Raw genomic sequence first — 144,179 nt, 5'->3', positions numbered from 1 at the left:
ATTTGAGACAATAAGTTGTACGTGGAAGTGAAGTGTGTAATTTTTTGCCTGCATAGTTAATCACCCTCCAGACCCCTCTCTTTCCCTCTTGTCCCTGCGATATGCCATGTCTGAGAAAGTGACTTCTCATTCAGCCTGGTCCTTCGATGGCTGTGAAGAGCAGAGAGCCCGCTGATCTTTGAGAGGCATGATCTGTGTGGGCAAAGGAACCTCTGCTGCTGTAAGTCACTGAGACTTTAGGTTTATTTGTTGCTGCAGCACACCTAGCCTGTCTGGACTAATACAAGGGACGTGGGAGCTAGCTGACATTTACTGAGTAATTACTACGTGGCATTATCTGTTCATTAGTTATCTTGTTCATTCCTCTAAAGGAATCTATTAAATGGACATCGTTATTGTCTCTGTATTTCGGTGAGGATCTGAGATGTATTGTTGTGAAGAGAGACTGGCTAAAGGTTTCTTGGTCAGAATACTCAAGCCAGGATTTCCCCCCAGTGACCACATCTGTGCATCATCTTAGCCTCTTGTCATGTGTCCTGGTCAGGGTGACTGGAATAACTATTATGGTGACATTAGTTGAAAGAGAGGTTCCTTGAATCTGTGTTGAGAAATGGTCGCATTTTAATATATTTTTAGATAGAGTTGAAAAAGTTTTGGAAGCAGAACACTGCACAATTTAACGTAAATATAAAACTTGGGCAAAAAATCAAAACTAGTGTGGTAGACAGAATAGTAGCCCCCACCCCAAGAGGTCCATGTCTTATTCCCCCAGAATCCTGGAAAATACTGTCTTACATAGAAAAGGCTTTTGCAGGGGTGAATAAGTTAAAATCTTGAGTTGGAGATTATCTTGGATTTTCCAAGCACGTCCAAAGTGATCACAAGACTCTCTGTAAGGGAAAGACAGGAGGAGATGGAGGAAGGGGCCGTGAGTCAAGGAAGGCAGGTAGCCTCTGGAAGCTGGCAAGGCAAGGAGACAAATTCTCCCCTAGGTCCTACAGGAGGAATGCAAGTCTGTCAACCCACTTTGGACTTCTGACTCCCGTGCTCTCAGGTAATAACCTTCTGTTGTTTTAAGCCACTGAGCTTCTGGTAACATATTGCCGTAATGATCGGAAACTAATACAATGATAATAGCAGATTTGGGGATCCGTCTAAAACAACGTGATAGTTGATGCTGCGGGGCTGGTGACCTTGACCGGAGAAGGAATGTACAGTGAAGTGAGAAGGACTAAATACCGAACCTAACTTCAAGAGGAAAGCAAAGGGAGGTGGGCGTAGTCAGTGGCAAGAGAGAAAGTGGGCGGCTCTATGGGAGGAGAGCCAGGACCGGGTGTGTTTGGTGCCCTCTCTGGAAGGAAAGGGGAAACTGATTCACAGGCCAGTCATAGCAATCAAAACCTAACAAACACAGGACATACTTGTATGGAGCTCTGGCCCAGCCAGCTCAGTAGTAGCAGTAATAATAATAATAATAGTAATAATAATAATAATAATAATAGTAATAATAATAATAATAATAAAACATTTGATTGACAATTTACATATGCTGGGTACTGTTTTTTGTGGGGGGAGGGGTACTGTTCTAAGTGCTTTACATTTGTTTATACTTTTAACATTGCAAGAACCCACTAAGATGTGCATTATTGTTAGCTTAGTTTTGTAAATGAGGCAATTATTTAAGGCAAAGCAGCATTTTAAGTGAAAACCTAAGATAAGAACCCAGGCAGTCTGGCATAGCATCTACATCCTTAACCCCCATGCAAATAGATCCTTAAGAGAACTACGAAGAAATGAGGCCATTGTGATTTCAATTCTCTGTTAATCCACTAAGTAGATCTATAACTTTGGAAATTTTTTGTACTTTCTGCACTTTTTTCTTGTTTTTAAAATAAGTGTAATGACAGTAGTACCTATTTCATATGGCAGCTGGGGGTGTCCTGTTCCAGACCCCACTGGTTGCAGATGACAGAAACCCAGCTCAGGCAAGCTGAACCGACACTCTCATCCCACTGAAATGGGAAACATGGACCTCTTGGAAGGGCTCTAAGGTGCTTCCCAAAGGGGAAGAGGATCACAAGCTCTTGGTAAAAGAGAAACTAAACTATCTCTGGGGATCCCAGCAATTCAAGTGTCATCAAATCCATTTTCTGCAGCTTTCTCAGCCCTACTTTTTATCAGTGTGTAAAATGTGTCCTCTCCTCCAGAAGAATGCCTCCCTCTACCCCTTCAGTGGGAACACGGTTGGACTTCTTGGGCTCTTCCTTGCCACCTTCATGAGTGCAGACCAGTGATTTGGTCCATAGGTATTTCTCTTCTCAAATCTTCTTCCCTTCCTCCAGACCCCTGGCTCCTCCAACCAGCCATGCTGAGTCTCCTGGCTGTTGGCTGTTCCTTGGATCTGCCAAGCATGTTACCATTGCAAGTCCTCCACTGGACTTCACCCCCAAATAGCAATAGTAATAGCCAGTTATAGAGTATTTATTATACTCAGGCATTATTGTATGGATTTTATGTATAAATGAATAATCAAACTGCTGAGAAAGATACTGCTTTTATCCCCATTTATACAGAAGAGGTAAACTAACTCATGGCAATGTATCCCACTCAGTGTCACACGGTGAATCAATAGCCCAGCCAGATTCAAGCCCTAGACACTTGGCTTCAGAGGCTTTACGTCTTCATTCTCTTTATTCCTTCAGGACTCTGCTTAAAGACCATCTCAAAGACCTGACTGCCCTTTCTAAAGTACCCTGCTCTTCTCCCTTTTCATGCTCTATTTTCTTCTAAGCATTTTATCGACACTTGGTGTTCTACATTTATTGGTTTTTATTTGTATTCCCCACTATTATGTGATTTCCGTGGGAATAGAGACTTGATCTGTTTGCTTAACTGGCACATGGAAACATTCAAATATTGGTTGGACAAATTAAATTATTGAATTATTGTGTGCCAAGCACTATTCCAGACACTTAAAATGCATCAAAGATCCTTGCTTTTGTGCAGTTCACATGAGATGAAGGTTTAGAGGAATAAAACAAATGATAATTATAGAAGTAAATTATAAAATATAAAAATAAACTATAATCTAAAAGTAAATTTTATAATCTAAAAGTAAATTATGACAACAAGCTTATACTGTGTAGCACAGGGAAATATATTCAATATCTTATAGTAAATGAAAAAGAATATGAAAAGGAATATATGTAAGTATATGTATGACTAAAACATTATGCTGTACACCAGAAACTGACACAACATTGTAAACTGATTATACTTCAATTTAAAAAATAAATTATAAAAGCAACATTTGTACTGTTTGAAGGTGATAAATTCTACAAAATGACAAGGAAGCAGAGCAGGGGAAAAGGAGATGGAATGCTCTCCAGGTAGGCAGCTGCTGGTTCCCCATGAAGACTTGAAGGTGAGGGGGTGAACCATGTGAATGTGGGGGCGGGAGTGGAGAGAGTATCGGGGCAGGGAATACAGCCAGTGCAAAGGCCCTGAGGCTGGAGCTTGACTGGAGAGTGATCACTACTGCGGCTGAGTGGAGCGAGGAGGGAAGTTAGAGAGGAGCTGAGGTGAATGAGCTCAGAGGCAGGAAGGAGAGGGGCCAGTTCACCAAGAGACTTGAGGCTCATTGTCCATATTTGGTATTTGGACAGAGAAGTGACATGATTTTACTGGATGAATAAATGAATGAGTGGTTATAAAAAAGGGAAAAATATGTTACACTAGCTACACTTGAAAAAAATAAGTCCTTGGCATTACTGAGCAGTTCTGCTTTGGGTTTGAATCTATTTCTGAACAAATCCTATGACATTGACCATGAACTTAGGTAGCAAAGTTAGCTCAAAATCAGTCAGTTGCTCACTTAAAAAAAAAATTACTGTGGATAGAAAGGTAAGTTTATCTCAGAAGGTGGTGATTCAGTTATGTAACAGATTGGAAGAGAAGAAACAGTCCCCCCCAAAGTCAGAGTGGCTTGGGACATAGCCGAGATATGGCTTGGACGGTACATTTTAATAGGGGAAAATCTTGGCAAACAGTGAATTCTAATTAAACTGTAATGTTCTTTTATCTCTTTCAGTCATTGAGAAGCATTCTGTTTGCACTTGTGGCATCAACTTTAGGTTATCTTTCATTAAACTCCCTGTTCCAGGCACTGGGGACATAAAATTAATTGACCAAGACAGGCCCTCAAGAAGCTCACACTCTAGTGAGACAAAATATAAACAAATCACCTTAATAGGACGTGCTCCTTGACATAATGGGAGAGGCACTGCCTGCTGCGAGGACGTGCTGGGCGGAGCACTGGGCTCATTATTTCCACAAATCAGTTCCACAAAGCGTTGTCCATGGACTGCCTGCGACAGAATCACCCATGGAGTGTTTAATAAAATGCAGACTTCTCGGCCCCACCCCAGACTTACTGAATCAGAATCTCTAAGGATAGGCTTAGAAATCTGCTTTTATTATTGTAACAAGCCTCCTAAGGATTCTCACCACACTAAAATTTCAGAACGACTGCCGTATATTTTTCCTTTCCTCCAGTGCTCCCTGGTAACCGTGCTAAGCACAAAACCAGCTGCGATGAGCTGGTTTACAGCCCAGCAGAGCCACAGGGGGCTTTGCCTGGTAGTCGCTCTGCCGCAAGGCGCACAGATCGGAAAATTCAGAACTGAGAACAGAACGGCACAGGCCCGCAAGCTACCCTTCAGATTTTAAGCCAAAGCTGTGTTTGCCTGTTTTTAGAAGCTAAATATTACTGTGGGTGATACAGTTCATCATTTTTCTTGTTGCTGTCCATTGTGACTTAATTATTTTAAAAAACACGAGGTTTTCGAGAAAGTCATTGTTTGACTGCTGATAAGCCAACTGCTGTTTTCCTGAGGTCAAATAGATGTAGTTATCCAAGTTAACCTGACTGCCTGACTGGGACCTGGTGTTTCAACCAATGCATTCTTTACATTACAGAAAGAGAAAAAAGGGGGGAAAAAAAGGAAGAAAGGAAAGGAGGAGGGGAGGAAGGAAACCAAAGGGAGAAAACCAAAGAAAACTTCTCTCTTGCTCGTTAAAATTTTAGACATAGACCTTATTTATTATTCCCCCTACAAAGAATTTATCTATTTATCTATGGACTTCAGTTAGAGAATTGACCAATGACGGTCGTCAGCTCAGTAACCCAGACTTTGTCGTTTCTCAGGGTTGCATATTTGCACCTCCTTTGTCCTATGCTCATTTCCATTGCCGAAGCCTCCAGCCCCAACGTCCCTGAGTCTAGCTTGCTTCAATGTATTAGCAGTTTCCTTTGCTTTTCTGTTCCTTATGTTGCCAGAGAATAGGTTCTAATCTCGAGTGAGGCATAGTAAAGTGAAAGTAAGTTTATTGAGGGAGTCACACAATCCATGGAGAGCGCGTGCCATCTCAGAAGGCGAGAGAGAGAGTAACTACAAGGTACAGGACTGTTAGTTTTTATGGGCTCGGTACCTTCATATGCTAATGAGTAGGAGGATTATTCCAACCGTTTTGGGGAAGGGGGGATTTCCATGAATTGGATCCCATCCACTTTTTGACCTTTTAAACTTATCCTAGGAACTGTCGTGGCGCCTATAGGAGTGCCTTGAGGCTCAAGGTCTACTGGAAATCGAATCTTCTACCATCTTGGTTCTAACCAGTTTGTCCTGTCATTAACTGCTGTGTCATTCCTTCAGTGGCTGTGCCCTGCCCCCTTCCCTCCTGTCTCACTTAGCCCCAAGATTCAGCAGTGCTGCCTGATAAATATTCCTAAAGTATCTCTTTCATGATGCCAATCTGTTAAGCAGGCTTCCTAAGCCAAATAGAGTTTTGCTCTGACCACCTAACATACAAGGAGATTATTGGAAGCAATTGTTTAGTCTCTTAATCTCCCTTCTTGACTATGTAATATCATGATATGCTCCTATGTACAAGTTTCCTCTTTTTAGCTCTTACCCTCTTTTGAACAGTCCTTGACGTAGTCAGTCTGATTGGCTTAACTAATAATGATTGTCATCTTTCGTACCGGGAGCTCTTCTATCACTGGGCTAGGTATCCGGTGCTAGGAACCGTCCTTTTTCCTGATCAGTTTTCTTGGTAACATGACCCTTTCCTAAACTTTCAGTTTCACTGCTGACTCCTCTCCAATGAGTGCTCGCTGCCATAATTAGACCAGTTTATTTCAATTGTTTTCACGAGCGGAGCCTGTTCTCACCCCTGCACCCTAGACCGCCATGCTTATTCCACGCATGTGATCCGCCTCATTCACTTCCCTTTTTTGACACCTTATGCATTTAGCCACATCTCATTCATTCCACGAGAATGATGTTCTAACACATTTATCCAGCCTCTCCAAGGATTTTGTCCCATGGTGATCCTCCCTTTTTGCCATTTTTTTTGAACGTTGTAAGTACCGTCCTGTTATCTATGACTTATTACTCAGATTCTTTATGTGGTGTGATTTTTACACAATGCTTTCTTCTCTAATTGGCTTCTGTGTGTGGGTATTGGCTTGACTCTGTCTTCCTGTGTGTTAGGACCATATATTACTGTGCTTGTGTGACATAGTGCCCAGCCCAGTTCTAGACACATAATCAGTGCTCAAATATCTGTTGTATAGACAATGTGAAACAGAATAAGCAATTGTTGAACAGGAAATTCCATAAATGAGTGCCACAAGGGTGATGATCGGTAATAAAAAATCCAGATAATATCATGCATTTGGTCCACAGAAAACTTATCTTCAATGAGTCCCCATTAAGGAGTGATTCTTTTTACTAAAGAAAGATATTTTTTGAATCTTTCTTTGCCAATGAACCTCAAAAAACAAAACAAAATAAAACAAATCTGGATCTGATTCAAGTCCAAAAGCTGGAAAGAAAGTTCTTTGAAAGAAGTAGAGGACTGAGCACATAAGACACAGGAAGGGAAAGTCATTTAAGGTGGAGAAAATGGCTTAAACAAAAGCATGGAAACAAGGACATTCAAGACATGGGCTGGAGCTCAGTTTCACCGAGGCAGAAATAACACCCTTGTCCATCACTCCCACCTCCAGACTGGGTGGTGTGCACCACAAGGACAGGAATTTACCCTGCAAAACTTTGTGTCTTCAGTGTTTAACATGGTAGCTGGCATATGGTATGTCCTCACTAAACATTTGTTGAAAGATCACTCAAGTTAGGATGAAGAAGAAAAGTGTTCAAAACTACAAAGTATTCTTCAGTGCACCCTGACAAAATGCAAAACACTCACAAAGGTGTGAAAGAAATGTATACCTATTGTTCAGTATTATAACCACCTTGCCTAGTAATGAAAGTCAACTGATCATTTGTGAACAAGCAATTAAAAAGACTTAGGAATGAGGGCACTAAAGCAAATCCTGGTTCTTCTAGCACCAAATGCTGTGGGGTGAGATTTCTACTGGGTATACAGAAAATGAACAGTGGTTCTGTGACATGAGTAAGTAAAAGGTAACTCAGACTTAATTGATTTAAAAAATTCAAATATTTTCTTTTGGCTTTCCTTGCCAAGTTTTCTTACCAGTTTCTAAGTGAGCAAATTGATGTCATTGCTCATGTTGTATAGTCAACGTTGCTTTATTATTTTGTGCCTTGGTTATCTGTATGAGAATTTCTTTTGTTCTATATGTCTCTTCTCACGTTAACTTTCTCTATGGAATGTTATTCCTTGTTAAAGATTTTCTTTCAAGTATTCTCATACATAGGTGACAGAATGGGTGGGCCTTACTCGGATCAGAAGGGCATTTTCCATACAGCTACTGGAAACTCAGTTTAAATCACCATGAGTGAAAAAGGGAACTTACTGGCCTGGGTCACCTGGAAGTCAAGGGTGGATCTAGTTTCATGACCATTACAATCTAGGGGTCTGATGACGTTACCAGGCCTTTCTCTTCATCCCTTGCCTCTGCTGCTTGTTGTGTGTCAGTTTGAATTTTTTCTACTCCAGATGAGCTTTTCACACGTGGATGCTGAGGCTGCTAGTGGGCACAGTTCTTCACGTTTCCAGCTCAGTAACACTAGAGGACATGGGTATCCTCGCTCTAATGTTTGTCTTCAGAAAAGATTGATTGGTCCTGCCAGACACGCAGTTCCTATGAATGACTTGCAGAGTTAGGTTTTATGATTAGTTTGGTTTGGGGCTTTGTTTGTGTCCTTTCCCTCTCTGACCCCTTCACCTCCAGTGGCCAAGGTGTGCTAAGCATCCTGCGTAACAGCACTGCAAGATTACATATATTGAAGGGAGAATTCTCAGAACAAAAAAGATGCCACTCATTCAGCACATGTCTACAACTGTAACCTAAAAGTGGAGATTGTATTTCCTAGATTAGAAACAACACAGTAAGCAGCACACCCCCTGACATAGAACACTCATCCTAACAAAATTAATTTTTGCCTTATGATAAATTTTAAGATTGTATTTTCAAAGATGGTGGCAACCAATCTGCCCCACATGTTTTCTTCAATATGATCTGACCACTGTCTAATCAAGGCGTGAAGTCTAACTGCTTCCCTCTGCTCCCCAAATCTGAACTGTTGCTAACAGAACATGGCAGAAGTGATGAAGTGATGCTGCGGGGTTTCTGAAGCCAGGTTAAAGGCAGTAGTGTGGTTTCTGCCGTGGTGTCTCGGAATGCTTGTGCTTGGGCTGTTCCTTCTTAGAGCCCAGAAGCCACACTGGCTTGGCTACGTGTAGGTATTTTGATCGGCAGTCCTAGCTAAGCTGAGCCTTTGAGTCATCCCAGCCCAGGCACCAGCCATACAACTGTATTAACTGTCTTGGAAGTGTACCCAACAGCCCTGATTCTTTCAGCTCCCAGCCATTTGTGCTGCTTCCGGAGGAAGCTCCAGATGTAAAGTCGAAAAGATAAGCCACACCTCTGTATTCTGGTAGAATTTCTCACCCCTGCCCCCAAAATTAGGTGGCATAAAAAAAAAAAAAAGCAATTGTTTTATACCACTGATTTGATTGGCTTGTTATGAAGCAATAAAGAACTAGAGCATTCTCTGTGCTCTAAGTACCCAGTGTGAGTTTGGGCAGAGGACAGAGAATATATTTCCCCTCTGACAACTGGAATGCAATTACTCCAGATGAAAAACATATTCTGAAAACAATATTATCAGAGATGGATTTAACTGATAGTATAAAGACAATCAGATGCATGCTTTAAAAAGGATGAATTTCTTGCAGAGTGAAAAAAGAAAAGGCTGAATTTTTAGATCTTAAAGTCAATGAAGGGTATTAATTAATGTAGAGAAATGTGAAATAGATTCTATGGGTAGAGAGTTTAGTGATCAGCACCTACTTGAGATAACAATACGACACTGACTTAATTACTTAGTTTTAACATCGGGAAACTGTTATTTGACTATTTCATTGAATTTGTGGAAGAATCAGATGACCGAATAGATGTGGAAGTGTTTTTGTACACTATCAAACTGTATACACATAAAAAGAATTCTTGAGATGAACGTGTATTTTCAGAGGACTCACAAGAGCAGAGTAGAGTGTTCCAGTTATCTCAGAGGCACGTGCCACAGGGACAAAGCCCTTGAGAGATGTGTCTCCTGGGCTGGTGTCTTGGATTCTGTGTAGGGCTAGGAAGAGGTTCAGCCCAGACTGAAGTTTGGGGAACACTACTGGATATTGGATCAGACTAGACTCATTTTGTAGGGCAAGGAGACAGAAATGGGTATGGGGGTAGCAAATCATGGATGTAGACCATCTAAGTCCAAGGGTGAAAAATGAGGAGTCAATGAGCTGAGTCAGAGAAACGGATTTAAATAGACTGAAGGAAGGAAGTGGGTATCCATAAGAGAGCCAGAAACAGTGGAATGGTCAGTTTGATCTCACCATGGTCCTCTTGGTGCAGGGCTCCCTCCCCAAGGATTTCATGGGGCCGTTCTCACTAATGGTTACTTAACTATTAAGGGCTTCATCCTCTTCATTCTTTCAGTTCTCAAAATTGCTATACCTGATACTTCAACTAAGAGAATTTCTATTCACGTCTCAAGCATAGACTCTGAAAGCTAGGGAAAAAAGAAAACTGGTGTCCTAGTTGGCTCACTGACACTGCCCTCCAAGTATGAGGGCAAATGACTCTAAAGGCGCCCTGTGTAAAGCCTCTACGTTGCATCATGAATCCCCAACGCAGCCACTATCACTTCCTTTTTCCCTTTCCCTTTGAAATCTCATTGCCTAAGAAGTTCTTCTAACCACCTTGCCTGTCTTCTTTGGATTGTTCATTCTATCAGCTTGGGTCTTCACCATTCTTCTGACCTTAGAAAATGCTCAGTGTCTTTTGATTCCATGCCCTAGAGCCACAGGACCCCCTTGCTCTGTGCGACCATTTTAATTTAGTGTCTGTTGTCAGGGTCAAGACCTTAAAGGGATCAGTCAGCTACGGCAGGCAATTACACATGCTGTTAGGTAAGTGTTAATTTCCTCGGTTATATGTCAGGCCAAACACTGAGGTTATCTCCTGTTTTCAAATGTTATTTGAGTGATGGAGCAGAACTTTATCATTACCAAGTAAAGCTGTGTATTTGAAAGTAAACAGAGATTGGGTGGTGGGTACAGCTTATGAATAAAAAAACATACTTCTTCCATGTGCAAAAATATTTTCACTTTCTGGCGTGAGAATTGAATTACATTTTAAGGTGAAAATTTTGAAAAGTATTAAAATTTTAAAAAGTCTTTTCTATTTTAGAATAAAAATTTTAGATTTACAGAAAAATTGTGAAGATACACAGTTCCTATATACCCCCAAACCCAATATATTTGTCACAATCGATGAATAAACACTGATACATTATTACCTAAAGTCTGTAACTAAGATTTTCTTAGTTTTTATCTAATGTCCTTTTTCTGCTCCAGAATTCCATTGAGGACACCACGCCATAGTTAGTTATGTCTCCTTATCTCCCGGGACTGATAATTTCTCAGATTTCCATGGTTTTGATGTCTTTGACAGTTTTGAGGAATACTGGTCAGGATTTTTGTAGAATGTCTTTCACTTGGGATGTGTCTATGCTTTGCTCATTATTTCTCAGCATCTCTGGGATGCTGGGCTTTGGGGAGAAAAATCACAGAGAAAACTTGCCATTTTTTATTCTATCAAGACTTACGAGATAAGTTTAACAGTATGACTTATCACTGCAGATGTTGACCTAGATCAACAGACTGAGGTAGTGTTTGGCAGGCTTCTCCACTCTTTCTCTTTTTTTCTTCTTTTCCATAGTGTAATCTTTGGAAGGACTCACAGTGCATAGTCCATAATTAATAAGTGAGGGACTTAAGGTCCACATTCTTGAGCAGTGATATTTACGTGAATTATTTGGAGTTCTATTGTATGCGAGATTTGCTTACTCTCTCCCATTTATTTTCTTAATTATTTATTAATATCAGTCTGGACACATGGATATTTATTTTGTACTTTCTGCTATAACTGAATGCTTTATCTAAGTACTTATTTAATGAACTTTACTTTTTAAGAAAGTTTCAGGTTCACGGCAAAACTGAACGGAAGATGCAGAGAGTTCCCACACACCGTCTGCCCCTACACGTGCCCAGCCTCTCCCACCATCAACATCACACACCAGAGAGGTGCATGTGTTACAAACAATAAACCTCCATCGACACATGAGTATCACTCCAAATCCATACTTTAAGTTAGAGTTCACTTTTGATGTTGCACATTCTATGAGTTTTGACAAATGTATTACAAAATATATCCACTGTCACGGAGTCATATAGGATAGTTTCACTGTCTTAAAAATTTTCTGTGCTTTCATTCCTTCTTCTGCATATTTGTCCCTTCTTCCTGCTAACTCCTGGCAGCCACCGATCTTTTTACTCCCTCTGTAGTTTTGACTTTTCCATAATGTCATGTCATTAGAATCAAACCATATGTAGCCTTATTAGACTGGCTTCTTTCATTTAGTAATAATCATTTAAATTTCCTTCATGTATTTTCATGGCTCGATAGCTCATTTCTCTTTAGTGCTAAATAATATTTCATTGTCTGAATGTGTCACAGTTTATCCATTCACCTACTGAAGAACATCTTGGTTGCTTCCAAGTTTTAGCAATTATGAATAAAACTGATATAAAAATTTTTGTGCAACTCTTTGTGCGGGTATACGTTTTCAGTTCTTTTCAGTAAATACCAAGCAGCGTGATTGCTCGAGTAAGAGTACGTTTTGTTTTGCAAGAAACTGACAAACTGTCATCAAAAGGGGCTGTGTTAATTTACATCCTGACCAGCGATCAATGAGAGTTCCTGTTACTCCATAACCTTGCCAGCATTTGGTGTTGTCAATGTTCTGGATTTTGGCTGTTCTAATAGTGGTGTCTTACTGTTTTAATTTGCATTTTCCTAATGACAAATGGTGTTGAGCTTCATATGCATATTTGCCACATCTGTGTCTTTTGGTAAAGTGTTTGTTCAGGTCTTTTACTTATTTTTTAATCAAGCTGTTCATTTTCTTATTGCTGAGTTTTAGGAGTTCTTTGTATACTTTGGAAAACAGTCCTTTATCAGACACATCTTTTGCAAATATTTTCCCCAAGTCTGTGTCGTGTATTTTTATTCCCTTGATATTGTCTTTTGCAGAGCAGAAATTTTAAATTTTAATGAAGTCTACTTATCAATTATTTCTTTCATGCATCATGCTTTTGATATTACCTAAAAAGCCATTGCTATACCCAGAGTCACCTAGGTTTTCTCCTGTGTTATCTTCTAGGGGGTTTATAGGTCAGCATTTTACATTTGCATAATTTTCATGAAAGGTAAATGTCTGTGTGTAGATTCTTTTTTTTTTTTTTTTTTTTGGTGGGTAAACAGTTGTTCCAGTACCATTTTTGAAAAGACTGACTTCTCTACAATATGTTGCCCTTACCCCTCTGTCAAAGATCAGCTGGGGTCCAGCTTTGGCCATTGGGGATTTCTTTCCACTGGCCACTTTAATATATTTCCATCATTTAAAAAGACCCCACAGTTTTGAGAACTTCCTTAATTTCTGTCACTGAAAAATAATCCAGGCTCATCTTGTATAGTTCCTGCTCGTTCCTAGAACAGCCATTTCTTCAAGAAGCCCAGTTCCTTTTACTGGAGAATGGTATTCAAAATCCAGACCTCTGTGTTAGATGTGCTCATGGTTATCAGGTTATCATTGTTTTAGACTCTCTTAGATGATAGAGCAATTAGATAGATGTTGTCTGCTGATTCATGGATACAAATATGTGGACTGCACATGAAGACACATACACACATTTGAATATGTAACCATCTGTATCTGTATTAAGCAGTTCACACTGACATCTCCATCTCTAATGCATTATCTTTTATATCATTCTAGCCTTCTCCTCCTGCTTAACCGTAACCTCTCACTCCCAAAGTGAGAAATTTGGCTATCAGCATCCACCTTATTTTTACTTAATTATTCAATCCCAGTATACATGTATAGTGATTTCAGAATTGTTAACCCATGGCCCCTCAAAATTGGGAAACAATTTCATCAGCTAGAATAGAGTGCTTATGTACATTTCTTTTTTCCTTTTGGTCCTTTAGTCTCATTTCCAAAGTTATTTCACTCAGCACTCCTTCCCCTGCCTCCTTTCAGTGAGGTTACATCATACATTTGTAACAGACCTACAGTCTCTTGTCACATTCTGCACTGTATCTTGGAATCCCTCACCTTTCTAAGTGATTTTTAAAAATTTGCATAATTAAGATTTACTTTTTGCGCTGTAACTGTCTGTGTATTTTGACAAATGCATAGTGTCACGTAATCTGCCACTACAGTAAAGAAGAGTTTTACTGCGCTAAAAAATGCACTATATTCCTCCTGTCTATAGAGCTAGTTCCTCGCTTCTCCCTGGCAACCCCTGATCTGTTTACTGTCTTTTAAGGTTCGACTTTTCCAGAATGTCATTTATATGGAATTATAAAATATATAGTCCTTTCAGATTGGCTTCTTTTATTTAGTAATATGCATTGAAATTCATCCCTGTCTTTGCACAGCTTCATGGTGCATGACTTTTAACCACCAAGTACCAGTTCACTGTGTGGATTTCCCGCCATTTGTTTATCAATTCACCTTGGTTGTTTACATTTTTCAGTGATTATGAATGAAGTTTCTATAATATTCACATGTACGTTTGTATAGGCATTAATTTTCAAATCCATTGGGTAAATATCTAGGAGTACAATGGCTATATCATATGGTAAGGCTATGTTTAGCTCGTAAGAAACTGCCAAACTGCCTTCTAGAGGGATGGCCTTGGGTTCTTACTAGCAATGAATGAGAGAACGTTCCTGTTGCTCTGCATTCTTGTCAGCAGTAACTATTGTCAGGTTTTTGGATTTTAGCCACTCTAATCAGCATGTGGTGCTATCTCATTGTTGTTTTAATTTGCATTTCTCTAATGACAAAGGATGTTGGTTGGCTATCTTTTCATATGCTTATTTGCCATATGTACATCTGCTTTAGTGTAGTGTCCAGATCTTCGGCCTATTTTTAAATTGCATTGTTTACTTTTTATTGTTGACTTTTAGAGTTCTTTGAATATTTTTGATACAAGCACTTCATCAGATATCTGATTTGCAAATATTTTCTCCCAGTGTGTGGCTTGTCTTTTTACTCTCTTGACAGTGTCCTTGCAGATCAGTTTTTAATTTTCAAAAAGTCCAACTTATCAATTTTTCTTTCATAAACTGTGTTTTTGGAATATGTAAAATCTTATCACCAAACTAATTTTCCTGTTCTTACACAAGTGTCACAGTTTAGCATTTTATATTTAAGTCTATGATCTATTTTCAAGTTTTTTCTTTTTTGGGGGTGTATGTGTATAAAATGTAAAGTCTGTTTATAAGTTTATTTTTTATATGAATGCTTAATTTTTCCATCACTACTTATTGCAACTACTATTCTTTCTTTCTCCATTGCATTGTCTTTGTACCTTTGTCAAAAATCAGTTGACTATTTTTGTGTGGGTCTATTTTTGGAGTTTAACCAATTATATACAGTCCCTATAAGACTACCCTCATTTCAGACACCAGTCTTAAGTTCAAGGGGATCCTAGGACTGCCTTCACTTTAGACCGTTTGGCTACTGTGATTGCCAGTTTTATATCTCAGCTTGGCTAGGCCATAGTAGATATTCACTCAAACACTAGTATGGATGTTGCTGGGAGAGTATTTTGTAGATGCAGTTAACATCTACAATAAATTTATTTTAAGAAAAGGACATAACTTTCAAAATGTGGATGAATCTAATCCATTCAGTTGAAGGCTTTAAGAGTAAACAGTGAAGTTTCCTAAAGAAAAAAAAAAACTTCAATAAAATCATATATATATATATATCTATATATGTTCTGTTTCTCTTGAGAACCCTGACTGATACAACTACAAATTCAGGAGCCCCATAATCACTCACAGGCTTGATAACTCACTAGAATAAATGACTCAGGAACATCTTATACTTATGATTAAAGTTTTGTTATAGAGAAGGATACTAACTAAAGTCAGCCAAGAGAAGGGTTGCACAGGGCAGAGTCCAGGAGGGATCCAAACACAGAACTTCTGATTTTCTTCTCCCCCTGGAGTTATGGGCAGCCTTTCCTCCTGCTGATCACCCTGTGAGACAGTCCACACAGAGCATTGCCAGCAAGGGAAGCTCACCAGAGACATGGGTGCCCAGAGTTTTTACTGACGCTTGAATATGTGTTTCCTGCACAGCTGACCGTTAGTCTCCAGCCCCTCCCGGAGACTCAGCTAACAAGTTTATCTTCCAGTTCCCCTGGAGGTCAGAACCAGTATGGTGTGGCCCAAGTCTCCCTCCCAAATCACACTGATAGACTGTCTGGTGGTCAAAACCCCTAGGCCAATGAAGACACTCCCATCAGGCAGGACATTCCAGGGACCTTGAGATCATCTTCCAGGAACTGAGGGCAAAACTCAGACCTCTCCTTGGATAATTTTTCACTACACATCACATTATAAAGACAAAGATTACATGAATTTTAAATAAGATGAAACATAATTTAAATATGATAGTGACAATATTTACTAGTGCTGGAAAAATACACACTTTGAGATTTTTAAAGAACTTGTAGTATTTCCTTCTCTTTCAGAAAGTAGAGTGCAAATTATAATGTATTTGAGTATTTTATAGGACAAATTTTTAATAAGAAAATGTTAAAATGGCCATTTTTTGTACTTAGGCATCTTAGTTGAAGTCTTTATTACTATATGTTAATCTTTATGGGATGTTGTTTCTCTTTAGCATTGTCGGAAAGAGAAGAATGTCCACATGGTCTTCCCTCATGGCTGTGTTCTTCCAGTAAGGAAGACAATTCTTCAGATTAGCTATTATCCCTTGCTTATAGAGGAATGGCACTGTTTTCTGTGTGTCTGTTTTTCAGTGATGGGGCCACTGGTGGGTCTCCTCATTGGTTTCCATTAGCTTACAATACTTTTGGAATGTCACGTCTTAAAAAGAAATTTGCCTAATACCAAAACAGCTGTCTTCATTTAAAGCACATTAGTTTATGAGTGCCTGTAACACTACCAAAGGCAATGATCATTTACTTTGAGCTTTAGCATGTTAGAGACAGAGGACTAAAGGAAGCAGGCTAACTTTTTGCTCGTGGTTGTTTTCCCTTTAACGATGAGAAGTGTTAAGCTGTGGCGATGGCCTCATAATGATGTGCACGGTGTTCACAGTCTGTGTTGTCTGGATGGTTTCAGAGAAAATCACTTTCTGAACATGGGATTTTTCACCCTTTCCCTATTATCTCACGCTTCCCCTGCTGAGTCTATTGGGTGATTATGTCTGATTCAGTCATCTCGCTTGGAAGTGTTGCATACAAATCATCCATTAAAAGGGTAGACAAGAAGATCTCATAGCGAATGTTTTCAGATTCGGTAGATGCATTTTCAATTTTGTGTAGCTTCAGGGAAGGAATCCCTGCAAACTGCTTTCCTTGAAAACTTCTTTAATTTCACTCCCTAATTCATAAATTTATTTTTCCTTCAGCACAGCTTCATTACTTCCCTTTCTGTTTTGTACACTGCCGCAGTGAAGCAGAGACTCTCGAAAGATCTTTAATGTTGTGGGTAGCACCCATATTATTTTTGAATCAGTCATCTTGTCTTGAGAAAGCTCTACAACCGGATTGGGGTGAGATGAAATCTAATCTTAGCATACAATCTGTTTTAGGTCATAGCCTTTTGACTTGGGTTTTCATGGGAAGAGAAAATAGGACATCGTTTAGTCCCACTCAGTGTATCAAACTTTGAAATAGATTCCTTACCTATGTAAACTTTCTTCCTAATTTCTCTGATATTAAGTATTTTGTCTTCTGTTATTTCTAGTCAGAGTACTATATAGAAATACTATTCTGTAAACAGTATCCACTTCCTGGAGAAATGCCAGAACAGATATGATTATATAATATACTTGATCTTGTATTCATTTACTTACTAAATATTAGTTAATCCACATTCATCTAGAAAATACTACACTATTATTAGTTATGCAATGATTAAACTTAGAATAATAGTTATGAGTAATACAAAATAAGTTATGGGCCATTTCATAAAAAGAAAATGTGTTCATCTAAATTTTAGAATTACAGTTTTTTTGAGAACTAAATATTTGCAAGTATGTTCTAAATTTGAAATTGTTTTGAAAGTTATTGAGTGAAAGGAAGACATTAGTAGATTTTTTCACACTGACTTTGGATTTTCTACTTATAACCTTGACTTTAGTATTAAGATCAATATATTTGTAAATTTCATGTAGCCTGACATTTGTCAATGTATTGACCAGGGGGAATTTTAAGTAAATTACTCCAACTGTGCTATGGATGTGGAGTCCTCTGGGCACTCAATCACCCAATCCTTTGTTATATTGTCTGAGGAAAGTATTCTGTTGATTTGCTTCTTAATAAAACTACTGGGTCCTCTTTTGTTGTTGTTTTTACAGAAGAATTATCAACTACATTCCTGGATTAATTGAATGCCAAGGAGTTTCATTTCACAACTAACAGGTACATAGCTTAGAGTTTATTCTCAAACAGAATGTCACTCCAGTCAATATTGCTGAACAACTCAACTGATAGAGGCAATAATTATGGATGAGTGACAGTGGCAGGATGTGAAAATTCTGTATTGTATCACATCAGTACCTCCCAATCTATGTTCCGTGAAGTTTCTTAGCTCTTCATTGGTACACCCAAAAGAGAAAAGAGAAGTATTCTGAATTTTAAAAAGGTATGGCAAAACTACGGTAAGTTAACATCAACATTTTCATTTGTGTGTTTTCTAAAACAGCAGTAATTTTCAAAACATTTGATGTATTAAGATGATTGAGAAGCTGACTCAGAGTCAGTGGTAGAGAGTTGGGCAGTGGTTATGGGTAAACTATGCAGGATTTTTCAAAAATATTTACTTATAAAATGCCCTTATTATTATATTTTTTCAAATAGGACCCTATAAACTTTAAGCAGAAAACTGATGTTTAGAATACTAGGATATGGTATGGAAAATACTGATGTAAACATGAATTTTTAAAGCTACCTCTGGATTAAGATATAGTAGCAAAAAATATTTACCTGGGTCATACAGTTTAGGACTTTTATGGCTTTTATTGCTTTTACTGGATTGCTCTTTGGTATCACATCATTGGATTATACTCAAGGACACTTCAGGAGACAGTCCTGTTGAATTCATTGCTTTGTCTGATGAAAGGATATTAGCATGATCCATAGATATTAACAAGAGCATAAAATTTACAGCAGATTGTATTTACCCGAAATGACCTCAGTAATATTTCCCGTTTCCATATGCTTTTATGCATGAGACTTTGTCACTCCATTATAAGGCAGGTCTATATTTCCAACCCCTTAAATCTGGGTGGGCTTTGTGACTACTTTTGGCAGAAGTAAGCTATATGCCGTCAGAGACCAGGTGGTAAGAAGCCTTTCTGCCTGAACCAGGGCCTCTTGGAATGTTTGCTTTGGGAATGCTCTCTCAAGGATCCCAGAAGCCATGATGTGTGAAACCCAGATGATACAGAGAGACCATGAATGGATGTGTGGCTGGCAGTCCCTGTTGAGATGGTGGTGGATGGCCATGTCAGACGGCTGTAGCCCCAGTGAGTATCCGACAGCACGAGAATCTCTGGGGAGAGCTTCCCTACTGAGCCCGATCAACCAACAGAAATGTGAGAAGCAGTAATAAACCATTTTTCCAAGGCACTAGGGTTTGGAGTGGTGTCGTTACACAGCAATAGATAACAGGACGGAACCTGGATGAATAAAGCATTCATATTTTACCTCCGTTTTATGGCTGTACCCTTATTTCTCTTTTGGCGCGACTCTTGTTTTTGCATTTATAGTATCTAGTTTCTATTTTACCCATGTTGGTAAAAGTGCCTTAAATTTATTTTGTAAGAAGGTTGAATATACATCATGATTTGTGTCTAAAATCACGTCATGTTCAAGTCCAAAAATATATATTAATCCACTTACCTTTTCTGAGATTTATAAAGGAAACAAGGAGATACTAAGAAATGACATTACATTCTTTGTCTCAAAGAAACAGAGATTTGGTGAGCAAGAGTGAGCTTCCTATGCTGCTTGTCCCAACAAGTAGGAAAAAAAAAATGTTTGGCTGTGTAGAGTTATTCAGCTTATTCAAGCTATGCATGCAAATCTACTTGGGAAAAAAATCACAGAATGCTAAACATGTCTTATACTTGGGCACACAGAAGAATAAAGAACCTTGTTTCTGATCTCTGAGGCATTCTTTGTCAGAATGATGAGATATTCAGGTGAGGGTGACAGATAAAACAAAATGTCTGAATTCTTAAATTAGTAACTAATAGAATTCCTGGCTCGTTTATCTCAAAAATTTGCAATATCTAGTTTACTAAATATGGAAACTATAAATTGCCTTTGTATCACAACAAAGACATCTTATTGTCCAGGAAACCATGCTGAATATTTAAATAGCATAAATAATAGGCAAAAACAAATACATTTTACATACGAGGGAGATGCATTTATTGAAGAATATTTCTTCCTTTCTACTGAAAATTCCTTCTTATTTTTTTCCCACAAGTATTAAAATAGCTCTTTGGCTTTTGCCTTTAAAGAAATCAAGACTGTGTTTTAAAGGAGCTTGGTTTCTGTAGTTTTACATTAGGCGAGAGCAAACGAAATGACTGCAAATTGTCCTGAGCAAAGAATATGAGGAACCTGCATGATGCTAGTATGAATTTCTCTGTCTTTTATAGGAGTATGTGGAAAGCTGAGAATATCAAATTATTTTTGCTCATATGTACTGTTTAAAGAAGAGATTATATTTTGCAGTTTCATGTACATGCTAATAATATTTATATTTAGATAAAAATATATTAATGCATCTTTGTACAGGAAAGCCATTTTAATTCAATTGTAGGACATTTAGCCCCTCAGAGGCAGAGATTTTACACGTACAGAGCAGTAAAGGGGCTTGGGCAGCACCCCCACTCTGAAGAGCACGTTGGCAATGTTAAAGCATTTAAAATTCTCTCTGACTTTCTACTGGCTTCACAATGGATGGCAGTGAAATTTGAGGTTTTGAATGGGACAAGGCGGAGATTGGCAAGATAGGTCGGGAGGTGGAGAAAACAGAGCAAGTAAACCTACAATTTGATTTTATCATTACTGTCTCCTTGCCTGTTTCAGAAATAACTTGCTGATAAATCAATGTTATGGAAACCCTCATCCTATGCAAGAAATTGATGTGCAGACATACACTATTACATATAGAACACATAAACAACAAAGACCTACTGTACAGCACAGGGAACTATATTCAGTTTCGTGTAATGAGCTACAATGGAAAAGAATCTGAAATATACATGTGTATGTATATGTATAACTGAATCACATTGCTGTACACCTGAAACTTACATTGTAAATCAATTATACTTCAATAAAAATAAAATTAAAAAAAGAAATTTAAGTCTATTTTTTTTTTTTATTAATTTGGTTTTTACTAGTGAATTCCACCACATGACTGTAACAGTCACTGGCACCTAGCAAGTGCACACAGTGAATGGCTGCTCACCCAGGCTGTGATAATAATAGTTCGTACTTCAATATCACTGGCTATTTGCTAAGCACTGTGGTAATTATCTTCCATATATTCTTTTGTTTAATTATGAAGTAGGTACTGTTGTTATCTCCATTTCCTAGTTGAGAAACTGTGGAACTGAGGCATGGGGCTGTAGCTGGCCTGAGATCACATATCTCACTAGGGGTAGAAATGGATTTCTAGCCCAGGCAATTGGACTGCAGAGTGATCCAACACCGCAGTGCCTCTGAAAGATGTGAGAGGTGGCTGTTTATTTACACATTCCTTTAGGAGACTCTGAGCCATAGATCTGAGGATCAGATTAGGGAGCGTTTAGGTGGTTCTGCAGAGGAGTGAGTGGCACTCGAGAAACAAGAAGCCATGTTGTTTTGAATAATTATTTTCCTCACTTGGGTCACAAAAGTTCTGCAGAAAAGCCTTCTGCATCCGATTGAGTGAAAGATGTAGTTGTCATGATTGCTGAGTAGGCTGAAGTGACAGCATAAATGACCTCACTGGAAAGGGGGCTGCTCTTCCAGGAGCCCGACGAGCAGAAAACCAGGGGAATTTTCAGGTGATCTGAACAATATTTGCAGTGGTGGCAGCTCAAGGCTCTTTCTTCACAGCAGGCAGCAGTCCCAGGGAGTCTTTTACAGGATTCTGTTCTTATCACCTAAAACTTGCAGAGCTTAACTGACTGCCAGGATAATTAACCCCCTCTGCATCCTGGAGGTTCTTTGAGATCCACTTCCGATACATTAAGGAAAAGAAAGAAAATAATCATTTTCAGGTTGAACAGCCTGGCCCTCGGATGCTGATAGATGGCAAATTGCAGCCCAATAGGAAACAAAACCACATTTCTTAAGGCCAATTTTGCAAGAAACCTATTATTTTTTCCCATATTTTTGAGTGCATAAAATTGTAATATACTTTATAGAGTTTATTAATTACTATGCCTCAAAGTGGGGGGCTGAGATTAGAATCATGGGTCCGTTGGACCGAAAGAGATCCATTGCAGCTAAACTAACCCTCTCATTTTGTATTAATCATAACTACCATACAAACCTATGATGTATAACATCTGAATGAAACACCAAGAAAACTGCTCTGTACTTTCAGATCACCTACTGATCTCAATGCTTGCTCAAGCCTTCAATCTGGGGTAAGTAATTCAAATCCTTTTCACTTAAATGAAAATGCTCAAGGAGCTTTGTGGATTTCAAATTCAGGGTATGGTTTTCACTGAACAGTTACAAGAAATAACAAGCTACTTCTGTATCAATGAAAAGGCGATAGTGCTTTGGCTTATCAACATAGATCCACATCCGTCATGGAAAAAAAAAAAAAAACTGTTGGCATTTGGTATTTTAAACAATAAAACTAAGCCACATGGCATGGAGAGCATTATTCCTGAAAGATATTGAAGTCTTCCAATATATTACTTCATTAATCCAGATTGCATACCAGCTGTGCAAATTATGGTCCAGGTTCAATATGAGATATTACTCAGTCTCTTAAAAAGAGTGAATGAAATAATCCATTAGCTTTCCATGTGAGAAAAGCAGGTAACAGAGATGTTTTTAAAATGTGATTCCACGTATAAATCATTTGAATCTGATGAAATGAACAGGAAGAAAATTATGGAAGGCTATATCCCAAGTAGTTAAGGTAACTTGCCTGGTTGAGGGTGTAAGTGGGGATGGGGGATGGAAATAGATGCGGGGGGAAAGGGCAGCCAAGCAAAGGGGAAAGGAGAAAAACACTTCACCTTAGAGCATATAAAATACACACTTCAAATTGCACATGCACGTAGAAGAGACATGTTAAAAAAGCACGTCACCCATCTTCCATCCCCCAAAGAGCATAACTGTAAACAGGAATTTAACTTCCTATCTGAGGGAGTCTGAGCACGTCCCTCAGTTCCAATGGAGGAGCAGAAGGAGCTACGGCTTTCAGTTTAAACACTAACTTTGCAATTTCCTAGCTGTGTGACATTGAGTACTTTTCACATTGAAACATGAGGATAAAACTGCATATGTTACTGTAAGAATTAAAAGAGATCCTGCAATTTAACAATGAAATCGGTATTAACTCTCAGGAAGAGATCCTTTTTTTTTTTCTTTTAAATGCCATCTCCAAGTTATTTCTCTCACCTCCGTAGTCTAAAATCTAAAAGTTTCAACACTGCATGATAAGTTAACAACCCCTGTTAAGTGTTATGTTATTTCATACACTTTATAACTGCTATAGTTTTAGTGACTGGGGTAATTAGTAAGAACCAAATTGATCTGAGAGGCTTCATACCAGGGATTTTGAATGATGGGTAGAACTTGCATGGAAGAAGACATTCTCAGTAAAAGAAAAATCTGAACAACAGATACTTTTTCTAGATCCACACTTAATCAGTAATTCATACTTTCCTCAAAGATTTCATGTTGGAAAAATTAGAGAATAATCTTGACACAGAAAAGAGTCATATTTTCTAACTCATTGAAGATGGGTACAATAACTTTAAAAATATGGAAAATTAAGAAATGCAGGGTCACTTTGGGGGACAGTGAATTTAATAAGACTGAAGAAATGACACCATCATCAACTAAGAATGTATAGTTTGTTAGTTTATCTAGCATGCAGATTGTGGAGTATTTGTTAATAGACTTTCTTATGTATTTTCTATATTGTGTTACATTGTGTATAAATATTTTTCCTAACCACAGTGCAATCAATCAACCAAAAGATATTTTTTAATAGAGGATCATAATATCTCTAGTTAATAGCAATGTTTTTACACAGTCAGGGTATTTATCTTGTATGTTGATGTCCTTTCATCTCATTGTTCAAGGCCATCCTTCAAGTAGTGAGTTCTTTGATTAAATCTCTTGAAATTCTGTAACCCTTCTCCCATCCTTATTTGTTTACAAAGAAGAGTTTGTAAAGTAATATTTATTAATGAATTTGTGATACATTTTAGGAATTGAGGAGATTGCATCTCAAATCCTGGTATCACTATCAAATGAGGAAGTGACATGTGAGGAATACCAGCCCGATGGAAAATGAAGCACTACTTTATCAGTAGTTTGGCAAGCTCCTTAGAAATCCCCAAAGAAGATTTTCATTGGAAAACTTGAGTTGAAGCTATATTATGAGCTCAAGGTGTACACTAGTAGCCTAATTCCTCTGCCTGCTCCATGCCACCAATTTGACATTTTTGGCTGTCTCTTCCGCCTAACTGTGTGGCAGTTTGAGAGAAGCATGGAGGGCTTTACCTGGGAAGCTGGCTCACCCAAGGGGCCTCCAGTATGGAATACCTAAAGCAAAAGAGCAAAAGCCAGACTGTTCAGAGGATCCAGACTCTCTTATCACATCAACTGTGTGGTCACAAAACAGAAGGCAGTAACATTGATTCAGGAAGCAAAAAAGAGAAGGTACTTGCCTTTAAGGAAGAACAAATCTTGGTACAATAAATATCTCAAGCTTGGGCTAAATAATTGCTATACAACGTGATAAATGTTAAAACAGATAAGCACTAGGCGGAGGGATGACACAGCAGCGGGAGGGACTAATTCCTTGTGTGAACCAAGAAAGGCTTCACAGAGAAAAATACCTTAGGGAAAAGTAGATGTTTGTCAGAGTAACGACGATCACAAGGAGAAAATTACAGAAATAGGGGATTTGGTAAACCATAGTGAGTTCTGGGAAAGAGAAATGGTTTAGTATAACTGAAGAGGCTCTTAGGGCAAAAGTGAAAATCGGGGAGGTAAGCAGATACGAGAAGGCCTGAAATCTCATCCAGTGATATCTAGGGGAGGGTTGGTGAAAACAAAGTGCATGAGCTAAGGTTTGCCCTAATGTTATGAGTACTTGTTTGTCTCTGAAGATGTTAACACTGCATATCTCCACAGTATCAGTTCCCTATAGTTGCTGTGACAAATCATCAAACAATTATCAATAAATTTGTGACAAATTATCAACAAACTTGGTGTCTTAGTACAATATACACTTCTTATTTTACAATTCCAGAGATTAGGAGTCGGAATTGGGTCTCCCTGGGCTAAAACAAAGGTACGGCAAGCAGGGCTGACTTCTTTCTAGAAGCTCTGGGGGAGAATCCAGTTCCTTGCTTTTTTCAGCTTCTAGAAGCTGCCTGCACACCTTGGTTTGCGAGCTGTTTCCAGCTTCAACGCCAGCAAGGCGTGGTTGAGGATGCCTCATGTTGCATCACTTTGACAGGCTCCCTCTTCTGCCGCCGCCATCTTTCATTTATAAGAAATCTTCTGATTGCATTGGGCCCCCCTGGATTATCCAGGATAATTTCCTCCTGTCAAGGTTAGCTGAGTAGCTGTTAGCTGGTTAATTCTCCTCTCCATGCAACCTAACATAGTCATATGTTCCGAGGATTAGGGTGTGGGCATTCTGGCGGGGGGGGGGGGGCACTGTTTTGCTCATCACACGTGATTTGTACACATTGACTTACCAGGTTACTTTTCCAATATCAGTTCTAGTAGACCTATAACACTGTCCTATGATGACAATGCTAATAATAGGTCATAGGTTTCTCTTATAAGAGATCAGAAGATCTAATCAAAAGTTATTATCACAAATCCTCTAAAAATGTTTAAGACATTGGCAGGTAGCTCATCTTGAGAAAATGACTCAGCCAAGCAACAGAAAGGTTCATTTAGATCATGTTTTATTTGTTAGAGCAAGATTTGACAGACTTCATTTTAACGGCTGGAGAAATTAAGTTAAAATCACAACATTTCGTATCTTGGCATACTTTTACAGGTAAGTGCAGAACAATTACATATTTTTGAAATAAAATTACTACTTCTGCATTTGAATGAGAAGATTTGAAGACAGAAGCCTTACATTTTAGCAGATATACATTAATAGTGGGAAAGTGTCAGGAAAGAGCCACCATGAAAGTTTCCACAGTTCTTAGTGATTTCTTTGCTATAAATAACATTTTAAAATGTGTTTTTTTTCTGAACAGAAAAAAAAATAGCAATTCACTTTATGAATACTTTCATATTTACAATGCCATTTTACAAATAGTAAGTTAAAAGGGAGTATTGCCATGTGATCTACAACATTTCTAAAATTAAAAAAAAAAAGAACTCAAATTTCCTAGTCTAATGAGATACAGTATTTTTCACTACACTGAAAGGTTATAGCACACAGTGCTTCAGGTTTATATACACCATTTTTACATTTACAGGCATGAACAATATTATATTTTGACACATTTCTGTACTACTGAATAAGCATTTGAAGTCACCATCTGTGAAATAAGTATAGAAACAGCATATACCTCACTCTAACGTGAACCTAAAAACAGAACAGAAATGTTTAGTTTTTCCTTTTGTAAAGTTTTGTGTCCTTTTTAGACTATTCGAATAGAAAATGGACATAAATACAGGTCAGAGTCATTTCAGTAGAAATTTAAGTTCAGAACAATTCACAAGATGGTAAGATGTGTTTGCTCAGTACTTGATTTTATCCCTTTAATTTCTCATCTAGTTTACAAAACAAGTGTGCTCGAAATACATCTCATTGTTATAACAGCTATTCCTTTTTTACTGTTTTATATTCCACTCCTTCGTTCTCTTACGCTCCACTTTCTGTAACAGAGCTCATTACCAAGATGATAGGGGACTGGTTTCAAAGGCAACATGAGTCACAAAAATATCAAGCCAGGGGTTTCCTTCAGGACATGTATATATTTTTTGTGTTAGAAAGAAAATCTTCCCTTGGGCGCAGTGATATCACTCTGAGAAACCAATTACTTTCCAAATATCTGCAATACTACTTTTGACATAACTAAGTCATGTAGGAAAGCTTACTATACCTATATGGTACATAATTTTATCTCTTATTATCTACAGTTTCTACACAGTAAACAGAAAAACTGATTTAAAAGATTTGATTATCTAGTAATTAATAATTGGGTCATTTTTACACATCGGCCGTCCATAGCTTGACTTTTTTATCCATAGTTCTCTCTGTTTACCTCAAACATCCGAAACAACAAGGGACATTTTTGAACAATCTATAATATTCTTCTTGGATCTAAAAAGAAAAAAGAAAGAAATATTAAACGTAATTGCAGCAATCACAACAAATTACTTTCGAATCACATTAAACTGTTATATTTGGTTTTCTAAATCATTATTGTCTTCTGACTACCTGTCAGAATACGCTCCAGTGAGTATAAGCTATATTTATATCCTTACTAACAGGTTTTTTAAAAGCATATTGTGCTATGAACAACTAGATGTTCCGCTTATTTTGATATTAAATGTACTGCATTTAGGCAATAAAGGTACATACAATAAATCTATGAGAATGGTTATCAATTTGGTAGCTGATGCTACAAAAATATTCTATGAGGTCGACAAAAATAACAAATTGCTTACCTTTCTAGATAAAACACACAGGAACAAGAAGATGAACATCCCCTGGAAGGCATTGCTGACGGTGAAGAGGTAAGCGGTCACCACGGACGCATGCACAACGTGGAGAACGCCAAAGATCCAGGTGGTGCCGAGGAGGAACAGAAGAGCAAGGGCTCCTCTGGCACAAGACCTGGAACCAATGTGAAATGTTCCAGCTGAAAGATCTACGTGGACATCCCCAAATTCCTCCAGTCATGTGGGGAGTCAGTTTTTGCATAATCGAGGAATCTTTGGTAAAGACCAGTCATGGTTTTGAAACTGACAAATTGTGCTCAAGTTACAGGGGACAGACTGGGGTATCCTGCTTGCTGCACTGTGGCTGGATGTGCTTCCAAATTCAAGGCATCATTACTAAAATACGGTCTTTTGCAAGGAATTTCCTTAATCTTAAAATATTTTCATCTGGTGTACTGCAGGGTGTATGCTTTGATTTCCAATCTAATGTTGTGGTAACTCCCGAAGGTTAAGACAGTTATCTGTTAGAAAGTATTCTCCCTAAGAAACCTTGAAAAGGCTACCTTGTGCCGGACATCAAAGGAAGCTTCTGTTTCCTTTCAGTCTTGGTGGAGAAGAATGTTGAAGATATGAAACAAGAATTTTTTGTTTTGTTTTGTTTTTGCAATACAGTTACCTCAAAATAAATTCATGATAGAAAACTGATTTCTTAAAAATTAAAAAAAAATACATGCACATAGTCTCTTATACATTTTCAACTTATAGCCTATGAGTTTCAGTAAAATAATCTTCAATCCTGCTTACTGAGGACACTGCCTTGAAAATAATGATTATTTTCTCATTCATTCTTAGTGCAATCATTCTTTACTGCCGAAGATGTTTTAGCAGTGTACCTTAGAAAAAGCGTCATTCTTAACCTTATTTAAACTGGCAAACTGTATGTAACTATGAATGGTGAAGAGTAAAAGAAAGTAATAGATCAAACATTTGCTAAATCCCAACTGTAAACCTTGTGCAAGGTATCCAAGCTCCAGGAGTGTTCCCAAGCCACCTGAAATCAGTTGTTTCTAACATTCCCTACAGCTCACTTCAATTTTTCCTGAACAAACAATTTTCAAGGTCTCAATAAATCAGTTTTAAAGGGAGGAGGTGACGGAAAAATCACGGCAGTATGCAAACTAGTAATCACAAGAAAGAAACACAGTTACCGAGCTCTGAGAAATGTTGTGCAAAATAAAATCACTAAGGCCTTCTTTTGTCTTCAAATGCAATCATCATTTGTTTTTTATTTTGAAGGGGAGTATATTTAAAAAGATTGCTTTACTTACCATTTAATCTTTGATGATTATAGGCTCATTGAACATATTAAATGCTATTTTGCAATAAGTATTTAAAATATGATGGGGGAAAAAACGTGAAAAAATCATGTAAAAATTGTCCTTCCAAAAATGATTTGTACTTTAAGTTACAGAAGCTTTTAATTACTAAAGAAAGTACAATTGAAAAAACACTTACCTTATGTTCTCATAGCAACTAACTTCTGGTTTCAACCCTGCAGTGTGACGGAAAACTTTGTATATGATAACACCAAATGCCAAGAGGTTAACCTGAGGAAATAAATTAATTTCAAAAAAGAGATAATTTTCATAGTACATTAGATATATATAAAGGAAATAAACAAGTAGCAAAGACATCAAATAAATAGAAACCAGCAAATCATGGCATTTTTATGTATATTAAGAAGCACAAACCCTCTGGTAGACTTATGCAAACAAATCTGTGGTTGATCTTTACAATATCATTGAAAATTGCTGGTACAAATGGTAATTAGTACAGTTTGCCAGATTGTATCAAGCACCTGTTCAAGAACTTCTTCAGATGTTACGATCACTTCTACAGATTGATGAATATCGTCTACTGCCAATAATACGGTTAATATACATAGTAAGATAAATTTTGGTTTGAAAAACTTTATGAACACTTGAGAAGTCAAATTTTTGTTCATTAAATTGTGTGCTGTTTCTTTGAAAAGGAGTTGCAGTGATAATTCTGTCAACCCTTTGAAAATTTAAACTAGAGAAGAGAAACTGAAAGGAAATAAGAAAACTCACCAGAACACACTCAATCTCTATTGCTAGAAAATGTCTGAATATACCTTCTTTGGTTCAACTGGCTATTCCTTCTAATATTCATGTTGTTGTTTTCTTTCCCTAGATTTAACCTCATGAACTTTCAAAATATTAGCCAATGAAATACATGTTTGTGTGAAGGCATATACATTTTTACTGGAAAACACATTCTATTATTTATATTTCCTCACATGAGCTACATAGGGTACGCAGGATTTTTACCCCTTCTAAAGTGACTGCATTATGTAAAATTTCCTCTTTTCTTTCCTTTCTTGTATTTTTGGAGACCTGTAAGTCACGTTTGCAGTGTCAGAGGATTAATTGAGGGATATATTTTAAATGTATATCTATTTTAATATAAGCATACTAGTAATTTAAAATATTAAATTATAGCAATAATTTGCAGGTTAATCTTTTACCGAATATATTTTATTAATCCAAATAGATTTTTCAAAAGCCATTTTGTAATAACAGCAGCAAAGTGCAGTATTTTAATTTTCAGCTAATTCTTACACTAGGATTTCAGAAACTTATAGAAAAGTTCTGTTTTTTTTCTTCTATACTCTAAGGAGTTTTATATAGTTCCTGAAAATGAAATTTATAAATTACTACTATAAAAAACAGTATAAAATAAAGGGTCAGGTAATTTCATGTTACTGGGTCTCCATGGAGAGGTCCTTGAGAGAAAATCTTAGAGGAATATGGATGTAGTTCCTTCTTCTTGCTTCCAAATGTCTATTACTTCTAATTATATGATTAATTAATTTTAATTACAGTAAGACCCCCCCACAAAGAAAAAATTTCAGCAAATGCAGAGAGGAGATAAAATATATTTAAATTGATTCAGTTGACAGTTTCACCCTGTTGTATTATGCTCAAATAACTAATTGAAATGACAATTCAATAATATTTAATTTTATAAGTAGCCTTTGCTACTTATAAAGGAGAGGTGCATAGTATTTATGAGATTTCTATATTTATAGCTTCTTTAAATAAATTTAGAAACAACAATGGTATTTAATTTTATAAATATATATATATATATATATATACACTTAGGCTTTTTGAAGTTGAAGTATAGTTGATTTACAATGTGTATTAGTTTATTCTAGTGTACAGCACAGTGATTCAGTTATGCACATATATTTAATAGTCTTTTTCATATTCTTTTTCATTACAGGTTACTACAGGCCATTGAATATAGTTCCCTGTGCTATATGGTAGGACCTTGTTGTTTATCTATTCTGTACATAGTAGTTTGTATCTGCCATATGTATATTTTAAAAAATAATCAAAGTATTAGCATTTGGTTAGTATAAATAGTATACTCAAACATTATTGGTTTGATAATCTTCAAAAAATTTTTAATAAGGTGTTTATACTGAACTTGTCATCTAAACAAAGGAAGTGTTATAAGATAAAATAACTTTAAATGATTACAAAATTGTTCTCTAATGAATAATTTTTCCACATTAGTGATTTGTAATATTAAAGTTTCTTAAACTTCTGTTTTTGATAAAACAAATTAGAAAAATAGTCACCCATGTTGCTAGGGTTTCTCAGAAGTGCACACACATTTTAGAAATGCTCTTTTACATTATATCCTAAAACAGTGAAAAGTGGAAATGGAACATTCTCCATGGGTGATCTAGTTCTGGAAAGTACACCTTCTCTGCATTAAAAAGGAAAATGTTTACCTATTATGAAAACCAGGTGCACTGGACGAACAGGAGACTAATTCTTTGTCCATAAATTTCTATTTTCCCAATTGTAAGATAAAACAGATTAAAGCATTTTTATCAAAAGGTGTTATGGTTTTGTATAATAAAAATACTCACAAATACATTGATTGTATTATCTGCATTCATTGACAATAATACAGATATATGGAATTTTTTACTTGCATGTGTTCCAAACATTTTATAAAGGGTCTATTAAGTGGCTGATAGAGTGGTGAGGGCTGGGTACCTATTAAGGAACAAAATACTGTCTTTTGTTCTCATAAACTTATTAAGAAAATAGTAAAAAAAAAAATCATACAAATACTTATAATTCTACAAACTGTGAAAAATGCTCTTAAGTCACAAGTTTAGACTGTTAGGAGAAATTATATGAAGGTGGATTAGGATGAAAGTTTTGGAAGTCTATCTCTTAAGATTTAGCATTTAAACCAGGACCTGATGAATGATAATGCCTGAGCGGAACGAGAATGAGGGAGAAATGCTTTCTGTGAAGGAAAATGACATAGAAAAAGCCTTGATGCTTGAGAGCGTCAGGAATGCGACGTGCCTTTAAGGCATTAACCACAGTGGTGGCTGAGATGTAGCAAACACAGGGAAGAGGATCAGGAGGTGAGGTAGACAGAGATGAATAGTACTTAGCTTTTCTCTGAACGGCAAAGGTTTTTTATTTATTCTTTCACTTAAGAATCACTTATGCGCTAGAGTCCTTTTCCTCAAGGAACTTACAGTATAAGGACGGAGGTGAGCAGGCAAGAGTCAAGAGCAGCACTATTCAGGACGTGCCATGCAGCTGTTTGCACAGCAGCAGTAGAACCCAGGCGATGATGCCCTAACGTATGATTTCTAAGCCCATCTTCAGTGACCAGCAGAGCCCAAGGAGGGCAGCACAGAGAAAAGAAGTGATTTGTCTGCATCTCAGTCCTTGGACCCATCTATGTACACTCACTTCCTGGGTGGTCAGACCCCGTGGCTCCAAATAGTATCCTTAGATCTTATCTGACTTCACCACTTGGAAGTCTAATTGGCCTCCTGAGTTAAAAATGTCAGAAATTAAACTGCGGTCTTCCCTGAAAGAACCTACTTTCGCTGTAAACTTTCCCACTTCACACATAAAAGTTATCTCATTTTCCAGCAAGCAGATCAAGCTTACTCAACAGCAAACCCTTCATCTCTACTTTCAAACCATATTTGGGATATGACCACCACTTGCCGCCTTCACAGAGCCTTTCCTGGAAGAGGCCACCACCACCACCACCTCCTGGGCAATCGCAAAAGCCCCCTAAGTGGTCTCCTGCTTGTATTCTCGCCTTCCTACAATCTACTCTCATTACAACAGTCAGACCAATCCCTTTAAAATGTAACTCAGACCGTTTCTCTAGTCAGCAACCGGTGGCTGCCCATCTCAGGTTGAACCTGAAGATCTCACAACAGTCTCTCAGGCCTGGAATGATACACCTCTTCCTGCAAGTCCTGCTTCTCTAAGCTTTGATCACTTCACTCCACTCACACTGGCTCTTCCGGTCTCCCCCCAGCACACAAAGCCTGCCTTCTGGCCACTGGATGTGCAGGGCCCATGGGTATCCCCATGGCTCTCTCCATCACCACCTCTGTTTAAACGCCCCTAACCTACACACTGCCTCCCAGTGGACTTCGATGAAAAACTGAAACCCGAGTGATAAAATCAGACCTGTGCGTTCAATCCCATGGCAATGTAGAGAGTGATGCTATTCTTTACTGCTTTGAATGATGCAAATTCTTACATCAACGTGCTCTCCCCTTGCCTTAGTTGCTAGGAAACTGACAAAAACGTTCCTCGACTAAACTGTGGTCGGGTTCCTGTGAGCCCTCTTCTCATCTAGGCCTCGACCTTGGGTGTCAGTGCCATCCTTGCGGTGTCCAGTTTTAGCAAGAATCCTGCTAAGTCAGCTGCGAGAGGATTTCCCACTCTTCATATCTGATCACTTTCAATATCTAATCAAACTCCGCATCTCACATCCTTGATTTCTGATCACCCCAGCCTGCCGTTCAGGAAGAAAGCTGTTAAAGAAAGTTTATCAAGAATTCTCCCTACCCTTGATGTCTCCTCTTAGTGATTTTCCATCCACCAGCCCCACCCTCTCTCCCACACATTGCCTGTTCCTTTGCCAGAAATCCCCAGCTGCCTTTATTATATTCAGAGTTGAGCTGCATCTCCCCTATTTCAATAGTTTTGATATCTATCAAAATAGTCCTAAATAAAAGCATTCTTTACCATTTTAAGAAGTGGCAGAATAATTTTTTTCCCTAACAAATCTCAGAGCCAAATCCAAAGCATATTATAATATTCAGCAAATTTCAGATAACTAGAAAAACCTACATTTACTCCTTTTAAACTGCCTGCATTTTCTCTATATCCAGAGATGTATGTGACTTAAATTCTTCTTCCAATAGAGTAAGAAAAACCCTAAACAAAGAATCAATATCACCTAAAAGCACATGACTTTATTTACTTAGAAGTAGAAATTAAGTTGAAATGCTATGCATTTTACATGGTATAGAAAAATATCTTTTGGGAAAGAATATTTTATGAAATAAGTATGAACAGCTTGAGATGCGATAAAAACAAAAGCTCAAAACAAGAGTTAAAAAGTATTTCTGATACTAAGAAATAATTTGCAATTATTCTAGAAGTAATGACTTTGAGAACTGATAGAGAAATATTTATATTTTAGGTTAAATAGTTGCAAAGGTACTATAAACACTGTGCTTACAAGCAATGGCTACATCAATGAGAACATATTTTAATTCTTCAGTAAATCTTTAAAATATAATGAAAATTTTTATATTAACCTTAATTAGGAAATTGATGCCTTTAAATTGATTCACACTTTCACTAATTTGTGTCTATCTATATGTGCTGATTCTCTTATTATTTATCTCTAATGTTAGTGTCGCAAAACACAGGGGCTAATTAATGACTCACAAATGAGTAAAGTCATTCATTATCATTTTTGTCTCAATTTTTAAAAAATAATTTTATTTATTTAGATAGAGGTACTGGGGATTGAACCCAGGACCTCCTACATGCTAAGCATGCCTTCTAACACTAAGCTATACCCACCTCCTCCAAAAAACCAATTTTAACTTATTAAACCTTTTCTAGGAATAAACAAGACAAGGACATTAGATGGCAAACATAAGAACTCTGAAATTCATCGCTGCACGTTAGAATACTGAAGAGAGTGAAAATAGCTGTGAAGAATCATTCAGTCGTGAAAATTTAACCCTTGAGAAACAGTAATATTTTAAATTTAAAATCAGTTCCCTCGCTTTATCTTGAGATACCAGAAATCGACACATTGTAACTGACTATACCTAAAAAAGAAAAAAAGAGAGAGAGAGAGATACTTATCTATACAGAAAACTGTTTCTTCACTTCATTGGTACATGCACTTACTTTGAAGTTTGGCAGACATGTTCTGATGTTTTACAGAGTGCATTAAAATTTTTAAGTGCCTATTTTTTTAAATGAGAAATTTAAATAGATGATCTGGTGAGAGGGTGGGAGCTAATTCTGAAAGATTTAGACCTACAGGTACATTCAACCCAAGGGCTTCAAATTCAGACTTCAAAATAAAGCATCCTGATCAGTCATTTTTCCTTTCTTAGTCTTTTTCTCAATAATTTTTGAAGCCATCTATATGCTGATGTCAAATCTCACCAGAAAGAATGAGAAAATTTCTCTTATAGCACTTTTAGACTCACACTTTAATTTTTCATATATATCAAGCAGGATCTGGTTCATATAAGAATGTGTCATAATCACAACTACTATATCCTTTCAAATAGTTTTATTACTTCTAAATTAACTGGCCCAGGACAAACCTGCTTCTGCCACGGACAAAAGCTGGGTTTCTACTGGCCTACCAAGAGACCATTTAAAAAAAAAAACAAAACTCATTTTCAATCCCTAGCCACTGCAGAGATGGCTAAGTGCTTTTCAATTTAAGCTTTAAAATGAAAAGAGATGACCTATTAATTAAAAAAAAAACTGTCTACTAGCTAGATTGGAATTAAGTACTTAGAGTTTTCTCTTCAGTCTGAGTTTTTCCTTTTTTTCTTTTTTAAAAAATTATTTTCTAACTGGAATCACCTCTTTGCATGCCTCTGTGACAGTGATATGGACATAGTACAGGGGTGTGTGGTAAGTGGAATAATGCCCCCTCCAAAAAAAATGTCTACACCCTGACGTCTGGAACTTGTGCATACAGCACAAGGGAGTTCACAGATAGAATTAAGGTTATGGACTTTAGGACAAGGAAGTTATCCTGGATAAGGACTCAATGCAAACATGTGAGCCCTTAAAAACCAGAGGGGAAGGCAGAAGGGATTCAGCAGAGAGAAGAGAGATGCAGCCAGAGGTAGGAGAGAGCAGGCAGAAGTGGAGGTCAGAGGGAACTGAAGACAGAGCCAAATGGCCATGAGTCGGGAAGTGTGGGCGGTCTCCGCAAACTGAGACTCACCTCTGTCCAACGGTCAGCAAGGAAACTGATCGCACGAAACCGAATTTGGCCAATGATCTGAATAAGCACGGAAACAAATTCTCTCCCACAGCCACCAGAATGGCTGATGCCTTCAGTGAGACCCTGAGCAGAGGGACCAGCTGAGGCACGCAGTACCCAGACCTCTGACCTACTGCACTAAACTAATAGATCTGTGGTGTTGAAAGTTGAAAGTTTGCAGTATTTTGTTCCAACTGCATCAGAGAGCTAATCCAGGGTGAAAGCCGCTCTGGATTAGCTTCCTCTTGCTGACTAGATAGATTTCACTGTGAAACACCCTGTCATTGTAGTGTTTCTTATTTTTTAAATAAAATTTTAAAATCCAGTTTAAAATAAATACTAATTTATCACTAATTTGTATTTATTATTGACATTCTAGGTATTTGGTGAGTAGCCAATTATATAAAAACATTCATTATCTGTGGATTCTGCTTCTGTTTCTAAAATAAAAAGATCAAGACAAAGACGAGTTATACCTTGTAAATGACTTCCTTTCCAGCAAGTCATACATGCAGTTTGTACTTTCAAGTACCTGTCACATTTTTTTTTGTTATAATACCTGCCTTTATAGGCCCTTCTAATAGCGTTGCTAGCTTGGTAAATAAAAATACAAGATGCCAGTTAAAGTTGAATTTCAAATAAACGACAAATTATTTTTTAGTGTAAGTCTGTCCCATACAATATTGGGGACATATTTATACTTAGAAATAATTTGTTGTTTATTTGAAATTCAAATTAACTACTTTCTTGTGGTTTGTATGACAACTGTGACTTCATAGCTGATTCTTTTTACAATCTAAGGACACTGACTTCTTAGTAGAGAACCCCAGGGACATTTCCCTCTCAACATAGGCTGATACATAACTGTTTCAAAAGACATCTCAAAGGAAGAGGGGGTACATTTTCAGATATTGCAATCATTGTGGAACCTAAACCTATGTGTATGTGCTGAGACCAAGAAAATATCCTGAAAGTATACAGTGGCTGAAAACATACATAAAAGTTGGAGCCTAATACAGATCATGCCCAGGCCTGCCAGACTCCCCCCCCCCCCACCCCGGAAAGCCCTCTATCTTCATGGTGAAGCTGGGTCAGGAAGCAACGGATCGGGCTGGCAACCTGTTAAAAATCTTTTACTAAAAAAGTAAGTTAAAAATAAAATTTCCAAAGTTTAGATGTGAAATTGCATTAGTATAAATTTAAGGAAAACTCACAAATTATGATACCACCATGCTTGTGGACCTTTTGTCAGAACTGTGGAGTGGAATAGCTTTCCCCTCTTCAGACACCTACGTGACCCCCTTAGGAAGCATTTTTCTCCTAACGTCACAAGCCTATCGTGTTTAACATTCCGTAGACTCAGGATTTAGCATCCTTGGGAATGTTGATAGAGCTGAGAGATAATCCTCTGCTGCAGGTACGAACACCCGGCTGAGGAGGCAGTAGAACACAGAGAAATGGGAGTGCAGTCTATCCTTACACGAAAAAAATACTGAGTAATCTGAAACATATCGAAATATTTGAAACAATCTGAAAACATAGTGAATATATTTAAGTAGGTTCTAAATACCGTAAGAGAAGAGTGTTATTCATAGATTTCTCTGGAATGTTAACAGCATTCCTGATACTCCACTAATGTTTTGAGGTTTACACTTTAGAAGACTACAGTGTTCTTCTACCAGGCACTGGATGAACGGTTGTTCTGGAATAAAAGCGTTTTTCACATACTCAACACCGTCTATAAAATCGAGCCTCATGTCAATAACAAAAATAAAACTAACTAATATTTACTGAGTGTTTTCTACATGCCAGACACGATTCCAGCTCTTCTTTATTTATTCATTTATTTAACCTTCACACGAACTTTATGGGAGAGGCATTCTTATTCCTCTTAATATTATCGTTTACAGATGATCCCTGACTTACGATACTTTTACGATATTTTTCAACATGATGATGATGTGAAAGTGATATGCATTCAGTAGGAATGGTACTTCCAATTCTGAGTTTTGATCTTTTCCCGAGCTAGCAGTGTGCGTGCGCATCACTCTTGTGATGCCGGGCAGGGTCGCAGCCGCAGCTCACAGGCAGCTACACAGTCATGAGGGTGAACATCCAACACAGTGACAACTGTCTGTACCCAAATGTCCACTGTTTTTCACTTTCAGCACAGTTTTCAATGAACTACATGAGCTCTTCCACACTTTATTATGAAACAGGCTTTGTGTGAGGTGATTTTACGCAACTGCAGGTAACATCAGTGTTCTGAGCCTGTTTAAGGCAGGCTAGGCTAAGATATGATGTTCGGTAGGTTAGGTGTGTTAAATGCATTTCAACTTAGGATGGGTTTATCGAGCTGTGACCCCATTGGAAGATCTGTATCATTACATTTATTTCACATTTATGGCAACAGAGGCATATGGAAGCTAAATAACTGGCCCAAAGTGATACATTTAGGATGGAGAGCCAGGAGGCATCCTTAGGAGACCCATTTTAACGTTTATGCTCCTAAAAGCGTTGCAAAGCTGGCAAACCACACAGACGAAGGATCAGTAAAAAGAAATTCAATTGACACCTGACAGTTCAGGGATTTAATTCTGTAGACTTTTAAAATTTTAACGGTTAATAGTAACTTTATGTTAGAAATGGTAGAAGCAGAAGAGTGAAACACTCATGAGCAATGATGTGGTGAGCTATCTGGCATTAGAGTTCACTGAACTTAGTCAAGATGCCTGTGGGCGAAGGCCTTGTTTACACTGAACAGGATTTAGTGTTCAATGCCAGTGATTCCCTAATGCAGACACATGTTTTCTGTTTGCTGTGGTCAGAGATTTAAGAAAATGATAGTTTTTCCTTGTTTTTCCTTTGCTGGTGAAGAGCAGAGCTTTCTATCCTATCCTTTAGAGTTCTAATATGGTTATTGGGTTCACGTTGGTGGCCATAAGTGGAACGCAAAAAAAATCTGTGGTTGCATAGGAAGAACATATTGGAATTCTCACTGATATTTTCCAAGGACACCGGTGCCCTCATTTTTGCCCACGTCACACAAACACACCTCTGATGGAAGCCATTCAGAGGGACAAGTGATTCCTACTGAAGGTAGAGAGGGTCACCCCTTTGTTATCTTTCGGCTACTGCAGTGTATCCTATGTGCGCCTGCTGGGTGGATTTCCAAGGCACATTAGGTACTTCTAATAAAGTGACCCCAATAAAATGAAGAGGTAAGATGTAATGTCTGTAAGTGTGCTGTGGGTTAAAGTCAATGCTGAAAAGGAACACACAAAGGAGAAAATGACAGAGATGACACTCTTCCTACTCTTAGGGTGAGTTACGTGCCAGACAAGTTGCAAGACGGTGTAAGTAAGTCAAGTTAAAATTCATGAAGATCTATTCAAATTTGATAACACGTTGTTCAAAAATTCAAAATATTAAGAGGACTATTTGAAGTATATACATTTAGAGCCACAGTTTTCAATTGTATGTAAAGTCATGTGTACTCAATTCAACACATAATTTCTCTAAAGTCAAGAATACACGTTTAGAAGTCTTCTTAAAGTTTTCTACTTATCAGTGAGAGTTTTAAAAAGTCATGTGCCATTGGAGAAAAACTTTGTTCTTTCATGATGAAGTATGTTAACTGAAATAATGCATGAAAAATAATATGGCACGAACTTAAATGTATTCCCTTTATACATTTAAATGTACATTCTTTTCAGTAATGCTAATGGAAAGTACAATTTGAAAACATTACTGAAGATCTGAAGAAGTGAGTTTTAGAACAGAGTACTTAGCGTGGTGTACCTCCAATGTAGTGGCCCTAACGTACAGCTTTAATGTATCTTTGTGACAGTTTAGCTATGATAACCATTAAAACCAAATATTGAACTGAAGTTAGATCTATAACTTTGGATTGCTGTATTAAAATAATAATCAATATTTCACTTTTTAAAAAGAAAATACTAATGATATTTTAGTGAGAATCACATTGAATGCATTTAAATATTGTTAGTTCATCTTTAATCTTTTAAATCTGTATTTTCAAGCATGCTTTTAATGTACACTATATATATGATGTATAACATAAAGTGCATAAGATATTAATAAACTAGTAAATGTATACAGATTTTCAAGATGAAAACATACATTTGTTGAAGTACATATTTTTTAACTGATGGGCTCTTTAGTCAAAAAAGTTTGGAGATCATTGCCTCGTATGATTTGACAGTTTCAAAAAGGCAATGGATAGATCTTTAAAATAAGTAGAATAAGTAGACTTTAGAGCCACACTTCAGGGATTCAAATTTCAGCTCTGACACTTATTTGATTCTTTGCATTTCATTTTCCTTGTCTGTAAATTATGGATATTTTCATGCTTATCTCATAGGGCTGTTGTGTGCATTAAATTATATGCATAATTAATGTAAAGTACTTAGAAGAGTGCTCAATATATAAGTTCATAACAAACCTCATTATCACTGAGTTATTAATTCATTTGGAAGTATGTTCTGTCTGGAAAATTTGAAGTGTCTAGAAATAAATCCAACATTTATTTTTTCAACAATTGGACAAGCATCATTTTGTGTTATACTCTCATGGGACCTGTAAATAGCACCTAAAAATATCAGAACTTATATCTGTCAGTCTTTATTTTAGGCAATATGTCTTCAACAGAAAACATAAGATTTTTTCCACTTTCAGGGCTTTAAAATAATGTCAGCAAAAATAAATACTTAAATAGATGTAATTCAATAATATGTCAATTATTTATTGCTCATGTAAACAATTTCCTATTATTGTTAAAAAAAAAACTCCTCAAGGGTAGAACTGAAATTTCCAGGTAAAAATTCTTGCTATCTTTAAGAATTTAATAGAAAAAGGAGGAGTAACTCGGTTTCAAAGGATAATCCATATATAAAATTACCAGATACCTTAAATATATAAGCATATCCTTAATGAATCCAGTCTGATAGTCTGGGACAGCATATGGGAGAGGATAGTTATATTTTCTTATGTCACTCTAATATAGAACAGGGGTCTGCAGACTTTTTCTGTGAAGGGCCAGATAAGTAGATAATTTGGATTTTGAGGGCCATATGGTCTCTATCACAATTACTCAATTCTGCCCACCATGGACACTTAAATGGCCTTAAGCAATATGCAAACAAATGAATGTGACTGTCATTGGAATCAATGAAACTTTATTTATAAAAAAAGACTATGGCCATTGCAGACTTCTGGTCTAGAATCCAAGATCCATGAAGGATAAGGACTTTTTCCTATTTTATTCACTGATGTATTCTCAAGGCATAGCACAAAGTCTGACTTATAAAAGATGATCCATAGACATTTGTTGAATGAATAAGAGAATGAAGGGTGGTACACCCCAAACCCAGGTATCCTCAATGGTTTATGCAAAGGAGCATTCAACCATGAATTTGATTAAACATTTTAAAAATTGTATTTTATTTCATCTTGTGTCTTGCAGATTTTGACAAAATGATATTTTGTTAGAAATCTATTATTTGTGTACAGATATACCAATTGAAACTGAGAGACATAATTACCAAAAAGTAATGACCATCTAGGAACAAGTTTAAAAAAAAAAGGAGAAGAACAAAGTTACACTCCTTTGTTTTAGGAGTGGATACCTTGAGATGCATGCAACATTTTGCATCTAACAGAAATCACAGACCCATGGATTTTATGACGTATACTTGTTAATCAGACTTGGGCACACAGGTAGGTCACAACCAAAGTCGTAATCAAAAATGGGCAAAATGCTGCTTCATTAGGAAAATATCTTCCCACAACCCCTGAGGTAATAGTTAAATTATTGCTCTATTTTATTATGGTAAAACCCCACAGCAATATATAACCATCTTAAAAATATTTAAAAAAAATCACACTTCATATTTTTAACATGTTTCTATTAGGAATATTTTAATAGCTGAATTTTTTCCAGTGTTTAAAAGAATAATTTACTAGTCTCCAAGCAGAATTAAAAAGTGAGGAGAACTAGAAATTTATAAACAAGAAGGAGGAAGTGACCTCGGTGGGTGTAAGCGAACTTCGTGAGCGTATTTTTATGGCTGGTTTTAACTGTAGATGGTTATAAGCCATAGAAAGACAGTAGAAAAGGAACAAAGGTGAAGGAGAAAAATTATATGTGAAGAGTATTTACAGCAATTGTTCGATTTAATGTGACAATGAAAACTGAGTGAGGAAATTTCTTTTGTTAAGCTATAAGCAAGGAAAAATGTTCCTTGTATATACTTGCTGTATAAAATGAAGGTAGAGGTTATTAACAATTAAAAAATGTATACAAACTTATAGAAATCATTTGACTGTTACTTAGCATCTCATACAAGGCTTACACAATTAAATTCAAAGATGTATCTAAAGCTATGGCCAATTTAAAAGGTAAAAATAGAAGAGGGACTTAAGATTGTCCCCCACTTTTAAAAGATGTTTTTATCCTTTTAATTTTTTTTCTTTCTTTCTTTCTTATTTTTTTTTCCTAACGGTAACTCTGTATATAGTTTGGCAACATTAGCCTCATGTACATATCAGAAACCCAGGGCACAGAAAGGACCCTGTGATACGTACTTTTCACCAATCATATATGGCTTTTGAAAAACTCTAATAATATTTGGCTGGGACCTCATTTTATTCAATGCCAATGTTGAAATTGCTAGTGAAAGCATGCTATAGAAGGTAGATCTAGGTAGATAGACATAGCAATCATTTCTAAGGTTTAAAGAAATAAAGTAAAAGTGATACGTTATAAGGAATGCTTTACTTGCTATGCCTTCTGAGAAGTCCTCTCAAAAGAATCCCATTTTCATGGTGATGATGATTTCTTTAAATTTCCTTTTTAACAGGGAAGAACAAATCTGACTCCACGGTAGATCTGTTCCTTTGGCTCTAACCCTGTGCTCTGTTCCCGGTGCTTAGTCATGCTGGTTCTGTACCCTTTGTAAAAGAATGTCATCTCCAGCTGAAAATATACAGGAGAGCCCATTCTCAAGGCTCTGACCTATAAGGGTGTAACACTTTTCCATTCATATAAAGACACAAAGTTGCAGAACAGAGAATAGCATTTGTCTTATTGGAGGTTTACAGGAACATCACAACCTGACCTACGTGGACGGCTGCAAGAGCTAAGGATTAAGGATTCTGACACCAAGAAGTTTGCAACAACCAACCACACTCCCTCCTCTTTTTAGTATAAAAGGAGACTAAATTCTGACTTGGGTAAGATGGTTCTCTAGGACTTTAGTCCCCCATCTTCTTGGTCTGTTGGCTTTTTGAATAAAGTCACTATTCCTTGTTCCAACAACTCATCTCTTGATTTTTGTCCTATCATTTGGTGAGCAGTATGAACTGGGACTTGGTAACATCTTTGGGGATAATAATTAACATTTTTAACTAACTGCTGTACTTGGTACATCATTTATTTATTCATCCAACAGTATTACTTGAATGATTACTACCTGGAAAACCTCAATGATAACAGACGGAGAGAAAATCCATAAGGTTTTACTCTCAAAGAGTTTACCGTCTCCTGGGTAAGATAAGACAGATATGGATCAGTTATTAATCAGTCATTTAAACTAATAGTCATGTAATTATAAATGGAGAAAGGTCTTCAAAAAGAGAAAAAAATGTAGAAAAAAATTACTTTTGAAAATAGATTTCTGAATAGAGCTGTTTTATAGATTCATCCGTACCATGAAACCAATTTGAAGTATTTTTATTACCTACTTTTCACTTGCAGAAATATTCTAATTTTGATGATAAACTGATGGGCCACCCTTATCATTGGCTTTGATACAGGTTTTAGACTTGACCCCAAGAGCAATGTAAAGCCAAGAAAGATGTAAAGAGGGGGTGAAGAGATGTTCAGATTTGCTTTTCCAAAATGTTACCTCAAGCTTACTGATGTGTTGTCTTAGAGTTGTTTGTTACACATGTTAGCTTGATACACTAATTGAGAACAAGGTCTCTACCACTGAGCTGTATACTCTTTCCCATCTCAGCTTTTTCTTGATGAGAGAAAATGAAAAAAGAATTTGAGTAATTAGATAGTATACAGAACATTGAAAATTACTTATTGATGCATAACAATTAAAGGAACAATCAGCATCCAGACTGTCTGTATTCCATAATCCAATGTAGTCAGAATTTTAGGAAGGATATTTTGGTTAGTGGTTAGATATGCTTGACAAATATCCAGATACAGCAATACAAAATGGAGGAAGAGACTTTTATAGTAGGCAAGATTTCCCTCATTTCTAACAAGATGGAAAGTAATTTATCTTGACATATACACTAAGTAAAGAATTGAAAGTTTATGAATAATTTTTAGGAGGTATACGGTTGCTGGGTCTCTCACAACTCCCCCCGAAACCATTTGTGGAATCTGGGAGATGGGAACAAGTTTTTCATGGACCCAACAAAGATCTACTCCCTTCAATCACGTGCAAGGAAAGATGAAAGGCTATGCCGTGCTGAAACAGCACAGGATTTGAATTCGGAAAGCATGAGCTTGCCTCTACCACTCAGTAGCTGGGTGATCCAGAGTAAACTGCTTAAGCTCTCCACGCCTTAAGATACATTTCCACTTATTTAAACTGCAGAAAAAATGGTGGCTCTGAATGAGTGTGAATTAATCTCTAATGAATAAAGGCTGTGCTCTAACACTGAACAACTTGGGCTCTCTTTTTGAACAGATACCATCAGGAGGCACGCTTTTTTCATCAGAAGGAATTTTAAATGTTCCTTTCTTGGGAAGTGTTGAAACTAGACACACCATTTTTTTATGAGAAACAGAAATCAATACAGTCCCACACAGATAGCCCATTCTCTCAGAACGAGCATTTTATGTTTTGTAGAGAACATTGAAGAGGACAGAGGGACATGATAAATACTTATGGGGAAGAGTAAATATTTTCAGATGTGTAAAACAAGAGCTCAGCAAATGCTTAGAAAGACTGATTCAGAGAAAGGCTCACTGTTGTTGCAGGTTAGCTTGGGTAAGGATGCTGTGTTACACACAGAGGATGATCAAAGCAGAAGAATGATCAGAATATGTAGTGTGCTGTTGGCCAGATGTAAGGATTTTTATGTATTCTTAGTGAGTAGAGGCTTGAAGATTTCGTCTGTTAGCTACATAAGAATGTACACAATTTGCTTTAGTGTAACCAGTTCTTCTCAAGGAATTAGTACACGTCTTTAGAAAGTTATAAATTACAGAACCCCCACAGGTATTTACAGATAAGTCAAGATTATAGTTACTAGATCTAGTGAAAATTTAGTAAAACATTATCTCTTACTAAATGCCATTACTATCTTTATTTTGATGTATTACTGAAGCTTTTGCGAGGATTAACTAAGATGCTAAAAGGGTTTTGTAAAGATTAAAAGACTAAACGGATGTAAAGTGAATAATAATTCTAATGACCATCTTGCTCTAATAACATCCCTAGTGCTTCCCTCTCACCATATCATTATGTAACATCCTTCACTGTAAAGCTGCATTTATAAGAAAATACCAGTGGTAAACTTCACCTTGGCTGGTTATTTCTAATTGGGCTTGAGAGACCCAAGGGTTTTTTTTTTTTTTTCCAGTAACTTTTTGATCTCTAATTTCTATGAAGTTATTCAATTTTTATGAAATTTTCTAGTACGAGTCCCAAGGAGATTATCTGTGAAGGTATTTCCGGTAAGAATATAGCTCCCACGTATGGGGATACCTTGAAAACTACAAACGTATTATTTATGATAAGTATTTTTTAACTCCATTTTTTCTTTTCTTTTCTTTTTTTTAATTTCAGCTACCTGTTTCAAGAAGGTCAAAATAATATGAAAAAAAAAGCAGCTAAATGTTATAGGCCCTGAAATTCTTTTTAATACATAATCTCAAGAAAAGGTTAAACTATTAAAGTGACCTGAACCACAGAGGTCACTAAAAGATGCATCTAACAAATTAAAGCACGTAGTTAAAATGTTGATGCTGTTATACACAACATTTAAAATTTACAATAAACAGTGTTTCTAATACAGCTTCAATGGGGTCATCTAAAGGACATGCCCAAACCATGATTTTAATTATTTTTAAAAAATATTTATGCTATTTAAAGAAAGCTGCAAAAGCACTCCTATAAAGGATGTTTAATTCCGAGTCTACAGTATACTGTTGCTCCCAAGCAAGAGAGCTGGGAGTATCACCCCCACGGCACATTTGGTTGCGTCTGGAGACATTTTTGGTTGTCACACCGAGGTGGTGAGGATGGTGGTGGTGCTGCTGGCATATGGTGAGTAGAAGCCAGAGATGCTGCTAAACTTCCACGCAGCACAGGCTGCACAACAAGGATTTGGTCCCAAGTGTCAGTGGTGCCACTGTGGCAGACCTTGGTCTGTCATAATTCTTCCTGTTGGTTCATAGATTTCAATTTAACCATTAGACACCATAGTAGATAAAAATGTCTACTGTTGGCAAAAATGTCAGGAAATGGACATTTTCATATGTTATTGATGGAAGTATCAAGTGAAGTAAATATTTTGAAGGCAATTTGTAAATTTGCAAATCTTCCTTTACTTGCATTTGTACTCTTAAAAATTGAAGTCTGGTTGGCCGACTTACAATATTACATCAGTTTCAGGTGTACAATGCAGTGATTTGATATTTTTATATATTAGGCACCATCCAAAGTTATTAGTTATTGACTGTATTCCCTGTGCTGTACATTATACTTCCAAGAAACACTTCCTAACAGTTTTATATAGTGGATATGCGTAACTGTACTGAAACAAAGATTCTCTGTGCAGTATTATTTGTAATAAGAAAATACTGCAAACAAATGTTCATCAGTAAGGAAGTGGTTAAATACATTACAGCATACTCATAATATGGCATGATGAAAAAGGGCAGAATTAACAAGGAAGGATCAATGTGATATATTGCAGGTTGTAAATAATCCAGGTTATTTGAATTTATAATCAAATTCCTTGCTTACATTTATAGATATATTTGCATGTGTATGTGTGTATGTGCGTGTGTGTTCAGGCAAACAGAGGTCTAGAATGATACAAAGTAAATATGAAGAAAAAGCGTAGTCAATCATGGAGACTATGAGTATGTTTTGAAACATTCACGTTTTACTTTACATAGCCTTGTAATATTTGTATTTCAAGCTTGGGAAATTTGTGAAATTAAAAATGTAATAACAATAACAGTAATAAATATACTTAGACAGATATTGTCTGTCTTGTAAGGGTTATGTGAGAAATTCATTTTTGAGAAGGTTTTGATAAGGATTTCCCAGTGAAAGGAAGTTAAGAGATTGTAGTCATAGAACCATTAGAGGAGACCACTGCAAAACACTGGGTGGAATTCTGGGCAACGGAAAAAGAAGGGAGCAACGTAGCATTATAGAAGCACTCAATTATAAGAATTGTGATTCAAATCCAAATGAAAATTCTCACTTTTTTTTTTTAAAGAAGATGCCTTGTTTGGACACAGCTTGATCAGTATTTGCCTCAATCAAGCAAATTTCATTCTTCAGCACATGTCTATGGGAAACTTCAATTTCTATTCAAAAGTTAAGTTATTTTCACAAACTCTTCTTTATATTTGTGTACTTGAATCTAATCATTTGCACAGTTTTAGTTGAAAGAATTCAGCACTAAAGATGAAAAATATTGGAGAAAGAAATAAATTATGAAAATTATCTGCAGTCAGCAGCTTGCTTTTACAAAGATTTAGAAATCTCTTTCTTGTCCAGCTCAATCTTTCAAAAGCATGGCTAGGCCCTTTCATGTACAGTTATAATCTCAACATTCTAAATGTAGTGCTTCATAGATGCCATCAGTGGGGTCACTGGTTCACACTTCAGAATTCTAAGAGAGCCTTCATGCTAATGAGTCAACACCTGAGGAAGTGTCTCATTTGATCAATGCAGAGTATGTTGCTGCTCAAATACCTAAGCAGTTAACACTTATCAGAGTAGGTTGAAAGCTGGAATCTTCCTTTGAAACAACATACCTAGGGGTAGAAAAAAGCCACCAGGGCTGAACTAATTCAGTTTGTACTCATTTACATATTGTCTTAAAGGCATTATTATAACCCCAAGCCAGACGTGCCCCCTAGGGCTCCATTCATAACAACAAGCAAATACCATTTACTGAGAACTAGTTCTCACTTTATAGAAGAAATATGAAGACTCAGAATTAAAGCCATTGCCAGTTGTTCTATAAAAAAAGTCTTTTCGGAGGACAAGTCTGTCCAGATTTGTTCAGAGAAAGCTGTGAAAGCAATCTTACTACTCGTATAAAGCCAGACATCACAAAGTCTCCACTAATTATCTATTTAAATTTGAAGGCTCACTTACAATTTTTCTTCATTCTGGAAAATAAATACTATTTATTCTATTAAATTTCGAGTGCTTTTCTTTAAGCTATTTCACACTTAGTTTCATTTCAGTTAACTTTTTCCACCAGAGTGTACTAGAGACTTTTAACAAATTCCACAAAGTAACAAGCACATATAATCACGTCTTGCTATAATTAACCAAATGCTGTCGTATCTTCACCAATATTTAAAAAACTAGGACCTGCGCTCATATGTATATATATGTTTATGTATATACACACACTGTATTAGCCAAACATATATTGTCTTGCATATAAATTTTTGGTGTGCCAATTACGGTTTTAAAATTAGTGTTTTAATTTAATTTTCAATACAACAGGTAAAACTGAGAAAGCCCAAGATTGCCCTCCAAATAATTTTGTATTTTCCTGTTTTAATTTTTAAAGAATAGATGCTCTTTCTAAAAAAAAAAATTCTTTTTGTTTTTACCATATTCTTTGTTGTGTTGCGCTGGCATCATTACCTTCATTTTCCATGTTGGGGATCCAGAACACAGGACAGTCATAGAGCTTAAGAAAGATCACAGGGTATTTCTTCCTGCCTCATTTATTACCACGGTTTCTATTAATGGATCAACTGAAAAACTATTAAAGGCTTACTGTCTTCTGTGTTCTGGAGTGACCAGAAAGAGGGCTGTGTAGTTTTGGAGTCTAGGGTTCACTCAAGCTCGGAGAATACAGTGTAAATGTCGCTCTGTGGAGAATCCTTTTGCAATTATTGGGCTGTGGCCCCTAAGTTCATGTAGCACACGGGCATTGATTATTAAACAAGCTATGGTCAGTGCATCAAGAAACTCATAGCTCTATGTTTGGGTGTTTGGATGTGGAGGATGCGTAGTGTAATACACACAGAAAATCGTCATGTGAAAAAAACTAAGCGTGAAAAGTATGATATAAAGGTTTGAATCAAAATTCTTTAGGAGCATGAAGACAGAGATTAGTTACAAATCAGGAAAGGTTTTCCTGAAGTTGTGCATCAATTAAGGAAAAGATTTCAGGTAGTAGAATTTCACACAAGATGGTAGGACTATTGAGTGCAAAGAACCAAGAAAATATCCAAGGGACAGCAAGTATCCTGCAGAGGATAAAGTTCTTAAAGGAGAACATGCAGTGTGATAAAAGGCTGAAAATAGATAGGGTTCAACTCGATACCGAGAACATTATAAACCAGCCGATGGCATTTGGACTATAGACAAAGGGAAACTGTCAGCACTGGGATTAAGAAGGTTGGCCGTGGATTCAACTTCATGGACATGGGTTCCAGCTCAGGTACTTACTAGCTGTTGGGCAAACTGTGTAATCACTCTATGCCCCGATTTTTCCAACTTCAAAATAAAATAAATCACACACACACACACACACACTCACAGCCATTTTTGAGTTATTAAAAGATTAGATTCAGTGTGTTAACACATGGAGAGTGTTTAGTGCCAGGAGTATACCAGAGCTTAATATTAATGTTCTTATTTTTCTTATTAATAGTTCCCATTATGTGAGCTGAGTTTGGGGCAGTTTATTATGGGTAGATTAAAATGAAATGGGGCAGAATGGCGGCAGAAAGATAGATTAGAAGGCAGTTGCAGAAGAGGCAAGGTAAAACGAAAAGGCGAGCTTTAGATTAAGACAGAGATAGTTTCAAGTTCTATCTTCATTACTTATTTGTAGATTCAGTGCCTTGGCTCGATCACTTAATATTTTGAATCAAATTCTATTTTTCATTAACTATAAAATGAGATCATAACACTATGGCTGCTTTAAGGAGATTGAGTATTAAAGTATTAGCTGTGTGTCTCAAAATTAGTAGCTGCTCAATAAAACTGTAAATTTAAATAACTCCTATTACTGTTAATAATACTAGAATCTTAGTAAGGGGTAACAATGACTAAAAAAGGTAGCAAAGGCTTGACTATGAAAGGAGAGGAGAAATGGAATTAAAAATTTGATAAATAGTTAATGGCATCTCGACCAGTGAGTGATGAATCTATGAAAGGATGATTCCTGAATTTTCTGAGTAACAGACAGATGATGATAATTTTGTGATTTCCGGTATTGCCTTATTTTCAATGGCGACTATTTTGTCTGTGCCCATTGTGTTTCTTCAAATGGCCCCCGGCAAGCTTACAGGGCAAACTCACACTAAGAATCCGATGCATGTAGAGCCGACTCTGCTTCTTCCCCTCTCCCCACCTCCAAATGAGACCTCATCACAGCGATGACTCTGAGCTCATGTTGGTCTCTCCTACAGCTCACTGGCATCACTTATATTATTATATGATGTTCTTTGCCATTTGTTTTGTCTTGCTTTCTCCTTATTGATACGACAGTGGGCAGGGGATGACTCTTACATACCCTTTGTTCTCCCATCATGCCCAGACCGCCCAGTTAACATGGTGAACTTAAGGATGTGGCTTGGCACCTTTACCTCCCAGAATATCCCCAAACATAGGATGATGATTTTCAATTCAGTGAATCTATGTAGTTGACTGTAAGGGTGGTTGTAGGATATGTTCCTCCATTGACAAAGCTCAGCTTCTCTGCTGCTGGGGGCTACAAGGGTCTGATCACCTCGTGGATGGAGAGAGCTCAGGACATCACTTTGGTTTAGTCTGGTTCTTATTACTGCTGGTAATCTTAGCTTATGTGACGGCCTCCACTTTGGTGGTATATGTGATTTTCTTAGTGTTTATAGTATTTCACTTCCATCGTGGCCCCTTCTATTTTCCAGAGAAGGCTAGCCATGCCACCGTTCAGCATCACCTCTGTTCGACCCATTCTCTTGTTATGTATAACTTCACTTGACCTGACAACTTTCCGGGCAGCCCCACAACTATTTTCCACTTCTCTCACTTTTCTGTTCTTATAGGATAGCTAAAGCCTTTGTGTATCCCCTTGCCCCCCATTATTTTATTCCTAGGCACATTCCATAGTAATCCTTTCACCTGCATGCTGTCAGGAAATGCAGCCTGCAGGAAACTCTAACCAAAAGCAAGTCTAGTCTCTATGTTCATATTTGACCCAAAGTCAGGGATCATGTCAAGCTGTCATAAAAACCTGCTCCCACTCTGCTCTTGTACATCAAGGAGACATGATAATCCCACAGCCACACTGGCATTCAGTCTGGGATCAGAATGAGAGTTTTTCACTCTTACTGTTTCTGGTTCCATTCTCTACAAACCCTTTGGAGTACTCCTCCACAGCTCGTCTTCAGGGAAATGGGGGCGCACTGACGTTTCTTTCTCACTGGCAGGATAAAGAAAAGCTTTTCATAGAGAACAATGCACTCCCTCAAAGGCCACGGACTCCTCACTCTGAGCCACTAACCTCTCAGCGCCCCCATCCCTAGTCCTCTTACTGAGTTACTGCTGGTCCTACTGTCTCTTTGTAAGACCCACGGGGAGTGTCAGGCACAAACTGTTGGTGGCTCTTTTTCAAATGTCTGGTGCTCAGTATTTCTTTTATTTTACCTTTGAACTCGATACTATTCTGGGACAACAGGAAAAGTTTTACTTAAAGTTGTGTCATACAGCTGAATAATAACAGTAGTAGTAATAATAATAATAACAGCCAGCATTGGCACAGAACACCAGAGATAACCACAGCAAAGGAATTCACTTCCATTCAATAGTTATTCAGAGAATTTCTGCAGTTTTTAAAAATACAGAAAAAGATAAACAGCATTCAGCTTTAGAGTCAAATCAAGGAGCCTTATCCATTTCTTAAGTAGCCTGACCCTCTAGTTAAGTGGAATGATTCTCATACTGAAACGGTATGAAAAATATATTGGTTCGTTAATTCCAGACTAGGACATTGTTTATTTCTAGGAAAGGTCATGGGACTCATTTTTTAGATAAGCCCATCTGAAATCTATTGACCTTACTATAAGATAATTCAAAATTATCTTTCCTCATATAGAAGCAACAGTAAAAAAAATGTTTTCAGGGAACAGTTTCCATTTGTTACTTTAGAGAAATGCTCCTGTTTTTCTTGTTTTCGGGATATTCCTAGCCTACAACTTTCATCTAAACTGTAAGAACCACTGATCCACTGATCTTTCACTTGTACAAAACAGTATCAGAGATGGCCCGCTCTGTAGAGAGGGAATCAGTAAAATCAGAATGTGAAGGCAGTGCCATCACACAGAATACTCATATCAGGGCAACACATGAAAATATATGAATGGGCCACCACTCAGTCTGGATTCTCATGGGAGCTGAAGTTTTAGGAATTATAAATAAACTAACATTGAAACTGTTTTAGCTAAAACCTTGCCAAGAGTTTCTTTTTTTATTACTAGATTCCTTGTGAGAGTTATAAACAATTTTCTGTGATGATTAGGGAATATAGCCTCTAAATGCACTTTATTTCACCCACACCATTAAAAATATAAACCTTGATAAAAATTCTCTCCTTTGCATTACAAGTCTTTCTCCATTTAGCATCTTCCTCACAGCCATAAAAAATGCATGGGGGAAACGTAAGAGAAAAAAAAAAAGCAAAAAGATAGCTAGCTTACGATCAAAACATATGGGGCAAAGTTGTCCAAAATATTGTCACAACTCCTCCACTGACAATTCATTCTATTGTAGAATCTTGTCAGACCTCCCAGATTCATTGACAGACTATTATATTCAGAATGGCTTTGAAAACTTACAGCACTTAGAAATGCTCTGGAGACATATAAAAATGTCTTTATTTAGAACAGAACACATAACACCTGCCAAATTTGTAGGTTTGAAACTACTTCCAATAAGAATTAAAAGGCCCTCTTCCCAGCTGAAATAGGGCTATCAATGTATAACTTGTCTGCTCATGGGAAATAGTGGGTTCTGGTCTCTGATGTCGCAATTTAGTTTAAAATCACTTTCATGATGACAGGGTACATAAGGATGATAAAACTAGAAAGATGACAGTCTAATCTTCAAAGATCCCTGATCATCGATAAAAGATTAAATAACGTAAACATCTGAAATGCCAGATTATTAGCTGGTTGGCACACTCTCAGGACTGGAGTATGAAGAGACACTACTGAGACGTGAGAGATGCTTTTCCTACATGTAATGCAAAAATATATCCTCCCAAGAGGGGCAAATGAATTGTAATAGTTTTGAATTCAAAATATGTATGTTTTTTCTCAAAAGTGATGCAATGTATATAAAATGTTAATACATGATATACTGTAAAATGTTCAAAATTATTTTTCCCCTCCAAGTAAATGACTGATGGCTGAGAGTTTTAAGCACCCTGAAATCATAACATTTTTGAATTCTCACCGCAATTTTAAATATACGTACAAGAATGATTAGACAGGCTGGTCCTATAAAACTCCAAATAAAGTTGTTTTCTGTGCTAAGCCAACATCTGAAAAGTAAATAAGAGGTAAAAATCTATAAATATGTACTATGTACTTCAACAAAGCAAAATTGTCGATGATGCACAAAGCATATTCAAAATTGCATTTCTAATTTTTATGAGATTGTCTTAACTTACACTTTGGTGGTGCCGTAATATCTGTATCCTAATGATGCTGAAAATCCAACTACCACAGCTGGGCTGAGATAGCCAAAGATATAGAAATTCTTGTGCAAAAACCCTTTGTTGTAGATGACTCCTACGACAATGAGATAGAGGTGGATGCCTTCGATGCACATCCACGCAAAGGCAGCTAAAAAGAAGTAGTGCAGCAGCCCGGCTATGACTGAACAGAAGAGCTGGAAATGAAAGAAAGAAAGAAGCCGTAAGCAATGTTTGCTTTAACATTATCGTAACATAAAATACTGACGTTCTCCACCAATTATACCATTTTATATAATGCTTGATCCCATTAAACTAGCCTTGGCAAGGGTCAGTCTTTTAAGATGTACCTCTTGAATCTGATTTAAAATAACTGTGCTTCATCGATGTGAAACGTTCATCTGTGTTCACATTAGTTCTGTGATAGAACTAGTTTCTGTTCTTGTCCAGAGGTTTATACTTTTTATACATTTATATTATGTAATAAAGTGTGGATTAGTCACATGTAAGCCACGATATTTTAGTGCCTGTTAGTAATTTGAATTGATTACTGTTTTGGACATTCTTTCACTCTTCTTTATTTTATTCACGCAAAAAGAATGAAACTTATTGTTAATATTATGCCTAAAAAAATAATAAATAGCTCGATTAAGTTAAAACACTGAATTTACAAAACAGACAAATGATGATGTATTTTACCAAAATATCCATTTTAGAGTCATTTTAAGTGATATGATTATCAGGTAAATTCGAGATGGACTGCAGTTAAATGTTATTTATTAGTATTGACTTCACACCTAGAACTGTAGTTAGCACCTGGAGATCATCAGACTAAGTGAAGTAAGCTAGAAAGAGAAAGAAAAATACCATAGGATGTCACTTATATGTGGATTCTAAAAAAAATGACTCAAATAAAGTTTTTTACAAAACAGAGACAGACTCACAGACATAGAAAACAAACTTCTGGTTACCAGAGGGGAAAGGGGGTAGGGAGAGATAAGTTGGGAGCTTGGGATCTGCAGATGCTAACTACTATACATAAAACAGATAAACAAGGTCCAACTGTATAGCACAGAGAACTATATTAAATACCTTGTAATAGCCTATAATGAAAAAGGAATTACATATATATATAAAATGAATATATATATAAAAAATGAATCACTACGCTGTATGCCAGAAATGAACACAACATTGTAAATCAACTACACTACAATTAAAAAAAAGAGAAACAACAGAAAACAAGTAGTTACATACTTCTGCATTCATAGAACTAACACAATCTATTACTGGTGAGGTAACATAATAACACTTACATACCTATTGCATTTAACAAAACATAGTATAATCCAACATAATGAGATTACATACTAAAATACATTGGAGAACATTATATGAGGTTGGGAATAATGATTAAAATTTGGGGACCACTTTAGTGAGGAAGTGAGATTTGAAATATGGCTTCAAAATGGGAAGAATTTGATAGGTAACAGAATTGAAAATAAACACTCTAAGGAATAGTTTTGTGGTGAGGATGATGGTGGAATAAGGCTGAAGGAATTAGGCGCTGATGGAGGGTAGTGGGAAGTACATAAAATTGAAAGATGGTATGAATACCACTGCAAAACAAATCAAAAAAAATAAAAATAAACCAGATATGAAGTTTACAGTCTAGTGTATACCATTTACAGTAAGTGCTTTATGGCATCTGCTTGAGAAGAAAACCTTGATAGCTGATGGTTAGTTTCAATACTTGAAGGATTTCTAGTAAGAGGCAATTTAATGGAGAGGACAGGATGTTTTGCCGCCACGAGGATGCGTTCTCCATCTCCGCCTGCAGGGGGAGCTGCAGCTGCTGCGCTAGGAAAGCCAGTGATGTGTTCCTGTTTCTCCAGCGCTGCTGCCAGCCATTGCCTGAGCGCTGCGAGATCACTAAGACACTCCTGGTTTCCTGTTTGTTTTGCTTTGTTTTTTAATTGAAGTGTAGTCAGTTTATAATGCTGTGTCAGTTTCTGGTGTGGAGTATAATGTTTCAGTCATACATACACATACTGTATTCCTTTTCATATTCTTTTTCATTATAAGTTATTGCAAGATATTGAATATAGTTCCCTGTGCTATACAGTGGGACCCTGCTGTTTACCTATTTTTTGTATAGTAGTTAGTCTCTATAAATCCTGAACTCCCCATTTGTCCCTTCCCACCTCCATTCCCCTCCCCTGGTAACCATAAGTTTGTTTGCTCTGTCTGTGAGCCTGTTTCTGTTGCCTGTGGCTCTGGGTCTTCTCAAAGGGCTCCTGGCCAACCACGCTGCGCTTTGCCTAGGACTGCACTGCTGCGCACAGTCTCCCGCACTCGTCCTTTCTCCTTCCTTCCCTTCACTCACGGTCAGCTCTGCGTCTTGCTCTGATGGCTCTCCAAAACTCTCCTTCCTATTTTCTCTCACAGACATTTTGCCTAATAAATCTATTGCATGTTTTATCCCGCTTTAGCGTCTGCTTCTAGGAAGACCCAGACCAGCACGATATGGGAACTATTTATTCAGTAAGGCTCTAGATCAATACTGGTGGAAAATGGTTAGAAAAGTGCAGTGACTAGTGGTTAGAAAAGTGCAAATTTCAATCAACGAACTCTGGCTGTTGTGTTAAGATAAATTTTACTTCCAATTCTCTCTCTTCCCTCTGTTTTTGTTTAATGCCCATGTTCAAACAAAACAAAACAAAACAGGTTATTTCTTTAGTTTTCTGCCAGGCTTTCATAGTTCATCATTATGAAGGACATCGTAGCTCAGGGAATCGATAAGCAAGTGGCTTAGATATGGTAGCATTATCAAACTGAGAAAAGGCTTAAGAACAAAGTATATTGTGTGTTTGCCCCATATAAGCCTTTAATAATTCAGGTTTCTATGACATATATATTTAGGACAGTAAAATTTAGAGAATAAAAATAGAGAGTAAGGGAGATCTACATACCTTATTAGTGTTTGTATTGATTCCGATGAGAAAAACAAGTTCAGCAAGGAACAGGCTACAGCAGAGATTTTTGTGGATTGTTGTCCTGGTGCTTTGAATTTCACTGAAGAACCAGAAGGTGAAAATGCACATGGCGAGGCAAATCAGTGAAATAATTATTCCTAGTTGAGTGATCCTTGTAAGAATATTATAATCTTTAATACCCTAAGGGAAAATAATAATACAGCTGTTAACAGAATAACTTAGTAGCTTGTCAAAGGAACTATAACATATAATGAACTTCCTTTTTTGGTGAAACATTAATCAAAATGTTCATAAAATGTAAAAATACAAATGTGCATTTAGATGAGAAAAATTTTGTGCTTTTGAAAATGCTCAATATTCAGAGAAATCTGATATCAATCATACAGCACTTTAACAGTTCTGTAATTAGTGATTCTTTTCTAGCCATAGTATATATTAGTATATGGTTTAACAACGTTATCATCAACAGTTTTGATATTAGAAAGGAAATTCATTATTGTAATGTGAACGTGGTTAATTAAAACAGATCTATCGGGGGTAAGAACAAGTCTTATTTCTATGCAGCAATTCATTTAAACACATTAAGCAAAGGTATCAGAAATGCTGCATATATAGAAATGCTGCATACATAGAATAACAAAACAGTCTAGATGAGAGACTTGAAATGAGAAAGGTTGGTTGCATTTTAACTAAATGGTTTTATATACAGAATAGAAGCATCTTTGTTTACTTAACATTCAGAAAAAAAAATAGCACCTTTATCACTGACATTGTGGTGAAGCAGATTTATTTGACTACTTTATATATTTGATGGAGTCTAAGCCTGTATGGAAATAAACCTGTAATCTAATCAAGATTATGATGCAGAGATATAAAGTAAAAAAGTTATATAATGTAAAAGCAAGATGTTACTGATGTAAAATACATATTATGAAGCTATTTACGTTAAAGAGATTTTTCACGTTTAAAAATCTTGTATTATTAAAAGATGACATTAATTATAAATGTGCTAATACTTATTGGCTAGGTATCAAATATTCTAAAGAATTTTGATACAAAAGCAAAAACCCTTTAAGTCCATGATACATTAAAATGTATAAATGGTCATTAAAAGCAGCATTAAAATCTAAGAGTCAATGGATAGATATTTAGCACACAATCTACTAGAAATTATAGACTAGCTAAGTCTTACACTAAAAATAACCAAAAATCCAGACTAGATATGTCATAGAAGTTAGGTAGAAAAACAGACTAAAAAAAGATACTGTTGGGGTTTTATCAATTAATTAAATATACTATTTATACCCAAAGGAAACATAAAAATTAATTATTCTTATGAATGACATACAAAACACAGACAGATTTATAAATATGAAGTGGAAAACTGCCTTACAATGGAAGAACTAGCAGACATCAAAATTGCAAAATGTGTCAGGTGATTACAGCGGCACGAGGTGTGGGTCTCATTCGAATATGTCAGCTCACAGCCCTCGGAGGACCAGCTGCCGTTCATGGTGTCAGGCAAGTAGTTCCAAAACGCACACTGACTCCTATGCTTCTCTGTGGTCTGAAAAAGAGACATTTTACTGATGGAAGAAAGATAAGAAGTTATCCATATGGTATCATTTTTGTTATATTTAAAATACCATTTTTGCATATCAATATAATTAAAGCTCTGCCTAAAAAGTGAAGCATAAAATCAATGCTAATAAATGAATTTTGCTGTTGTGTGAAAGAACTGAAATTATACTGCGATGGTGCTATAGCTTATCAACCCTGCATCACAGACTTGTGAGAATTGTTATCAGCTGAGATCATGCATGTCATTTAGAATGGTGCATGACATATCATATTATCTTCAATAAATGTTTGTTTATGGAGTATACACTAGACATTAGTCATTGATCCAGTTGCTAAAAATATAACACTGAACAAAACAGAGAAACTGTTTGCACTGTTGACCTTACATTCTATTGAAGAGACAAGAAATTATTAAACAAAAAAGATAAACTTGGGAAAGGAGAATAAAAGTAATCTGAGGAGGCTTTTTCTAGATGACGTTAAAGTAAATACTTTGATGAAGTGAGAAAGTGAGCCCCGGAGAATTGGGAACAGAGTGTTCCAGACAGTTGGAATGGAAAATGGAAACTCTCTTAAGTGAGATTCAATGGGGATCTTCCAGAAACATTGAGAAACCAGTGTAGTTCAAGCAAGGGGTGAGGTAAAGAGGAGTGAGGATAAGAGCAGGCAGCACGGGGCTGATCGTGTAGACCACAGGATGGGTGTTCAGTAACAGCAGAGTCCTCCTAGTCATATATTTATATTAACTAATCATAACAATGCCTAATGCACTGTAAGTTTTCATAATGATTTATTCATAAAGTATGGTGCACATTATACTTGTTTCTTGTAGAAATAAAAACTATTCACAATTTTATAACAATTTGTAGTTAACTAGGTCCTTTCTCACCTATTTCATTTAATTTGACCCTGAAAAAAGCCCTATGAGGTACGTATTGTGTTGAGTGTTAAGAGATCACGAGATATCTAAAAATATACTCAAGCATAACCACTGGCGAGTGGAGTAACACAGAATCAAACCCAAATCTTCAGACAACTACTCATTAAAGAAAATATTAGTGGAGTATCAAATATGAGACAGGCACTGTGCTTGGAGCCAGAGGTCCTCAGTTGAAAAGATAAAGCATCTTCCCTCAGGGATAATAGAAACCCAGATGGTTTTAAATCAGGCAGTTGCTTTAACGGCATGTATACAAATCCCAGCACTTGGATCAACAGTTGGCGCTCTGGAGAATCTGACTGGAGTGAGTCTGGGAAGACAGTGGTTAAGCTAAAATTGGAGAGATGTCAAGAAATTTTTCAAATAGGTCAAGCTATGTGAAGAAAATGGAAACTCTACATCTAGTTCCCCCTAAACAGCCAAGAAAATGCCCAATCCCACACGTGTTAAAAAAAAAACAAAAACAAAAACCCCACATAAACTAGAGGAGCCAGAGGGACTCTAGAAATGGGGAACTTGAGTTACTTGAGAGTGTGTCATGCAAAAAACAGAGGGTTAAGTGAGGGTCTGTCTACATGCGGAGCTCTCAGTATCACCTACCACATTCTCTTCATTCTCCTAATCCAAGCTCTGTCTACAGGCATGAGGTTAAAAGGTTTCTGGGAAACTGAAAGGCCCCAGAAAAGTGACTTTTAGGTGGTGGATCTTCCAATGCAACGGTCAGAAACCAGCCTGACGTAACTCTCTAAGGAAGCACACCATTGCCACAAGCCACTTGAATATGCACGTCTTTCAAATGCCTCCTTATTAGGTATGAATACCTACCAGGAACCACCAGACCTCCGGGGCACACACTCTAACATGAAAGACAAAGAATAAAGGCCAACAAGCCAAACAGAGAAAAAAATCAGGAGCAACACAATGTTGGGAGCAGAAAAGAGTTTTTTCTTTGTTTTTTTAAATGCAAATGATACCGCAGAGAGATACTGCACCCATAAAACAAAGGCAGAGTTTAAAAAATAAGAGTTTTCAATTATAATTAAGTATAAAGTAGAAATAAAAAAATGTTAGAAAAGAAATTAAAAATGGAGAAGAAAATTTAAAAAGAAAAAAACCTCAGAGTTTCAGCTGAGAAGTCTAATATTTAAATAGCAGGAGCAACAGAAGAGACCAGAGACACTAGAGCGGAAGAAATTAACACACAAGTTATATTTAAAAAATTCCCTGAAACTGAAGGCCGTACATTTTCATACTGAAGAGACTCAGATTATGCCTAGCACAGTTAATGAAGAAAGATCCACACCAACGTTCATCTTAGATTAGAATCTTGAGAACAAAGGTAAGATCTCAAAAGTTCTAGACAGAAAGAGACAGATCACATGCAAAAGAATGCAGATTCTAAGGAAAATATCAATTTGTGTTCAACTTCTCCAGGTAAACCTTGGAAGCTAGAAAACAATGAGCAAGGTCTAGAAAATTCTGAAGAAATAATTATTCTCAATTTATAACTCTATACCCATGGAATTTATCTAGTAAGGATAAGATAGAAATATAGATACTTATCTCACAAGATAATGTGAGAGTTCAAAAAGTTGACTTTCTGGGCATCTTTTCTCAAGAGCCAGTGGAGAATATGCCACCAAAACACAGGGATAAGCCACGAAAGAAGAAAACAGTAGCTCAAGGAAATGTTGAAGCTGACACAGGAGAGAGATGAGTTGCATGTCCAGGATGAGGTGGCAGGAATGTCCAGGCTGATAGCTGTACAGCAGGCAAAGAGCAGACCATCCAGACAGGATCAAGTTCACAGAAGCCAAAAAAGGATGTCTGTAGAAATCATCTGATAATCTTATGTATTTAAATGTTTGCTGAGGAGATTTATAGTACTGTCAGAAAGTTTGGGGACAAATTAGTAATGGATAAACAGAAATCTAAACAAATAAATTTGAGGAATTTACTAACAGCAGGAGAATGGTTCGGCTTGCTGATTCAGGTGTGAATTACACACTGAAAATTGATTTAATCAGAAACTTGATGAAACACGGGAGAACAGATTGCTGGGGGAGCGGGAGGGTGTGTCTCCCAGGGAAAGAGATGTATAGGAAAACTAAATCCAAATTTTCTGCAGATGGAAGTCAACAGATAATTCCTATTTTTTAGACTCTTAAAATTAGAGGAGTTACTGGGTTTTGGGTAATTTGATTCCTCAGAGTCTCACTATCCTTATCTGTAAAATGGAGATAACAGTACATACCTCATGGGGCTATTGTGAGAATTAAGTGAATTTTTTAAAAGTAAATAATTTAGAACAAAGTCTGGTCCCATATAAGCATTATTCAAGTCCTGGTTGCTATCATTATTATCATTATCAATATTATTATAAAAGCTATGATTAATATTATTCTGAGGTAATGAAACAGTATATACTAGTTGGTAAAATTGCAAATAAATTGTCAGGGGATCAGGAAACTGAAGGTGTGATAAATGAGACAGCTTCTATTTTCCTAGAGAAAAAAAATGGGATCAAATTTTATTCTTAGAGAAGGTAGGTGTGTTAGAGAAAAGCGGTGAAATTTCAGAGTGGTCATTACTTTGAATGGGAAAAGGATTTGAACAGAGAAGATTAAGGACAATCAAGCTTTCTATTAACCAAGGAGAAGGCTGTGTGTGTGTTTTGTTTTGTTGTTGTGTCAGAGACTGACCAAGTGGGCTGCCTTTGGCATCTCTTCAGCTGCCAAAACGTTCAGCTAATAAAAACTGCAGAAAAACCATGAGACCATGTGAAAGAACAGCGTTTGTTTTCTAGTGTCAAAAGGACATTTGCATTTAGCATCTGAAAATATCTAAATTTAGGGTCCATTCTTAAAACAGTTCACACTTTCTTTCCCCCTCAGCAGAATGCCTACCAATGCTTAGGTCTGAACTACTATTTATGTGCATTTTCTATGCATTTAGTTTCTCTCTACATCAGATGCCTTTCTTTACAGCGACACATTTGGACCGTGCGTAAGCATACAGAGTGGCCCCTCGGTATCCACAAGGGGTTGGATCCAGGATCCCTGCTCATTCCAAAATCCACAGATGCTTAAGTCCCTTACGTAAAATGGAGTAGTATTTGCATATAACCTACGCACATCCTCCTGTATACTTTACACCATCTCTAGATTGCTTATAACAATTAATACAATGTTAATGCTAAGTAAAGGGCCTGCAGCAAATTCGAGTTTTGAGTTTTGGAACTTTTTGGCATTTTTTTTCCCTCCAATATTTTCGATCTGCGTCAGGTTGCGTTCACGGATGCAGAACCTGTGGCTACAGAGGGCTGACTGTATGTTCTTTTAGTCCTCTGCTCCCCATAAACATGCACATACAATTACCCAGCTCCAGGGTTCTCTAAACGGAGCTTCTGAGGCACTTTGCATCATGTACTAGGACTGAAATTTGATTGAAAGCCCAAGAAACTATCAAATGTAAAAATGCAGCAAACAATATAATTTAAACTTCCCCACTCATTTTTAGGTCTATAAAAACCCCCAATACTTGGTTATTTCTAATCATGTTTTTTTTTAATCATACAGTTTTATTATACACGGTTTTAAAAAAAGATTTAGACTAACATTAAGAGTAAAATAGTCTCAGATGATTTCTTTATGAAATATTGTAAATTTCTCTATGATTTTATTTTAATCAGCACCCAAATCTCTGCAAATATTATTTTAAATGACAATTATTAACCAAACGTCTCCGTCATTACATAGGTAACATTTATCCCTTTGATACTTTTTAATTACTTCTTCCTTAAAGGTATGAACATCTTCCAAAAATGAGCAATATACTTAAAAATAAAACTAAAATACAGCTTAATTTCAGGGAATCAAATAGGTGACATCCTTTGGCTTATTAGAAAGTTTGAAGGTCACTGGAAGTACAAAATTATTTTATTGAAAAATTAGTTTAAACCACTTTACTCTTCTTTTATTTTAATTTTGAATCTGTTCTTAAACTCAAGAACTCACATGCCATTAAAGTGAAGTCACAAAAAAATGTTCATTTCTTTGAATGTTTCATAGCCATAACCAACAGTCACCAGAAACGCAACTTACCTTTATGTGACTTAATGTAAATGTTATTTTTTCAAGTTCATACAATGTGGGTGGGTTCGAGTTAATTGAGACTGATATTACTGAAGAGATGACTCTTCCTTCTTCTTCGGCTTTCTCAGGACTCTGAGGTTCCAATAAGAAGTTGTCCGATGATGAAAACAGAGAGCCAATGCTCTTATAATATAAAAATGCAACCGCAACATTGCCTATCAATTAAATAAGTGTATTCAGTGAAATTCTTATAAAACAAAAATGTATTTAAGCTTTTAAAATAAACATAAAAATTGACCAGACAAAATTTTTACTCTAAGGGAGTCATACAAATCCGCAGACACTGAAATGTGGGTCATAATATACTTATGCTTACACTGTCAAACCACGGTAAGCCTATTCTCTGACCCCTGTGATTCTAAAACTGATCGTGGACTAACATCTTCTTGGCACAAACTGTATTTAGGATAAAAGTAGGCCTAGATAAATTTACATCCAAGTACTGACTAAGAACCAAGGTGCAAAGTGTATTCACTTGAAAAATAAGATTTTGACTTACTACTTAGCTGTGCAAATATATGAATTAGAAAGATATTGGGGGGAAATAAAACAGATTTACAGCATTAAGTTTAAAATTGAAAGAGTTGTGAGATGCCACTGAGTTTAAACTCATGCCCAATGAAATGTCTGCTATTTAAATCGATGACATACAGTTATGTGAACTCGGTAGGAAATTTACAGCCTTTCAAGGCAGCCATTTGTTCACATGCCTGACACTTCCCAAACACAGCATGTTGGCACATAACTCCAAGGCGGAAATGTTCCCTGATCAGTCTGGATTATCATGTGACCATTTTCCCCTTCACCTGGACACTATGCCTGTATTAATGGACCTCAAACTGCCTTGGTTTTTGTAACAACTCATTATCACTGATATCAAGTGTGTGAACAACTCAACATGGAAAACTATTATTTTTTAAAATTCCTGTTGCCACTTAGGTCATATTCCTTCTCTGTCTGCCGTAGAGAATCATGGACAGTAAATTGAGGAATTTATATTTGGAATTTACTCTTGGAATTGAAAGTTGTGGTTTTAGTCATTGCTCCTACTTGGGTGTCCCTGCATAGACTTGAGCTTTCTTACCTTTAACATAACCTAGCTCTTTACTAGGATAAGGTGGAGACCAAATGAAATAGTACATAGTCTTCTGTAAAATGTAAGGTGCTATCTTAATATGATTATCATCATACTTATTAACAGAAACGTGTTTGCTTTAGAGACTTGGAGAACTTAGGAAGAACTCTATCATATTCAGTTGTTCCTTCAAATTTGTGACTACAGCAATTTGAAAGGCATAAATGAATCAAAATCTTCAATACAAATGTTGACAATCATCAAAAGCAAGGGACTGTGATACAAAGCTGCAACCCTTCACATCACAATATCACACTAATAAATAGTATTCTTTGGATATGATTATGTGAGCTGGAAGTTGCAGAAGTACATCACCATTCATGTTCTCTACCTTAATCTAAAAAAGCCCCACAAGACACTGCTAAGAGCCTTGCTGAAATTCAGGCACATTGAATATTTTCCTAAACTTTCAACCCAGAAAGCTTACATCAAAGAAATAATGTTAGTATAACATGGTTGGGCTAGTGAATTCTGTTAATTCCCGGAGGTGACAACCAGCCCAGCATTTGCTGTAACAGACCAGGGCCTGAAGCAGAACCTGGAAACCTCTTGAGTGAGCTTGACCTAGTCCAGTCGATGAACCAGTTTGTGCAACAGCCACTTTTCAGGGGGTAATAGTGGGGAACTGTCCAAAATCAAATGAAGCACCAAAAAGATAAAATGGATTTTAAAAATCTATTCATCACTCCTACCCCTTCTAAAGGAAAATATTTATTTAACATCAATTTTTGACATTTGGTAAAAGGAGATTCATGTCACATAGAAAGGTTCAAAACCCCCTTTTAATATCTTTATGAATACTGTTTCAAATATTTGTCCATTATCTTCTTTTTTGGGGAAGCCTCTTTTAATTCCCATGATTTCTCACTAATTTCAGGCCTGAAATTTCATTTAGCTCTCGTATCAAATCTGTACCTACTTTCAGTAAACTAGGGTTTCATTCCCTAATGACAGGGACTATAAAAAGATTAAAAACCCATCTGTGCCTCCTTTATTTTCCTACTAATGCCTCTATGCTGCTTTTAACTAATGTATGTTTTTATTAATAGGTTTTGCCAATAAGTGAATAATCACACGTAGACATCATTAAGTGGTTTCGATCAGTTTCTTAGCTTTGCCCTTTAAGATTTAACCTTGAGGAAAACAAATTTTCTCCCTCTGCTTTCCTGAGAGCTGATATTACTGTCCCTTTCAAATGTCAGAGTTTGCCTGCATGATTATGAAATGAAACAAAACTACCATACACTCAGACAGGATCTCTTTGAGATATTAATTTCATGACAATTTCATCATCTGTCACTATGATAAGTATTTTCAATGTCTTTATTCTCAACTTCTAAACACTACTCAAGATTGTCTTTGAAAATACAACAGTTTAACACATTCTTTGGATTTGCTCCTAAATATTATATGTGTGCTTGGTTAATTAGAATATGATGTAATAGGGTAAGAACCATGGGTTCAATGGCAGTATGGCTTAGTTATTTTTGCTTTTTATGGCCATCTGTTTCCTACTTTTGAATAAAAAATGGCAAGAAAGAATGGAGAGGATAATATCAACGGATTAGAAAAAATTCCTACAGTAGCACCGTAAAAAGTTTTTTAAAAGATGGTCTGAGAATAAGCGTCAACATGCTTTTTAACAATAAAGACTACATCTGTTTTATAAAATGATGTCTGTAAGAGACATATGTGTGTTGTTATATATAGTTTTCATTCATTTGTATGACCACTTACTCATGCTTTGGGAAAATATTATAATTCACATTTTCCTTAAGTCATATATTTTGACCTGTATGGGAACAACAATTGTATTATTAGCAGAGTTTTTTTTTTCCTAAGTGCATTGAACTAAGAGAGCAGATAAAGGGATAAATTAAAATAGCAGCTGCTCCTTTGCCTGTGTTTAGGTGACAAGGAAAAGCTGTTCGGGGCTGATTTCTTTGTTAATTCCTCCCCTTTAAGTCTTAGTCCTGTACCATTTGCTGACTTCTTGCTCCTTAGTTTCAGTACCAAAGAAATGAGGAAATTATGCTAGATAATCATAACGTTACCTGTGAGTACTAGCATTCCTGAATCCCATTTCTCAAGAAAGCCTGCCGGTAGATTAGTTGAGTTTACTGTACAAAGACTAAGAAAATGACAAGTGGACGAGAAATCCAAGCCTAAACATAATTTTCTATCTTTTTGAACACTATCACTATTCACCTTCCTCATACAAGCACAAATTCAGTCTCACAGTGAGGACTATGAAGGATTACTGGAGAGGAGATATTAAAAGAACTCCTTGAAAATTACAGCATCTATGTACCGCTGCAAGGTGAGGAATGAAATACAGTTGCTTTGTGTTTTTCCACTGGGATCTTAACAATATTCGACAGTTACAGAGTTGGAGGTGAAACAAGAGGATCTTAATATCATCAGCTAAAATTCTCCCCAGGTATTTAAATCATAATGAAAATCTCAAGTACAAATATGGAAATTCTGTACACAAACATAAAACATTTTTTCTATAGAAAACCACACATGTTCTATGTACATATGATGCAATCAAATGTATGATAAGTATTTACTGGAAAATGTCAAAATATTATATATAAGATTGTCAAAGTCCTACCATTTGAATCATACGCAGCTTTTCTCTTTGGAAATATCTTTATGTAATCTCCGTCCACGTTCATATGGGGATGAGTATGTTTCATGTGATAGGAATCAAAATAGAAAGCTTTGAGAGCTGAAACAGAACCACGAAAATCAAATTCTCCGCAATTAGTTTCATCAGGGTATTTATTGAGTTAGAGACAATTTCACCTATCATTCTATTTCAACTTCTTAATTACAGCAGGTAGAATGAACATATGCTAAACATGTCTGGACATTATAATTTGTATTTAAAAATCTTATTCAAGATTTTTTTTTTTGATTTCACTATAGCATTCATGGTTTAATTCTATATTTATTGAATTAAATAAAAGAAAACATGTATGTATACAAAGAAGCTTTAAATCATAATTATCAAGGCAGACAAGCAACTACAATCTAATGAGAGGATGTTATGTACAATATAATTTATTATATACAGAGCGATTGAATTAAATTCTTGAGTGATAATTTCCTTACCTCATGTATTTTCACCTTTGTCATTCAGGAACATCATCGAAATTTAGGCTCCTATGTGTTGGTCACAATGCTTTCTACCTTAATTTTGAGTAAGTGGTGAATCTTGAAGAGATAATGATTTTTGTATATCTACTGCTGCATAGCAGGGTGACATCCAGAAAATACAATACAGGTGTGTGCAATGATTATTTCTGAAAGTGTACCTTGTTTCCTCAAGAAACTTCCTCCTCAGTCTGATCTAGATTCTTAATGTTTTAAGTATGAGATTTCATACAGCAAGAAACATTCTAATTGACTATGTTAATTTCTTTATATTATCTAAAGGTAAAGGAGTCCTAAGGAGAAATTTAGATATACCACTTCCAGGACGAAGATATATGCCCAAATGATCTCAAAGGTAAAAGTAAAAAAAAATCTTCAAGGTCCAACATTAGAAAGGCAGGAAATGAGTACGTAAAATAGTGGTCTCTCTGCAGACCACTGCAGAGACGCTAAAACTGGTGCTCACGCTGCAGTGTTAGAAGTCAGGATGGCATTACCTTTAGGGTGCAGGGCGTGGCTGGCAGGAGGCAGGAGGGGGCTTCTGAGGTCCTGATTGTACAAGCGTGTTCACTTCGTGAAAATTCGTCAAGTTATACTCTTTTGATAGTGCACTTTTCTGTATGTGTGTGCTTCAATAAAAATTTAACTTAAAAATTAACATCCTATATCTAGGAAATCTGTCTGGACTATCATTAGTCCAGGCAGATCCTACCAAGTCATGAGATGACAAGGGAGTAATCTCTGAGCATTTAAATGCTAAACAGTTGAGAAATAGGAAAAGGTAGAGGGTACCGGAAAGAGGCAAATTGTATGAAGTCATCCTTTTTATTTATACCACCCTTGTGAAATGCATTACCATTCATTTCTGCATTGATTAAAAAAAAAAACCAGCCAATTTAATTAACAGTATTTGAAATAGTTTCCTTCCCTTCTGAGAAGAGCTTGTTTGGAAAACACTGTTGCTTTGACATTGACCTTGACTTCTTACCTACGTCACTTGAATTCGTATCAAACTGAGTGTTCTTTTGGAAGTTCTGAGAGATCCTTAAGGCAGCTTGTTCAGCAGCATGGATCAGTTTTGTAAGTTGAGTTCTTCTATGATTCATAGATAACTTGTCCCAAACTATAAATGTATCCTTTTGAACAAAATTATTCACAGTTTTTACAAACTCCTGTTGAAAAAAAAATAAGTATATCTCTTAATCTTACTTTAATCACAGATGTAAAGAAAAATTTAAAGCTTAATTATAATTGAGTTAAAACTCAGCATACTTACAGTAAGAGTTGAATTAGAAAGGATGTCCTTGGCTGCATTAGTGCTGTTCGTGTAACCCAGTAATGAGGATGATTCAGCTAATACTTCTATATACGTAATTATATCCACTGGTGAAAGATCTTTCACAGAATTTCTATAGACCTCTTGTAGCAAAGCCATGGGTTCTTTGATGTGTCTGATCTGAACAAAAATGAGTTCAGAAAAAGGAAACCAGTTTAAAGTACCACTGGATCTTTTCAAGAATAAACACTGTATACTAAATATATTCTGAGTTTTTCTTTTTGTCCTATACATTAGTAAGTTATCAGACTAAACCTAAACTATAATATGAAACACTGAAACCTGAAGATTAGCCAATGACCTAAAAAGTATACAAGTTACTTCAGGGAGTAAATAGCATGTTTGAATGGATCATTTTTAAAATGAGCTTTTAAAAGTTATAATAAATTACAACTTAATTTGAACTAGATTTTAATCAACCAGAGAAAATTCTTTACATGATAAAATGGAAATTTGCTTTAGTGGATTGTTAATGAGTCATATTGAGACTCACACTTTCAATCACAGGACAATAATTTTATGAATGTTCTACTTATTTACTCCTTGAAATAGTATTTACTTTGAGGTACAAAATCTAGTTGCATTCAACTATGTCTTCTTAGAATGTGGGAATGGCTTGGGGTCAAAGTATGTTTTTACTACTTTATTCATCAATGTTCTTTGCATGTTGAAACTAACTTTCAGTATATTGAACAGTAAAAAAGTAACATAAGTTAAATATGTAAAAGTCTTCTTCAGTACTTTGGGGATTTTCCAATTAATCCTGTCTCTGACTGAAACAAAATACTTAGATCTCTAAACGAACATAGTTTCAACTCTATATGAAGATCCACTGCTTGTTGCTCTTTTTAAAACGTGCCATTAGAGATTTTAATGGAAACCAAAGTGTCAAAAGAGAACAGATTTTTAATTCAACTTCTTTACTCACTTTTGCTAAAGTTTTACCAATATTCTCAGCAATACAGGCATTATCTAAGTGGCAGTCTGCATTCACAATTTCTGCAGGAAAAAAAAAAAAAACACATTATATGGTAAGTTTCTAAAAATAGCTTTCCTAAGATAATTATATTGATTCCAATAATTCTGCTCACTTACTTAAACATTGAAAACATTCTTAACACTTGAATTTCATTTTCATTTTTTTTATGAAAATTCATTTACTTAAAATTGTTTTCATTATTCATTACCCTAAAACTTTAGTCATAATAAAAATTCACTTAATTTTCTTCATTAAAATGCACGGTATTTTATGGAATCTAGAAAATTTGTAGCTACCCTAAAGAATAGGGCATGTTAATTACATAAAACATGTGCATGTGGTCTACAGCTTCCATTAAATAAAACAATACCTTTTCTTACTTCATTTTATAGATGATAAAGGCTCCTGGTACATTTCTTGGAAGGTGTAGCTCTTTGATATTTCACTAGATAGTACATATTTTATAATACATAAAGTTTCATCAAACATAAAATTTAACAATATAATTTACCTTGGCAGTAAGCGCCATCATTAGGTGTGAACTGGGAGTTTCCTGTGGATGTCTGATAACCTTCTTTGCAGGAGCAGTTATACCCACCATCCACATTTTCACACACGGCATGATCACCACAGGCTGCTGACTCACTGCACTCGTCTATATCTGGAAATAGGTGAAAAAGTAAATTTTTAATTTAGTGCTTATATTACCCTGTTGATAACAGTATTACATAGAGATTTGATTTCATGGCAAATTTTAAAAGAAAGCAAGGAAAATCTCATCATTAGGAAGATGACAGAGCAAACTTAGGTGCAGATATATTTTTAACTTTGATTTGGCCAATCCACGTTGACAGTATCCTAAAAATGTTAACAACAGGCCAACTCTTGAGTTGTTTTCTGAAGAGCCTGATTCATCGACAAAGTCATTAGAGTAATTTCTATCATTGATGATGTAATATTTTTTCCTAATTTAGTAAGAATCCAATTTACAAAATACATTTGGAATTCTTTGTCTCCTAGTATTACATCAAAATTGATTGTAACAACTCAGTTTAGAGTAACCTAGAGGGCAAAAAAGAGTGGCCCATTTTCTTTCCAAAGCCTCACTTTTCCATGTAAGTTAAACTAAAATTTAAGATGTAGCAGAACGTGTGATTCAACTCCCTTAAAATTTTACCACAAGTTATTGCTTTTGTTCAGGTTATATTTTACTATGATTCTTAATACACAGCCATCGTAGATAAAGTAACAAAGTGTACAGGATTAAGTCTCAGATTTTCAGTAGCTATATATCAAAGCTACAATAAATGTGGTAGGTCATAAACTATATAATTTATACTTTTAATTTAAAATTTTATATACTACAGTGAAACATGTCTTAAAGTTACAAATAAAGTATAAATGCTCTGCCAGTAGGCAGAGTTCCAGTAGGGAATGATTCCAAGGAAATGAAGAGTCCAGATCATTACCTTCAACCGATGCAAAGATTTTTGTGCTCCTGGCCTCACTCTAACATCTTGCTCTGACATCTTCCAGCTAATTTATGTTAGATTAATGAACAAACCTGTAATCTTACATACATAATTTGATTTTTTAAAAACTAACAGAGTGGTACAATACCATTTGCCATAAAAAAGGAGGAGTAATCAAAGTCCAATTAAAATGTCTTTGAGATAGTTATCTGAAATGTAGCTGATCCTAATTTCTCATTGTACAAATGCAATAAGGGCACACACACACACACACACACACAAACCATTAAAACCCATAGGGCCAGAAACTGGAACTGACAGTAAGCGTTTTGCCATTTCTTGGAGAAATTTCCATTAACTAAGAAGGTGATGGTACTGGATAGAAGAGGAAATTAACAGGCCTGAAAAAGAGGTCCAACACCCCTTGTTCTTCTGCCAAATCTATTTATTCATGATCTGTACTACCCAATCCAATACCTTACTTCTACAGGAACAAATGCTGCCCTACGCCCTCACGCTTGTCCTCCTATTTTATGTATGTATATGCTCAGAAACTGCCACTCAAAAAAAAACAAACAAACAAAAAAAAACAACAGAATTAAAGGAGGGAGTGGCAGTGGGCTGACTCTATGTTCTCCTAACCCACATCTCATGTTTTTAGATGCCTTCTATGGCTAACTGGAAATGAAGTGTTGGTTTCTCACAATTTCAAACTCATTTGAGGGTGTCATGTTTCTTCGGGACTTTGTCTCTAACCCAGTCTCTGAGCATCATACAAATCTTGGTTCGACAAACTCAATTTTCATCCTCCCTCCTGTACTTTGAACACAGGTGAACACAGTCGTGGTGCTCATACCTGACTCTTATGGCTTTCCCCTGTGCATCTTCCATACCCTGTGGTGCTTATTTTGGGTCTCTGCCCTAGTTTAAGCAACCCCCCCAGCACCCACTCAGCTGTTTGCTTTCCCAGCATGTCAGCCTTGGACCCACTAGGGTACTTCAGCCTCTGAACTTGTCACCAAGTGACAAATGTTGATCTGTGAAATAACGAGGGCATACCCTGGGAAACTGGCATTCAAGGTTAGGATTCCATAAATTTTTACATCCTGCCTCCAAATACTCATCGTCCTACCAAAGAAATGATTTTCAAACCTTAATCATCCCATCAAAGTAATGTTTTCTAAATTGTTCATAATTTTCTTGTTTATATTTTTGTTCCTTTAACTTGTTACCAAAATGTCGAAGTGAGGTGCGCTGAATTTGACATTCCTCTCACTCTGGGCCCCTTTAGTATAGCTTACTGTGTTTAACTAGTAGTGGTGTGTGTGACCCCCCCACAACTGGCTACGTCAGGGTATCAAAGAGCTTCCGCTACCCTCAGCACATCACTCGATGCCCTTTGCTACCTAGTAGTATAAAGAGATTCATAAAATATTGAAAGAGTGTCCCATGTCCAAATGGGATGAAACTGGCTTGGCCAAAATGAATGTGGCTACCAGTTTACATCAAGATCCACCCTAACATCTCTTGCAATCACTTGCTGGGCCTAACTGGATCTAAAAAGACCAGTATGAATCCTTCTTCCTATGGGTAAATGCCCTGCAGGGACCTTAATTCAAATCATGCCTCTAATACTCATTAGCTTTGTGACCTTGGGTAATACTATAAAAAAAAAAAAACCTTTTAATTCAAAAGAGTTCTTTTCCATAGGAAAGAACTTAAAGGAAATGTACTTAAAGGTGTTTGGCGTGGTGACTAAGATATCCCTGGTACTTGATACTGGAACTGGAAATCAGGTCCCCTGATTCTACTCACACTGTGAGGAACCCTGTGAGTATGTAGGTCTGGAGAAAACAGATGGATAATGAGTGTCTCATTACATTGCCATGTTCTGATGCTCCCCAGAGTTGTACAGAGAAAAGGAACCCCCTCCCCCATCTCAATGAAAGCTAAATTGCTGCTTTGTAATTATTTCAGTCAGGCTAGACTTGATGTACTATATTTAATAACTGATCCGCTTTTTCCACTACCAACCTAACACTCCGCTTAATACTAAGAACCTGATTTTGCTAAATGCAGGTGCATAATAACACGCATTCGCTTGTTTTGCACATCAAAAAATTCATTTGCTACTTTTTCATTAATCAGGTTATGCTTGTTTTTCATGTCTAAAATGAGCCAACCCAGCGGTGTTTTATCATAATCTTCTTTCAAAACATGATCACATGATTGTTTTGATTTTTATAATTTTCATCAATAACTGAATTTTCTAATGTTGTTTAACTCACAGACTGCAAAGAAAAGATAAAATGTTCAATTACTGGAAGTAATTGGCAAGACAAAATTGCATGTTAATATTATTCAAAGCCAGGAAAAAAATAGGTACTTATCAGAGTACCTAAGGCAACAGGACATAAAAAGTTACAGGTAGTAAATACTGCTCTCAAGCACACACAGAAATTGAGAAGAAGCTCTTGGGTTCTACTCATTTGCTTTAGGGGAGAGTCACTTTACTCTTGGATGCCTCAGTTTCCCCACTTGTGAAATGAGAATCTAGAATAAGGTCTCTCGGGAATGGGGCGTCTGAAGTTCTGTCTTATCCTGATTTCAAGGGGAAGAAAAATAGGCATGAAGCCAAATCTCACCCAAAGCCTCTGCAACAAAATTACCTCCTCTGTGGAAAATAGTATTTGAATACTGACTAAAGATAAAGAATTTTGCTTGGGTCATTTCTTGCCCTGGATTGGAGTTTTTCATAATGTATTTATAGAGATTCCTATGACTATAATTAACAGACCTGTCAAATTTCAGGATCAGCTAAACTTTCAAAGCAGAAGCAACACACTACAAGGTGATACACTAATGTAAAAAGGGAGCAGAATTGTGGTTCTCTGTTCAGATTCACCGAGGATTATCATAGTGCACAACGAAAATTACTACAGGACTGGGGAAAAAAAGAAAAGAAATAGCTGCTCTGCTTCTCTAAAAAGCTTAATCTTAAGGACAACACAATTGGTGAAAAATAACGGTTTTCCAGAAAATGACTTTTTTCACTGAATAATCCATCAAACAAAACAGGTAGGAACTGAAGGACTCAATATTGGGTATTGGCTTTAATTTAAGTTATTGTGTGGACTGATTACTTAAATAGTGAAGAAGGGAATTAGCAAAAACATAGGGCTGTTCCACAGTATCTCAACAGTAAATGAGTACTGGGAGAAAGGGTCTTGCATTACAAATGTATTGCGATCGCATACAATGTTGGCTTTCACTCATCTGTGTGTGTGTGTGTGTGTGTGTTTGCTCTGTGCCTGTGATTCATTTTTTTTCTAATACAGGAATTCTCTACTTTTAGGGAGCACAAACAGAGAAATACAGCCCTTTGTGAATTGAGGCATATTAAAGAAACCAGGATCAGATGAAAAGACAGATGTCTTCTAGAGCCAAGAGGGAATGGAGATCAGAGTTAAAATTGTATTAAATTCCAGTGATTAAGATGTTATAGGTTAGATTTCTTCATTAACTGGAACTTTTCTAGTAAAGCGCATAGAGCTATACAGTCAGAACTCAGCTAGTAAAGGTAAAATATACACACATTTATAACATTTAAAACTGGCGACAAGCGTATAGACTTGAGAAGAAGGAATCGTGAGGTACTATAAGTTTTCTGGGCAGGATTTCATAGATTCTTATTTCTTGAATATATTGTAATGCTCTATTCCAATAAAATTTTTTTTTTTTGCTGTGAACACTTAATGATAATATTCTCATTCAACAGAAATAGCATTATTTTCTCCTATTTTAGATCATCTATGCCCTTGCAAAGCTTGATCCACTGCATTTACATGATCCAGGTCCAGGTATGAGAGTTAAGTGGCCACGCACTTAAGCCTCCTGTGGAAATAACAGTGGCTTTCTAGATTCAAGACTGTGACTGTGGTCCCCACTTCATCCTAAATGTGTGCCTCTGGGGCAGCCCTCCCCTCCCCTTGGCTATAATATAAGAATAAAGTCTACCTTGTTTACATAGCAGAGAAAATGCTGTGAACCGTAAGTACACAAGGCAGGGTAATTTCTTTGATAGAAACATTTCAAATATTTTATTTGAACATTATCTCTGAACTTACCATGTGTGTTAACAATAACATTGCCAAATTTCTCCTTAGCTTATTGATCAGAATCTCTCTAGGAGCTCATCCAAGGCTTTAGTGTGATGTAGATTCTTTGAGGCATCTCTGGTTTATCTAATTACAGAAAGCAGAAGCAGTATCTTGCTTCTGTCCAAGCCTATACAGTCCTGAGTTCTGGTCTCATATCTATCCCTGACTATGTAATTAAACTCTCAGGGCCTCAGTTCACCTATGAATTTCATAGATTATTACCAATCATAATTAATTATACCAGTTGTTCATAAATTAGACAGTTTTTAGAAACCATGATTAAGATAATTTATAATTTATTTTCAGTGTTAAAGTCTTTGTCTAGAGAATGTGCCTCTGAAGATCGTTCATCTTTTGAAATTTCTAAACAATCTTTTTTGCTCAGACTGTAATCCAAATTCTGTAGGCTCTGATAAATCGAATGCATGACCAAAATACAATAGACGGACATTTAAAAAAACTATAGATATTCCCTTCAGAATCACAATAATAGTTCACTTAGGGACTGAACTGAAATTATTATCCCTTTAGAGGACATTTTAATGAACCTGAGATGAAGTTTTAAATAGGACCCAGTGTTCACAAGAACTTCATGCAGATTTTAACTGTGACTAATTTTCAGCAAAGCACTAGGACGATTTTTTCACAAGTAATGCCTGTCTGAACATTCTCTAGGAAAGCACAAGGCTCACCTAAGAGTGCATATTTATAAAAGTACCAATATCTTGTGATACAAATGACAATTTTCTTGAGTGAACGTATTATTTTAAAGTGTAAATATTTATTCTGTTGCTTGCCACCATGCTAGATTTCATAACTTACTGATTTTTGGGGGGTAAACTTTTGATATTATCAAAAAAATTCTCTTCTTTTTACATTCTTGGATAAATATACCATAGTAACTGATACAGCATTAAAGAACTAAAGGGATTAATTTCTGGAAGTATCTAAAAACTGCGGTACAATCAAGAATTGACAGGATTTGATTTGCATATTATTTAATCTCTGGAGGTAATAAGCAAGAAGAGGTAGGTACAGATTTTAAAGTAGATGGTTGAACTTACCTACGCAGACGGTTCCATCATTTGTGATAAACTTGTCTTGTTTACTGCTGGATCTGAAACCGGGTGCACACATACAATAGTAACTTCCCTCCGTGTTAGTGCAGTTGGCATTTTCACCACAGGACTGGGTTAAGTTTCCACACTCATTATCATCTGTGGACACACCAATTTACAACATTATTTTTATATAATTGAGATGAATTCCTAATGTTTTCCATCAATATTTGGTAACTTTGCCTGTTAAATAGTTTGATGTAATGTGATGCTTAGTTCTAAGAAAAATTAATACTAAAGAATCCACATTCCTTACTTGCTTTATTCTTGTTTAAACGTGAAATCTTTGTTGTTGCAAAGAAAAACAGAATCTCCTACTTCAAAAACACTAAACATAGCTGTTGCACCTGTATTATTTTTCAAATTTCACATATAATTTAATTATTATAATGTCAATGAATATATACTCATTTGTGAACCTACAATACTATTTATAATCAGTCAAAAGTATACCGTAAGTTAAAAATGAAACATCAGAGATTACAAATTGATGTGCTCTAATCACGTCCCGTTTATTTTAATCACTTATTCTCCGGAAGAATTTTGTGTTACTAGGTCTGCATCCTTTTATTTATTCTTTAATGGATTTATTCATTACCATAGGCATCGTATTGCTCTGCAAAAGAGCACACAAATACAAAAAATTAGATCATGATCAATGGTCCTTACCCTTATACTCATAACATAATTTATTAGAAAAGATATAGGTTCAAAAATCTTTTTTTAAAAAATCAGAAAGCAGATTTATATTATCTGTTAAATAAATGAAATGGAAAGTAAGTGTTTCTTAGAAGTGATCGTGATGGGCTGGAGGAGACATTAGATCCTGTTGTAGGTTGAACTGTGTCTCCCAAAAAGGTACATTCAAGTCCTAATACTCAGTGTCTGTGAATGTGAACTTATTGGGAAATAGAACCTTTGCAGATACAGCCCAGTTGAGATGAGGTCATACAGAATTAGGTGGGGCCCATGATGGATGTCCTTATAATATGTACGAAATTCAGACATAGAGTCACAGAGGAGAAGGCTATGTGGAGAGAGAGGCAGAAACTGAAGTGATGCAGCTGTGAGTCAAGGAAAGCCAAGGACAGCTAACACTCACCAGAAGCCAGAAAAACAGAGGCAAAGATTCTTCCCTAGACCCTTCGGAGGGAGCATGGGCCTTCCAACCCCTGGATTTCAGAGTTTTCGCCTCCAAAACTGTGAGAGAATAAATCTGTGTTGTTTCGAGCCCCCGAGTTAGTGCTAGTATTTTAGGACAGCCTTAAGAAACCAACAGACCCAAACTGGCTAATCTAGGATAGACACCATTGACTAGACAGAGAGAAGGAAAGTCACTACAAGGAAGGCAAAATACTGGCACACATGCAAGCATGGGGTTGTGGAGACATTTCTGAAGGTTGTTAGGCAGTTAGATAAGTGGGTGCACTGGGCAGATAGTTGGAGGAGAGGGAGGATGGTCTGGAAGGCGGTGTTATGCCCGCCTCCACCATAAAGGGGCTTTACTTCCTCTAAATGAGTGCCAGCAAGAAGCCGGTTAGAACCCAAGAGCTGCACCTGCCCAGGAGCAGACAAGGACCGCACCAGCCATGGCCCAATGCTCACTGTAATATAATTAGCACTGTGGTTTAGGCTCCGCATGAGTTTTTCTGCATGCATCATGGGGAAGGACATGCACAAAAGGCACCAAACAAGACTAGGCATTCCAGGGGCAAGAGCTGTCAATCAAGCAAAAGACCCCCTCTGTGCAAGGGTGTAAGAGAAAGGGCAAGCGACGACCACGGCTTTTCCTCCCTGGGGTCAGTCCGTCTCCCATCTTGGAGGTGTACCTTCCCTTTGCTAATAAATCTTCTAAAATCTTTTGCTGCACAGCACTCCATCTCCGGTCTGAATTCTTATATTTTGGTAAGACAAGAACTGGGGTCATTTCCTTTCCCCTTTTTGAGTACAAAGGTAGAGGGAAGACTAATTGGGGAGCACAGGGGAGAAATCATAGGGGGTAGTTGTGAAAATAAGTCAGGTTTGGAAAATGTCTTGAATTTTCATTCTCCACTGCAATCAAGCCAAGGTTAATCTATTTTTAAAGGATGAGTTGTGTACCATTAAATTTATACACAGGTTATTGCACACATACAGTGATAACTAAGAGTTGAGGATTTTTCCCAAATGCTTTATAAATATTAATTCACTTAATCCTTACATAAATTCTACGTACCCTAAAAAGCAGGTACCCTTTTTATCCTCTGTGACTGGAGAGGAAAGTCAACTATAGAGAGGAGAAGTAACTTGTCAAGATCACACAGGCACTGAGTTACAGAGCCGGGTAGTCTGGTCCCAAAGCCTGTTCTCTTAACATCTCTTAACTTCACCAGGTGCCAGACAACATCCAGCTGCCTCTGTGAGGATCATTTGAAAAAGTAAAAATATAAGATCATACTGATATCTAATGAATGAATGGGTTTATTTTGAGGGAAGGAAAGAAAGGTACTGAGGTAGAGATTTCAGAAGGAAAAATAGAAACTTTATCTATTTTTAACTTAAAATTTACTTCCACTTAGCCATTTTCAAGCATTACAGATACAAGTTAACATATGACAGACAACTAGAGGTGAATTCCTCTTTTTTCTCAAAAATGACTACTGTGGATGGGTCAGGCTGATTTGAAAATCCTATCCTTTCAAGATATTCAATCTATGTATTCTGTTCCATAATTTTATTTTAAAATTAATGTTTTATCACTTTGACTTATTATATTAATTATGATAGGCCAACTGCTACAAATATATCCAAACATGTAATGGGGTCAATTTAATAAAAGATTATTTACTGCTCTAGTCAGAGGCCAGGGTTAGGTTGATGGTTTGACCTCTTCCATGATGGTTTGGGAACCCAGGCTTGCTTCATCTAATGGCTCCATCACCCCATAGGGCCCCCAAACTGTCTGTATTCATCCAGGCAAAGATTTGGGGGTCAAACAGAGCACAAGAGAGTTATGAGCTATGGCTACAAATGACACGGATAGCTTGTATCCACATTCTGTTTACTAGCATTCATTCAAATATCCACACCTATCTACAAGGGAGGTTGGAGGCTGTAGGGTAGCTGGGTGCCCAGGAAGTAGACGAGATTTTGAACAGTCAGAGCTCTCTGCCATACTTACTCTCCCACAAGTATAATGTTACTTACAGAATAAAACCGTATATATGAAGAATTTACCAAATATAAGAAAATAATTTTGATTAATAGTAAGCCTACATAAATTGACTGGAACTCAAAAGGGAAGATAACATTATACTTTTTAAGTTATTGTAATTTCTTAAGTCAATAAATATCATTTGGATTAGGCACATTCATTGCATTGATAGCTTTTATTCTTCCCTTGGCCAATCATTTATTTTATACATTTTAAAATTTGTTTTGGCATTTTAGTATTGTGTCTCTGATGGAGGTTACAAGAAAAACCATGACGCTGATTCTGCCCTCCTGAACCTGAGCATCCTGAAGGGAGGATGGAGATGTAAGCAAAGAAGAGCAGTGAAGTGTGGGTGTCGTGAAAGAAGACGGCAAGGGTGAATGGTGGACTCACTCATTTTACTTCAGTTGGGAAAGAGGTCAGGAAAGATGTCATTGAGCCCTGAAAGATGAGGTGTAACTGCATCACATTTTTATATGGTCATTTTTAGGTGTAATTTTACATATTATGGAACCGTTAAAAGATGTCGTGGACAGAGGAGGAAATAATGTAATTGATGTCTTTTCCCCTCCCACCTGACGGGGGAGTTTCCCACCTTGTAGTGTCTGGGGGACACCTGACTGACATGGTTGTCTGATCAATATGATGACCACCATTCACTGAAGGCTCCCGATGAACCAGGCACTAAGCACTTCATCTCCATGATCTGACTTGCATTTTTAATCCTCATATAAACCCTATGAGGCAGGCATTATTTCCATTTTACAAATAAGAAAACTGAAATATATAAAGTTGGATAACCTTGCCCAAAGGCACACAGTTAATAAGTGGCAAAGTCCGATTCAAGTCTTGGGTATTCTGAACGTCAAAGTGATCTCATTTTTCTTAAATACTGTGTTATAAAAAGAATTCATAATAGCTATTATTTATTGAGGGTTTATTATGTGCTGTTCACTGTGATAGGAAGATTACTGCAAAATGGAAAATACATATGACAACCGTAAAATGTTGTTAAGAAGATTAAAAGAAGTTGATGCCAAGATAATGCTTAGTGTGGTGACTTGCATGTAATAAGCTTTATATACAGGGGTGCTAATCTTATTATTTAAAAACATGATTATTATTTACATCACTAGAAATCTGATCCAGTTAAACTCTGCTTAAAATTCTTAACAGCTACCTGGCTTTTAACGTGTAATGTAAGGCCCTTTATAACTGACAAGAGTTTTATCTCCTCTCTGTGTAGAGGTGAGCTTCCAAAGTCTGGGAACCAGTTTAAATTGCTCATCCTTACACATGTAAAATAATCAATATATTTGTAAAGAATCTATAATGTAAGATCATAAAAAGTCCAGAGATTCCATTAGTAAAGATAGAATATATCCATTCTAAATACAAAAAAAAGAGCCACATTAGTTTCCCCAAAATTCATTTTTAAAAATTCTAATAATTTAATGCTATATAATTATATATAATAATAATAATTATAATATAAATTAATTATAATTTATTGAAAGGGCACTGAAAAAAAGAAAGAAAACTTATTTGCAATGTTATTACACAAAGATAATCTCTCATCCTTTGAGGCACCTCCATTTGAAAGATAATTTGGAGCACGCAGAATCTCCACTTTTGTACATGGCTTATATTATACCATACCATTATAGTAAGCTTTATTTTACTAAGAATTATTCCATGTTATTAAAAGTTACCCAATACTTCAGTACAATGGCATTATTCCACTTTATAATGCGGAAAAAAAAATACAATTTACTTACGATAGGTCTCTGGAAACAGACTGTCAGATATTTGAGACCTGGCCTTGACTGTTCCCATGAGGTCCCAAGCTCAACACATGCGAGCTCCTCATTACTACTACGTGGATGCCTTTCAATTCAGGCCTATCTCATAGTAAGACTGGTAGGACCCTGTGTCAGAGGCAGGCCGGTCCCTAAAACAAAGGAAGCAAGCAGCACCTATGGTGCCTTTCACTCTGAGCACATACCCAAATCTCTACTTTTGGGTTTGCTTGGAAAAAACAGTTCATGAGAAAACCCAGTTAGTCCGTGAGAAGCAAGATCATTTTCTCTAATGTCTCGAGCAAAGCTCGGCCAGGCCTCACACCTAATATTTTTTCATGTTATGTCATCAGACCTCTTTGCACTTTACCATAAGCACCTCTCTGACATTTTGAGTTCTAATCCCTTGTCCCCCTTGTAAATTCTCATTCCCAGCATGTGATTTATTCTCGGATGAGGAGAAAAGCAGAACAGCAAGAAAAGAGTTTTGAGCTCCCCCTAGAGGCCAACAACTTGGAGACACGTACGTGCAAAGGCTGAGCTCTCAAAAGCTTGTTTGGGTCAGGCAGGTGGGTAAGTAGAAGTTTGACTTCACCAGGTGCCAGACAACAGAAGGTGGCGTGGCTATGATATAGGGAAGTACTCACTTCATCTAGAGTATTTAAATTTTTTAAATTTAAAAAAGCATATTTAAAATACCTTTCAGATTTAGCATTTGGCTAGGCACTTGTCACCCCTAACTAAAGCATATGGGTATTTGAGGAAATTTTGTGGAAGTATGAGAATAAAGTAGGAGAAATTATGAATGGCTATTCTATAAAATGCTGAAGAATTAATACTTTATTAACATGTGTATATTTAATTATTAATTTATCTATTCTGTATTCAGAGGTATTACACAATTCTAGATGACTACATGTACATATATACCCAGAAAGTAAACATATATGTCTACGTCTGCATCCAAACTCAATTATACTAGTTTATCAAAATTACCCGAGGACAGCTCACAAATTGAACACAAGCATCTAAATCAAGTTAAAGAAAACGACTTCACTCATATTGAGTTTGATTCAATCATTCAGTTACTCAAATATTTATGAAGTTTCCCAGTTCCCAAATGTGAAGATATCTATACTGGGAAATAAGTAGAAATTAATCAAAAAGTCAGGATCTGTGCCCCGCTGTCAGAGTTCACATTCTAAAGCAAGTTAACATACGAGCATATAATTGAGTTCTTATTAAAATAAAAGTTTCAATTTTTACCTCAAAATTTGACTCCCTCCACAGCATACTGGGAGAAGTTTATATTAACTTTAAAAGGAATTGTGCTCTCAGATCAGTTATTGGTAATATAGAGAATGATGAAGATTGAATCCCTTGTGGTCTATAGCTGCAAAAAAAAGGATATGCAAAAATACAGAGAAAAAGAATTCTCTGGGTCTGAGGGATTGGTCAGAGTCCAAGAAAATGAGCCACTTCATGTCACCTGACTGTGTTTCAAAAAATAAATTAATATACCAATATGTCATTTGACTACAGTATATTCTATGTCTAGGATAACTCATTAATAGGTAGAAAAATACTAAGACCGACATGGTTTTTGTGTCTCTTCCTGTTGCATGGTTTTGAGCACTTGACCTCTTAGCTTCCTTATGAAGAATTTGGAAATAAAACCATTTCCTTATCTATCTCCCAATCTTCTGTACTAGATATACAATACGGATGAATTCCCTAAATGGTCACACTCAAATCTTATTCCATGAAATACCACTTACCTGAAAGTAACCTCTTCTCTTCCCCCAAGATAGCGGAGGTGGGCAAGAAATTATCTTTGTGAAGTAATATAGAAATGTGACTTATTTCAATCGCCTTAAACTTTCCAGTGTCCAGCCTCATAATTATTAATTTTCAAGGAGAAAGTTTCTTTGAGTGAGTATAATGCAGGAGAACAGAAGCCTGTTCTTCTGTACCCTGATTTCCACTGTTTAAATCAATGATCAGTATTGTATACCCACACTCTGTGACTCTGTATTTAGAGTCTTGTGGGATTATAAAATAAATATTTAGATTAGGATGTCACTGGAAAAATTCATTATAATACAGTTAAATAGAAGAGAAATTTAAAAAAAATGATCAAAAACTGTTAGTAGAGAGGAAGATTTAGCATTCTTGCAGCAAAAATTCTTCCTGGCTCACGTCTAATGCAGAGACTTGAGCACTGCAAGAACAAAGGCATACACACAGCCTGTAATACACAGGATCTACGGCTGCTGGGGGGAACCAGACAAACCCCAAATGATTAGAACGGAGTGTGTGTAATAAATACATGAGGTATTTAACAGGACAGAAGTAACTCAGAGAAGAGACGGTTTCCTCTGCAAGTTTTCCAGATAAAAGGGTGAAGGTTATTTGCAGAAAAGGTTTAAAAGGGAAGTGGGTGCATTAGCCAGACGCTAAGAATTTCAGACTAAATTCAGTGGGTAGAAGATGGTCATCATCAGATTTCATATAGTGGAAAAAAAACTGATCAGATTTGATTTTCAAAACAAGTTTTTGAAATACAAGGAAAATTAGCTAAGATCCAGGTAGACTTGCCACACCCTGTAAGAGATGAATAACTAACCCAAGAGCCCAGGAGAAAGGAGGGGGGTGGGCTATATTTTAGAAATGATGAGGTATTAAAAGTCAGGGATCTGGGGCGAGAAAGGAAAGCAGATAGAGTTAAACTACACTAGGCATGAACTGAAAATTGTGTCATCTGGATAATGACCACATGCATATCTTTATATGAGTATCTTTACTTTTGTGTCTTTGGAATTTTTCATAATAAAATCATGTTTAAAATATTACTATGACTTGGAGAGTGACTAGATGTGAGTTGGCTGGAGAGAGAGGAAGCAAAGATGACTGCCAGGTTCTGTCTGGAGGGATCTGGTGGACAAATCGACTCGCTTATGAAGACAGAGAGAAGCAGAAGGGGGGCTTCCTTTGGGGCTAAGAGAGTGAGCTCACACTGGGACATGGAGAGACTGAGGTGCCTTTAGAGCGTTCAGATGGGAGTAACCACCACTGAATAGTCAAGTGTGAAGCCACAAATTGTTTAATCACAAGATGGAGCTCAAGACTCCCTTATTCTCTTCCAGAAGATGAATCAGAAGCAAGATACATGCAATGTTCACAGCAGCACTATTTGCAGGAACCAAGACATGGGTGTAACCTGAATGTCCAACAGCAGACGCCTGGATAAAAAAGATGTGCTATATATATATACGATGGAATACTACTCAGCCATAAAAAATGGAATATGGATGAAGCTGGAGATTGTCATTCTAAGTGAAGTAAGCCAGAAAGAGAAAGAAAATACCATATGATATAACTTATCTGTGGAATCTAAAAAAAGTGACACAAATGAACTTATTTATAAAACAGAAACAGACTCACAGACATAGAAAACAAATTTATGGTTGCCAGAGGGGAAAGAAGGGGTGGAGGGATAAACTGGGAATTCTGGATTTGCAGATACTAACTATTATATATAAAATAGATTAACAACAAAGTCCTTCTGTTTAGCACAGGGAACTATATTCAATATCTTGTAACAGCCTATAATGAAAAAGGATGTGAAAAGGAATATATACATATCCTACATATATATATACACACACATATATGCAGATAAATGAATCACCATACTGTACACCAGAAATTAACACACCTTTTTAAACCAACTATACTTCAATTAAAAATAGACAGACAGATAGATAGATAGATAAATAAATAAATAAAATAAAATAAAATAAAATAAAATAAAATAAAACAAAATAAAAGAAGCAAGAGCCTGGCACTTACTAGGCTCCAGTGCAGGAGCAAACCCACTGCCTTCCTTTGCACTTATCTCTACATGGACCTTTTCTCTGACTCCTCCTGCTTTGATCCCAGTAGTTCACATGAACTTTGCCTTGGGCATCATTACACTATCTTTTTCTTCCTTCCTTTCTCCCTTCCTTCCTTCCTTCCTTCCTTTTCCTTTCTCTCCGTCTCTCTCTCTCTCTTTGTTCTTGGTATGTGTCTACCTGAGTTTGCCTCTGCCTACCAACTGAGTGATAAAGTCCAGAGGTTATGATGTGAGAGAATAGAAAAGGACTAAGGAAGCCCCTTACCCTGTCTTTGTTCTCAGTGTTGACCAGAAAATTCCATGGGCGTTTCCACATGGTTCAGTCCAGTCTGCCAGGAAACTACACAGGGCTTTAAGATAATAAACAGATACACATGCCAGAAATATCTTCTCTCAATACATTTCTGGGCAGCTTGTTCCTATGGTTGGATGGTTAGTTACTCATTTAGTTATTGTGAGCTTAAATTAAAAACCAGATCAGCATGATTTATACCTAATAATCTGAAAGACAAGGGGAAACATTTTTCAGACATTCTGCTAGATGGCTCATTTTATTTTATTTAATCTTTGCAGTAACACAATGATTGATACTGTTCGCATTTTACTTACTAGGGAACTAAAGCTCAGATGGGTTAAATTATGCTAGTTTAGAGAAAGAATCTGTTGGATATGGTTTTTATATTTAACACTGCCTGGCTCCACAAGACCAAATTATATCTCTGCATTGCAGAGTGAGGTGTATTTTGCAAAGTGTGCTTCTAAACAAGGCACAAATAGTGAGCATCTAATTCTTCAAATTCAAGAGTGATACTGAATTCCCTAGTAATGACACATCTTTGGCAACAAACCATGTAATTGTATTACATCTTGTATAATAAAGTAGAATTTTACTGCCATATAAGTTACTGGCATTCCAGAGTCTGAACCAGATTTTAGTCAGTGTTCGACTTTTTCAATCTATTGACCACAGATAGAGAAAAATAATTACAAAAGAGAAAATATCCCCCTTTCTTTTTCCAGCACTTGAAACATTACCGCCTGGGTTCAAATTGATTATAACAACTTGAAAGCCACGGAACTTTACCAGCAGCATTGCTCTAACACACATTTTCCCTCTGGACATGATTGCCAGCATTGCTCCGTAAATGTGAACACTAAAATGACTTAACCATTATGTGATTTCTTGTGAAACAGGCCCTCAAAGTCAAAGGTGGAGCAATGCAGACGCTTGCTTTTTTTTTTTTTTTTTCTATTTCTCCCCCAGGCACCCTGCTGGGCTGATTTGTTTTCAGTAACATTGGTGATTGTCTACTCTTATCCAGTACTGTCTAATGAACTTAGAAAAACCATCCTTATGAGCCTCCTCAATTGTGAACTTCCTGTGGTTTGTATTTTTCGGGGGCATATGAAGGTAAACACATAGTCATGGAGGTAAAGGGGAGGAAAAGGTCAGCAGAAGGGAAAGAAAAAAGAGGAGCTGCAATGAAACTAGAATGGGTGCAGTCAGTCAAGAAGAGTAATGGAGTTATTGCTTCCATGCTGAAACTGTCATTACCAACCGCCATCTAAGACGAGGGAGGGTACCAAAGGAGAGACGCAAAAGCACGTCCTTCTTCCCTTCTGGGGATTTCTTCTGCACCTGAACCTTTAAGTGTGGGCCAGAATATGAGTATGATACAGACATAACCCACCCCTCCACATAAACGGATGGACATAGGCAGAATCATTAAAAATACAGATAAAAATACAAATCCAGTCCTGAAGACACACTTCCTACTTTACCATTCTTGATTATGAAACACATAGTGTCAACATATGTTTCCCATGACCATATAATTAATAAGCTCAATTTAGTAAAGAAAATTCAGACACATCAAATGCAAAAAGTTAGAACTTACCTTGAAATACTAGGTAAAGGAAGTAGGATTACACAAGAATACAGTGTTCATAGCAGGGTATTCATTATTTGAAAAAACGTATTTAGTGGAAATGTGTTTTTTTTAAATAATTTGAAGTAACAAGTATCATTTGAAAGTCTTCTGAAAGGAAAAGTGTGCCTTGACTATGGATCAGATTATGGAAAGGGTATATAAACCAAGGAAAAAAAAAAAACGTGTGAACGGTCTCTGTTGCTGTTTTGACATTTACTTATTTTCCCAGGGAAATGTAGCACTTAGGAAAATATTCTCATTTTATACTGCTGTCATTTTTTTCATCCTTTGTCAGAATTATTAAAACACACATTTTAGAGCAAACAGGCAAAACCAAGTGTGAGAAGGCGAATAGAAAAATATGCCATCTTATTTCTCTAGACACTGGAAGCCACTTCTCCTGTTCATTTGATACAAGTGGAAGGATAAAAATCCTCATATATTTATTTCAAATTATAAACCAATTATTCTGAAGCTTTTTTTTTCATTTCATTGTATCTATCAACTGTAATAGTAAAAATGAATAATACTGATATACAGGCTTTCTGGTACTTGAGTGATGGTTATGAAATAGTTTTTGAGAAACTAGTTTTAATGCTTTTTGTTTCTAGTCATTAAAGTAATACATATTCAATCTCATCCATAATAGAAAAATCTTACAAGGTTGAAACTGAGCTCCCCTAAAACTGAGTTCCCATGCAGAGTTTACAGTTAACATCTCTATCCCCTTCTTGTCCTGCCCTCGTTCCTCAGGATAGATGAGCATCAAAGAAAGGGGGGACTGAAATCAATCAGGACCCTGTGGGGCCTTTCCAGTCGTAAAAGCCTCTCCATGTCTCCATTTCTTGTTTGTAGAAAAAAGGCTTTAGTCTCCAAGCCTTCCCTGAATTTCCAAAGAGCTGACTCCAACGTTAATGATCAGAACAAGTGAGTCACAGGACTCCCAGTTCCTCCAGAAGGGGTATAGATGATGATCTGAAGCGTATCACTGAGTGGGTCTCCAGAAACTAAGACCCCCTCCTGGTGGAAGATGGTGGCTTCAGGCTGATCACAAGCATGTAGACCCCAGACTGGTTAGAACCAGAAGGCTGATGATTGAGATTCTCAAAACGTCACCCTGTCACCTCGTCACCAACCAAACAGAAGAAGGTCCACAAGTGGATCATGCATCCTATGACCTTCTCCCTTAACTTTGTGTTTAAAATGCCTAAAAGCCATTCGAGAGTTCAGGTCTTTTGAGCATGAGCCACCCATTCTCCTTGCTTGGTGCCCTGCAGTAAATGCTATACCTCCCTTCACCACAACCACCTGGTCAGGAGATTGGCTTTGCCGCACATCGGGCAAGCAGACCCAAGCTTGGTTTGCTAACAAGCTCTCAGCTGCAAAAAAATTTGCCAACTTTCATAGGAAAAATGATCCAAATAGTATAAATTTCTTGCTAACATAACTGAGAGATGGGGTTGGGTAGCATGTGTAAGTCACTGAGATAAAATTGGCATCGTAATTCTCTAATCAGCCAGAGAAAATTTTCACTCATCTGGCAGAAAAACTGGTAGAAATACATGGATCCAGAGTCTAGGTCACCCATGCACTCTGTGTGAAGGACACATTTAAGATAGTTTTCAAATCAAATAATAATGGATTTAGAAGACATCTCAACATGGGAAAATGAGATGAAGGTGTAACAATGGTAGACAATGAACCCTGCAATATGTAAATTCAAATGGAAGATGACTGTATGATTATGAATGTGCAATATAAAAGATAGTTAGGATTTTAATAATATATTTACTGAAATAAAGGACTAATAAATAGTCTGGACATAATAGGGTCCACAGGGCTCACATTACTTTGGCCAGGGTGAGGAGAAAGTACAGAGGCAGGTAAAGCACACTGCAGAAGGAAGTGCTCTCACCAAATTTTGATAAAGTTCAAAAATATGAATTTGATTGTGAGTATCAAGAATGGGAAATAGACTGAAAATTTACAGTTTAGTTTTCAAAACAATAGAATAGATAACATGAAATAATTTTAGTGGAATAAAAACATCAGTTAAATAGATGAACTGTAAAAGACTCATACTTCCTCATTATAAGACATGGCTTATTAAGTTACATTACAGATGAAATCCAGCTATGTTTTGTTAATAATAAACACACAATGTTTAAATGGAAGCAACCTTGAAAGTAAATCAATGGACAAAGGAAATATAGATGGTACATTTAATATCAAAGTAAATACCCACATCACTGCCTGCTTGATTTAATTATTAATGAAATCATGTTTCCTTGATTTTAGGATGTCATACATTTTGACACTTCCTTGATGTAATAAAATATTTTGCGAAAAAAATATATCCAACCTACACTTACTGAAAGTTTAAACATTTATCCATACAACTACATAGCACCTTCTTTACTGTGTCATACAATTGACTCTAACCCTTTTTCACATTATATTCTAATGTAAATTTGGAATTACCTTTGGTATCCAACAGTATGTATGTTATGATAATCTGCTGCCTTCCCTAACTTGTGATCTTAATCTCTATATTTACTACTTTTAGGCGTGGCAGATGTCACTGAAATGCAAAAACTATCAGAATTTTGTTTGTGTTTTCTTTTTAGCTAAACTAGGATTTCACTTGCTTTTGTTGCACTGTGTATGCACCGAAAATTCACTTAACTTTCTGAACACTCAGTTTTAAGCTCCAAAGGACAGAGTTCCAAGCCTGAGTGATATTCCTTCCTGATGCCCACATTGGTTACACCAACTTCCCTCAGCCGTGCATATTTTATTATCCATTCCTAAAGATACAATTGTGTTAGTATCTGAGCAAGAAATGGCACTAAACTTGCAACTTACTATTTTGAGGAAAGCAAGAGTTTTAAAACTCATTTTTCAAATTCCTCACTCTAATTTCCTTTCTCCCTATTTTTCAATTCTTTCATGCTGAATTAGGTTTCTCCACTTTTTATAATATATAATGTAAAATAGTATTGCTGACAACAGTGAATTAAATTAGTTATCAACAGCATAAAGAGTTAACACATTTTTAAATTAAAATTACACAAAGTTTTAGAAAACAACAGCAAGAAACCAAAAACGTCTAAATAATGCATAGAACAGAAGAAATCAGAAATTATAATGGAAATTTTGTAGCCTTCTGACATTAGAAATGAGTCTATAATTCACAAAAGAATTAAAAATATATAACTGCCCTGCAAATAAATATTTATCCTTACTAATAAACAAAGACATTCTACTTAAAATAGCAAGGCAAAGCCAATCATCATCTATAAAATTGGCAAGGTATATTTAAAAATGATCATTTTTATTAAAGCTACACATGTTTTCTTTTGTGATTACCAGTCCACTGTCGCCGGTATGACACTATCAGACACTGTATTCCCTATTTGCTACTGCACAAGTTTTTAAACCAGACTGGGGCATATGGCAGAAAGAGCAAAGACACATGAACTTCTTCCCTAATGTCTTTCAGGCCTGCCTCCACTCTGACCTTTGGATTCTTTTCTTTCTCCGAGGGAAAGTGTCAGAACTGTGTTCGGACTGTTTTTATTTTTAATAGCAATTTGCAGAAGTAATAGCATTCAACTTGTATTTCATTTGATTTTATTCTTTTAAACTCTTTTTTCATTACTTTAACACTTCAACATTTTAATTTCCCTTAACTATAAAGGAGAAAATATAGTGACTTAAGAGAATATGGAACCAGAGTTAGTATAATCAGAGCCCTCACATATCCTGCTAAAGGTGGTCTATATACACTGTTAAATCAAGAGCCCTAACAATGGCCACATTTTTTCCCCCAGAAATTTCCCTTCCAGGTAATAATTCTGAGCGTCAAAGATAGGGCAAAAGTTAATTCAAGAATTTTCACAAAGTACTATGGTGGCAAGAATAAGCCAAAGGCTCAATTCCCATTACAAATATTTTGGATTATCTGCTAATCTACAGCCATTCAAAATAATATTTTGAAGAATATTGGCTAACTTTATTAGATGGCATCTGTAGTTTAATAAGGGAAATATCTTGAAAAACACAACGATGAGTCCCACCCCCCACTGCTTACTACCTGGTTGAAATCTCTCTGGCACCTTTTAAGAGACATGCTTGTTTGGAGGCGTATCTTCCTATGAACTACTTCACTAACATAAAAATGTGGCTTTTTTTAAAAAAGCATCAGCCTGAACCATGATTTTACTAAAACAATTAAGTTTTACAAAAGTTATCCAGGTGTTTTCTGAACTATATCTGTATCCATGGCAGTTTATGATTTTACATATTGCATATTATAAAAAATATCTAGCATTTAAAATGATCACAAAAATGCCATAATCAGGTTTAATTTAAATCAGGTTTCTGGCAACCATAAGCCTTCAGAACAGACCATACATCTGACAATGATCTCTTGCTCTTGAAACAATAATTATAGCTCTGACACCCTTACTGAGTGGCCTAACATAACCATCCTCGCTCCCGGACCACACAGATAGATTGCACAGCCAGCTGTGATCAGGATGTGGAGTTAGAAAATTTGAGATATTGTCGTAACTCTTCTACTTTAATGTGTATTTCTTAGGTTAAGATTTGCCAACTTTTTTTTTTTATATATAGTCACCTATGGTAGGAAGTGCATATATCCCCATGTATGGGTATATTCATAAATACATTGAAACAACTTTTTCATAAAATAATTTACCCTTCTGTCATTTATTGTGCTTTGATATTGTCAATTCTATATTACCTCAGTATGTTTTAAAAAGCTGGTCATGGTCCACTCCATTGACTTTGGCCTTTTAACTAATGAACTACAGTTTGAACAAGAACAGATGGCTCAAGTCACTTGATTCCATTTAGTGTAAGTGTATGTGTGTCTTTGAGATGACACCATTGTATGTATTAGAAAAACATGTCTCCTCTGGGTGGACACAGCTTGGTGGGCAGGAAAGTAGGGGAACATATGGAGCCTTTGCATCAATCTGTAAAAAGCATCCCCTCCTCCGTGGGAAAGCAGTCCTGCATCCTCGAACAGGGCTTGAAGGGCAGAGCAAGCCGAGAATTCAGTTTACACTGCGATCGACATTTAACGCATCCCTAAAGTACCTTAGTTAGTGCCTTTGTCCTTCCTCTTAGAGATCACATTCACTCTCTGTGTTCAACTATTACCGGGGGGACATAGCTACACTTTTTTCTCCATCTTTGATCTCTCTCTACACTTTAATTCAATAGCTACCAGATAGTCCCACTTAATCTCTCTCAGCATTTCTCCCTACTAAATACGGAACGTTTTCATTTATTACCTTCTTCTAAGAGGACAGCCATTTTGCCTCCTTCAAGTTTATTTTTTCCCTTTTTTAAAAAAAATTGAAGTATAGTCAGTTTACAATGTTGTGTCAATTTCTGGTGTCCAGCATAAAATTTCAGTCATACATATACATACACATATTTGTTTTTATATTCTTTTCATCTTAGGTTACTACAAGATATTGAATAAAGTTCCATGCACTATACTGTATAAACTTATTGCTTATCTAATTTATATGTAGTAGTTACTATCAGCAAATCTCATACTCCCAATTTATCCCTTCCTTCCCCCTTCCCCACCTGGTGACCATAAGTTTGTTTTTCATTTCTGTGAGTCTGTTTCTCTTTTATAAACAAATTCATTTGTGTCTTTTTTTTTTAGATTCCACATATAAGTGACATCATATGTTATTTTTCCTTTCTCTTTCTGGCTTCACTTAGAATGACGATCTCCAGGGCTAGCATGTTGCAGCAAATGGCATTATTTTATTCTTTTTATGGTTGAGCAGTATTCCATTATACATATGTATATATACTCTACTTCTTTATCCAGTCATCTATTAACGGACCTTTAGGTTGCTTCCATGTCTTGGCTGTTGTAAATAGTGCTGCTGTGAACATTGGGGTGCAGGTGTCTTTTCCAGTTAGAGTTTTCTCTAGATAGATGCCTTGGAGCAGGATTGCTGGAGCATAAGGTAAGTCTATTTTTAGCTTTTTACTAAAAAGTGAAAAAAAACTTCAAGTTCTTTTTATCCACACTATCATTTCATGAGTCCTCCTGCAGACCCATATTGAAGACATCTTTGATTCCTTTCTCTCCCCTGTCTTCTCCATCCAAGCATAAACTTTATCCTGAAAATGTCACTATGACCTCTTTTTCTTTAACTATTTCCCCAAAGTCATATCAAACATTCTTCAGAAAATGTCATTTGTGTATTTTGCATAACTAATATATATACATATATGTATATATGTTTATATATATATTTATATGTAATATACATTGCTTTTTTTTAAAGAAAAGAATATAGAAATTTAATTTCAATGATTTTTTTCCATCTTTCTGATAACGTATCCTTTCAAATCTGACCGATATCTCACCATATACAAAATAAAGAACAACAATGGTGAGGACATATTTAAAACCTGTGGCTAATAAAATTAATCAAATAATACATTTTAAGTAATCCCAAAATATGGTGCCAGTCTACTTAAGAAAAATGGTCACAGAAGATTACCTTTTCTTAAAAAAATGATGTGTGAAACTATGGTGTGCATAAAAGCTTGTTTTCATATTTTATTATTGTTAAAATATGGCTTCCATATTTTATTATGATGTTGATGAACTATCGATAAATATGTCCTGTATTTTAAACTGTGAGATTCTCAAGGAAAAAGACCATAAGTGATTGACATTTGAATTTTCAGACATGTCTGTCTATCTGGCACATAGCAGATGCACAATAAATGCTTGTTCAATGAGGAGACCACAATCCTGGGTCTTCCTGCTTGCACCCAGATCTGAGTATGTCATACAATTTTTATGGACAAACTGCTGAAAACTTAGTAGGGGATTTGTATAAATCACACCAGTGTGCACACTGCAATGCGGAGGCTGGAATTCATTACGGAATTCATGTTCCATGTTTCATTTGCTCCAACCCCTCTTTGCTCCTTTGTGTACCTTTCTGTCTTTCCTACTTGACCCCAAACTCCTCTGAGTCCAGAAAAAAAGCTAAAGGCACCCCGCCCAGTTAGGAGTATTCAAAATCCCAGGGTGCTACCAAGATTGTATTTCTCTGCCTTTTGAAGTCTCTTTAGTGAAACGGCAAACTCTAATTGGATCTGCATCTTTGAGGCCCACTTTGGGGACTGCGGAAAATAAACCTTGTACTCCTAGTTTTCATTCTAGCAGGATTAAATATGACATTTGTTTATATTTTAAGATAAATCTGCCTTTATCCTAAAGCATGCCACAAAATTATTATTTTATCATTTACGTCTGGCTGGTCTCGGATCATCAGTCTCTTGACTGTTTTACAGGATTTCCTGGTAAAAAGGATAAAAATAAAGTGACATGTAATAAAATCAAGGCCTCAAGAAATAATTAAAGCATGTAAAGAAACACTTTTTTATGGTGCATATAATAAACATGGATGTTTTTTCAATTCTTAGAAGTGTTCATTGATTTAAAAAATTGTGGCTATTCAAAAAAGAAGTTGTGAGTAATTTATAGCTATTTAAATTGAAAATGATACTGGATGTAATCAAACATCATGCTTCCAGCCCTAACACAACTGCCTTAAGGGTCAGTTAGGAATTGCTTCCCACCATCAGTTCTGCAGCCTTACACCACTGCTGAGGTACACTGAGCTGTGGGAAGATGATTTAGCTAACAGTACAGACCCTGGGAAAAGACATGATGCCTTATTTTCTGGACCAGTGATCTGACCCAATATGGGATAGTAAAACTGATTATATAACCTGAGATGTGAATACCTAAGAGCAAAGGAGACTGATTCCCAAACTTTGTTCAACTTGAAAATGAACGTTCAAGAAGAGAGTGATCCGGATATCACTGCATAATGTACATTTAAATCTTTATCACTCTCGTGGCTTTTTAGCTCAGAGTATGCAGCTACTGCATTTTTTTTTATGTTTAATAACATCCTTTTATGACAAACCACTGAAGTCTTGGAGGTATCTCATTTTTATTTCAGACACTATTTCTGATCAAAGTACAAAGCAGAAAAGGTTGCAACAATAACCTGAGAATTAAGTGGTTTACATCCCCACATATGATGCAAAAGGAAGTGAAAACAGCAAGGACATTCTAGGCTGCTGGGATTCAGTCGTGTTCCTACTGTCTACTTAAAATGTCTTCATGTTTACTTTTCCCCCAGGACTATTGTTAGCAATGCCATTTCAAAGCCTAATAAAATTCTTCTATTAAGCCCCTTTTCCCCCCTCTTACGTGTTTCATCAATCACTGTAAAACTGTTCTCTGTCATGGGGTAATTGCAAAGTGGCATGTGGCATGCCAAAGAAAGCATCTGCATGTCCTCGTCCCCCTTATCTCCACGCGGGGCAAAGACGACAAGCTAATCTATTCGTTGAGATATTGTTAAACTCATCAAATAAGTGACTGTTTTCGGCTTCTGTGGTGTATTCTGTTACAGTATCAAAGTTGTGGCTTTCGAAGCCATTTAAAGAGGGCCGTGGCCGCAGTTAGCTGAGCCTAACGCCTTTGTGGTACAGACTTCCTGAAAATGGGACCTTTGGTTCTGGCTAAATGACTCATACCAGATATTTTGGAAGAGAAAAGACATGTAATTAGCACACAAATCTGCCTGTTGGTGTGTTGAAAAGTAGGACGACTTTAAATCGGGAGGATAAACCTTTAGTTTCAACGGGGCGCTTTATTTCAGGCCAGCCGCTTAGTTCTATTTTGTGTCTCTTTGTTTTCTCACCTACAAAGTGGTGATGTTAATATTGCTCCTTTGAAAATTTCTGTAGAATTGCTTTCAGCAATAAAGGAGATAGTGGCCATACATGGACTTGAATAAGCTAAGCTGTGAAGCTACTTTTATCCTAGTATTTTAATCTTTAAAAACAGAAATTTACCTAAGTCATAATATAGAAGCCTAATTGATGCTTATAACTGTTTCAGTACAGAACCTCGATAAAAATGCAAATACCTATTTTTGGAGATTCTTTTTTTAATGTAAAAGCTAAAAGTGCACATTTTTAAAATTTTAAAATAATCACACTTGAATATGACACAAAAGCCTATAATCTGTATAATACTTGGTTATAAGAAAAAATTTAAGTGAAATGTTAACTGACAATTCAATTTTAATTGTGCTAACAAAGTAGATATTTGGAGCACTAACTCCTTGTACTTTGTTGTTTATAGCAGGCAAAACTTGCAGGCCAACCTAAAAATAAATAATGTGGGGCCACATGCTAATATTTCAGTTTTTATAGTATTCCTGCAGACACGCACAGAATAAAGTGTTAACTGAAGAAACAAGTGGAGGACGTCCTTATCTTACAACTCAACAGTTTTGTAGCAAACAACAAAATGATTTACCAAGAACAGGTATAACCAGAATCCCCCTTTAAATAATCCACTCTAAAAATCAACAGCTAGAAAGAACAAGAGATTGTAAGCATTAAAACTACTGTACCCCTTTCCACCTCTCTCTTCTAATAACGATTATATAATGAAATATATAATGATAATGGTATAATCATGATGGAGCACTTAACGACGTACTAGGCAGTTAAATTGACTGTGTCATTTAAATATTAAACAAACCTTTGAAAAACATTGCCCCCATTCTGTAGAATAAACTACTGAAGGCCCAGAGATGTCAGGTGGCAGGCTGAAAGGCACAGCACTGGAGTGTCAGAGCTGGGTTTTAAATCTAACAGCTGAGCTGATGCTCTAAAATATTAAGCCAGATTTATATTATCTCCACTGAGCATGGTGCCAAAAGAACTCTTCTTATGAGAAAGTTTATTTCAGTTTAACAGTGATGACGGCACAGACTCCCTGCTCCCCCAACCAAAAAAAAAAAAAAAAAAAAAAAAAAAAAATGAAGCTGTTATTTGGAATCCTGTTTGAAAAGAGCCACCATGAGATTGAGAAAAAAACATAGACTGAAGAGGCATGCAGAAAACAACATCTGAATCTTATGTGACTTGTTCACAGTTTAATTCCCCCATCAGCAAAACAGAATTAATGATGTCCACTGTAGCATTGTTGTAAAGATGGAAAATCCACTAAAGAGGGGAGGGAGGGATGACTAGGCAGAGCATGGAGGGTTTTTAAGGCCATGAAAATGGTCTGTATGATCATAGAACGCACAACCCTAATATAACCCTAATATAAGCGATGGACAGTTGGTGATAATGATGTGTCAATGCAGGTTCCTCAATTGTAACAAATGTCTCCCTCTGGTGGGGATGTTGACGATGGAGGAGGCTGTGCCATTACTGGTGCAGGGGGTATACAGGCCATCTCTGTATCTTCCTTTCAATTTGCTATGAGCCTAAAACTGCTTTCAAAATCAAGACTTCAAAAACAAAACATCAAATGTCCTCAGGGAGAACTTGGTACATTGAAGGTGCTAACATTCAAGTACTGTGAATAATAAAGCATACTAGCTTTTGAGTAAATAGGTAAGAAAGTAAAGAATTATTTTTAGCCCACTACAGAGGCTATGGAATCCTACCTCCGTTATGTAAAGCATGTATTTATCACCATACTATATCATTAGGATGAAAAGTCTGACTGGATTTTACATCAGGAGGAATGCTAAGGTCTAACATTTATGGTCAAATCTTCATTAAGAAAGTAAACAGAAACACGTTACTGTGGAATTCTGAGACTAAAATAAGTTAGGCTTCATTGTAAATCTTCTTTACTCATAAATTGCCAAATGGAGCATATGCATAACAAATGGAAATTATAAATATGTTAAAAAGAATAAAATCCAAAGCATGAGGAACTTACATAAAAAAAGTCATTTCATTCCTATAGCAAACCTTTATCATGTAAGGACTGTACGCATTTCCAACTAGCACACTGAGAGGAGTTTGTTGAATTAGAAAAGGAACATGTTGGGAAATAAAATTTATGATTTGAAAGATGGAGGGGATGGTATTGCCTATTCGGTTTCACAAATGTAATCTTCTCATTGCCAATTTTTTCTCAAATTCTACACAACGGTTCTGTTTTCTGATTAATTTCTTAGATTGTAAGACCTTTCGCATAGTTTCTCGGCCAACATACATCTGCACGTTTCCCCTCAAATGTCTTTTGTTCCACAACGACACTCCATCTGTTGTTACTGCCTCACTCATTCTGCACCAGCAGTGCGGGAAGTCTGGGCGAGCAGCAAGATTGCCAGCGGACCCTGCTCCCGCCGGGTGGGAGCCTCTCAGCTTTGAATGTCAGACTGAATTCATTTGCAAAGCACATATTTCTGTGGTTTTAAAGGAAGCCAGACAGGTCGCATCCTTAGATTGTCAGCATTTGCATTTTTAGATGTCTGTTCTTCTCCACTTTATTCCTTTGATTTCCTTCCAGATTTAGTCTTTCGTTATGAGCTGGTTTCAAAGCATTTTTAAAAACAGGTTCTTTAATTTTGGTTCAGATCTTAGAGTTAAACCAAGAACTCTTTTTTACCACCTAATTTATATGCCTTTTTAAAATGAGTTTATTTTTGCTCCATGGAACAAAGCAAATATCAAGTAACTCTTTCATATATGTGTAAGTATTATATATTAGCTGTATACAGTGAGAGACTGCCTTCATTTCTAAAAGAATGAAAGATTCCGAGTGACTGTTCTGCTTATTGTTAAAAATAATATTTTAAAATGTATTAAATAAACATAGATGGATTTAAAAGCTATTTATGTGACTATACTTAAAGTTTAAAATAAGGGATATTTTATGAGCAAGTACAATATATTGAAAATGCAATTTGAATAAATGTAACAAGTATCAGTTTCTCCTAAGTGATGTGAGGTCTGTCGTAAGTGAAAATAGTTACGTGTCAACAGAAACAAGTAAAGAAGGAAATGTATTTACATAATGTTAACATAAGACACACTTTAAAAAACTTTTGCCATCTGAAATGTTTATGATAAATTCACCTGCTTGTTATCCTTCCCAACTTGTAAAATGTGCTAACATACCTATGACTGCTGAAGGGTTTTTGTTTTATGTTGTTTTTCTCATATGCATTCATATTCCATAATTCTCCTTTTCAACAACTCCAAGAAGAATTTTGACTAACTGAACAAAAAAATTAAGGTTAGGGCAACTGAAAAAATCTTTGAGTAGTTATCCATGAACTTTTAACCTTGATTTAATTATTGAAATATAGTGATAATAATTTTTAGAGACAAATACACTCTTTTCTTTGCTTACACAGTATATTGAACATACACACACACACACACACACACACACACACACACTTGGGGTAAGTACCCTGATCTTAAATAACTATTTAATAATTACCTACAAAGTCGGGGCTAAAGATCACAATCCTGTGTTGTGTCTCCCTGTGGATACAGGTCAATTTGAGCACCATGATCTGTTTTCCTCTATTTTTCCAGGTATTTCTTGGCAACTCAATTGTGTCATTTGGTTTAAAAAAAAATGTATAGTGTCTCTTTTAGAAATATGACTCTAAAATCTTTTTTAAAAAGAGTGAAAATTCATCCAGCTATGCTTCTCACTTTATACAATATACTCAAGGAAACATCCTCAATTGCTGTGTTAATATCCTATTGCTGCTGTAACAAATTACCACGTACTTGGTGACTATGAACGACACAGATTTATTGCCTTATCATTTCAGAGACTGGAGTCTAAAATGGGTCTCACTGGGCTAAAATGTGTGGGTGGCGCTGAGTTCCCTTCAGAAAGATCTAATGGAGAATCTCTTTTCTTGCCTTTTCTGACTCCACGAGGCCACCAGCGTTCTTGGGCTCATGGCCCACCTCCACTGTCAAAGCCAGAAATGGCCAGCTGAGTGTTTCTTCTATCTCTTCATTCTGACACCGACACTTCCGCCTTCCTCTTCCGCATTTCAGGACTCCTGTGAGATAATATCGGGCCCACTGACATCGCCCAGGAATTACCCAACTTCAGGCTCACATGATTAGCAACTTAATTTCACCTGCAACCTTAATTTTTTCTTGCCATGCACTATAACTTATTTACAAGTTTCAAGGATAAGGGTATGGCTATCTTTGTGGGCCATTATTCTGCCTACCACAGTTAACCTATTTAATATGGTGACGAAACACTAATTAAATTCCCAGACTGCAGTGGGCAGGTGAAAACCTTTGTCTTTCATGCGAGGCATGCGCTCTACCACTGAGCTACACCGCCCCCTTGTCTTTCAGATCCTATTATACATATACAATTACACAGAGAGAAAGAAGAATAAATAAATTAACTTTTCTCTCTAGCACAAAGTTAAAACTGGTGGTTTTCTTTTTGTGATTATAAAGCAATCCTAACTCTTGCCTACTATGTTTCTGGATTTGCCTGATAAATAGGACCAAAATGGTTTCTGAGTTGTAACTATGATAGAGGAAACATTAATGATTGCTTAGAATCAATATCCCGTGATAAATTAACAATATGACAGTTACAGTATGGAAACGATGATGGTGAAAATGATTCCATTGTTCGGATACTCCTCAGTTGAGTTATACATTTTACTGATGATGGTCAGTTGGATTGTTTGCAGGTTTAAATATTAGAAATCTTGCAGCCATAAACATTTTTGTGTCTTTTGGTGCATGGGCAGCAGAATTACTGGGTTATCAGATATCCTTATCTTTAAATGTAAAGATTATGCCAAACTGTTTTCCAAGGTGGTTTTAGGAATTTACATTCATACTAGCAGTGATGAGAATTTCCATTGTCCAAAAATTTCACTAACATTTGATATTGACAATCTTTTAAAGTTTTACCCATCCTGGTGGGTATGTGGTATTGACTTGTTTACTTTTAATCTCTGTGATTATTAATGCAGGGGCATCTTTTCTTTTTCTCACAGAGCACTTGGATGTCTTCTTTCATTGATGTATTTTCAGGTCTGTTGCTCATTCTTATTATTTTGCAGGTGTTCTTAACATATCCGATGTAAACGTCATTGATAAATTATATGTGTTGCATGTATTTTCTCCCACTATATGAGTTGCCTTTTTATTAATGATGTCATTTAAATAAAAATATATATTTAATTTTAATCTAATTCCATTTTATATTTACTTTTATGGTTACTACTATTTTGTCCTGTTGAAGAACTCATTTCTTAACCTGCTCTTAATCTTCTACAAGCTGTTTTCTGATTTTCATTTCATAAAAGTTTACAATTCAGCTGAAATTAACTGTTATACATGATGTAAATTGAGGGTGTGATTTTCATTTTTCCATATGGATATCTTAATTGTTTCACCACCATTTACTGAAAAGATCATCCTTTCTCCTTGTCTACAGTACCTCTGTTATTGTAAATCAAAATAAGCATGGAAAAGAAATATAAAATTAACTATTAAAGAAATTAAATCTGTAATTAAAGATAAACAAAACACCAGGCCTGTATGGTGCACCATCTGGATGATATGATGAGATAATGCTATTTAAAATTCTTTCAGAGAACAAAAAAAGATGGAATACTATCCAACTAATTCAAAGAAGCCAGAAAAATCTAAAAATCTGAAAGACTGATAAGGATATTATGAGAAAGTAAAATTACACATCAACCTCATTAATAAACAATAATGCCAAAACGCTAAACAAAATAGCAGCAAATCTATTCCAGTAAAATACAAAAATGGATAATACGTGACTGCTAACTTTGACTTATTCCAAGAATACAGAGATGGTTTAACATTTGAAAATTAATGTAATTTGCCAAAATAGTAGTATAAAGAAAATACAGCAGAGTCATCTTAATAGATAAAGGACAAGGATTTTATCAAATTCAACACCTATTCCTGATGAAAATTTCCATAAGTGAGGAATATAAGGGATAAAATAAACACAAAGTTTAATGATGAAAAGAAAGTTTTCCTTTGAGAACAGAAATGAGATAAGGATGGCTGCTTTTACCACATCTATTAATCATTTTACTAGAGATACAGTGAGGCAATACAAAGTAACAAAAGGTTTAATTATTAGAAGAAAAAGATAAAATAGTAGATGACTTGATGAATTATCAGAATTATAAAGAAATGTAGCAAACTTGTTAGACAAAAAGTCAAGATAAAAAAATATTTGCATTTATTTTTTACAGAAATAGGCCATAAAATTAAAATATCACTTAAAATACAAAAAAGTAACACAAGTCTAGAAAGCAATCTAAAAAATTCTGCAAGCTCACTACAAATATCATTAACCACTATTGAGAATTATTGTAAAGCAGGCATATATCAGGTTCATAGATTGGTTACCTCAATATTACCAAAATAATCATTTCAAAGGATATATTTCAATTCATTCATCTTGAAACAAAATCCCAGCCAAAAAATATCAAGCTTTTGTGGAGCTAGTTATGCTGTTTTTTTTCAATTGACACTAAAACACAAAGGGCTAGAAATGAATAACGGAGATGAGATTACTGTCCTGCCAGAAATAACCAACATTAACAACAGCAAAACAAGAAAAATATATGAAAAAATGGTTTTCAGCACTGGACAACAGATATCAAAAGGCAGTAATCGCTGTGAGATGAGTAAAAAAGCTCTGCCTTGAGAGCTTCTTGACCATGATTCAGATGCAGCTTGATAAATTCCCTGAGCAGAGCAGATGGAGCCAATAGTGCCAGAAGACCAAGGTGACTAGAGTTTGCAGGACAGAAAAAAAAAAAAAAAAAAAAAAAAAAAAGCTGCTGAGAGAGAGAATCCTAAAGAACTGCAAAGTTCCTGTTGAGGATTCAGCAGAATACTGAATAGTGCTGCATGTGAAGACAGAGCCATGTGAAAGGAGAGAACAGTGCCCTTTGCTCACACAGCAACACTTTCATTCCCAAAAGCCAAATGGAAAAAAGGACACTGGGCAGAAGGTTCAATAGTGTTGGGCTTCAGCAGTTTCTCCCATATATTCAAAAACTACATACAGATATAGAATATTTTTAAAATTCTTGAAAAAATCTTCAATATCTGAGATGAAAAATATACTTCATGTCTGTTTTCATTTTAATTTAGTTTAGTTTTGTGTGTATGGCCCATGAGTTAAGGATGGTTTTTATAATCTAAAGTGAATACTCAATAGCACTTATATATATATTTATATTATGTTAAATAATTATATAAGTACTATTCATATATAAACACTTTGATTTTGTCTTTCGTAGTTTAAAATATTTACTTTCTGATCTTTATGGAAAAATCTGCCAATTCTTGACTGAGATAAAATGGAAAAATTCCTTAAAGAACACAAACTATCAAAGCTCACTAAAGAAGAAATAGATAATCTGAATATTGGTGAAATCAAATTTGTAATCAAAAGTCTTCCCAGAAAGAAAACTGCAGGCCTAAATGGCTTCAATGACAAGTTATTCCAAACATTTAAGAGATAATACTAATTCTATACAAACTTTGTCAAAAAAATCCAAGAAAAGAAAATCCTTTCCAATTAATTCTATGAGGCCACCATCACCCAGATACCAAAATCAGATAAAGGCATTTCAAGAAATATCAAGACCAGCTGGGTTTTTTCTAGAAGTGTAAACATGGTTTAACTTTCGAAAGACAATTGATATAATTCACTGTATTAATCAACTAAAAAAGAAAAAGAAATCTGATTATCTCTGTTAATGCAGATAAAGTATTTGACAAAAGTCTATTCCTGATAAACTAAGCTTCAGCAAACTGGAAATTGAAGGAGACTTCTTCAGTCTTATAAAGGACATCACAAAAAAAATCTACAATTATATTTAATGGTGAAAGACTAGATGCTTTTCTTTAATGTAAATAACAAAATGAGACTATGTGCTTTCATTACTTTTACTCAACGTTGAACTAGAGGTTTTAGCTAGTGCAATAAGCAAGGAAAAAGAAAAAAAAATGGCATTTAGGTTAAAAAAAAAAGAAGTAAAAGGAAGTAAAAGAGATAAGTAAAACTATTTGCTGAATAGTCTTCTTGAAAAGGATAGTCTTTTTAGAAAATGAGGACAGAATAGTTTGTATGTAAAAACACATAGAACTTTAATCCCTACCTCGCACCATATATAAAAAATATAACTCCAAATAGACCACAATGTAAAACTTAGGGTGAATTTTTATAGCTCGAATTATAAAAATAGTTTTTGGATAACAGCACAAAAAGTAAAATCAAGAAATGATTAAATTGATAAACTAAGGTTCACCAAAAATTTAAATGTCTGCTTTCTGAAAGACACTGTTAAGATCATGTAAAGTTATAGATTGAAAGAAAATATTTGCAAAGAATATATCTCAGAAAAGACTTCAATCCATAATATATTTCAAAAACTCTCAAAATTCAAAGAGGAAAAAAATCAATAACATTGGGCAAAAGGTTTGAATAGACACTTAAAAGCTAGGGATTGCAAGAAAGCATGCAAAAGGATGCTCACCATCATTGGTAACTTGGGAAAAGTAAATTAAAACCACAATGAGCTACCATTATACATCTAATAGAAAAGCTAAAATTAAAGTGATGGACTGTAGAAAATGTTGATGAGAATATGGAAAAACTAGATCTATCATACATTATCTATGGGAGAGGAAAATGGTTCAGTCATTTTGCAAAACATTTTATCAGGTTCTTATAAACATACACTTACCAAATAAACCAGTAATTCAATTTCTAGGCATTTACTCATGAAAAATGTAAACAAATGTCCACACTAAGACTAGTGTATGAATTTTTATAGTAGTTTTATTCATAATAGTTCCAAACTATAATAACCCAACTGTCCATCAAGTGAATGATTAATAAATTATAAATAGTACTCAGAAAGAAAAAGAAATAACCTACTGATACTTGAGTGAATCTCAAAATCATTATACTGAGAAAAAGCAGGCATATTCAAAAAAATAACGTATTTATGATTGCATGTATTTGAGATAGATCAGATCTGTTGTTATAGAAAGTCACTCAGTGTTTGCCTCAGGCCTGGTTTGTGGGTGGGGACAAGACTGACTATGATGGATTATATGGGAACTTGTTGGAGCGATGGAAATATTCTATACACTAATTGTGGCATTGGGTATGTGGCTTTATAAATTTATTAAAATCATCAAATATAAATTTAAAAGGGTGAATTATTGTATGCAAATTAAAGATCAACAAAGTTGATTTCTAAAAATGCAAAAGGCTCAATATTTCTAAGATACCCTTGAAGAGAAGAAAATAAGGTAGGATGACTTTATCAGTAGAGACAATATAAAGTTACAGTAGTGCTGATGTAAGGACAGACAGAGAGACCAGTGAAACAGAACAGAAAACCCAGAAACAGACCCATGTGCAAATGTGTGTGTGTGTGTGTGTGTGTGTGTGTGTAGTAGGAGTAGTAATGTAACAGTAGTAGTACCATGCGCGTGGGTTGATGAATAGTTTGGAGAATAAGTGTAATTCTTCATGTGGCACTCCCAGAATTTAACTATAGACTGTTTATGGTAGTGATTACATTTGTAATATACGTATAACCTCTACTTGGAATTAATTAGCAGAGATTAACACAATCAAAATAGTAGACAGTCACCCCTATAATGTATTTGTGGTAGAAAATACTAGCAAAGAAATATAAGCTACTACACCAGGAAAGCAATTCATTAAATAAATAAGAAATTAAAAAATAAGAAACACTTCTAATCTAATTCTCCCCACCAAATTTGGCAACCATATAAATTTCCATAACCATTCCCCACCACGCTCTATATCCTCTGTTACACTGGCCATGTGAAAAAGGTTTGGTATCAGCTTCTTTGGCATCCAAAATAGTAAGACTTTCGCTTAGCTCTTAGACCCTAAATCACATATCAGATCAGCATTCCAGTTCTCTCCAAGTTTAAAAGTACCCATTCTGATGTCTAATCCTGACTCGAATCTCTATGCCTTTTATCAGGTCCTAGATTTCTGCAGCTTGGGGTACTCCTGGGGAATTTTCTTGCCTTCTACAAAGGATCAGCACAGACTATCCATTGGCATAACAGGTTCTTTTACCTAAACAACTATTTTTGGACTAAAAATGTATTGCCTAACATACAGCTGACACTGTAAAAGTGAAAGGCACTATCTTTGCCCACAGGAACATGGAAGATGAAAAGCTACAATTTCCAAGTAGAAAATTGCCTGCAATAACCAATGCTTCAATCCCTCTCCTGGGTAAACCCTCAGACCATTGTTGTCAGATATTTCTGCTTTTATTATCAGCTTTTTTTCATAGCCTTACTCTTCAACATATGATATATACTTCCTTTTGATTGTGTTAATCTTTGCCAATTAATTCCTTAGTGTATTTTACAAATATGCACAAGAGCAGACGAACATTTATCTAGTACTTTCCAGGTGCTGAAATCTGTAAGTGCTTTACATGTATTGTTTCAATAGATTCTCCCCCAAATTCCTGTGGGTTAGATTTTAGTAATTCTATTTCACCTGTTAGAAAATTAGAATCAAAGAGGTTGACTTTTCAAGGTTTACGAAGCTGGAAAGCTTGGAGTCAGGAAGAAAACATGCAATCTATTGCCAAAGACCTTCTTCTATTTTTCCTCTCTATCCTAACTTTTCCATTCCATTCCATATACTAGATTGATAATCTAAGGTCAATGTTCTACATTTTAATATTTTGGGACTGTCAATACTTTTCATTTACCACGAGCAACAGCAGCAATTTTTAGAATCAGGTATGGGAAAAATGTAATGAAAAACATCTTCAAATACGTAATGAAGAAAACACCACAAGCTTCTCTAGGGCCTGCACAATTATCTCCCAAATGTGGCTGGCCTTCCTAAGGAAGTAGAAACAAACTTTTATGACAATTTATATATGGTTAACCTAACCTGCAAAAATAAATACTGTTCACACAGTCGTGAAAGCTTTGGGCCCAAAACATAAATGTCATCGTGTCCTTTCACTACTTAAAAAGACTTTGTTTTCAAAACTGATTTCAAATTCCATAGCTTGATATTTAAGTCCATTCCCACAGCTTGATACTGAAGTTCCTCGAGGATCCAGTCCTTGGCTGTATCTCTCTTTTCATCCCACCCCTGCCGCCAACATTCCAGATCTATGAAGTACTTGAAGATGTTCAAACAACTCATGTCTCTCATTTTCAGAACCATTAAACATGGCTTCTGATAAATTATTATTTCTTAACTATTTTAACAAAGAATACTAATATTTTAGGACAAAATTCAGATTTCATCTTTTTCCAGCAACCTTGCTAATTTCTCATCTGCGTATGCGCTGATGCCCCTGCACGTGCCCCCGAGATGGAAGGCATTCCCGTCTTTCTTCCTGCTGTGCTTGAGTTTCCATTCCTTTATTTACTGTATGACTTTTTCACTTGGCCTTTCTTTTGAAGAGTAAGGACATTTTGTTCCCGCCTTTTCCAGATAAGAATAGACACAATAAATATTTATTTTAAAAAGCACTGCTTCTTACAATATAGCATTGTTTCCAGGAGACGCCTACAAATCAAGTCCATTTAAGTGTTCCACTGAAAAAGAGTGATTTCTAAAATTAAGAATTTTACTTAATATTTTTAAAACAGAAAACTTTATAGCCACCCAAGAATTAAAGCTTTATTGATGCAGTAAAGCCAGAAAATTTAGATGAAATCTTCGGGAACTTGCTTACCACTGAGAGTACTAGCTGCAGCCTAATGGAATTTACGAGCGGTTCTGAAGAACTGCTTCACGGAATTACAAGGCTAGAAATGAACCAGAGGTGGTCACTTGGTCCATCTCTCACGTTTAAATCATCCAGAGAGATGAAGAGTTACACTATTTGTAAAAAAAAAAAAAAACTCCAGAAAAGTAGATACGGCAACTTTGTACTCCAGTACATAACACTTTTCATGCTAAAAATCTCTCCCTAAATGTAACCTAAATTTCTATTGCTCGAATTTAAACCCTTTCCTCTTGTACCGTCAGTATTTAAGTCTGAGAAGAGCAGGTTAATCTCCACATAAGCAGCTCGTACACTGCAGCCTATTACTGGAGCCCGAGTGCTTCTTTTGTCTCAGGCTGAATAGTCATTTTCCAAAACTGTCCTAATCTTTGTGACACCTCTCCGGATTTTTGCTGAAAGCATCATCCTCTCGCTACAACAGCCTTCTAACTTTCACTCCTGCTCCTCAACAAGCCCTCCCTTCGAAAGCAGTCACACTATCATGCAAGCTTCAAAGAGGAGAGAATAAAAAAAATCTGTTGACAGTAAAACGGATTAATATGAAGTGACTAATATAGACCAAGATTGGTTACAAGGAAGCCATGATTATGTCATGCCCATTGCCTTGTAATATTTCAAATTAATTTGTGTCAATTTATCCCTCTACTGATTCAGGTATAAAAGTTAAGTTATAACTATTTCTTTTTATCCACAAAACGGTTACAATAATAACACCTACCTCATAGGATTGATAAGGATACTATGAATGAATTTAAGGTTCTTGAATTAAGCAGGTGCTCCGTAAATGTTACTTGTTACTATCAGCAGTTTTTGTAGTAGTACAAGTGACCTTTTACTATCTTTAAACATATGAACCGTGTAATATCATTTTAACTCTCAAAAAAGCCCTGAAATGAGTAGGAACACTGTCTCAGAGGAAGAAATAAATCCTAGTTTTCCTTGGTTTTATAAAAGTGGCTGCTAAAAATTATTAAAATATCTCTTTCTTGTGTTATGAATTTTGTTTAAATAATAATTAACATAAAACAAAAATTAGTAAGAGTTGAATTTTTATATTATTACATGACTGCTCTACGTCACTTCATGTCCTTAATACAATTACAAATTTTACTATTTTCACTTAATATTCCATTTGTATTATAATTCATTTTTGGTTTTCACTTTTTACCTCTGTTTTCAGTCTTTGCAATCTGCCTCACCTGTCTATTTTGCTTTCTCCTGAGTTCAGGATCTTCTAAGAAAATGATGGCATAATTTCCTTCTTTCAATTTTATGTATTTTTTGCATTGATATATTTTAATTAAATATTTTTGAATATGTTCTGATTCGTTTTGCAATCCTAAACCTAAGCTTGAGAGCTGTTTACCTTGAAAATCTCATTTATAGTTCCCATATTTGCAAGCACCATTCCAAAATATGCATGTCATTTTTTGTTAGAGCTGACAGCCCCTCGCTTTAATGTTCTTGTGTAGAAACGTAAGCCAACAGCTCACACCAACGTGGCCTTACAATCAAAACACAGGTCAGGAGAGTTGAGAAATCAAAGTAAACAAATTGATTATAGGTCATGTAAGGTGCTTCCGACTATAAAAGAAAACCCATTTCGAAGTGGTTTAAATCATAAGGCAATTGATTATCTCACAAGAGGAAAAGTGTAGCCTTAGAGTGACACAGGGCTGATGAATTTAGCAGCACAACCGTACCACCAAGGTTATTTCCTCTTTCTGCTCTGTTACCCACAGTACTGATGCTTTTTGCCTCGGGCTAGCTTTCTTCATAGTCATAAGACGACTTACGAAGTTTTGAATTTATAGTCTAACTATATTAAGACTAGATAATCTTAATATCTTTCTCCAACAAGACACTAGAAATACCAGATAAAATACGACAAGTAAAACAATCATACTCTTAAAGGCAAAACTGAGCATATTAGAAAGTATGAGAAATCCTCAGAGACAAAAATGAAGAGGAAGATTAAAAACTAGGATGTAAAACTAAGCCTCAAAGGACTTTTTGGGGGTGATGATTTTCAGTGGGTTCTCTGGGAGAAGAGACAAGGACTGAACTTACGCAAGATGAAGCCAAGAGTAAAACCACTGCTTAAAGTCACTGCTTAGACATCAAAGGACTTTGCACTTAGTAAAAGGATGGACTTTACATGGTCTTCACCAGGGAAAAAAGGGAACATAAACAATGATCTGTCTTGGCCTAGGCAGTATGTGGGGGACATTTCAGAATCCGTAATAACATGCCTGTCACTACGGAAACCCCAAGCTGACAAACTAGTTGAAAGGGACTCTGAGATGGTGGTGATGAGGGCATGGTAGCTGCAAGAAGCCAATGAATATTCTTCCTTCGTAGAAAGATCCTTGACACAGGGATCACAGGGACCCGAAACAGAAAGACTGGCTATAGTAAATTCTACAACTAAAACAACACACACACATTCACAACCTCACCATTTCTGAGGATCAGCAGGAACAATCAGTAAGAAGTTTAGGATCTTTTATACATGGAATTATTGAAATACATAAAATAACTATGTTTAAAACGTGAAAGTGATAAGTGATGAAATTTAAAATATGTAAAAGGAACAAAAATGTTTCTATTAAGGGCTCAAAAGAATTTAAAAGAATCAAGTAGAAATTCTCGAATTTAAAAAATGGTTGCAGTTAATAATTTAGCAGATTGCAACACAACAGATTAGCTATAATTGTAAAAAAGTGTTGATGTACAGTTAGATCTGACAAAGTTACTTAAATGTGTATCATATATCAACAAAGAGATGGGTAGTGCAACAGAGGTCTGAGACATGAAGAATGAAAGAGAACATTTGGCTGGAATTCCAATGAGATTAAATGATTATTTTAACAGTTAGTAAATGAAAAAGCTATAGAATTGAAGAAAAGAATGTTTAAATACAGGAAATAAAATTCCAAGCCTTGAGAAATAAAAAGAAATCTAAACCTGGACACATCACTGTGAAACACAAGAGACGATCTTATAAATAGTGTTATAAACAATGTTTGTGTCCCCCCAAATCCACATGTTGAGGCCTTGACCCCTAATGTGATGATATTTGGAGACAGGGTTTTAGCAGGTAATTAGGGTTGGATGAGGCCATGGCAGTGGGACCTTGGTCCAATGGGATTAGTCCCCTGCAAGAAGAGACATCAGCGTTCTCTCCCTCTATCTCTCTCTTTCTGTCTCTCTGTATCCCTCTCCCTCTGTCTCTTTCTACCATGTGAGTCTGAGGACAAAGCAAGAGGTTGACAATCTGCTAGCCAGGAACAGACCTGCTGGCACCCTGATCTCAGACTTCCAGCCTCCAGAACTGTGAGAAAATAAATTTCTGTTGTTTAAGCCGCCTAGTCTGTGGTGGTGTGTTGTAGCAGTCTGAGATGATTAATATGTACAACTACAGAGAAAAGATAGATGACCTGCAAAGATAAATGACCACTGACTTTTTTGAACAGTGATGACTAGAAAATAATGTACCATATACCTTCAAAATTCTTAGGGAAATTTATCTGTTAACTCAAAATGTTACATTCAAATAAATTCAATAAAAAATTACGAGCATCTTTAAATAAACAAACTCTGTATATTTGCTACCAATGATGAACTTCAGGGCAAAGAATGTGGAGCCCAGAAAGAAGGAATGGTAAACACGACAGGAAGGTGAGAAAGAAATGGATAAGTAACCAGGTAGATCGAAAATAACATCACTCCATCAGCAGTGCACTCAGAGAGACAGCGGAGAAGCGGTTTAGCACATATTTTCTGGAGCTGGCCTGCTTGTGTTTCAAATCTCATTCAGTCATTAGTCAGCTGTGTGATCGTTGGCGCTATATTAGTTTTCACATCTGAAAGACAGATATTTGAGGCTTATACGAGTTAATAGAAGCTAAGATCCTAGAACAGTTCCAGGCACAAAGTGAGCAACTTATAGCTCTTATTATTTTTATTATTATACTATTATTTCAAAATAATAATGCCTAATTTAAGGGATCAAAAAATACCAAACTAAAATATTGGACTATAATGACAAGTCAGATAAAAATGAGCGACAGGTGTTGAAACAGTTAAGGCATTATATTTTGAAATCTATGTAGAGATAATGATTATCTTTGGCTTGTTTAGTTAATTATGCAAACTAAAAATGATGGGTACTACTAAAGGAAAACGAATAGAAAAGGAAAATGTCTCTCAGCATACAGTCTGACTAAATTTTGATTGTAGCTATGTAAACAGAAAAGACACATCGACTGTGAGAGGTAAAATTTAGGCTAGCCGGCATCTTTGGCATGACAGCAGTGAGCTGCAGGAGGTACAAAAAACGGTGTACCAAGTTCTAATGAAAAGACAGTGTGACTTAAAAATAGTATGTCTAGGCAAGATTTTCAAGTACAAAAGGAGCTGTTAGACATTTTCATATACAGAGGAACAGAGAATATAGTGGTCAGAAATTCTTCTTGAAAAAAACATTCTCAGTGATGAAATTCAGCTAATTAGAGGAGGTGTGTTTTTAATCCCAGAAATGGAGCCTCAATAGTGACAATTACTCAAGGGAAGCACTAAAAGCGTTTAAACGTAAAAGCAAGATTAAACTTCTGTAGAAATTGTGGGAGAACAGAGAATCAGTAGTGTAAGCCTCGATAAAGCAAAAATAGGAGAAGCAACAAAAACCAGGTAAAAACGGAAGGGAAGGGAAAAGTGTTACTATGATAATCAGTTCATCTTTTACAGCAACAGGCAACCTGGTACTGTTTGAAACTAAAATGAGTGGTTAAAAAATTTATCTCAGCACTCTGATTCTATTTACATTTTTTCTTTTATTTCCACAGTTACTTAAAAATTTATTTCTCTGGTGGTCAAAAATAGAAATCTACAATCAGCAATTCTTTCAGTTTCATTTCAGTTTCTTCTGTTAATTTCTAGTAAAACAAGCGTCAGCATTTTTCAGTATACAGTGTATTATATACTTTCAGTTGTAATTGTATATTCGTTTTCTTTTGTTAAATCTAGTGAAATAAGAGTGGCAACTTTCGGTAAAATAATAGCCTATCTATCTATCTATCTATCTTTTATCAATCATTTCCCTTGTCTATAATGTCCTTTAAGAGGTGTCTAGAGAAAGATCTCCAGAATAGTGTTCATTAAATACATAACAGCTGGCTTGGGGGGTTTGGGGATTTTAGTGATTTTTTGTTTTATACTTTTTAAAGGCTTGAAATTTTTATAACAAGTATATACATATCTCACTCTTATAAAAACAAAGAATAATGTTTATAAACAAAAGATTAGAGTTGGTTCTTTACTTGATAAATCTAACAACAGTATCTTAATTTTGACCTTCTAGTTGTTTTGCACAACTAACATACTATCATAATATGCTTCCTCCAATGGCAATTCCAGATTGGTGACAGGCATATTATCTCTCATTTCCCATGCAAAAGAAGATGAAAAACAAAAATTATATATAAGACCATCCTCTTAGTTGGTGGAAGACATGAGTGGCAAAACTTAAGCAATATGTGAAAAAACATGATTCATATTTGTTTCGATATAGCAGAAATATGACTGTCTTTTTCGGTAATGAAATCTGCAACAAAGATGTCAATTTTTTAAAAAGCAGTACGCGTTATTTTTTCTTCTTGTATTCAGACTTTCAAAAGATGTGATATGGAATAATATTTTGCAACTAATCAAAGACAATTGAAATCCAAATACAAACTATATTTCTACTCAAATTCAAATATTTTCCAAGTTGTTGACTCATCACAACTAAAAGCAGCTGGTGTCCTATTCAAAATGACTGTAAACAATTTACGTTCATGCCTCAAAAGATTATCAAAAACAGGAAAAAAATGTATTTTGCAAAAGAGATTGCATAGAAAGTCTAAAAAAATGAATTTGACCATAAGGGAGGTGTTCTGTAGCATTAGGATGCTTTGAAGGCACTTTAATCTTAATACATGTGTCATGAAACAAAAATAGATAAATCATGGCATGATTTAAAATATCATTTAAAAAGGATATTTTGGAAGGAGCTGTCAGTGCTATTTTTAATAGTAAATTTTCAATCTCAGATGATTTTTTTTCACTACCAAGAACATTTGTTAAAAAGAGCTTTAAATCTCAATATATAAATCAATACCTAACAGAAAACACATGAATTACAATTTCCATGCATCATTTAAGACAGGCTACCAGGGGACACTTGTCAAAGAGGACCTCGCCAGTACTAGTTGTCTCCAAATTACAGTGGGGGAAATTCACCCCAAAGCATGTGCAAAATAATCTACTGAGACACAGGAAAATGTTAGCATTTCTTCATTTACTGATATCTTTTCCTTTTCCCATTTCAGTTTTGGGGTGTTACATAATGTTGAGTGCTGCAAATATCATTTATAAATAAATGACATAGATGTGTAGTCTAAAAATTCTAATTTATAGCACGAACATAGGATAAAAAAAAATCACCATCATTAGTTAGAATAGGCTTGATTTCCATGTCAATTCTAATTATTTGGTAGTTATTGATCAATAGACTACTCTTGAGAAAATTCCAAGGCACTATTCAGTCAATGTTGGTAAAGGGTACTGCTATGGATTGAATATCTGTGCCCCCTCAAAATTCAAATATTGAATCCCTAATCCGCCAGTGTGATGGTGTTTGGATGTGGGGCCTTTGGGAGGTAATTAGGTCATGAAGGTAGAACTCTCATGATGGGATTAGTGCCCCTTTAAGGGGATGCAGTTACTAGAGCGCTCCCTCTGCACCACGTGAAGGTACAAAAGGAAAATGGCCATCTTTAGACCTGGAAGGGTGTTCTCTCCAGACATCCACTCTGCTGACACATTGATCCTGAACTTCCCAGCCTTCAGAACTTTGACATAAATGCTTACTGTTTAAGCCACCCAGTCATTACGGTATATATATATATTTTTAATAGCAGCCAGAACTAAGACAGAAATCATGATGCTCATCTGTGGGAGAAGACAGGAAGCATGACATCATTGGAACGATCATCTAGCATCCCGCTCTGGACACTTCTTGGTTATTTTATGTGGATAATTTTTTTGTTGCTATCCTTTCCTTTTCAATATCTCAAGACTCCTGTCATTTTCCTAGACGAGACACATTTCCTCCCTCTTTTGTCCCCCATCCCTCAAGGCTTCAAAATAGCACGTGAGGACGCTCTGGATGCCAAACCTGCATCTGTGCCCACATGGAAGCCAGAATCTCCCTCTGTTCTACACTCCCACTTAGCTTGGCTTTTCCTGTGCTTGAGATCCCCTCCGTTTTTGTCTTCATTGAAGCTACTCTTTCTTTTCTCTCATCTTCTACTCTTTGTCTACTCAATTCTTTCCAACAACCTTCACATTTGGTCAATTTCCATATCGGCTGTTTCTTTTACTTTCATAGCCATACAACTTAAAATGATTTCTTTGCTTCTCAGCCATGACTCAACCCATTCTAGATTGGATTCAGTCACCAAAATTTCACCCAAGTAATCCTTGCTAATGTCACTATTCGAACACTTTGTTAAAATAGTTACTAAACTTTTTTCAATTTTCACTGGGTCTTTCAATAGCATTTGAAACTGAACTCTTCCTCTTTCTTGAAATACCCATTTCCTTATCTTTAATGATAACACACAAGTTCTCCCTACCTTTGAGGCCACATTTCTGAACCTCCTATGTCAATTTTCCTTTCTCTGCTGATTAAAGATTTTAGTCTCTTAGGACCTGAGCTTAACTCCTCTTTGTTTTCATTCTATGATCTCTCTTATGTAGTCTCTCTAGGCAATCATATTTGCTTCCACGGCTTCCATTAATTAACATCAGTATTCTGCTAATGACTCCAAAAATTTCCTGTCTATTCAAGACTTTTCTGTGTTCCAGACTATTATTGTCTCCACCTAGATATAAGAATAGCATGACAGTCATACTATGTCCAAAACAGAACTCATCATTTCCCTCTATGTAGATTTCTCTTATCAAACGCATCAACATCCCCCCAATGGTTCAGACTGTAAATCTAAGAGGTGTACTTCACATCTCATCAAAATATGGTCACTGACCACAGCGTGTTAGATACATCTTCTATAATTACAGCACTGGACCAGCTACACTTCAACTTATTTTTGTTCTTAGAATTTGCATTTATTCATCATTCATTCTGCGCTTCCACTGTGATATACTGATCGTTCCTGCCTGCCATATCTATCCTCGGGTACATGCTTCATCAGGCTACCTCCCAACTCAGCCCTCAGCTCAAACGTTGTCTCCTTATGAGTCTTCATGACCACCCAGACCACTCAGACGATTAAGTAATCATTTGTGTAATTGTGTTTTTGATGTTTTCAGTCCTTCTAAAATCCACAAGAGCCACATATGCTTGCTCATGGCATTATATTTAACCCTAAAAAGTACCTGTTACATCACAGGTGCTCAACAAGTATTTTTTGAGTGAGTGAATGCATGAACTAATGAATGGTAAATTATACAAAAAAGCATCGGATCTGATTCAACCTTATTGCTCTGTTGTTAAAAAAGTAATCTATGCTAATTACAGACTAGACTTTTATGCTTATGATAAGGTATTATTTATCATACTACTTAAAGTATTTTTTAAATAGCTGCAGCATTTTTGTGTGTCTGTAATTTAGGAATATTGACAAATTAAAATAAAAGTTGAAAAATACATTAGAAATTTTAAAAAAGTAAAGAAATGTAAGATATAACCTAGTACTTTCTTGCCAAATTACAAAATGAAAGTAATAAAAACCAAACAAATGTTATTATATTCAGGATTTAAACACTTTATTTGCAGAAATTTTTAAAAAGTTCAAATGGCCATTAACTCCTTGAAAATAATTTTGAAATGACATGTTAAAAAAAAACGTAGGGAGGAGGAAATTTAAACTTAGGAGAGACTCATAGGAATTTTCACCACTCGCCAAGTGCTAAGAAGTTTTTAGAATATATTTAGTTGAAATTTAGTTTCAGAAGGATGCCTTTTCATTTGAATTTGTATTTAGCCTAGTTTTTTTCCTTATTCAATGACAAATTAATCTTATTATTATATACATGGATCTTATTATAAATACGGTAATCTTATTATACATAGCAACTTTATTATTTATATACACACAATGTACATATGTATCTTTTTCTTCTAATAAACTTTATACTAAAGTATCCTGGAAGTCTCTTTTTAAATTGCATAATAATAATGACAAAAATAAAACCTCATATGTAGAAATATCCATTACTTTTCTATTTTTCCGTGTATTTATCAATCTTCATATATGTTTAAATAGCTAATTTCAGTAGGTGATTTGTTATGTCAAACAAAAATATTTAGAGTGTCATAATATATAGATTTGTTCAAGTTTTCATGTAAGCCCTATGTTTCTGAGCAATAAAAAATATGAATATTTATATGTTTGTTAATCAGTTATGAAAAATATTTATAGTGACTAGAACAAGCTGTTTTCTGATAGTTTATACTTTTAAAATCTGTTTCCTACTGTACTTTATATCCTCCATTAAGTATCATGTCTTCAATGTTAAACATTAAAAAAAAATAACTTATTGGTGTATACATATATACAATTTGGGAAACGTTAGTTCCTAAATATTCTTTTTAAACAGGCTTCTATGTTAAATTCAGTCTCCCACCATGCTGACCCAGATGACTGGTACAAAGGAAATTTAACAAAAATCACTCTTTAAAGAAAGCTTACTAATAAGTAAGTCATAATTTTTTTTTCCTTCAGACACAGCAAGCCTAAAATATAAGTTGAGAATTAATAAACCATTAACAAGTTAGACATCATATACCCTTATGTTAGGTGTGTGGTTAAGTGCTCACAGGTGCTGGCTGTTCACAGAGTCTGGGAAAAGCAGAGGAGTACTTTGTTATTATATGTGTAACCTTATTGACAGAGCCTAGCTGCCTAGATGATCTTAATCTGACTTTCTGGATGGTTTGGAAAAGTAGAAAAAAATGAGCCTACCAAAAACAATTTGGCAGGAAGTGACCGAATATTAATATTTACATTAATAACAGTTCACTTACTGAGGTCTTTCTATATGGCCAGTAACATGGCTAAGTGCTATATTCGTATTCTCTTCTTTAATCTTTAAAAAATATTTTGAAGTTGATTACGTGTACACCATATAGGAATTGGTTCAACTATGACAGCTAATAAATGACAGAACCAGGATTCCACCCGAGGGCCGGCTTCCTCAGAGGCTCTGCTACAGCCATAGCCATGCCCCTTCCAATAAACTGTAATTCTACTTTTGATCAGTCTCAGTTAAAACTGTCAGCAGTAGCTGAATCTAAAAAGTTGAGGCACAGATTTCCCAAGTGGGTCTCCATTGTAACGCTTCATTTGCTGAAATCTACTTTGAAATAAACAATAGTCATTTCTTCTCCCCTATATTCATTATTTGTACTTGATATTCTAGTTTTGAATATTTATCATAGGTCAAAATTTTATTTTAAATTCTCCTCCCTAAATGTACCATATTTCTAAGTGTATCGTTCAGTTTTAATTATTGTTATAAGGATAATTTCTTTCCTATTAATGAAGGAATTGATCTTCAAATATTAAGGCATTATTGATTGGTACTAAGTCCTTGGATCATAATTTATGAATCGCTGGAATCTTTTTATAAAACTGTATTGCCAATGAATATGAAAAAAGTATGTGTGTACAAATGAATCACTATGCTGTACACCAGAAATTAACACAACATTGTAAATCTATTATACTTCAATTTAAAAAATTAAAAAAAAGTATCACCAATAATTGATAAGACAGGTCTTCTTTTCTCAACGTAATAATGAAAGTGTATTATGGGTTATAATCTAAAACCTCAGATTAACTTCATTCTTCTTTATTCTTAAAGCAGCCATCTGATTTCTTAAAAGATAACTGTAAAGACATTATGGACTGTAAAACAACAGCTAATTCCTCTATTGAAAATTTTCAGACATATTTATCTACTAATCAACTGAAATTCAAAGTCCAAAACACATTTAAAAAACCGTTGTTCTCCACATGGTGTTGCGTTATGAAACTGCTGCAGTGAACATCACACTCGTTGAACAAACATAACACTGTAATCGAGCATCTGCTTGCCTTCCTGCATTGCATACACAGCAGAGATTTGCTGTACTTTTTTTAGTATTCTCAAACGGTTTCTGTGTTTATAAAGGTCCAGAAATTATCTTCAGAACTTATCCACCATATGGCACCAGGAAACCTGGCATAAGAACCTTTCTGACACAAAGGATACAGAACTCTCTTATTTCAAAATATCAACATTTTTCCACAAACGCAGAACTACCAAGCAAGTGTTAAACCACCTCAACTTCTGTTCAATCTTGTCAACATTGATTTTGTTGTCTGTACATCTCAACTTTAATTATCAAAAATGCACAAATACAGCACATTCCTTCCCTTCCCACTTTGAGTTCTCAATGTTAAACATGACTTCAATTCTATTTTTAATTATAAATTTGTTAAGACTTAGGATGTGTTCTTGATCAGCAGAGGGCCAACAGCATGACGTCTCTAAATAAGTATGACCAAAATTTTAGTTCTGAGGTTACACTCACAAAAGAGAAGTAAAATGGAGGTGTCCACTTTTCTGGATAATTACTGCATAGATACCTGATCTAGTTAGTAAACCCAAAGAATCGCAAGGAAAACATACATATATTTTGGTGTTCTCTGGGAAGATTTTTACAGATTTCACAATTTGTTTTAACTCTTCTCTGCAATTCATTTTTTCCCTCTGTAAATACAACCTGAGTTACCATCAATAAAATAAGCTAACATTTAAGACGTAGAGAATGCTGACAACTTAGCTACTTTCATTCTATTATAAAAATGCATTCTAAAATTTATTGAATAGCTTACATAACTAATAATATTTATGTCTATCTGGGCCCATGTGCACACACTTTTCAATTTTTAATTTGATAAATAGAACCTTTAAAATATTAGAAAATATAAAACACCATATTAATCTATAAATGATATACTCTTAAAGGCTCCACTTTCAATGTGAAACAACTAAACATAATGTCAATTACGTAAAATCTACTTGCTATGTCATGGGAGGAGATTATGCAGACCCCACAGTAGCGAAAAGTAGTTTCCTTCCCTATCATGGTGACAAAGTGATTAACTAGCGAGTTCAGCAGGAAGGAATGACATGCTTCCAAGTGTGTGTGGTTCCTTAAACTTCGTCAAGACACATTGCCAGATCTTTCAATTAATGTGTAGCAAGGTCACGAAATCAATTTCTTATCAGCCAAAAACACTCATACAGTAAATTTTATTTTCAAACCATAATCTCTAAATTAAATCTGCGTGCCTAAAAAATATAGCACAGAAACTCAGCCATTGGGTGTTCTGCCTGAGAGCGTTTTCACAAATGGCACAAGGCTTTGTATGCTATATATAGCCTACAATGTTTGGTTAGATTCTAATCTTCTAGAGAACGTCATTATCTTTTTCCATGGCAAATAAAGGACCAAAGTGTTAATTTCCTCCTTAAAATACGTACAAGGTTTGAACAGTTCTGGCATTCTACCTTCCAGCAATTTATTTGGGAACTTTTAAACAATTCTAACCCATGAAACTGTTTATGAATGAGGATTTCTTGATAATATAAATTAAGTACCTGAACAGAAATTGTGGGAGAAATCATGCTAATATGGAAAATAGCATTCTTTTGCAGTAAGTTCCATGTAAAGGGACCTTGTAGGAATTGAGCTTGTCTGACCAAAGACACTCAAGATAACCAAGTTTTTAATGGAAACTCTTTGACCTGAATATAAAATACATTACTTATTCCATTCAGGTACTGGAGTTGTTTCTCTATATTCCAATTTCTTTAAACAAGAGTATTTTTTCCCCTAATATCCTTATTATCATCCTACTCACAACTACCCATGAGACTACAGTAATTTAAGCCCTGGTGCCTTTTTTTCTCAATGGCAGTGAACCAAAAAGGTTAAAGGAACTGAAATATTTCAATTAATATAGCCTTAAGGTTTTAATATTCAGAAAATCACAATTTTCATGCCAGACAAATATGATTTGTTTTATGGTTTTTATGGTTCAAAATATTTGAAACATTTATACAAATGTTGCATACTAAACACTACACAGTGGTATTATCTCATACAGCTGACTAACAAATTCTACAAAATCTATTGTAAATTCAGATTCTTGGGACCAGTTTGAAAGTTGGTAAAATATAGGATATAAAATCATATTTCAAGAAAACAGGAAGAAGAAATCATCTGAGGTAATATACTAGAGTTTTTCAAAGCATTTTTCACACATCCTCCTAAACATGTAATCTTTTGGTTGATTTCAGCACTGCTAAACAGAATGGAAAGAATCTTTTCTAAAGCAAGGATGTGAATAACTCTTGGGAAGGGTTAAAACACATTTTTTTAAGGATTAAACAAAACATGTTTGTGGATGGAGACAGTATTTTCTTCATAATCTTCATAATTTTCTTCATAATCAATATATTGGAAGCATTAAAATTCTAATGAAGTAAAGTCACAGAGAGTAAGAATATTTTATTTCTTCCCAATTCATTCATGTGATCACTTATTCTACTTTAAATGAATTTAGAGCCTGATTTAAATAAACACAATGCAATCTGTTTTATTAACAGTCCTTCACTTTGCACGCATTAATGAAAAAAAAAATAAAACTTTACCTTAAGTAGGCAACTGAAGAATAAATATAGCTCTATGTAATGGTGTATTTAAAAATGATTAGCTCACTGCAAAGAATGATAAATGTGGGACAGGTATTTTCAATTGCACATAGACTTGAATTCTTTTTTGCAATTAAAGAAAGAACAAAGTACAAATATGATTAGAAGTAAGAATATTATTTTGTTACATACCAATAATGTCACACTTCCTAAGATTGTGAAAATGGCATATTTCTTACACAAAATGCAGAAGAAAATAACATAGTCACTGTGACTCCTGGGACTCTGAAGATGAATGAGAGTGTGGGTGCTTCAAAAATAGGAGGTCATCACAAGACATTAGTGCCCATATTGCAAATGACCCTGCCTTAGGACATACCACTTCCTAGTCCACAAAAATGTTCAAAAGAGCAGTAGATAAGTTAATGCAAAGTCAGTCTTGCACAGTGGATTATTCAAAATGAAGAAGGAAGATGAAGATAGTTTGGAGAAAACCAACATGAAGGTTATGGTGCTAACTGATCATTCACACAAATTTTTCCATCTGGCTATGATGGATAGTCTTGGATCCATTCAAGCAGGAATACTGTCCACAGTGTCTTAATAAATTCAGCACAGGCAAGAAATGATAAGAATGGGGTACCAATCAATCAGAATAAGTACTCAAAAACAATCCATTGTATTTTACAGATTCAATCCAAGGAATTTCAGGAGTGTCCAAGGATACAGTCAAAAAGAATTAGTCATTGTCCCCAAATAGCAGTCATTTGGGGGAGTCCCCAGGTGGTATTAAATGCAGACAGACTCCATCAAAACTTTTTCCAATATTACATATTAATACAAAAATAAAAAGGAAATATGACAACATGAAAAAACAAACAATTGTCCTTAACATATAGAAATGAGAAAGGCCTTGCTGAGAAAGTGACATGAGTACTGGGTCTCAGACAATGAGTCTCAGATTATAGTATTTCCAACATTGAAAGTGTCCAGTTTCTCCCCTGAGCACACACACAATTGATGATCCTGTCCCATTTATTGAATCTGACACAAAGTATTTTGATGCCTGGAAAAATATGAAATCCTCAGAATGGAGAAATTTGGGCACAGGTTTCCAGCAGAGAAGACCGCCCCTCTAATCAAGTCCACTCACACCATCCCTGGCTCATCTCACAGTCATCAGTGTTCTTTGGAAACTGCAACACAAGGGCAAGAACCATTTCAAAGCGTTTTGTTCAGATTGTTTGTTAAATGGCGCTTATAAAATTACATGACTTACAACCCTCCTCCCTACAAAATGAATACGTGTACCATTTTATTCAAAGGGAGTACACTCAGTCACCTACGACAGTGCTAAACCTCTCCCACAGGGGAGCAAATATAAAAATCAAGGTTTTATAGGTTTCTTGTGGGTTTTTAGTGATTTAGGTGACTCTGGTATTGTACTTCTTTGCTGATTGTATTATATTTAATACCTTACTTTTAGGACTGTAATACGGGGGGGGGGGGGTTCACTGAATTCGGGTCCAGAAATTCCTTCCAAACAAAGAAGACACCAGAGAAAACAAGTTTTCTTGTTGGAAATAGTGGAAAATACGTTTTATTTATGTTCCAACCTCTACTGATTTGTAACATCCACCTGGGGAACTTTGGGGTCACAACCTGGTTCAGCAGAAAAGACTATCATGGCGGCGTTACGGTTAGGAGTAGGGACGAGGGAGCACATGCAAGCAGATGAAAGCATCACCCGCACTGGTCACGCCAGCTCCAGAGATCAGTCAAGCAGGATAGCACAGTGGAAAGTGCACTGAGTTTAGAGGCAAGAGACCAAAATCCAGATCAGTTTCACGTTCATGTTTCCAACTGAGCCAAAAATCTGTTAGCTATCCAAAAAAGTAGATGAGCTGGAAATTGGCTACAGTTCAAATAAATGTCTCACAATAATAGAATCAAATAATTTTAAAATTGTAAGAGACATTAATAATGCTCCTAGTCCAATGCCGTGAGAATCCCACTTGAACAGGACTAGAATATACATAACAAGCTTGGAGACTTTGACACAATAATATTAAAATTTATTCCTGAGAATCTAGTTACTAGGGCTTGGCACACCCGGAGGGTTCCAAGTCATCGGGCTGGGATAAAAGGATATAAAAGAGGGATCCAATAATGGAAACCTGGAAGATAAGATTTTGGTGTAGAAATTTTCTTTTTAAGATGATGAGATAATATCACAGGATTTCTAAAATATACCTCCCCGCTTCTTTAAGCCAGAATTAGTCTCAGAGACTTTATATCTTTTGTTATTTTCTCTGCTACATTTTGTCAGATCCTTCTTCTATTAGATGGATATTCGGTTCTCCATGTTTAGTCCCCATTTCTTGGTTTTCTTCTCATATTTTCCACCTTTGCCTTTTAGTTCTGCAGTCTTTGGGTATTATTTTTCTGTCATTCCATTGCACATTATTGCCTCAATTTGGGAATAATATAGATTAGAAGATAAATAGATTTTACTGGAAGAGAAAAACAGGTTTGTTTTGCAGGAACAAGAAAGACTATTAACTAGTGGATTAAGGAAATCACTTGGGGGGAACAAACAACATAGGTTGGAAACTGCAGGTAATTACAATATTATAACCACAGATGTTATAAGTGAGTCAAAAGCAAAGTCTGAGTTGAATCAAATGGGGCAGAGGTTCTTAAAACAACACACTTTTTCCTGGGTACCAAGCAAGGGCTTCATCCTCAAATTATAATGTGAAAAATCAAGGGCAAATTATACAATTATGGTTAGAAAACACATCACCTTTGAGATAAAGTAGGGGAGGAATTTGGGAGAGGTCTGGGCATGGATAATGGAAAAGATCATGGTGGGGGGTGAAATTGGATTATTATAAATGGAGGGTGATATTGAACTGATGAACTGAAGTGTGTCTGGACTTATTCAGGTGTATCGTCCACTGATGTGTAAATAAATTTGAAATTTGTAGCTCCCCTGTTGTATGTGTGATCATTTTTGTAGGAAAGGAAACTCAGGACCAGAGACTTTAGTCTCCATCTTCTGGTGATTTTTAAGCCCTGGCTTGCATTACTGACAATTTTACCAGCTTATTGTCTTGATTCCTACTGCTATTAAAGGAGATGAGGACAAGGAGAAAGACGGTACAAGGAGCTGAATAGCACAAAGTTTATGGGATCTACCGAAGAAGAAAGTATTTTTTTGTGGTATGATAGCTCTTTCGTCCAGAGAAGCCTATTTGCTTTGTTTGTTTGGATACAAAATTTTTGAGAATCATTTTGGGGGTATGAACTGGAGTTTTTCCTTCAAGCTCTCTTCTCTCCCTAAAAAGTGTCTTTTTTTTTTTTTTTTCAGGCCAGTTGTTCTATTTATTCATCGTTGTGTCTGTATTTTTGGCTTTTCTCCAGTGACTGGTTATCCTTAAATGACCCTCATGTTTATAACTAGAGAACAATGTTGATTACCACAGGTAGCGTGGCCCTGATTTTGCCTGCCAGACAATTACGACCTCTTCAGTGCAATAAAGCTTCAAGTTTCCTGTGTGGGTGGGGCACAGCAATGTTCAGGCAATATTCCAGGTAGCATAGGTGAGGAGCGGGCAGAAAGGTGGCATTAATTTTCAGGGATGACAGGCAAATGACAAGGTTTCCTTTGATAGTGTTTTCTTGGCTTCATTTGGGAGTAAACACCAATGGGAAATTTATGTAGCCTTAGGAAAATAATGTCTCAACCAGTCACCAAGATTTCCACTCCCTTTCCAGGAAGGGGAAAGAATATCTCCACCCCAGGGAAAAGACATTGTCTTCACTGAAGCCCTGTTTGTATATTCTGAACTGCCCTGTTTGTAGCACTGGATTTTGCTTTGAGAAGTTCATTCTTAATTTATAGACTTCTCATGGCCCTTCTCTGACTTTACAGATTTAGGAGGTAGATGAACAGGAGCTAAACAATTGCTCCTGGTCTAAGAATGTCATCAAGATATTAAAGTTTATAAATAGTTTTAATTTGCATGCACTTATTCCTAAGGTATCATAAATATAGACACTACACATTTTTTTTTCTTTTTATCAGTTATTTTGATAACGTAGTGCCAAAAAAGCGAAATAGAGGTAGGAGGGGTTAAACCACAATTCATTTTTATTTTAATGAGATTCAATTTCATTATTTGTAGACGTACCTCACATAGTAGTTTGAGGACCATATGAGGCAATTGTCTGAATGTGTTTTCTCTGGGAAAATTCTTTAATCTATTAATTGAGGATAATATTAGCCCTTACTTCAAAATTGTTATGAGGATTAAATTTATAAACTCATGTAAAGTGCTTAGAATAGTCTAGCTCACAGAAAGCACGAAAATTAACATCAATATTACTCTTTTCTTGTGAGTAAGCTGTAAATCTGAAGTCACTTACTTAAGCATTAAAGAGATTGCATAAGAAAGAAGAGAAATAATGGGAAAACGGATAATCAGAAGACTGGTTAATTTGCTTCCGAAATAACTGGAAGTTGGATACGAAGTATGTGATGCCCATTAAAACTGGGACTATAGAGCACTGACAGTCCCAGAACAGAGGAAAGGCCATCAATTTTGCCAAATAAGGTTAGAAATCTTAACGTACTGACAAAACAGTAGAGCTATAATAAACGAAGCAGAAAAACTGAGACTCAGTCAGTCACTTCGTTGTGTTAAAGGTTCTATTCCTCAAATTCCTCTGTTCTTCTTTATATCATTATTCTCTTAAAAAGCAACAGAGGGCTAAAATGTAGGAAAATTCCACAGCTAGAGTGCAATCTTCATTTAATTTAAATTTCCTAGCAGCTCCTAAAGATGTGACTGGACAGAAAATATAAGCTGGGGGAAACTCCATGCTCACTTTGCATGCAAAATGAAAACTAATCCTAGAAAAAATGATACCAAATTTTTATTGTTATTGATGCTTTATCAGCAGCATATATCTGTGTATGTATATGATGAATTAATGTTTTAGCCTGAAGTAAAAACAAAAAAAGATAGTCTTCACTTGGGAAAAAAAAAAAAAAACCAAGACTCTAATAATGTCAAATCAGATGGTAAGTTTTATCTAGACTGATTTAACACAGAATTTTGAATAAGTCTTTTTGATGACTGAAATTGGAACTCAGAAGTTCCATGCTTATTTTTACTATTTTGGTTTAATTCTGTGTCATTAGTTATCTGATACTACTTTTCTGATCCTAAATATGCAAGTAATCCACCTAGAAAATACTGATTAAAAATAATTAAAAATAAATGAGACTTCTACATGAATAAATATTTTCATGTTTCATTATAGACTATTTGGGAAAATCTGTAATCTTATGTTCATCTTAAACCTTTCTTTAAAATCTCAAGGTATTTCTTAGTTTGTACTTCATTAATTCTCATAGTTGCCCTATGAGATAAACACGAAGGATGATTTAGAAAAATGATCCCTGAAACTCAGTCTGTAAAAATGGCATTGTCAAGTCAGATCAAGTTTTTAGTTTTAAAACTGTGAAGCTGATCACTGAAACTCAGGTGACAGAAGCAAGCCCTGTGTCTTTTTTTTTTTTTAAACTAAAACATGAGCTTAAAGAAAGTTTTTATAATGGTTTATTCTTTTATTTTTCTCTTTCTGTATGTTAAAGGAATCTGTAATCTTAAGGAGTGAATATTCTGAGGACGTTCCATCTAATTATTGTGGTTGAGTTTATCCTCTGTATTGTCACCTTTCTTGTCAACAGATGAAAGAGGTCGTATTTCCAGTACAAGGAAAAGGACTTCTGAAATTGGCAAAGGTTATTTTATTTATTTGGATGAAGTTCACAGAAATCATGCATCCTGGAATGTAAGCCTTGAGTTAATTTAGACTCTCATTCCTTAAATTGGTTACATTTTCCATTCAGTACAAGAAGTCCCAGGGAAACCTGTACCTCACTTTAAAAAAAAAAAAATTGGAGTTCACTCTGATGTGTTTCTAGATAGCTGTGTATCAATTTTTTTTTGTATTAGTATTCATTTACCTAAGAAATTCCTCTGGAATATGTAAAAATATGTTTGTTTTACAAAAACATTTGCTTCCTTAAGAATTTTAGTAACAAATTACATATGAAGGAAGATGTGTGTGCAATGTTATTGAAACATATATTTCCAAATCTTTCAATATTCTTTAAATATTACTTAAAAACCAAAAGGCATTTCTTTCCAAGGATTGGAATAAGGAGAAAAGAGAGAAGGAGAAAAAGAAGGAGAGAGAGAGAGACGGAGGGAGAGAGAGAGAAAGAAATCAAAGAAAATGTTTGTCCCGACTGCTGCTCAATTTTCTACTCCTAAGTTCCAGTAACATAAAATTTAATAAATGTAAAAGGACAAGAGAGGTTGCAGATGAACTACCAGGAAAGCTGATGATGCCTGATAAGAAATGAAAAAAAAATATTCAAAAGAGACCATTTGAAGATTTAAGTCAAAAAGACAAGGTTTAGAAGTTTCTGTGAACAACGGCTTTCTTAGAGGCAGTTTTGAGCCACTCCACCTTCAGGGTTTGTAACTGCACAGAAGTTATACATGGGTACAATTTAAAAATAATTTGTAAACTTTAACTTTCCTTGTTTTTGTTCCAAACTGTCTCACCTAATAAATAGACTAACTTGGGTCAAGAGAGTATTTAATTTGCCAGGATATGCAAAGCTAAACTGATGGACCACCTTTTTTCGGTAACAGAAACACCATGTTGGTATGCTAAGTTATTAAGGGTACCATTTTCTAAATTCTCAAAGCTATAATAAATTTTGAAACTGACAGAGACAAAATATATACACCCATTGTTAAAATAAGTAAATGATCTTGCCTCTTTCTCAATCATTTCTAAAGGTAATTATGGTGTTTGATCATACAAGAAAATGCTTGGTCTGTTCCCCAAAATGCACTGATACATTTTATGCCATATTTGTCCTACATTGTAATGTTTATTTTATAAAATATTTTCATTAATAACTGCAAAATAAATATATTTCTGAATAAGCTGGCATACACTTAGAATCTAGTTCAACAATGTATTAGGTCTCTTTGTTACTTTTAGAGCTAGAGATACTAACAATATTTTTGGAATGGCATTCATGAAGAATAGGTAATGTTTGAGATGAACACATGAAAATAACACACCTATCTTTAAATAAATCACAGAACATAAGCATCCGAATGAGAATTAACAATATGCAAGCCAGTACAGTTATTCCACTGATCTCGCTATTATATATAATACCAAAGCATTTCAAAATTTTTTGAATTGTCTTTGTTCCAGGCTATGCATGCAAAATATTTCACTTCATATTACTTTTTAACCATACACTATTTTCTTAAAACAATTTTGGCAAGTAATCTTCCAGTTTACCCATGAAATTTGGCTGAAAGTTTCTCTTAGCTGTTTCTGAAAATTAAATCCACTCTCAAAATCTCACTGCCATTGAGGACAGGGAAATATACACATACAGTTAAATAATTTAATTTATTATATTATATATAAAGTGAGAGTTCTAATAAAATATTGAGTACTGGCGGCATCATTTTCATAATTGAATTATCTCATAATTACATTTATTTGAGTGAGAAGTGGGTGATATCCACTAGTTTATGTTATTCTGACATGCTTGTTTTTAAAAATCATTGACATACGTAACATGACCTCATAAAAGTCAAAAGGTATATAAACACACACACACACACATATCATATAAATGTGACTACATGATTAAATATGAAATATCGTGGAGATGTGATGCAAAGAAGAATACTTAACAGCAACCTTTCTGTTCACATTTCTATCACAGACATTACCAGTTCATTAAATATTTAAAATGGCAGCTATTATTAGGACATAGTTTAGATAGTAAATCTTACTGCGTTAACGTCTGTGTATATGTACGACACACACACACATTTTGTATGCTTTGCATCTGTTCTGATGATTCTTGGTTCACCCATTTTAATGCGCATCCTCTTTATTACTGAAGAACAACTATTGTGGAAGCAATCACGTGTCCTCAGCACGTCAGTTTCAGCCTGGGCAGATTCATGCTAGTGGACTATTTTAATTAATATTTTTCTCACATTATAAACCCCTGGACGACTCCTTCTTTCTGACTCTTGGAAAGCCATCGTGACGCAGTTCTCTCTGCCTTTACCACCATCACGCTGCTCTCTAGTTTATGATGGTGTTCTTCCCGTTGAGTTTTACAAGCATACGTACGGTTATTAGATAATAATGAAAAACTGCTTTTCAATCATACAGTATGTCCCCCTGAGTGCAGGCATGCTTCCCTGTGAAGTGCTTGTGACGCTGTTCATAGCAGGCATGTTCTGCGCTATGGAAAGACTTCTGCACATGTGTACAGGTAGTCCGTTGCATCCTTCCTGAGCCTTCGTGACCTTAACCGGGGCAATTGTTTCCCTCCTCCCCGTTCAGATTCCACGACACGTCCAAGAACACAGCCCCACTTAATGAGTTTGTACGAGAGCTGGGAGACCACTTTCTCGCACCCGTCCATCCTCGTACCCAACACGCACTGCACAGCCTCCTTCCCCCGTCCCTGCTTCTCCTTCTCACAGCTCAGCTGATTCCAACTCAGCCAGCACTGTGTTCCAGGTGTGCACAAAGATTCTTCCAGCCCTTTCAACTTTCCTTCCCTTTTTTTAACACCTTCCTTATTACCTGGAGGAGGAGGAATCTTTCACTTCCTATATTTGTAATTATTATGCACCAGAAGGTAACCAAAAATATACTGAGAACCATAAGGAATAGCAATAGCAGTGTACGTCTAAAGAATTAAAATAACTTAAATTTTATGGTTAAATATCTTCAACAATTTCAAAAGCCTTTGACTGTACCCCCAAATTTCTACACAAACTTTTCCATTTTTTATCTTAAAATATACTTATCAGCATAGAGATGAGTGTGTAAATAAACTCCATTAATGCCTCAATACAGTGGTAAAAAATAAATTCCTATTCACATGATACTGTTCTACCCATCTGGTTTAAAAACATGTACTACACTAAATATATCAGGTGACTAGTAATATGCTGACAGTTTTGGTAATCTGCAGAAGGCTGAGGTCCCAGGGCTTGAGTCCTAGCTTTTCCAGGTTAGCCTTGGGACGCTGGGAAAATCGCTTAAGCTTCCAAAGTCCTGCTTCTCTATGTTCAAAAGGCGACAGCATGGAGCCCAGCAAAAGCTGGTTATAACCAGTCATGATGGTGTTTGTGAGTAAAAGACAGCAACTGTAGATTTTATTTCAAAAGCTTGTTATGAAAATTAAAACTATATTGGGTAGAAGCAGCATAAACTATAATGAACTGTACAAATGGGAAGTGCTATTTGTTTTATAGATTGGGAAGGTAGCCTTTTGTGGGCTGCCAGCTAATCCTTTCTTACTCGACCTAACGGGGCCATCTTTGTAACACACACTATGTATCGTGTAACTCAGCTACTTAATACCTGCCAATAGCTTTTTTTTTTTTTTTTTTTTATTGTTAACAGAATAAAGTCCATGCCCTGGACACCTTGACTGAATTCCCACTGATCCCTCAGCTAGTGGACCCTGTGATACATTTCCAGCATGAAATACTTAGGAGTGCCTTAAAAATACACACGTGTTCAACTTCTAGGTCTTTGTCACTGCTGATTCCTTTTGCCTGACTTCTCTTTGTCACTTTGGCAATCTTGATAAGACCTATTTATTCTCAATTCTAAGCTTAAATGTCACCTCCAATTGGAAAGCTTCCCTGCAGTTGATTGCACATCTCAAATTTACCTCTTTTTATACTTTTTATAACATTGTATCAAATCATTAAAATAGTTCTGTAACTGTCCTCAGACATACTAGAAATCAAGGCCAATTTCTTATTTATGATGTTAATCCAAGCGCATAGCAGTGTTTGTTAAGCAGAGGCCTTATGGGTCAAACAGAACGAGTAATAATGCAGGCACTGGAATTAGACAGACTTGGGCTTAAATCTTGGCTCCATCACTTATTTGCTGTGTCAGCTGAGAATTTCACCTAACCTTCTTAAGACTCTATTTCCTTGTAGATAAAATGGGAGTAATAACGGATGAAGGCATTATGCTAATTAGTATCTTCGATTCAGTGCTGACGACAATGACGATGATGAAAGTACTCAATAAATACGGTTCAATAAAAAGATAATTAAATGAAATAAATTCACTGCTATTGAAACTTGTTTCTAGGGGACCATGCAATCCCAATTCTGAATAACTTGTTCAAAACTAGCTCTTGGAACAGAATACATTTAGCAATGTTGGGTTACTACATAACATTTATTTGGCACGCCTTTGAGGGAGCCAGATTTTTTGAAGATTATAAAGATGATGAAGATGATGTTAATGATGCCAAAAAAAAAATCAACTTTCCTTCCTCAAGAAGTAGGCATCCTCTGTAACAGAACTTCTGTCCAGTGATTTCTTAATAGCCTACCAACAGTCTTAGAGAAATATAAAGAAAGGTGGGGGATCTCTTTAGAGATCTTCAAACTCTTCAAACCCAAAATACAACCTCGACTATCCAGCATTTGAAAATACAGTGCTTTAATTCCAAAACAATATTAAATATATTTCTGGAAAAAAGTGTCAAAAATCTGTCAGTGAATTAGTAAAAGGTGAAAAAGATAAAAACCATGGTTTGAACACTGTTAAGAGGACATTGGAAACCTCAGACAGTGAATATTAAAACAAGTGAATATATAACATTCTTTAAATAAGGAGAGAATTTAAGTTCAGAAGAAAATTCCCATTCAAATTATGTTCTGTGCGAAAAGAAACTGCAGGGCCAAAGGTCTTGAAATATTTTTATTTTCCACGGAAAATATTATCTGCCCTTCAGCTGGCTATTGACTTAACAGCATGGGGGAAAAACAACTGCATCAGATAATGGAAGATGTGTTTTTAGAAGAAATCATTAAAAACATGATTAGAAGCTGGTTGGCTGCGGAAGGTCCAAATTGTCAAAAATTATTGATGTTTACGATGGTAATCATGACAGCTGAAAAGTATCTAAATAACAAAAAGGCAACGCTGCTTATGAAGTGCTGGGGTGCAATTTGTAATGATTAGTGGAAAAGCACACTAATATGTTTGATGCAGTATTTTGAAGGTCACTCAACTATCAACTTGCTGTAATGCCGTTCAATTAAGTACACAATAAAGACCTAAGATTATTTATGGAAGGAATTTTCTAGTGCTTGTAGAATAGTAAATGACAAATCCCGGCTGTATGTACAAGCAGAAACGCCTGATCTAATGCACCATTAAGCAACTGCAGCTTTGCTCCACATTTTTTAAACATTAAACTAATTATGATGAGGTCTGGTCTTACTATATATTGCATATTTAATCTTTTTTAAGAGCCTATCAAATTGAATCACCAGACACAACTTGTTTATGCTATAAGCAAACACATGCAATATTAACAATGTACAATATCCTGGCTTAATTAGAAAAAGTCCATGTTATCTTAAATACATTTAGGAGTGTAATACCACACAGTTCTAATGTGAACTTGCCATTTAATTATATTTTAAAACTAATTTATGTTACTTGGAATTTTTCTTTCTCTCTCTCTCCTGCATAGAATGCTGCTCTGTTGACCTACTTCAAACTAGATTCTACTAAAAATGAAAGCAAGAATAAAGAAAGATTGCGCGAGCCTTTAGGAAAGAAGAGGAGTGGTGGTGATGAAAACCACAGACAAAAAATGACGCAAATTTGATTACTGGATGGTGATCTGTTCATCAAGCCGATGGGCTAAATTGTACCTGAGGAGGGATTTTCTGGGCATTTTTGCTCTGGGCTCTAGCTTAAAGTTCCATAAATGGGATCTTTTTCAGACAAGAATATATTTCAAATTTTTCTTTCTGTCTCTCTCTCTCTCGCTCCAGGGCATATATGCTGGGTATGCAGGAGAAAACTTTGAATCTCTTAATAATTGTCTCAAATTTAGACACTCAATACCTGAAGAAGATATCTGTGGGCAACACCTATCAGTATAGCCTGGACTTCATGAATTCTCTGTTCTTTTGTCTCTAAAGATACTGACCTTGCTCTCTACAACCTCGTTTTTCAGCTTAGGTTCAAAGGCAATCTTTACCAAAAATAAGATACATGTAGAGTCATCAGAAATCAATAGTCAAGCATAAATTCTGACCTGGGGAGCTCAGACTTATTGTTTAGTAATTAAGCTTTTTTATCAATGGCATGAAATCAAACAGTGTACAGGAAAACAACTTCACTTCTTGGGCAAGAAAAAGAGCCATCACATCAGAATTTAGTCTTACAATATAATCCAAAAGAGGTGCTAAAGATTGTTTACCTTCACAGATTGTGACACCGTTTCCTGAAAATCCAATGTTGCAGTAACAGCCTTCAGCTCCATTCCGTATTTCACATTTTGCATTTGGGACACAGGGTGTCTTGGTACAGTTTTGAGTGTAGGAACAATTCAGCAAAGTGGAAAAACCCACTAAAGAAAATAGAGAAGCACACCCTTTAAAAAGAAAAAGAAAAACCTTCCCCCATTGTTGAGTAGTAGACTACGTATACATTAATATCCTTCTTTCTTTCCATTTAGATAAACGCATCATGAGAATTTTCCCCCAGGGAGCATTTAGGTGAATAACAGGACAAGAGCAAGTAAGTAAAAAAATTAACTTTTCTTCAGCCTCATCGTTTACCAAGTAAATCTCAACTGAGCTAAAAGTAATACACAATCTGGGCTTTATAAAGAAAACCGCATTCTTAGATAACTGGCCCCTTCACTCTGAGATGAAATACTTTTAATGGTCACTGCATGATTGTAAAGGAATATTCATCCTCTGGGGCACGATTCTGTGCTGAAATCAAGGTCAGCTGAGTATCGGAGTCTTTCCAAAGTTAAATCTCTATTATTTCATGATGAAGAGCAACAGATCATACTATCCAGGAAGATAAATGCAATTATGTTTTTTTTCCCCTGTATTCTAATGATCTTCTAAAATTCTGCCTTTTCCATAGTGAAGTTTCTTTCACATGTTCTCCCATTAGGGGGAAAAACAATCAATTCAACATATGGGTCAAAGATTGATCTTTCAGAAACAGAACACCAAACACCACCAACCATATGCAGCGTTAAAAGAGAACAAGCCTTTATTTCAGAGTTATTGAAATCAAAGTTGGCAGTGGTATTTTGTGGGCTGGTAGGAAAAGATAAGGGAAAGCATAGGACGTTCCTCTATTTTTTTTTTTTTATTGTTGTCCTAGGACTTCTCAAGACAAGCCCACTTGGGATGGACAGTTATAAATCATGCCAGTTATTATTCTGCAAATAGCCATCTGAGATAAATTACCCTTATCTGGTAACAAAAGATTCTTAAACATTCAATTCTAAATCCCAGCCTCACATAGGGCTGTACACACTGTGTAAACCAGAATTAATTCAGCCTCAAAGGCGTGATTTATTCTCTCCGTACAGTATCATCGAAATAGTACTTGAAGTGAACCCCAAATCTGGGCTGAGCGGCAGTCCCCTTCAAAGGCCAGAAAACCTCCCAGAAGTGTTAATGGTTTGGATTTCCCCAGTTTCTCGGGGGAGGATCAGAAGACTTGTCAAAGGCTGAGACTTCGGGGACTTTGTCAGGAGGAGTGAAGAGGGGCCTCAGTCCCTGGGCCCTGAAGAGCGAACTCCAGAGTTGAAAGGCCAGGGAGAAAAACATCCTGAGAAGGGCTGTGCCGCTTGGAGTCTTGGCCAAATCCACCTGGCACGTGAGTGCCACCCTGGAAACCTCTGACTCCCTGCAAGTGCACCCGGGGCCCGGGGCGCGCGGACTCACCTAGGAGCGGGAGGAGTCTCATTGGCGGCGCCGCGGTGCAGGCGGTGGCGGTGGCGGTGGCGGTGGCGGAGCAGCGGGGCGAGCGGGCCGGTACCCGGGGTGCGACGGGGCGGGCGCGCCAGGCTCCGGCTCCGTCCCCTGTGACGCACCCGCTTCCTCCGGACACTTTCCGGCCTCTTTTGTGTGAGCGTGTGAGGAGCGCGGAGTCCGCCGGCCACGTCCGGCCCCGGCCCCGGCCCCCGCGCCCCCGCTGACCTCATGGGCCGCCGGTCCCCAGCGCTCCGCGCACCCCGACGCGGGGATGGTGCCCCCTCCCCAGGCGCAGCGTCGGGGCACGACCCTCAGGGCCGGTGCCCAGCAGTCAGCGCGCCAGAGACCCACGGAGCGTGCCCCCTGAGTTCTAGAACTGCCTAGGCCTTAGGGGTCCTTCCTCCAGCCTCAGTTCCAGGACACAGATTTCTCTTACTCACTAATACGTTTCCCTGAAGGTCTATGGGCCCAGAAGTAGACTGGAGCTTGGCGCCAACCGGGGCCTTCGTTTCCAGCGTTCAGTCCTCATCTTGCTGGGATCCAGGGTTCCAGACTGTAGAAGAAGGATCTGCACTATCTTGCTACAGGTCAGGATTGTGCCTAAAACGGCTGAGTGGCAACCCAGCAAACCAAAAAGCCAAGTGTCAAGAACTACGTGACTGTGAAGTACAAAATGCTGATTTCCACTTTCAACTAAAATTTACGCTCCCCTCACCACCCCCTCCCCGGAACACCCGTTGCAATGCACGTAGGTTTCCTTTTTCATGTTACAGTATATGAGTTGATTACAGAGACACAGCTCATTCAGGTTGAAACACAGAAATAAGTCTAGTGTAAAAATTTTGAAATAACTGGCAGGCAAGGCTGATCCATAAGGACCGAAAGCGGATCAGTGGTTGTCCGAGGTTGGGGAGGGGGCCGACTGCAGAGAGGCACTAAGGGAAATGGGGGGTCATGGGAATAGTCACCATCTTGATGGGGGTGGTGGTTCCCTAAATGATGCATTTGTCAGACCTCATCTCTTAAAGTAGTGCATTTTGTTGCATGTAAATTATACCTCAGTAAAGTTGATTTAAAGAAAAGAAATGACTGATGTTTTTGTCACTGACACAAGTCATGTCACCTTTAAACAGTTGGGCATGCCTTTGCTATATTTCATATGCATTCTGTTTAATTTAGTAAACGTCTGCTAAGAATCTACTCTGTACAGACAGTACCCTCACAGAGATGGACAAGCTGTGGCCCTTGGACGCCAAAATGATTGTAAACTAGCAGGGCAATAACTAAAACTGGTCACAGTGACATAAGTCACAATGATATATGTGCTCATGTATAGACATGGCTCCTTGCCTCTCCACTGCGTCTTCCTAGACACTTTCTAGCTTAACTTAATTCCCACAAAAAGCATCTGAGTGTGGTCCTACAATACATGAGGGGAATGAGGAACAGAGCTGTTGTGTGACTTGCCCAGAGTCACAGAGTTAGTCTAAGTGACTGGTTCTGTTAGACCCAGTGTATTTTGCTTCCATGTTGGTTGGTGCTGTCAGTCTCCCAGCTCTATTCCATCTACAGTGGTACCACCCTCAGAAGGATGCTGCAAAAATGAGTAATCAGTGACTGCTATTCAGGGAGTCTGGAAAGGCAATTTAGATGTCCTAAATGCCAAGAAAAATAAGTTTTGGTCTTTGTTGCTAATTGCTTTTCTTTTGAGAGTCCTTTTCCTTTTTTTTTTAAAGCTAGACAGTGATTCAGTGAATAAAACTCTGGCAGCAGTCTGTATGAGGGATGTTATGGAGACATCAAAGACAAGGATGCCAGAATAGTCCAGGAAATGGACCACAGGTGCCTGAACAAGGATTGGAGTACTGGCATGGGGAAAGGATTAGATAAAGAAAATTGACATCTGGTTGACTTGCTAAGGTTGAGGGATGCATTTAAGACAAAGAGAATGTGAAGATTTTCTAGTTGTGTGAGCAGAAGAAGGTTGGAACCATTCACAAAAACAGGAAAGAAAGGATGAAGAGTGGCTTTTAGAACATGAAAATGAATATATGTATACATATGCATGACCAGGACATTATGCTGTGTATCAGAAATTGATACATTGTAACTGACTATGTGTCAATTTATAAAAGTGGCTTTCAAGGAAAGAAAGTTAAAAGCACAGTTTTATATTATAAAATTCAAGGTGTTCCAATGACCTGACTCCATTAACAGGAAGCTAGTTTCTCCAGAGTCGTCATATACACTCATCATATGAAGTCACTGAGTACACTCATCATTTGAAAGACATAAATATGGAAATATATTGTTTTCTGAGACAAGTTATAAACTGAAACACAGCACCTATGTTTAAAACCACTATCATGAAATAGTTTACTCCATATATCAACCACTCATGCTTACTTTATATTTTTGTACTACAGATAATAGAAGACAGCCAATTAAAAACTTTTTTCTCTATGCATTGCTTAAAAATTAACAAAAATGAGCTGAAGTACAATTTTAAAGTATTTTTCAAACTTTCCTTTTGCTTGTGTGTTCTTACTAAAAAGTAAGAATTTATTTGTGTATATTTTATCAAGAAACTACTGGAGAGCCAAAAGAAAGCATGAAGTGCTTTATGATGCTTATAGCTTTAAAATTGTTCTTTGTAAAAATCAAAATCACTTAAAAATTTAGTACTTGAAGTCTGTTGCCTTAAGGAATAAATATAGTAACTGAATAATTTTAGATCTGTTGTCTTTACTGAAAAAGGAACATTTAGAATTTTCAATCCAAATATTTTAATTGTGGGGGAAAAGTATATTTTAAAGAAGTATTCTCAAAGACAGGTAGAACTTTAAACTTTTATCAACAATCTTCATTTGGGTACCACTGAGACATGTCTAATTGTTTAAAGCTAGAACAGTCACTTACAGCTTGATTTTGGCCTGAGTATAACACATGGAAGTTAAATCATTTTAAGCTGCCTACCTGATTGTGGTTTTAATACACTAGTATACACATTCATCCTGCGATGTGAGATCTTATCAAATCTATGATTAGTTCTATCTTGGGTCTGTCTGTAATGTGCCAAATTAAACAGGATTTCCTTGAAAGGTTCTTGGTCAGGTTGAAGCTTGCTATGGAAAGAATTCACCATGGGACCTGGGTTTAGCTCCAGTTTTTATCCTGAATAGATTCCTTAACCTTGCTAGGGGCCAGTTTATCCATGGTAACATGGTAATATCAGTGCCTACCTTAATAGATCATAGTGGGTTGGTAAGTTCATTAACAGACATGTCAAAACGACTGGGGATTTGATATCTTCATATTCAGCACATCAAATATAGGAAATTAGTACAGTTGAAATGGAAGCCTTCTGCACTGATGTATCTGTGCCCACAGAGACTGGCAGCTTCTGGTCCACCATCACGAGGCCTCTTATTCCTCACCTGAGTGTCGGTAGTGTGATCAATTTGTAAGTGGCCAGTTCTGTGACTGTCTCCAAGTAACATCGTTACTCACACAGCACTTGATTTTTCACAACTATGGAAACTTTGTCACCAATTTGTTCATTTAGGTAGTTCCTCATTCTTTCTTATTATCTTTATTCCCATCGGACCCTCAGTAGGATTACAATTTACCAGATAACATGTTTCCACCGTAAGTCAATTTTAGTGAAACCTAGAATTAACAATGTACAATTGGCAAAAAGATAAAAAAAAAAAAAAAAAGGAAAATTGAGTCATGTGTAAGTTTGGGAAGAGTAATCAGATGGCAACATACTCAATGTTTAAACCAAGGAAAGCATAATCTAAGTGGGACAGCAGTTCCTCAATGCAAAGGAAGTTCCACAGACAGACAAAGATTGAGGTTCCACTGGGTGAACTTGTCTGTTAATGGTCCTTAACCTGGTCTTGCTTTTAGAACTTGAAGGTAAGAAACCTAAATATTTTTTCCTCCACGACACTTCACACAGTGTCTTGAGGATAATAGATAATCAAGCGTTGAGTGAGTGAATAAGTAAGTCAATAAATATCTAGAACAGTGTATAGTAAAGTTTATCAGAAATGAAAATCTTTAATTTTGGAGATTAGTTGTTTGTCTTTAAGGTCTCCAGGTTCCTTTCATAATATTGGGATATAGTCAATCACAATCTTTTACATTTAAATTTAGGGGGAAAGCCAGAAAAACTCTTAGTTCACTGGAGAATAATTTATAGTTCCCAAATTATAAGAAACATTTTTTTTCATCTTCATTTAAACTGATGATCTTAAATAATCAGTATAGAGATGCTATAAAGTTCAAACCTAGTTATCTGGAAATCTGTGACTCTACATTGAGTCTACTTAATGTCTGGTAACAGTTTGCATCAAATATAAATTTTGATGTGTTAATATATATTTCCACTGAGGCATTTTTAATAACTTAATTTTCTAATTATAAAACTCAAGTTAATATATAAAAGAACATTTTAGAAAATTGAGTTTCCAAAACTACAAACAGAAACACTTGACTGGCGTTTAAGCTACTAATTTTTTTTTTAGTGAAAGGGGGTGCAAAAAGCGTCTGGTAATTTTCAACACTGACTGGAAGGAAGGAGATCTGAGTTCCTTCCCAGTCTGGTCATTCAATTGTTTTGTGGCCTTCGGAAAACTCACTACATCTTTCCATTATTCTGTTTAACATTTGCAAATGTCCTTGTTTTGTCTGCTTTTTCTCTCCTTTAGTTCCTGTTCATAAAGTTTTATAAATTAGCATCCACGTTTAGGAACTGATATTTTTAAGCCAGGTATTGACAACAACAACAAAAAAAAAAAGAGAGAAAGAGAAGAAGAAGGATGTGCATTATGCTAATTGTTTGCATTATAACTGCCTTCTAAATTATTTTATTAATGTATTTTCCTTTGAACCTTTTCCATGTTACAAAAATATTAAACTGACCTCACTTTTTTAAAAGGGCAATGCCTCTAAGATAGAAACCATGCTAAAATCACCATCTATTTAATATTGTTATACTTTTTAGTCATGCTTTTAACATGTTATAGCATTGATTTATTCATAGTTGATTGCTCTTCTTCATTGAGCTGCCCAAAATAGTACCCTGAGAGGTTACAGAATCCATCAGGAGGTACAAGTAATTTAAATTATTTCTTTAGGTATATAATATGTTGTGCCTTACATTACATTTCATCTACCTTTGTGTTACTCAATCACTAGTCTATTATACGTTCTTATAATTCCTCACAATGGCTCAAATTTTTTAGGAAAATTAAATATAGTAATTACATACTGTCAGCCTATTCCAGGTGCTTGTTACTCACTATCACCATTATTGTTAACATGCAGATTGAGGACATAAGTCTCTGGTTCAGATCTCCAGGGAACATTATTATTAACTTCCTATCACTTTGAGAATTATCTTTTTATTCTTACTCTTTACTTTCTAGTTTGTCACAAATCTTTAATCTCAGAAAAGATTTAATTTTCTTTTTGTGATCTGTTTTATTAATATCCTCTGTAAGAAGGGATTGGTTGAAAAAGTAGAAAGCTATTTAGAAGTCTCAGTTAAACACATTAGCTTATAATCATTTGTAACTGATCTCATTAAAAAATTATTAAAGGTAGACATCAGACTGTGAGTTTTCCCCTTATTTCCATCTATAATGATAAATATGAGTACTGTCTCTAGCCAAATGTTAATATAATTTTGCCTACACAGAAATGATTAGACAAGTTTAAAGGTAACCATTTACTCTTCTAAAAGTCATGGTTTATTCAAATATCTTGTAATAACCTTTAATGAAAAAGAATATGAAAACAGATATATGTATGTATATGCATGACTGGGACCTTGTGCTATACAGCAGAAACTGACACATTGTAACTGACTGTACTTCAATAAAAAATAAAATTAAAAAATGTGATGGTAACATAAAGCATCATTGACACATACTTGTAAATTAACATTGTTAAATAAAGGCTCAGATAATACACTTTAGTTCTCATATATGTCATAAAGCTTATTCATAAACCAGTTATACTAGTTTCTCTTCCAAAATTCTAAAAGTTATTGATTTTCCAAATTGTAATTTTGCCTAATACTCTTTTCCTACTTACATAATGCAATGATTATTCAAAATCTATGAATAAAAATAGTTTTTTGTGTCATATGAAATTATATAAACATCTTTGTTTCGTTCAATAACTTACAATAAAGTGATAGAAAACTAGAATGATGATCAGTTTTAATGATAATTCTAAGATTTCTTTTCTATAAATCGACTTACACAAAGGGAAAACTTATTTAAATGTTGCCTTTTGGAAGTGAATCTTGTTTGTGAGATGTAGAAAAAATTATGGTGCAACGAATAATTATATGAAAAAATTCTCACGTTATTTTATCTTTGTGACAAATGTAATTGCTGAGTCCAGAACATTGAATGATCAAGAGATTTTTTTTTCCTCTTTTCATTAGTAGATATTCGGGTATTTATAGGTACTTTCCAAATATAAATACATATGTTTAAAATGAAAAGAATTCTAAACAATAACTGTAATGACATTACTTAGGTTTGAAATTGTCTAGCTGTGAATGATAGAAGTTGCAGTTAAATTACCGTCAACATAATTGACCCTTTAATCCTAAAAGTTGAGTTTCTATTTCAAGGTGTTTTCTCATTTTGCCTATTTAAATCAGAAAGTATAAATAAGATTCCAATGTAAGTAGTTAACATTTTTGTTAATCTAGGTATATCCTTTCCTTAAAAAGAAAAAGGAGCTACATATTAAATATTCTCTTAAGTAGTTTTTATTTGATTTCTAGTATAATATTTTATAGTATCGGCCAGACTTCTTTTTAATGATTATTCTGTATCTTATTTTTAATAATTTCAATGTTCCATTATTAGCCATGTATCTTGTAACTATGTCCCTCATTGCCCCATATTTGTGAGAATAAAAAAAGTTTTATTTATACTTGCAAAAAACTATCTTAAAACTTTTAAACAATACATATGACTTTGAAATGATGAATCTTTGTTGACTGTCTTTTTGTCTTTGAAGGCTGAAATTAATATTATGTATTGTTTATATTTTCAGTGCTAAGATTGCTAAGGTTGATGTGTACAATTTTTAACTGATGTGTCTTGTTTACAATGTCCTGTGGTCCATTACCATAGCATTTGAGAGGAACCACATAATTATGGTCTTAGAGGTTGTTCTGTAAATATACTAATTTTGTTCCATTTCCCTACTATCCTTGTCAATAGAATGGCTAAATCTCATCCTTTTCTTTCTTTTTTTTTTTTTTTAATATATTTCTTTCTAAAGGACTTATAGGGCTGTCAACAAAAATGGATTAATTTCATACTTCTGTCATGATAAAATGTTTGATCGGAACAAAGACTTATCCTTGAATTGTACCTCATACTTTCACTATGCAAAAAATTTACTGAAAGATAAGGTGCCAACGAATTAATATATTCTTATCAGAATCTTTAGATGTAAACTTCTTGGTTTGTGTTGAATGCTCCATAGCACTGAAGAAGTATGTATGTGGTAAAATGATTTGCCCAGATGCAATTTGTAATGTATATTATCTAACTCTCAACTTAATGATATGCTGTTAGAGTATAAAATCACTCCAGCACTGAATCATCTCCAAATATGATTATTCAAGAAAAACAATAGCCTGTATGATGTAGCTAATAATTAGCTAAGACACTGGGAAAATAGCATCTAAAATAGATCTGAAGTGTCCTGCTTTATCTAGAGAACTGTGCTCCAGTTTATATCACTGCTCTGATCAGCATTCTCACGGGTTCCCATATGCCCAAGAGATGTCAAACTTCTCTGTCCTTTGAAGCCAAAGGCATCATTCCATCCACCTGGCCTGATGCCTCTGTCAGAGCAGGAGGCTCAGCGTGGCCCACGTCTGGCCTTCTTGCTCTTCCATGTGTCTTCAGACC

General features: G+C 35.9%; 1 protein-coding gene across 1 annotated transcript; it reads right to left on the bottom strand.

The window, feature by feature from the left end:
• Positions 1-25,836: 25,836 nt before the first annotated feature.
• On the bottom strand, positions 25,837-136,370 carry ADGRL4 (adhesion G protein-coupled receptor L4). The gene is made up of 16 exons (XM_010963353.3): positions 136,195-136,370; positions 134,700-134,849; positions 76,908-77,060; positions 70,723-70,872; positions 70,161-70,231; positions 69,173-69,352; positions 68,885-69,068; positions 67,352-67,468; positions 63,549-63,754; positions 58,318-58,491; positions 56,901-57,104; positions 53,905-54,125; positions 53,709-53,775; positions 29,089-29,180; positions 27,580-27,748; positions 25,837-27,232 (listed from the first exon to the last, which is right to left on the bottom strand). Exons 1-16 carry the CDS (start codon positions 136,214-136,216, stop codon positions 27,170-27,172), a joined length of 2,223 nt encoding a protein of 740 aa, XP_010961655.1. The 5' UTR covers positions 136,217-136,370; the 3' UTR covers positions 25,837-27,169.
• Positions 136,371-144,179: the final 7,809 nt, after the last annotated feature.

The sequence above is a fragment of the Camelus bactrianus genome, chromosome 13 (assembly GCF_048773025.1).
Source record: "Camelus bactrianus isolate YW-2024 breed Bactrian camel chromosome 13, ASM4877302v1, whole genome shotgun sequence".
Taxonomy (NCBI): Eukaryota; Metazoa; Chordata; class Mammalia; order Artiodactyla; family Camelidae; genus Camelus; species Camelus bactrianus.
This window is presented reverse-complemented; position numbering and strand designations above follow the sequence as displayed.

Coding starts and splice junctions, on each gene's coding strand:
- ADGRL4 (XM_010963353.3), bottom strand. CDS start 136,216: ATGAGACTCCTCCCGCTCCTAG. Junction 57,105..58,317: donor TGTCTGCTAGTTCTTCCATT/GTAAGGCAGTTT, acceptor ATTTTCCCTTAG/GGTATTAAAGATTATAATAT. Junction 27,233..27,579: donor TGTGTGTTTTATCTAGAAAG/GTAAGCAATTTG, acceptor TTTTCTTTTTAG/ATCCAAGAAGAATATTATAG.